The sequence below is a fragment of the Miscanthus floridulus genome, chromosome 1, assembly GCF_019320115.1.
Source record: "Miscanthus floridulus cultivar M001 chromosome 1, ASM1932011v1, whole genome shotgun sequence".
Classification (NCBI taxonomy): Eukaryota; Viridiplantae; Streptophyta; class Magnoliopsida; order Poales; family Poaceae; genus Miscanthus; species Miscanthus floridulus.
This window is the reverse complement of record NC_089580.1, coordinates 39,782,781-39,925,323: the sequence shown is the minus strand read 5'-3', so window position 1 is coordinate 39,925,323 and position 142,543 is coordinate 39,782,781. Positions and strand designations below refer to the sequence as shown.

Here is a 142,543-nt window from a genome sequence, read left to right as displayed (position 1 = left end):
AAGCGGTCATACCTCCAGATGCCACTACTAATCCAAGGGGCAAGACAACCTGGGAATGACATCGATGTGTTTCTGAAACCAGTGATCGATTAACTAGTGGAGATGTTTGAAAAGGTTATGGAGGATGTTTGGGACGAGTACAAAAAGGAACATGTCACGATCAAGGTAGTACTTATCGCTATAATCACCGACCTGCCAGGTCGAGGTTGCTTGTTCGAAGAGAAGACAAAGGGCTATACTTGATGTGTCGAGTGCTTGGACGACACCAATACGGTACATCTACCAAAGAACTCAAAAATAGTTTATATAGGATACCGTAGGTTCCTACTTAAAGATCACCCTTACCATAGGAACAGAAATAATTTTGATGGGACTATTGAGAAACGCTTACCTCCAAAATATCGAGACAGGTCTGCGATACTTCGAGAAGTCAATAAATTGGAGGTTGTTCTTGGGAAGGGGGACAATGAAATAGCAGCGCCTGATGGGAGCATCTGGAATAAAAAATTGTCTTTTTGAAAACTACCTTACTGGCTAGTGCTGAGTGTACGCCACTGTCTTGATCCCATACACATTACTAAAAATGTGTGCGGTAACACGCTTAACACTTTGATGGTCACCGGAGGGGACATCGAAGGATTCACTAGCCACACGCCTAGACATGCAACACTTGGGAATCAGAAAGGAGCTGCATCCTATGGTGCTAGGCCAGTTTAAACTTCTGGTTGCGTCGTGGACCTTGAAGAAGAAAGAAAAGTGTACGCTTATTTCTTTCTTTAATGAACTCAAAGTCCCGACAGGCTACTGTGCGAACCCGAAGAGGCTAGTGAAGATGTGAGAACTCAAGTTCAACTATGGCTATATGAAGGCCCATGACTGTCATGTCATTATGACTCAGCTGCTCCCTATTGCCCTACGTGGTATCCTCCCCTCAAAGGTCGGTGCCCCAATCATAAAGCTGTGTTCGTTCTTCAACGCAATCTTAAAAAGGTCATTGATGTGTCCACACTAGACCAGTTGCAGCGGGACATAGCCGAAACTCTCGTTAGGCTTGAGATGCATTTCCCTTTGATTTACTTTGATACCTCAGTGCATCTGCTTGTTCATCTTGTTGACCAAATTAGGGCCCTTGGCCCAATGCACCTGCATCAGATGTTTCCTTTCGAAAGGTTGATGAAAGTTTTCAGGAGGTATGTTAGAAACAAATTCAGGCCAGAAGGGGGCATAGTTGAAGAATGGTCAATGGAGGAGGCCATTGTGTTCTACACTTATTATCTGGACATCAATAGGGTTGGAGTTCTAGAATCTCATCATGAGGGAAGACTAAGTGGCAAATGAATGATCGGGAAGAAATCTATCACAGTAGATGGCCCCGTTTCTTTCATATAGGCATAATTCGCTGTTCTCTAGCAAGCTAAGAATGTGATGCCATACATTGATGAGCATAGGCAATCGCTGCAAATTTTTATATCCGAGCAGGTCATAGGCTTGGCTTGATAAAAAACATAAGGAGGAATTTGTCAGCTGGTTGCGATGTCGCTTGATTGGAACAATGTTGGGTAATCAGCTAGATATCTTAGCCAAGGGGCCTTCGAGGACATTGCTTAATGTGGGGGGTACGACCCTGGATACCCATGGTAGACCACATGGGTTGCGCCCCTAGGGGTGGCCCAACCCACAAGAAGAAGCCTTGCGAGGCACGACTCTGCTCGGCGCCTTCCACAAGACATCAGAAAGATATCCTGAAGATACTACGAGATCTGTTATGATATGTATGATCCCAAGACTCCTGTAATCAGTTATTACTTTCCGGTTATCTCTCAGATCTAACCGACTTGTAACCCTACCTCCTGGACTATATAAGGCGGGCAGGGACCCCCTCTAAAATCACGGCATATCATACGATAGCTAATACAAACCAACAGACCATAGGAGTAGGGTATTACATCATACTGACGGCCTAAACCTGTTTAACTCGTGTGTCTCTGTTGCTTTCTTGTTCTTGATCTCGCGCTCCTCTACCGATCAATCTACCTTCGTGGGATACCCCTCGGAGGACTGCCGACGATATTCTGTCGATAGTTGGCGCGCCAGGTATGGGCTAGCGTGTTGTTTCCTCGTCGAACAAGATGGCTTTTTCCGTAGGCTCTTCGTCCCTCCCACAGCCCAGCCAAATCTTCATGGTCGGATCCATCTCGTGGGTCATCAACGCCGATGGAGTCGGAGAGCTCCTCGAGCTGGTGCAGATTCGCTCTGTGCCGACCACCTTCGCACCTACAACTGCAGATCCGATCTTAGATCCACTTCTAAGGTCGCCTTCATCAACGACTCGCTGTTTGCTTCCTCGTTACCAAAGGAGGTACATCAACAATGATGATCTGATCGAATCCATCGATCGGGTCAGCCTAAAGCTCACCGATTGCCTCTCCATCACCAAATCAGCTCTGGACACTTTTGTTTGGCGCCGACCACTCTCCGATCCGAATCTATCAGAAGCTGCTCGGCAAACTCTGGGGGTTCCGGCCCTACCCTTCGGGCTTGCCAACACCGCCGCCACGTACCAAGACGCCCTGAGGGCCAAATTCGCTGACTTGGTGGGGGATATCCATCCTCTCGCCGACCAGATTACTGACCAGCTCGCCCGACGGTCAACATGCTGCATGCCAACCGATGCCCCGGAGCATCCCTCCAAACCATCTTGGAGGAAAGTCCGGACTCCGAATCTCAGGGCTCCACGGAGACCCTCGCCGAAACCTTCACCGAGCAACCTTCGCTCCCCCCTTTTCGGGGTGGTGCCATCTTCAACGTCAGTATCGACAGCCCCCCTTAGAACGGTGAAACCGATGAGGAACGCGCCACTTGTGAAAACAAGAACGTCAACCGCGCGTAGCACCGCGAAAATGAGTGCGCCCTCACGATGGCTGAGGCCGCTCGTGACAACCAATTCGACTCGCAAGGGAGGCCGCTTCATCGCAACCTTGACAAAGATTTTCTCCGTGTTGACGGTCACGATGTCTACAAAACTCCAAGCGCTAACCTGGCCGTAGCTACCAATGAGCTTGCCCGGCTCCCGCAAACTCCCGAGGTCACCAAGGTCGCTGCCATGCTAAAAGCCACACACTGTCAGGTCAACAATATCCGCCAGGACCAAAGACCTTCGTGCTCGACAAGCATGATTCATCGATCAGCTGCGCCAAGATCCAATCGCCACCCTAGCCAAAGCCATTTCGCCGACCAGTCACTGCCCCTCCATGGTGGAGTTGGGGGCCACCGCGTCGAGCACCATCGCCAGCACAACCAGGAGGTTGAACAGGATGCTTGAGTGCACCTCAGCAATCTCTGGGATGCACGATGGCGTATCGAGCAACGTCGCTTTGGTCGCCATGAAGATGAAGTACGCCGCCGCTAGGAGTACAAGCGAGAGTACGGTAACCCAGACTCAGCTCTAGAGCCGATCGCCACCGTCAACGTCGCAGATGATGGAGCCGGCAATCCCGAAGGATCTCCGGCATTCACCAGGGCACTCCGAACACTCTAGTGGCCACATGGTTTTAAAATCACTAGGGTCGAGCCCTATGAAGGAAGGATGAACCCAACCCAATGGCTGCAGGCTTATGCCATGGCCGTTCGCGCCACTGGAGGCGACACCAACGTCATGGTGAATTACCTCCTTGTCATGCTCACGCCACCCGCCATGAGTTGGTTCACAAGCCTTGCCCCGGACTCCATCGCATCTTGGGAAGAGCTAAAGAAAGTTTTCACCGACAACTACATGGCTACATGTACGTGTCCGGGAACCAAGCATGATCTCAACCGCATCACCCAAAAGCCATCCGAGCTCCTTCACAGCTATATCAGATGCTTCTCCGAGATGAGGAATTCTATTCCCAACATTACGGAAGCTGAGGTCATCACTGCCTTTGTCCGAGGACTTCACCACCACGAGCTTCGGTCCAAGTTCAACCGTAAGCCACCTATAGGCATCGGTGAGATGATCACAACCGCCAACCAGTACGCCGACACCGAGGAAGCAGAGGTGCATTTCAACGAAGATATGGTCGCAAATCGCCTGCCTCACCGCTACGATGACCGCCCTGATAACCGATGCCACAACGACCGCCGCTACGATGACCGTGGTTTCAACCAGGATAGCGGCCGTGATCGGCCAGAAGGGTTCAAGCCCGGTCAAAATCGTCGTCGCCGGTCAGACCACTTCGTTGGTACTGTCAATGAGCCTCGTGCCAAGTGGAACTACGACGAGCAATATAAGAAGATCCTTGATGGTCCTTGCCCTCTTCATAAGAACACAAAACATAAGATGAAAGACTGCCTTGGCTTGGCCAAGGAGTTCCAGGACAAGAAGCTGGATGACGACGCCAACGAGAACAGAGGCCGTCGACCACCTAGGGGCAATAACAATGCCTTCTAGGATCATGACAAGGTGGTCGCCACCATCTTCGGAGGCTTTGCCTCCAATGAGAGCAGAAGAGAATGGAAGCTCACCGCCCGACGAGTGCTCGCCGTTGCTTTAGAGGAAACCACGGACAACCCCAGCTACCGCCCATGGTCCGAGGTCCCCATCACCTTCAGTAGGGCCGACCAGTGGGCGGACATACCCTACATAGGGCATTTTCTCCTCGTCCTCGACGCGACTGTCCAGAAGGTACTCTTCAGAAAAGTCCTCGTCGACGGTGGGAGCGCTTTGAACCTACTCTTCGCCAGGGCCCTAAGAGAGTTGGGTCTCAAGACAACAGATCTCACGCCCTCAGATTCCTCCTTCTAGGACGTGGTACCTGGTAGGGCATCCAGACCACTTGGAGAGATTACCCTACTAGTATAGTTCGGCACGGCAAGCAACTACCGCATCGAGCATATCAACTTCTATGTCATCGACTTCGACACCGCCTACCATGCCATACTTGGTCGGCCGGCTCTGGCCAAGTTCATGGCCATACCGCACTATGTGTATCTGGTGTTAAAGATGCCTTTGCCTATAGGAGTCCTATCTCTGCGTGCCAACCTCTCCGTCGCCTACGCTTGCGAGATAGAGAGTCTCGTCCTCGCCAAAGCCACCGACCTCTCCATCCAAATGGCTAGCATAGTCGCCGAAGCCAAGATGGCGCCCGCCGATGACATGGAGATCCCAAAGCTGGAGCTTCCTTGCGCTTCTGCCAAGTCCAAGGAAGTCAAGGAGGTCGGCCTCAGCCTCGATGACCCCTCCAAGACTGTGAAGATCGGGGCTCACCTTGACCCCAAATAGGAAAGCGCGCTCGTCTCCTTCCTAGGTGCCAACGCCGACGTGTTTGCTTGGAAACCTACAGACATTCCGGGGGTACCAAGGGAGAAGATCGAGCACTCCTTGAATGTCTCACCGACCGCCAAACCGATCAAGTAGAAACACCGCCGATTCGCGCCAGACAAGGAGGCTATTAGGGTAGAAATAAAATGGCTCTTAGCTGCCGGATTTATAAAAGAAGTGTATCATCTAGATTGGTTAGCTAATCCTGTTCTTGTTCAAAAAAAGAACAAAGAATGGAGAATGTGTGTTGATTATACTGATCTTAACAAACACTGTCCTAAAGACCCCTTCGGCTAGCCTCGGATAGACGAGGTTGTAGACTCCACCGCCGGCTGTGAACTGCTCGCCTTTCTTGATTGTTACTCCGTCTATCATCAGATCTCCCTCAAGGAAGAAGACCAGGTCAAGACATCATTCATCACACCTTTCGGTCCATACTGCTACACCACTATGTCCTTCGGACTCAAAAACGCTGGGGTGACCTATCAAAGGGCTATCCAGATGTGCCTCGACCAACAGATCGGCCACAATGTCGAAGCCTACATTGATGATGTGGTCGTCAAGACCAAAACCACCGACAATCTTATCACCGACCTTGAAGAAACTTTCTCCAACTTGAACAAATACTGATGGAAGCTGAACCCTTCAAAGTGTATCTTTGGAGTTCCATTCGGTATACTGCTAGGCTACATCATTAGTGCTCAAGGCATCGAACCAAACCCTAACAAGGTCTCTGCCATCACCAACATGAAGCGACCGACATGCGTCAAGGATATATAGAAGCTTACAGGTTGCATGGCCGCGTTAAGTCACTTCATCTCGTGTCTCGACGAAAAAGGGCTACCTTTCTTCAAGCTCCTTAAAGCCTCTGAGTGTTTTTCCTGGTCAGAGGAGGCAGACACAGCTTTCAAGCAGCTCAAGTTGTTCTTAACAAAACCTTCGATCATGACAGCGCCACGGCCAGATGAAACTCTGTTGATCTACATCGCCGCCACTTCTCATGTCGTCAGCATGGCTATTGTCGTCGAACGCGAAGAGTTCGAGCATGCCTACAAGGTGCAACGTCCGGTATACTTCATCAGCGAGGTGCTTAATGAGCCCAAAACTCGTTATCCTCAGGTACAAAAGCTGTTATACGTAATTCTGATTACATCACAAAAGCTCCGACACTACTTCGAGTATTACAAGATCGCCGTGGTTACTGAGTTCCCTCTGGGGGACATTCTCCACAATAAAGAGGCCAATGGCCACATCATTAAGTGGGCTGTTGAGCTCGGCACTTACTCCATTGAATTCAGAAGCAGACCTACCATTAAGTCACATGCGCTTGCTGATTTCGTCGCTGAGTGGACCGAGATCCAAGAACCCATTGCCGCCATTTGCCTCAAGCACTGGGTGATGTATTTTGATGGCACCCTTAACATCAGCGGTGCTGGCATGGGCATTCTGTTCATTATGCCAACCAAAGATAAGCTCCGCTATGTCCTCCAGATACACTTTCCAGCCTCCAACAACGCCGCAGAATACGAAGCATGCCTCCATGGTCTACAAATAGCTGTCGAGCTCGACGTCAAATGACTTATGGTGTACGGGGACTCCGTGCTGGTTATCAACCAACAAAGACTGGTCCTATTCTAGTGAGAAGATAGACGCATACTGCGTCGAAATGTAGAAGCTTGAAGGGAAGTTCTACGGTATCGAGTACCACCACGTGGTACAAGATCAAAATCAACCGACCGACCAGCTCTCAAAAATAGGTTTGTCTCGCGCCGTGGTTCCACCAAGGGTCTTTGTGCAAGATCTCCTGGTGCCATTCATTAAAGAAGAAAAGGAAGTTGAGGAGGTTCCCCCTACCGAGCAGTTGGTACTTGCGGTGACTTCGCTGGTCACCGATTGGAGGGAGCAGTTCATCAAGTACCTCACCAACTCTGAAGTACCCACCGACAAGACCGACACCGAATGCCTAATCCACCGAAGTAAGCACTATGTGTTGGTAGACGGTAACTTGATGAGGAAGAGTGCCAAGGAAGGGGTATTGCAGAAGTGTGTCCCTTAAGACGAAGGAGTGAAGCTGCTTCACGAAATTCATTCTAGTTCCTGTGGCAATCACGCGGCCTCGAGAAACCTGGTTGGCAAAGCTTTCTGAGCTGGCTTCTACTGGCCCACGGCCATCTTCGACATAGAAGACCTTGTCTGGCGCTGTGAAGGATGTCAGTTCTTCGCCAAGCAAATACACGTACCGGCACAGGAACTGCAGACCATCCCAGCTTCTTGGCCTTTCGCATGCTGTTGACTGGACATGATTGGGCCTTTCAAGCCAGTGCTAGGAGGTTTTTGGTATGTATACATCGCCATTGATAAGTTCTCCAAGTGGATCGAGTACAAACCACTCGTTTCAGCTACTGCAAAGAAAGCAGTCGACCTCTTTGAAGATATCATACACATGTTCGGTCTCTCGAATAGCATTATCACCGACCTCGGAACCATGTTTACCGGCCATCATTTTTAGGACTTTTGTGAAGACCGGTGCATCTCTGTTAAATATGTTTCCGTTGCTCGTCCTAGATCAATGGATTTACATTTTACACAAAAAATCAAGATGGAAAGAGCACATACCAAAATAGTGGTGTTCGTTTCGATGCTCACAATGAAAACAGCAATGAGCAGGCAATGTACTATGATTTCATAGAGAAGATATGGGAGCTAGACTACGGTCGGTTGAAGGTAGCTCTTTTTCGCTGCCAGTGGGTCCGACTTGAGGAAATCACCATCGACAGAGAAGGGTTCACTACCGTTGATCTCACCAAGACCGTATACAGAGGTGACCCCTTCATCCTTGCAAAAGATGTTATGCAAATCTTCTATGCAGGAGACAACAAGACAAAGGAAAGCTAAAAGTAGCCCTGGAAGGAAAAAGAAAGATTATTGGTGTCGATAGAGTGACGGACGAAGAAGACTACAGGGGCTATTAGAAAATGCCTGTATTCGGGGCGAACATACCCCTACCTATCCTTGAAGAAGGTGATGAACCTGCTTACATCCGGCGTGATCACGTTGATGCCCTCATTGTTGGACCCGATGAAGATAGCTAGATTATTATTAACTATGTAATTATTATTCAGGCATTGTATTAGTAATTCGCACTGAATATCTAATTTATATTTTGCGCGCATCTCTATAATTAAATTATTGACTATGTAATCAAATATTGAGATGATGTTCACAAATACTATTATTTGATAATTATAAACCATTAATTAATTATCATAGAATTAAATAATCAAGACACAAATTTTTGTCTAATTTTAGGATATAAACTAATTGTATTATTTCTATTAACAAATAAAAAAAGAAAAGCAAACTAACCGAACTCCCTATCCTAGCTCAGCGGTTAAGGCCACACACTCTGTACTCCAAGACCCGTGCTCGAATCATAGGCGGGCCAAACTTTTTTATTTTTCATTTATTATTTAGTAGTGCGTTATGACAGGATAAAAGGAAAAATAAAACCAATCTAACCAAACTCTCTATCCTAGCTCAGTGGTTAAGGACACGCACTCTCGACCCCGTGACTCATGCTTGAATCCCAGACTAGGCCAAACTTTTTTGATTTTTCATTTATTATGTAGTAGTAGTGCTTTACTACAAGATAAAAGAAAACATACAACTAATTCTAACGTAATCCCTATTCTAGCATAGTGGTTAAGGCTCCAAACTAATAACCCTGAGACCTAGGTTCGAATCCTAGGCGTGGATTTTTTTATATTTTTTATAAAAAGGCTACGATGGCAGGTACCTCAGCTGCTGGGTGTCGACATGGCAGGGCCTATCACTGTCGGTTCCTAGAACCAGCACAGAAGGCCACCTTCACTGTCGATTTTTAAACCAAAACCGACAGTGATGTCTAGATGGTCCTCATTGGCCAACAGTGCTCCTGCTGACCACCACAGTAGGAGCACTACTTCCACCTACCCCGACAGCTTTAATTCAAAAAAACGTACCATGACTGCTAGCCCCTATAAAATGGCCCTTGTCCGGGAGCCTCTCAACAACCAAGTCTTGCCACCCTCTTGCTACTTATTTCTCACTTCGTTCTCTTTAGCTAGTATACACATATATGGCCTCTCTATGGGAGAAAGTCCTCCACATACAAATTTCAATAAGCGTGGTCATCCATAAGGATGGTGCACACAAAAAATACTAGAAGAAGGTTTCTAAAGATAGAGCAACGCCGAAGCTTGGGGACATCATGAGATTGATAGAGTCATCCTATGCGGTGTGCTCTGGACTGTCTGACCAGAGCAGCATGGATTCATCAGTGCTCGGCAACTGTCCGATGTGCTCTAGATTATATGTCTGGAGAGGCATTTAACAGTGCCCGGCAACCTCTCCGTTCGTCTCCCGAAGACGTAGCTCATTAGCCATCTCTGGCATTCTCTGGTGGCTATTCGACCCTATTTGGGTGCTAGAAGAATGTTTATAAGATGGTTATCTTATAATATGTTTGTACACTTCGATTGTAACATTAACCTAGATAGAAATATGTTTTTGTTATCATATATTTAATTTTAGTGTCATGTTTTTGTTATCGTATATGTAATTTTATTTCAAGGTTTCTGTTATTTTATGTTGTATTTTTGTAACCGATATATATATATATATCAATGTTTGTCTCGCAATGCATGTATGGATATTTTACATATATATGGTGCCTTAATAATTAATTATCAAGTGTTTTTTGGGTGGACAACGGTGTTTTTGTACCCATATATGAAATTATGCAAATGATATGAATTTTTTGGACATTATTTGAGCATTAAATAAACATCACTGGATTACTATTTTTGTAAGTAATGACCTTTATTGCAGCATGCATGCATGGAAGTACATGCTGTCAGCCACATCAGTGTCGGTTTTCATACAAAACCGGCAGTGATAGGGTTACATCACTGTCGATTTCATCATAAAACTAGCAGTGATGGACACCATCAGTGTCAGTTTTGTTTTAAAACCGACAGTGATATATCTGTCCTCCTATAAAAAGGAACTAGGAACATACCCACACACGCACCCTCACTTTACTCTCATTTCTTAGTTTTACGTACTCTCACTTCTCACTCTTTTCACTCTACGTGATTTGGTCATGGCCCTTGGATATTTCATTGCAGGTATATATACGTTCTTCTCTCACACATTGTAGCTATATATATGTGCGTCATCGATCTATATTTATTTAGTTTACGACATTTTACTTGGCATATTTTATATAATGCAATATATATTTCTATTCATATTTCTTGAATTTTATTAGGTACAATACAATATATATTCTCCTCTTCCATATTCTAGCTATCTATATATATGCATCGATCTATATTTATTTAGTTTGCTACATTTTACTTGGCATATTTTATATAATGAAATATATATTTGTAGTCGTATTTCTTGAATTTTATTAGGTGGGATGAACGAACCTCCCCCACCACAAGAATCAGATTTCTACCCTGGCGATGATCCATTCAATCCTGATGTGGCCATTCCAAACCACCCTATTCCAGCTATCGTATAAAATATTTTCCAACATCTTATTTTTGGATGCTAATTATTTAATAATTGTAGTTTAAATTCTATAATAAGTGTTGTTTCATAATATGTATGGACTCATTCAAATAATATCATTATTGCATATGTCGTAGATGATAGCCCCGATAGAGTGGCTACAAGCAGCACTTAGCTTGCTCATGGTGTCGGACATCGTTGAGAACACTGCATCTGCTAATGATGGTTAAACTTAGATGTGTGAACTAAGCTTCTACATCCCTTTGAGGCTACCATTAGGGCATCAAGAATTTATTCGGTGGACGGGATCATGGATGCCTAGCATGAGAAGTGCCCAGTTCTCTACCGTGCGCAACTGTTTGGTGGCACTTCAGCACATTTGCTATCTGATGCCTAATTTCTGCACTTCAAGATAGAAGTTTTGCGTGCTGGTGATGTCCGTGTTCTGCAAGTAAGCGAATATTGGGTAAGCTACAACTAAATGGATGTGGTAAAGTCGACGTCACTGATACCTGAGTCATGGTTATTTATTGTATTGTTATTGCAATAACGATCTCTCATTTTTTGTTTTGCCCGCTTGCAAGTGGTGGTCCATGACAGTACCTATGCTGCATTAGGCTTGTCGACCATTATAGACCAAGCTACGGAGAGACTCGGGTATGACTAGGAGTACTGTATGAGGAACCTTGACCAACACATTACTATAGGATGCTAGTTCTGTATATGATTTACTAACTGGGCCAATGGTCGTTCAGTAGATTACATCTATGAACGACCATGTCACCGGCCTTTCGAGACATGAGAGAGTGCAATCATACGGGCATTGGCCTTTATCGGTAGTTGTGGTTATAGAATCCATGACATCAATTACGATGCTTGGATGCAAATGTATGGTGCTGCGCATCCACCCCGTTATTAGTGCTTGTTTAGGTTTAATTTGCAAGGTTTAAGTTTAATTTGGCTTGTGTTTGTCATGTAATTCATGTGCTGTGGAACAAGAACTCTAAATTCTGATGCCGTATTGGTCTCAAACTTTTTCTTAGGCTTGCACATGCCACGAGTGAATGAAACACCAAGTTTGGGATTTTTCTAAGATCGTTTGGTACTTTCTTTGATTTGATTGAATTTCCATGTGACGTCACCGATTAATTAGAGATTGAACTGAGCGTACCCCTGAAACGATCGGTAATGGTGCCAAACTTTTCCATGGGGTCTTATGTGCCCTAGAGACCAATTTTTGGTTGAGGTGGATGCAAAATTCTAGTGTACGCAACATGTAATTGGGCCTGTTTTATCCCTTTTAGCACTAAGAAAAATATAATAATAAAGAAAATGATTAGAAAAACCTAATATCTTGTGTGGGGCCATAATTTGGGTGTCCATGATTACAAAAAAATTGGAAAGATTTGGACATAGATGGTCATACCTGCTTCATAAACCTATAGAAGCCGTCTCATGTTATAATGACTAAAAACACCTAGGTTCCCAAGGTTTCTTTGGTTCATATGCATTCCGATGCTGTATTGGTCTTAAACTTTTCTTAGGCTTCCACGTGCTGCGGGTGAAGAAACCACCAAGTTTGGGATTTTTCTGAGATGGTTTGGTATTTTCTGCTGTTTAATTGAATTTGCGCACTACGTCACCGATTAATTAGAGGTTGAACTGAGCCTACCCCCGAAATGATCTGTAATGGTGCCAAACTTTTCCACGGGGTCTTATGTGCCCTAGGGACTAATTTTTGGTCAAGGTGGATGCAAAATTCTAGTATGCCCAACATGTAATTGGGCCTCTTTTTATCCCTTTTAGCACAAAGAAAAATATAATAATAAAGAAAATAATCAGAAAAACCTAAGATCTTGTGTGGGGCCATAATTTGGGTGTACATGTTTGGAAAAAAAATTTGAAGTCATTTGGACATAGGCAGTACATACCTGCTTCACAAAACCTATAGAAGCCATCTCATGTTACAATGACTAAACACCTAGGTTCCCAAGGTTTCTGTGGTTCATATGCATTCTGGTATCGTATTGGTCTTAAACTTTTTCTTAGGCTTGCACATGCCATGGGTGAAGGAACCTCCAAGTTTGGGATTTTTCTGAGATGGTTTGGTACTTTCTATTGTTTAATTGAATTTTCGCACGACGCCACCGATTAATTAGAGGTTGAACGGAGCCTACCCCCGAAATGATCCGGAATGGTGCCAAACTTTTCCACAGGGTATCATGTGCCTCAGGGACCAATTTTTGGTCGAGGTGGATGCAAAATTCTAGTTTGTCCAACATGTAATTGGACCTCTTTTGTCTCGTTTAGCAGAAAGAAAAATATAATAATAAAGAGATTAATAAAAAATCCTAAGATCTTATGTAGGGTCATAATTTGGATATACATGCTTACAAAAAAATTCAAGCAATTTGGACATAGGTGCAATAGGAATATAAATGCATGAATTTATTCAGTTTTAAAAAGGAAAAAGATTATATATAATCATCACTATCGGTTTCACAAAACCGACAGTGATGGGCCCAAAATCGATAGTGATGACAAGTATCACTGTCGGTTCCTTGTTAAAAGCTGACAGTGATATCTATATTTTTAAAATCAAAATCAAAAAAATTGTGCCCAGCCTCGGGTTCGAGCGCATGTCTCGGGGTCCAGAGTGCGCTGCATTAACCGTTGTGGTAGTCTAGGGAGGTCGTTAGGTTTTGTATTTTTTTCTTTTCTTATCCTATTATAACGCACTATTTAAATTAGAAAATAAAAAAACAAAAAAGTTTGGCACGCCTAGACATTGAACGCGGGTCTCGAGGTTGATAGTGTGTGGCCTTAAACGCTGCGGTAGTGTACGAAGTTTGTTAGGTTTAGTTTTTTTGTTTATCCTGTTCTAACACACTATTAAATAATAAAATAAAAAACAAAAAAAGTTTGGGCCACCTAGCATTCAAATGCGGGTCTCGGGGTTGAGAGTGTGCGGCCTTAACCGCTATGGTAGTGTAGGGAGTTCGTTAGGTTTAGGTTCTTTTTGTTTTTTATCCTATTCTAACACACTATTAAATTATAAAATAAAATACAAAAAGGTTTGGCCCGCTTGGGATTTGAACGTGGGTCGTGGGGTCAAGAGTGCGTGACCTTAACCTCTGTGTTAGGATAGGGAGTTCGTTAGTATATGTTCTCTTTTTATTTTTAACCTTTTAAACAAACCGATAGTGGAGTTGCACATCGCTGTCGGTTTGCCTTTGCCACCGGCAGTGATGCTACATCATCACTTTTGGTTTGCCATTGGCACCGGCAGTGATGTGCCATGAGTATATAGCCTGATGGCACAGGATGAAATTTTTCTAAGTCATTTGAACCCCGCGCCATCCTGAAAGTGCATCTAGCCCTTTAGTGGATTTTGGATGATTGAATGACAACGCGATTAAAGATCTAACCCGTTTGCCAAGTGTGGACAGGTAATAGGTTATCTCATAGGTACTTAATGAAAGCCAAAATGACGTGTTGTTGTATAAATAATCTAGTTCAAGCACAAGACAACAATGTAAATGAAATTCATGCAAAGGCTTATTTATTGTGGGATTTCCATGTACTATGTGAAAGCAAGCTCGATAAGAATTAATTAATGAGACATGAGGGATTGCATATGGAATGGTCTCATATTTGAAGCTTGCTAAATTGAAATGAAAAAGATAACAATACAAATGAATGGATGATTCAACATAAGATGTGACTTGATGGCTTGAGATGGTGAAGATAGCAAGGAAAGGCTTCGAGGTACTAAGCAAGGGTGAAGGGCGAGTGATGGCTTGGTGCCCGAGGAACCTAGCTAGGATGAAGAAGGAAGTACTTGCATTTAATTGATGTACTAATCAAGCTATGATGGCCATGTTGATGTGGAGGATCAAACCACTATTGGAGTGTTTGATGAAAGATACATTTGAGATTATTCATATTTGATGAATGGAATCAAGTCACATGCTCAAGATGGCTTGCTTAAATGAGAAGATCAATATCAACATATTGGCACCCTTACTTGATGAAGATTGAAAGAGACGGCATCAATTCAAAAGAGATCAACTCAAGCGGTATAAATTCATTTTTCCTTTGATCTTGAGTTTAATAGGTATGTTGTACTATTAAGAGGGATGCATCATGTTGATAGATAACCATTCATAAGTGCTCATGTCAACCCATATGAGTTTTGAGTGATTGAGAGACAATAGAGCTAACTTGTTTGTCGCCGGTCTAGCAACACCGGACATGTCCGATAATCTCCCTGCCATGGTAAAATTCTTGGTGTTCTCAGGTTGGTTCATCAGGAGTTTTGACGTCTCGCGCTTAACTGACTTAGAGAAGTTCACTGTCCTGGTCATACTAGACGGCCAGAGCCCAACAACTAATTTTCAAATAAGCCAAGGGTCAAAAAATACAACACAGAAGCTGAAACTTTGAGGGCCTACTATGGTCCAATGAGTGCAAACCATGGTGAAAGCTCTAGTTTGGTTTTGGTTAATTGATGAAATCCTAAGTGCTAACCTAGTTTATCAAGATGATTATGAGATAGGTAGCACTACTCCAAGTGATGAAGTAATGGCGAAGATCATGACAATGGTGATGGCATGGTGATGGTCAAATGCTTAAACTTGGAAAAGAAGAAGAGAAAAACAAAAGGCTCAAGGCAAAGGTATAAAATATAGGAGCCATTTTATTTTGGTGATCAAGACACTTAGTGAGTGTGATCACATTTAGGATTGATAGCCGTTCTATTAAGAGGGGTGAAACTCGTATCGGAATGCGGTTATCAAAGTGCCACTAGATGCTCTAACTCATTGCATATGCATTTAGGATCTAGTGGAGTGCTAACACCCTAGAAAATGTTTGTGAAAATACGTTAACACGTGTGCACAAGGTGATACACTTGGTGGTTGGCATATTTGATCAAGGGTGGTGAAGTTTAGGTGCAAGGGCAAGAAACTCCACCGGCGGAGTGTCCGCCCGTAGAGTGTGGACAGTCTGACGGTGCCACCAGCACCCTAGACAGAAAAATTGGAGGTCACTATGAGTGACCGGACGCTGATCTTGGGTGGACCGGCGCGTCCGGTCAGGTGTGGTAGAGAGGTCGCCAGTTTCGGTGTTGCACCGGACGCTGAACCTAAGATGCACCGGACGCTGGTTTCTGCATCCGGTCAAACTGACATGGCGACACAGTGACTAGGGTTTAGCACCAGACACCGGTCTGTGTCCAGTCAAGATGGACCGGACGTGTCCGATCGAAGAAAACCAGATTTGGATCCTTACTGTAAATGACCGGACGCTGGTGGTTCAGCGTCCGGTCAGTTTTGCTGGAGCGTCCGGTCAGTTAATAGCCGTTGTGATTTGGTGGCTCAAGTTTAACTCAGAATGACACGTGGCTTACATCTGTGGACCGGACGCTGTGTCTAGGGTCCGGTCAGTATGACCGGAGCGTCCAATTAGAGCGTGTTTTATCCAGTGAAGGGGTACAACGGCTCTATTTCATGGGGGCTTCTATTTAAGCCCCATGGCTGGCTCAAGCTCACTCTCTTGCACATTTTCATTGACATAGCAACCTTGTGAGCTTAGCCAAAGTCCTCCCACTCATCTCCATCATTGATTCATCATCTTTGTGAGATTAGGAGAGAATCCAAGTGCATTTCTTGAGTGATTGCATCTAGAGGCACTTGGTATTCGTGTTGCGCTGCGGATTTCGCTTGTTACTCTTGGTGGTTGCCACAACCTAGATGGCTTGGTGCAGCGGTGGAGGATCAGCACGAGTTGGTGATTGCTCATGGCTGTCTCCAGTGATTGTGAGGGGAGTTGTACCTTCCCCGGTGGAGTGCCGAAAGGTAACTCTAGTAAATTGCTCGTGTCATTGAGTTACCTCACTTGTGGGTAGGTTCTTGCAGTGTCTAATCATGTGGACGAGGTTTGTGAAACACCTCTTAGTCGCCGAACCACCAAGTGTTAGTCAACACAACGGGGACTAGCGTGTTGGCAAGCATGTGAACCTCGGAAGAAAAATCGGTTGTCTCTTGTCATTTGCATTCTCCCGGTGATTGGCTTAATCTTCATCTTGTGATTGGTTCATCCCCTATACGATGATATAATCACCCTACTCACTTATTTACATTCTTGCAAACTAGTTGATACAAGCTCTTTAGTGTAATTAGAATTAAGAGCTTACTTTATTATTTATGTTCATCTAGTTGAGCTCTTTAGAGTAGCAAGTTTGAGAGCTCTTAGTGAGTAGTTACTTAGCAAGTTTGGGTGCCTAAGTAATCATTGCAATTAGAATTGTTGGATAGGTGGCTTGCAACCCTTGTAGAGCTAGAGCAAGTTTGCATTACGCTATTTGTCATACTAATCAAATTGCTCTAGTTGATTTGTAGATTTTTAAATAGGCTATTCACCCCCCCCCTCTAGCCATATTAGGACCTTTCAAGTGGTATCAGAGTCGTGTTCACCATTTGATTGAAGGCTTAACAACCTCGATGTCAAATTATGGCTCAAGTTGTGTTCAACCATGTGGGGGGCAAACCACCGTTCTTTGATGGCACATGCTATGATTATTGGAAGAGAAAGATGAGGATGTATCTTAGTTCAATCAATGATCAAGTATGGGAAGTGACCAAAAATGATTATGCTATCATTGATCCCGACAATCCCACCAACCAAGATAAGACCAACAAGCAATGCAACATAATAGCCCTCAACACCATATACAATGCCATTGATTCCAAAGTGTTTGAGCAAATCAAGGATTATGAAAGAGCAAATGAGGTGTGGACAAGATTGGAGGAAACATATGAGGGCACACCGGTGGTGAAGAGTGCTAAGTTGTATATCCTCAAAGACAAATTGACAAGCTTCAAGATGAAGGAAGATGAGAGCATTCCAGAGATATTCCATCGATTGCAAGTAATTGTCAATGACTTGAAGGCTTTGGGAGAGAAGATCAAGGATGATGACGTCTCTCATCGGTTCTTGATGTGCCTACCTCCAAGATTTGAGATGTTAAGATTGCTAATCATAAGAGGAGGATTAAAGGATATTACCCCCAACCAAGTACTAGGTGATGTCATGACACAAGAGACATACCATGTGGAAAGGGAGGGGGATGACAAGGATGACAAGAAGGAAGAAGAAGACAAGAAGAAGAAAAGCATGGCATTCAAGGCTAGCTCATCATCATCAAAGAACAAGGGCAAGTCCAAGAAAGAATCAAGTGATGATGATCTTAGTGATATTGATGATGAAGCTTTGGCTCTCTTTGTGTGCAAGATGGGCAAGTTCATGAAGAAGAAGGGCTATGGTGCAAGAAAGAGAAGAGATCACACCAAGAAGAAAGAGTATGTGAGAAGATACTACAATTGCAAAAGCCCCGATCATGTAGTAGCAAATTGTCCATACAATAGTGACAATGATGAGGATGAGAAGAAGAAGCACAAGGAGAATAAGAAAGAAAAGAAGGAGAAGGAGAAGAGAATGACCTTCCAAAAGAAGAAGAAGGGTGGAGGCTATGTGGTCACATGGGATAGTGATGGCTCTTTGGATAGTGATATCTCTAGTGATGATGACAAGAAATCTATCAAGAGAGCACTAGTAAGCATCGCCATCAACAACAAGCCCTCCATCTTTGACACTCCATTGACGTGCCTCATGGCAAAACCGACCAAAGTAAAATATGATGTGAGTGATGATGATGAATGTGAAAGTGATGCTTGTAGGAGTGATGATGATGATGAGGAATACTCCAAGGAGGAGCTCATGGACATGTGTGAGCAAGTGCATACTTGCTTTGAGATGAAGAGAAAGGAGTGCAAGGAATTGAACAAGAAAGTCAAATTTCTTGAGCAATCCCTTGATGAGCTCAATGCAACTTATGAGAGGCTAATGGAAGCCCATGAGAAGCTTGGTAAAGCTCACTCTAAGCTTGAAAAGGCTCACTCCTCTCTTATTGAGTAAGTCAAAGTGGAGGAAGCCAAGAAGGAGCAAGTGATCATAACATGTGATGTGGGACTAACATGTGATCTTATTGATGAATCTTTTCATGAACCCATTATTGTTGCTCCTACTAACATTTCTTATAGCACAATCATTACTACTCCACCTATGAATGATACATCACTAATGGTGGAAAATGAGAACCTCAAGAAGGAGGTGAATGAGCTCACTCGTGCCTTAGGCAATGCCTATGGTGGAGAAGCCCACTTGCTAAAATGCTTGGGTAGCCAAAGATTTTCTCTCAACAAAGAGGGATTAGGCTATACCCCCAAGAAAGGCAAGGCAGCCTTTGTCACTCCCAAAGCTAGCTTTGTGAAGGGTAATGGTCAGTTTTGCAATAGATGCAAGCAAGTTGGGCATATAGAGCAAAATTGCAAGACTAACAAGAACAAGCTACCTATTGTATCCTCAATCAAGTTTGATTCTTGTTACATGTTTTATAAGGGTGCCAATGGTGTGAAGGCTAAGTTCATTGGTACACCAATTATGGGCCCAAAGAAGAAGACCATTTGGGTACCAAAGACCTTAGTGACTAACCTACAAGGACCCAAGCAAGTTTGGGTACCTAAAAAGAATTGATCTTCTTTTGTAGGTAAATTATAAAGTCGGAGGAAGGCATTGGGTGCTTGATAGTAGGTGCACACAACACATGACCGGTGATCTAAGAATGTTCAATTCAATCAATGAAAATAAGAGAAATGGGATTGATAGTATCACATTTGGTGATAATGACAAAGGCAAGGTCAAAGGGCTTGGTAAGATTACAATATCCAATGACTTGAGCATTTCCAATGTGCAACTAGTAGAGAGCTTGAACTTTAACCTATTGTCGGTAGCTCAATTGTGTGATCTTGGTTTCAAGTGCATATTTGGTGTGGATGATGTAGAGATCATAAGTGTAGATGGCTCTAACTTGATATTCAAAGGATTTAGATATTAGAATCTATACTTAGTTGATTTCAATGCTAGAGAAGCTCAATTGTCAACATATTTGATCACTAAGTCTAGCATGGGTTGGTTATGGTATAGAAGGCTTGGTCATGTTGGAATGAAACAATTAAATAAGTTGATTAAGCATGACTTAGTTAGAGGCTTGAAAGATGTCACTTTTGAGAAAGATAAGCTATGTAGTGCATGTCAAGCCGGAAAACAAGTTGGTAATACACATCCTAAGAAAAGCATGATGAGTACATCCAAGGCATTTGAGTTGATGCACATGGACTTGTTTGGACCAACCACATACACTAGCATTGGTGGAAACAAATATGGATTTGTGATTGTGGATGATTTCACTAGATACACATGGGTATTCTTTCTTGGTGACAAGAGTGATATGTTTGCAATATTCAAATCTTTTGTCAAGGGCATTCACAATGAGTTTGAAACAACCATCAAGAAAGTTAGAAGTGACAATGGTAGTGAATTCAAGAACACTAGAATTGATGAATTGTGTGATGAATTTGGAATTAGACATCAATTCTCAGCCAAGTACACTCCTCAATCAAATGGCTTAGTTGAAAGGAAGAATAGAACTTTGATTGACATGGCAAGATCAATGTTGAGTGAGTACAATGTGAGTCATTCATTTTGGGCCGAAGCAATCAACACGGCTTGCTACTATAGCAACCGACTCTATTGTCACCCCATGATGGAGAAGACACCCTATGAGCTTTTGAATGGAAGAAAGCCTAATATAGCATACTTTCGGGTTTTTTGTTGTAAATGCTATATATTGAAGAAAGGCACTAGATTGAGCAAGTTTGAAAAGAAATGTGATGAAGGTTTCTTGCTTAGTTACTCCACTACTAGCAAAGCTTATAGAGTTTGGAATTTGGCTAGTGGTACTCTTGAGAAGGTTCATGATGTGGAATTTGATGAAACAAATAGTTCTCAAGAGGAAGATGAGAATCTAGATGATGTAAGAGGCACTCAATTGGTCAATGCAATGAAGAACATGGACATTGGTGAGTTAAGGCCTAGAGAGGTGATTGATGTTGAAAATGACAAGAACCAAGTGCTCTCTAACTCAAATGTACAAGCTAGTGGTTCTCATGATCAAATCCAAGCAAGCACTAGTAATGGCAATGTGCAAGATCAACAAATGGCTAGTTCATCATCTCAACTAAGTGATCAATCTAATGCAAGCAATCAAGTGCAAGTGCTTCAACCAACCAATGTTGCAAGAGATCATCCATTGGACACTATCATTGGTGATATTTCAAGAGGTGTGCAAACAAGATCAAGATTGGCTTCATTTTGTGAGCATTTCTCATTTGTGTCATCCATTGAACCTAAGAAGATAGATGAAGCTTTGAGGGATGTTGATTGGATCAATGCTATGCATGAAGAGCTAAACAACTTCACAAGAAACCAAGTATGGGATTTAGTTGAGAGGCCTAAGGATCATAATGTGATTGGAACCAAGTGGGTCTTTCAGAACAAGCAAGATCAAGATGGGACAGTGATAAGGAACAAAGCAAGATTAGTGGCTCAAGGTTACACTCAAGTTAAAGGTCTTGACTTTGGAGAAACATATGCCCCGGTTATAAGATTAGAAGCAATTAGGATCTTGCTAGCTTATGCTTGTGCCCACAACATCAAGTTGTATCAAATGGATGTGAAGAGTACATTTCTCAATGGATACATCAATAAGTTTGTGTATGTTGAGCAACCTCCCGGTTTTGAAGATGAAAAGAAACCCAACCATATTTACAAGTTGAGAAAGGCTTTGTATGGATTGAAACAAGCACCAAGAGCATGGTATGAGAGATTGAGGGATTTCCTACTCTCTAAGGGATTCAAGATGGGAAAGGTTGACACCACTCTCTTCACCAAGAAGCTTGGAAATGACTTGTTTGTAATGCAAATCTATGTTGATGATATCATCTTTGAATCAACAAATCAAGAATTTTGTGAGAAGTTTGGCAAGATGATGGCAAGTGAGTTTGAGATGTCTATGATTGGATAGCTTAGTTACTTCCTTGGTCTTCAAATCAAGCAAATGAAGAATGGCACATTTATGAGTTAAGGCAAGTATATTAAGGACATGCTTAAGAAGTTTGAAATGGATGAGAGTAAAGCTATTAGTACACCAATGGGGACAAATAGAAGCTTGGATAGTGATGCTAGTGGCAACATGGTGGATCAAAAGATGTATCGGTCTATGATTGGAAGTCTACTCTATGTGACTACATCAAGACCGGATATGATGTTTAGTGTATGTATGTGTGCTAGATTTCAAGCCTCACCAAGAGAAAGTTATTTGAAGGCAACTAAGAGAATATTGAGGTACTTGAAGCATACACAACATGTTGGATTATGGTATCCCAAAGGAGCAAGATTTGAGTTGATTGGATATTCGGACTCTGATTATGCGGGATGCAAAGTTGAGAGAAAGAGCACATCGGGCATATGTCAACTATTGGGAAGATCACTTGTGTCTTGGTCATTAAAGAAGCAAAATAGTGTAGCACTTTCAACCGCCGAAGCAGAGTACATTTCGGCCGATAGTTGTTGTGCTCAATTACTTTGGATGAAGGCTACTTTGAGTGACTTTGGAATCAAGTTCAAGCAAGTGCCATTGTTATGTGACAATGAAAGTGCCGTAAAGCTCACCAACAACCCGGTTCAACACTCAAGAATAAAGCATATAGATGTCCGTCATCACTTCATAAGAGATCACCAACAAAAAGGGGACATTTGCATAGAGAGTGTGGGCACCGAAGATCAACTTGCCGACATATTCACCAAGCCACTTGATGAGAAGAGGTTTTATAAGCTAAAGAATGAATTGAACATACTTGACTTCTCCAATATGTGTTGATGCACCCCCATTATATGACATGCCTCTCCTTCGAGCAATCCAAGGTAAAAGTTGATTGGCATGGCATACATCCTTGCTAAGGATATAATTAGTGCATCTAGACATATTTCACATTTGAATAGGCTCATTCATGAAAATCAAATGAATTTGATGCTTGTATGTTTGAAATGACCTAGTGGTAGCATATGACATGTTTGTGGGCTTGTAAACCTAGTGTTTGATCTAGAAAATGAGCTATAAGTGTTTAACTCAACATGGTACAAGATAACTCTTATTTGGAGGTGTGAAGAAGCTTGTCCTTGGATCAAACCGAGTTAAATATCTTTTGTAAGTAATTTAGATTGAACCAAATTGGGAAAATGATCCTCATTTCACATGGTTTCACCCCAACATATCTATAATTTGAGGCCATCTTTTATGCAAATTGTTGACATTATTAATCCTACCCTATCTATACTTTAAGCCTTTGTGGTCATTGATGCCAAAGGGGGAGAGATAAATATATGACAAAAGAAGGGGATCAATTAAAATTTTGAACATATAAATAGGGGGAGCAAGCTCATAAACTTGTATGGTGCATCTGAATGAGCATTACATATGTTTGCTTGCATGGCATAAGTTTTAATTTCAAATATCCATGCTTGTGTGGTATATGCTAGTTGTAGGTTTGAATGTTGAAATGAAAAACTAGCATGCATAGGATAAGTAACTAGACTTATGTTTACTCTATGGAAACTAGACCCTTGCATGTAATGTTGATCTCATGGGGTATTCTAGTTCTTGTATATGTCTAGTTACTAATGGTGCTAAGGATGGTATATTGGTGCACTCCGATTGGTATCACGCTTCAAAGATCCATCTCTTACACCTTAGCATCATTTGGTAGAAATTGTCTCCTATATTTCCTATCTAAGCATATGTGCAAGCTTTAATCCAAACTCTTAGCACATATGTCGGGAGAGCAATTGCTATCATATGGAGTTCATGAAACTTGCCCATATCCTTTACACATGGTAAATATGCTTGGGCAAGCAACATGGATTCAAATGAACTTTAATTCATATCTTTGTATAAGGATTGTCATCAATTACCAAAAAGGGAGAGATTGAAAGCTCTAGTTTGGTTTTGGTTAATTGATGAAACCCTAAGTGCTAACCTAGTGCAGACAGTCCGGCGGTGCCACCGGCACCCTAGACAGAAAAATTGGAGGTCACTATGAGTGATCGGACGCTGATCTTGGGTGGACCGGCGCATCCGGTCAGGTGTGGTAGAGAGGTCGCTAGTTTCGGTGTTGCACCGGACGCTAAACCTGAGATGCACCGGACGCTGGTTTCTGCATCCGGTCAAGCTGACATGGCGACACAATGACTAGGGTTTAGCACTGGACGATGGTCTGTGTCCGGTCAAGATGGACCGAACGCGTCTGATCAAAGAAAACCGGATTTGGACCCTTACTATAAATGACCGGACACTGGTGGTTCAGCGTCCGGTCAGTTTTGCTGGAGCGTCCGGTCAGTTAATAGCCGTTGTGATCTGGCGGCTCAAGTTTAACTCAGAATGACACGTGGCTTACATCTGTGGACCGGACGCTGTGTCCAGGGTCTGGTCAGAGCGCGTTTTACCCAGTGAAGGGGTACAATGGCTCTATTTCATGGAGGCTTCTATTTAAGCCCCATGGCCGGCTCAAGCTCACTCTCTTGCACAATTTTATTGACATAGCAACCTTGTGAGCTTAGCCAAAGTCCTCCCACTCATCTCCATCATTGAATCATCATCTTTGTGAGATTGAGAGAGAATCCAAGTGCATTTCTTGAGTGATTGCATCTAGAGGCACTTGGTATTCATGTTGCGCTATGGATTTCACTTGTTACTCTTGGTGGTTGCCACCACCTAGATGGCTCGGTGCAGCGGTGGAGGATCGGCATGAGTTGGTGATTGCTCATGGCCGTCTCCGGTGATTGTGAGGGGAGTTGTACCTTCCCCGGTGGAGTGCCGAAAGGTAACTCTAGTAAATTGCTCATGTCATTGAGTTACCTCACTTGTGGGTAGGTTCTTGCGGTGTCCAATCATGTGGATGAGGTTTGTGAAACACCTCTTAGCCGCCGAACCACCAAGTGTTGGTCGACACAACGGGGACTAGCGTGTTGGCAAGCACGTGAACCTCAGGAGAAAAATCAGTTGTCTCTTGTCATTTGCATTCTCCCGGTGATTGGCTTAATCTTCATCTTGTGATTGGTTCATCCCCTATACGACGGTATAATCACCCTACTCACTTATTTATATTCTTACAAACTAGTTGATATAAGCTCTTTAGTGTAATTAGAATTGAGAGCTTGCTTTATTATTTACGTTCATCTAGTTGAGCTCTTTAGAGTAGCAAGTTTGAGAGCTCTTAGTGAGTAGTTACTTAGCAAGTTTGGGTGCCTAAGTAATCATTACAATTAGAATTGTTGGATAGGTGGTTTGCAACCCTTATAGAGATAGAGCAAGTTTGCATTACGCTATTTGTCATACTAATCAAATTGCTCTAGTTGATTTGTAGATTTTTAAATAGGCTATTCACCCCCCCTCTAGCCATATTAGGACCTTTCACATGGTCATCTGTTGGCACTAGAGATTGAAGACGAGCCACCCGTCGGAGATATAAAGACTAGGAGAATTGCTCCTTGGTCTTGGAAAGATGCCATGCCTTTATTTATGGCTATGGTCATTAATTTTCTTATTTGGAAGTTGATGTAGGCTTTGTTTCATAGAACAGTAGGTGGACTTTTTTGTATGAAGCCAATCAAACAATGCATTTGTTGTATGTGAACTGTATGTGGACTTATTATTAGACTTTGCATTAAATCTCTATTAGTTGAGTAATATATATATGCACAAATGCTACTAGTAGTTGTACACAGCCAAAACTAACCACGATCATGTCATAGCCATGACTCTTGGTCACCCATTAACCCATCGCCCAAGAACTGATAGGAAACAAGAAGCGGCTGATATCGGTGGGACGGGAGAGCTGCATGATCCAACAACGGTGGCTGTAACAATCAGGATAGAGAGAATGAGGTACCATGGACCCCTACCATTCTTCTCAAGCTGGATCAAGATGACCAGGTAACTTAGGTATCATGTGACTAGGTAGCCACACACGCTAATTAATTGAGAGTCTATTAGCTTACTTGGTGTCTCCAGCAGGAGGTTCAGCTGACCGAGCAGCCAGATGGTTCAGGTAGCAACAAGGCCAGAACCAAGCGAGACATGTCGAAGCTTCCTATTGGTAGGAATGCACACTGGCACATCATTGAGTTTGACCAAGTCAGGGAGCCGCTCACACCTAAAAAAGCTGTGACCAAATACAAGGCTGTCATCGGGGCACTTGTAAGGGACTACATCCCGATTAAGTATAGGAAGTGGATTGGGAAAGATGATGACCCATGGAGGGTTTTTGAAAGTGAGAAGGATGACATATGGGAGAAATGGATCCCACAGTATTTCACTTTCCCACAGGACTATGATAAGGAACAAGTCAAGAAAAAAAGCAAAAGAAATCATGGGGACATGCTTCAAGACTTTCAAGGGGATATTGACAAGAAATTTATCCTCGAGGATAAAGAGGTAAATTGGGATGGTGGATAGTACGCCAAGCAAAAGGACTTCTAGCAAGAATTCAAGCAATACAGGCAATCCGAGGAGTACTTGAAACTAAGCAGGAAGAATAAGGAGAACTCGCTTAAAGCGATGAATCCTCATAAACTTGGCTCTCGTGGCTACGCCAGTAAGATGGATGCATTTGAAAGGGAACTTGAGGAGTGGAACACCTTGGCGTTGAGCCTGAGACTACCAATTGGGAGCCTAGATCGATATATTTCTGTATGACGAGGGGGGTACACCATGGCCCGGATGGGAGCTTTAGCTCCACAAATCTAGCCATGAGCAGCCTTGTCCAGAGGATCTCTGAGGTAAATGATGAGTTGAGGAAAGGGACCCATAGTACTAATAGGGAGAATGACGTGCTCTCCTAAGCACTCGAAAACAAGGAGCACCCTTGTCGCACTAGAGGAGCTGATCTTGTTCCTTAGAAAATAGCATTCGAGGAAGAATCTTCCACTTATTGGAGCCGCTCGAGGGGTAGAGCGGCACAATAGGCAGAGTATATGAGGGTTCTAAAAGAGATGGAAGACAAATTCAAAAAAATGGATTGACGAGAGGGTTCAAGAAAAAGTTAATGTACTTATGGCGTCCATGGGATCAGTAGTAGTACCATAAGAACCTGTTCTGACTAGCTTTAGTCCATAGTTCAAGGGTCACAACAGCTGCATATAGACCCCGCTCGATGATGAAGAGGCGAATGCACCTCATCTGGTGGACAGCATCACCGAACCCGTCAATGTTAGGCAATATATCCGTCAGTAATTGACAACTAATAAGGTGGCGGTCGGCATGCGGGAGACGAGACCATTAATGGCTACCCAATTCCAATGGGGTATGCCCACATCAGTATTGATACTATACTTGATAAGAAGTATAACAAGATGCACATTGATTACCTCACATAGGAAGACATGCAATGCCTTGTTCAGAACAAGGGCACTTATGTGGCCTGACGCAAGTGCTTCATTAAGCTTGATCACCAGTTGTCTTCAAATGATAATGAGGACGACGATGAATATTTGCTGCCCAGAGATGTCACTCACCATCTCCCAATAGATAAGATCATACTACCTTTCCTGGTTCCTTGCCATCACCCCTAAGAAGATAGAAGTCTCCTTCTCTTCCTTCTCGTCCTCCATCTTCATCAGCCCAACAAAAGAAAAGACTCCTCCTCCTCCTCCCTCTTCATCACCCCTGAGAAAACATAATTCTTGTCCTCCTCCTCCACAATAGCCCAAAACAAGATCTAAGGCATCCTCGTAGTCACAGAAAAGGTCCTCAGGTTCGGTCGCTAATGCTCCCAAAGTGGACCAACAAAAAAGGCTAGAAGTAGCCTCCAAGGAAGACAAAGTTGGATTCTAGAATCTATTTGCCTCACTGCCTAAGTGGAGGGTGCATTCCAAATTTGATAGGCAAACAGAGAGTAAACACAATCAATTAAGAGTCAAAGAAATACACCATAAAGATCAAAGGAAGTTAAACAAGATTGTCAAAGATAACCTTAGATTAACTAGGGATGATGCCACGAACATCTATTATGATTCACTATATGAGACGGGAAGACCGACAATGGAGTTTCAAAGAGGCAATTTTATGGTGGACGAGGAGTGTAAAAATTTGACAACATATATGCGTGACTTGCATGATTATTACATGGCCTAAGCACTTGAGACGGGGCAGGCAGGTTTTGAATATATTATCCGCCCGCCGCATGTTTTCCATTATCCTAATGAAGAGAAGCACTTTGTCGGTTGGGATCACTTGTTTCAGCTATTTTAGAGACGCGATCTCGATACATAAATGTTGACGCTGTGGACTATGTAAGTACCCTAATCGCACGATATTACAATTAACTACTCTCTCGATACACAAACAATTAACGACTACACATTCCCCATGAATTATGCAGGTGTGTAGCAAAACATTGCTTCAAAACAAAGTACGCTCATATGTCTTTTCTAGACCCCGAGCTAGTCAACGAGAGAACATGCAGAGGCATGCATGGAAATAAAGTGGAAGACCTAACGGAGACACTGACTGCCATTTTCAAAAATTTCAAGATGAGTAATAAAACTGAAATACTTCTAGCCTACAACTGCGAGTATGTGTTCTCTGCTCTTATTTTTATGCTTATTTTTTGTAGTTACGATTATTCGTTAATTAGGGTTTTGTGATTGCAGCAACCAACCATTTCGTCTTCATTGTTGTTGATATTAAAAGAAATCATATCAAGGTGTAGGACTCAAAAAAAGCCACTTTGCTCGATCCCATAGTCGAAGTGCTTAATGCGTAAGCGAACCTAATAACATATTATTTTGTAATCGCACATAGCATATTCTAATGTTGCCCCTTTTCACACTTTATAATGTGGCATAGTGTCCAGACAAGAATGGTCGGTGGGACAAAGGTCCCATTCCAGGTTGCACCAATGCAATTGGAGACCCTAGACCAACCGGCGAGAAATAATGAATGCGGGTTCTACGTAATATGGGCAATGCTTCGCTACCTCAGCGTAAAATAAGAGGCAGTAGATGCTTTGGTGTGTATAATTCCCATTTCATTTATATTTGTTAATTCAATAAAATGATCTACTTATTTCTCTAACATTTCTTTCTTTCGAAACCAATTTTTTTGAATGACAGCGCAAGAAATTTAAACACAATAAGCTCTTAGAAATGGAGGTCATAGCACTGTCATCGGAGCTAGCAGCTTTCATCGTATCGGAGTGCTTGGAAAAAAGGAACATTCTCAATTGCACAATCTGTGAAGTACAAGGCGCAGTACGGGCCAGAGCGGCTCGCTAGACTATTGTAATTGTTTTTATTTGAAGGGATCGAGAGCTTCATAAGGACATTTGAACTGTAAATGTAATATTTGTAATGTTTAATGTTGAAGGACCTGTCGCCTACGTAGCGAATATAAAGCAAAACCTAATTCCACCAATAAAATAAAATAAAATAAAATAAATTATAAAATAGTAAAATACAAAAAGGAGATCACTGTCGGTTAGCACAAAACCGACAGTGATGGTAAAGAGGGCACTGTCGATTCATGGCACGAGCCGACAGTGTTGGTTGAGCCATCACTGTCGGCTTGAAATCCAAACCGACAGTGTTGCTGAAGACAACATGGTCGGTTTGAGCTACTAGCCGGAAGTGATGGCTCGACCAACACAGCCGGCTTGAGCCATGAACCGACAATGATGGCTTGCTCAACACTGACGGCTTGAGACACAAGCCAATAGTGTAGGCTTGCTCAACATTGCTGGCTTGAACCAAGAACCGACACTCTTGAAGCAAATATCACTGTCGGTTGGGTCTACAAACCAATAGTGTTGTTCAACTAGACACTGCTGGGTGGAGCCAGGAAGCGACACTGTTGCCTGTAGATCAGTGTCGGTTTTTAGGAACCAACAGTGATGTCAACCCCCATCACTGTCGGTATGCCACTGTCGGATCAAAATCCGGCAGTGAAGGGTTTTTTTTAACCGACAGTGATGTCAAGATTTGGGGTATTGCATCCGTTTCCACTCCATGTTGTATACATATTTTCATACATTTTTTACATAAGCAAAAACCGGTGCCGACACATAGCTGCATTGAGTAGGTTACAATCGGGAGTATCCTGGGCAAATTCCTTCTCTAGGGGGTGTGCTCCGACTGCACAAACTAGAGTCGACCAGCTGTTGAGCTTCTTTGAATAGGGAAGAGGTCCGATGTAGAGCTACGAGGAGAGTGGAGAGAGAGAGAAAATGAGTGCCATGTATGGTGAGATAGAATAAATGATGAGAGAGAAGGGGAAAGTGGGATGTTGTGGCTGATGATAGGAAGGGAGAGGTGATGCTAGGATTTTGACTATACTTAGGCTAATCATATTTTTTATGGTTAAAAGGGTTAAAGACATCCGTCTTTAAAACTGGTCTATTCATAGATGTCTCTTATTGTTATGTGTCTAGAAATATATTTATAGGAATTGGTGTTACTTGTGAGGTCTTGGCAAACTTAGATATGGATATGGTAGTTTTGTAAGAGCCGCCTCTCTAATAAAAATAAGTTGTCTAAAACCTTTTTTTAACAGTGACGTTTCTTATAATCACTTCAAATTAATATTCTAATGATTTAACAATGTTATGTTTTCTGTGGTAGGTGACGTTTTCACCGATAGCGACATGTCTATCACAAACTTCGAGTTATTCATAGGTGTATGGTTTGCGCGTGTACGTTCATAGCGGTGATTGTACATGTGTTGTGAGCGTTTGCTGTGTAATCTAAAAAATATATTAGGTAATATCCGTAGAATTAAAATAAAACGATTTTCTTTACCTGGCTCGTGGTCGTCAAGTGGCTGCATGTAAAATACGGTCAACGAAGTCCACTGGCTCAAAGCAAAACCCGTTCAAACTCGCGGCGCGCGAATAGCTGCAAAGTCAGCATCCATAGCCGACCTGCTCATTAGCCAATAGCCCAATACCCCACTTAGGCCTTATTTAGATCACCTTCAAATTCTAAGTTTTTTCACTCTCTCTCTATCACATCAATTTTTAGACGTATACATAGAGCATTAAATATAGGTAAAAAACATAACTAATTGCACAGTTTGGTTGTAAATCACGAGACGAATCTTTTGAGCCTAGTTAGTTCATGATCGGACAAAGATTGTCAAATACAAACGAAACATGCTACAGTGTCCTGATTGCAAAAATTTGCAAAGGGGCCTTATTGCGTAAGCACACTGTCTTCGTCTAGCCATCAATCAATCAAGTAATAAGATATATAATGACATGTCATGATCGCGCTCCACCTGCATGATTTCGAATTCCAAATTTCAAAATCCGATGACGTGCGCTACCTATCCGCGCGCGCGGGTCGCAAACAATTCAGTCTCGTACGTTCATACGTACTGTCAAATAAAATTCGAAAATGCATTTAAAGTTTTCTAAAAAGTACTACAGTGGTCATTATATCAAATCTTGCGATATGTGCATAGAGTATTAAATTTAGACGAAAAAAATTAATTACACAGTTTGATTAAAAATTACGAGATCAACATTTTGAGTCTAATTAGTCTATAATTGAACACTAATTATCAAATAAAAATAAAAATGCAACAATAGTCAAATTTCCAAAATTCCGGAACTAAACCCGCGCTAGGCTGCGAAGGTGTTGTGATGATAGATGATTTCGTTCGCCATAATTGCACGGGGCATGCATGGCCCCATGAAACGAGGAAGCTAATTAAGTCCAGTCGTGTCACTGGGTACAGCAGTATAGCACCCCAACTATTATTCCAACAACCAAATCGAAGCGAAGCTTATCAGTCGATTTATCGGCTAAATTTATAGTATCTTCGGTCGATTTTGATACCAGCCGAACAACCCCATCTCAACTGAAGCCGAAGCTGACTGGCCTGTTCGCTTGAACGATCGTGCGAGCTTCATGATTTGTTTATACATCGACGGGAGTCGTTCATCTCGTGTGGCTGATCCACGAGGAAGTAGTTCGTTGCGTAAGACTGTTTTCAATAAAGAGATCTAAATCTAAAATAGATAGCAAGAGATCTAAAATTAATCTCTAACATAGTATCTATATGAGAGACTTATTTTGAGTTGTCTGAGAGGCACGACCCAAATATGAATATCCTCTTTTCTGGAAACTCATTTACAGAAAGAATTCTCTTTTGGATTTTATTGTTGAAGAAGATTTGAATCTGTTACTTGTAACGTTACCCAAAAGACGAATAGATCCTATATTTTATGTGTGGTTGGCTTTCCCATTCCCTGCCCAGCAACAGCCGGCGCCCGCCTTGCCGGCCAGCGGAACGGGACCTGTCCACTGTCGAGTCGACCCGGCCAACTAATCATTCTCTCGCCATCACCCACAAAATCCGTCGGCCGTAACAGTCGCCCCCTGCTGCGAGATCATGGCGCGGGATGGCGGGAGGGAAAAAGATCGAGCGGGCTGGCCGGCTCTCTATCATTTCGCGCGGGAATATCACGGCGTTTCACGGGAGAGCCGGAGATCGAGCAGCGTGAGAGTGAGACTGAGGCCCCGTTTAGATCCGAAATTTTTTGAATTTTGGCTACTATAGCACTTTCGGTTGTATTTGGTAATTAGTATCTAATTATAGACTAATTAGGTTTAAAAGTTTTGTCTCGCGATTTCTCACCCAACTGTATAATTAGTTTTTTTTTATCTACATTTAGTACTCTATGTATTTATCGTAAGATTCAATGTAATGGATACTGTGTAAAATTTTTTTTAATCTAAACAGGCCCTGCCTTCTTCCGCAACGACCCGGTACAATTTTCTGGCTCCTCCGATGCTACGCCAAGGCCCACATGGGGACGGGCCGGTCGCTTTCAAGCTTCCCGCATCGATCCAACATTTGGTTTGATTTGATTACTCCTAACCCCTCTCCACGTTTGCAAATCGCCCGCTCTCTCTAAACCGTGTACGACATCACACAAGGATCGGATTAACGTTTAACAAAACTACGTAGCTTAACACTAACCACAGGCCCACACCAGTTAGCTAGCCACCTAACCACGGATCACCACAATAAGCACCGCCGCGTCGGCTACTTTGGCCAGTCAAACCAACCACGGAACACCGTCTGTTCGTTTGGTCGTAAACGATCGTAAATTTTTAACCAGAGCAATATTTTTCTCTCACATCAAACTAATCAACAATAATAATCCACGATCGTACCATTGCGAGGTCTCCGGTTACGAGGGTCTCCGGTTCCATCCGGCTCTGCGTATGTTTTTTATATTAAAATAATAATATTTTTCTTTCGTAATAAATAAGTACCGTACTTTTTCAACGTGGCTTATCGGCCATACCAACAAAAAGTTCGTACGGCCACCAACAAGCGCAAGTCCGCAGTGCGTGCGGTTACACGGGGGCACGGGGGCTAGTCCACTGTGGCAGGGGGCCACGCCACGGGGCTGAAAAGGCGGGTGCGGGGCGCCACCTAACCGCTGCCGCGGGAGCGCCGCCACCGAACGCGCCCCGCCGGCCTCCCTTCCTCCCTCGCTGCCCGCCCCGTCCGCCTCGCCCTGCCCCAGGCGTCGCGACGCTCCCCCGAGAATCCAGCCCTTCCTATCTCCGCGCGGCGCTCACTCCTCAAATAGGCCGCGCGGGATCACGATCCGCGCGAGCGGAGCCCGTGCAGCGGCGTCGAGGGAGGCTTGTCGGGTTGACTTGGGGCGCGGATGGGCGGGACCAGCGCGAGCGGCCGGCGGAGGTGGGCGCGGCGGTCCTGCCGGACGCCGGGAGGAGGAGGAGCCGGTGGGGTTGTCAGGCGGACGGTCACGGCGCCGGCGACCACGGCTCCGCGGGTAACCGAAGGTAACGGCCTGCTCCTCCCCGAAATGAATCTCTGCGGCTTTTTTCTGCCTGTGTCTGTGATTCGTTTCAAACGGCTGAGGAATCCCGCGCGATTGTTTCCGGTTTGATTTCGCTTGCTGGGCATGCTTCCTTGCTTCGCCTCCCTCTCCTCGCAGCAGTGGTGGCGTGTCCTATGTGCGGAAGCGAGGAGGTTGCCTAATTTGCTTGCATCGTTGGGTTACTTGTTTGTTTGTCTGTTGCCTCGAGAAAACGTTAATTAGGGAACATCATGCTAGAGTTAGTGCGACGAAGCTTCTTGCCATTTATTTTCCACACACATGTTTTAATGTCTATATCCGAGAAATACTAACAGAGCAAAACATCCCGGGAGAAAAAATAAAATCGGATAACACAGTTTGACTGAATAATTGGTCGTACTATGTGATTCATGAATTAATCTATTTCCTTTAGGGACAAGAACTGCAACGGTGTATTTTCGTGTCTGCTTTTAATTATTATGGCGGCAAGTGCATCATGTCTGAATGGTAGTCGTGCAATTTTTAAGGTAGAAGTCTTGATGGTTTGTAGTTGACCCGTTTTTGCTCTACTTCTGACTTGTGCTCAGGGTTTGCTCATGTGGACAAGCAACGGCGTGTTCATGGAGTATTATCAGATTTCAGATGCAACAGTGGATCAACAGATCATGTAAGCTGTTCATATCCTCACTATTGATGTATCTATATTTCTATTAGTCCTTGAGTTTGTAATTGTTTTCCTGCTAATTCTTCTACAACTCAAATCTTTATTCTGCTAAAATGTATTTTTTTTTAAATTTCACCGTTCTTACAAAAAAAAATGATACAGCTTTCTTTGAATATTGGGGAATTCAAGCATAAGATCTCCCACAGAACATCTACATGCGCTCCTAGCATGCAGAGACTTGGAACAGAAATCAAACATGATGCTGCAAGGGGAGTTCAAGTAGATAAGACCTCCAATGATAAAGGATTGTGTCATGCTAGCAACACTGTTTCAGGAATGCCCATTCAACCTAAATATTATCTCAGCAATCCCAACAGCAATTTGAAGAATCCTCTGACTGTAAAGAGTTGTAGTGAGATCAGCGATTTCAGTTATCAACTGGTCAGAAGTGCTAAAAGATCAGCTTCTCAAAAGACGGGTTTAACCAGCACAAACTGTTCCCTTTTTGAGAAAATGTCTTTGCTACGTCAACCACGGCATGGTGATAATCGTCAGAACCAAAACCGTATCAGTGCTTTGAATCGAAGACACAAAATCGTGAATCCTATAGGTACAACTGACCTGCTAAATAAAGATAAGGTTCATGAACACCTTAATTCCTCATTGGAAAGATATTCACAGGCTTTGTTAAATAATGCATTGATTCGAGAAAAGCAACTGTGCTGTTCAGATATACTCAATCAAAAAGGACCTGAACAGACATGGAGCTCCACTTACAGTGAATCTGAGAAGATATTATGCTTTTCCTCCAGTGACAGCATTGATGATCTGCAAGTATCGTCTTCAAGTGACAATAGTGATAGCTACAACTTATCTCTGGGTGTAATAGCTAGTGATGAATGGAATACGACCTTCAAGAAGGTATGTACTAGAATCTATGATTACTAATTTACTTGATATTGCAATTTGAAGATGCTTGTATGGTTTCTTGATTTTGTAGAATCAGAAAGATTGTTTAGATCTTTATCAGCATGGTATCTAGCCTTTTCTTCTTTCAAACTTAACCAAACGTAATTTAATTATTGCTGTAGTACAACAGATGGACATGTTTATTTAGTTTGCTTTCCTTCGACTTGCATGGTAGGAAGGTTGAGCTCATGCTATCTTTGACAGGGATACTACCCTCATGCTGCATGCCTAGACTCTACATCTGCCATCTACGCTAGGGAGATAGGTCAGGCTAGCCCAATATCTGTTCTTCAACCTCTATCTGAAGATTGCTCTGATTCTGAAAACATCAGGCGAGAGCCTGCAGATCCATATGGTTAGTAATTATGCCTTGGTACATTTCTCTATGGTATTCCGGCCTTCTTATAGTTTCTATTTTATGTTTTAATTCTATGGTCTTCTTCGTTTAGATCTCCAACTGAGACTTGAGCTTGGCACATTTGCACCAACAGAGACTGCTGCGGAGGCAAGTAGCATTGTCAGAACTAGTGACTGTTTATCCTCTGAAGTGGAGCTGAGTGACGAGAAACCCATACAGCTGGTTGAAGATATTCTTGAAGGATTTGAAGATGATGAGGAAAGGGACTTCTCTTACTTGCTGGATATACTGATCGCTTCTGGAATTCATGGAACTGCCGAGGATCAAATGTACAGGGTGTGTCAGTCTCTCGACTACCCTGCTGGTGATGATGTATTTGAGAAGCTGGAAAAGAAGTACATCAAAGTTGTTCAGTGGTCAAGATCAGACAGGAAGCTTTTATTCGATATGGTGAACACAATACTATCACAAATCCTTGCCCCATGCTTGAACATGCAACCTTGGGTCAATACTACTATGAACTTGGCTCCACTTTGGGGCTCAGAGGGTCTCTTGGAGAAAGTCTTGCAGGTGCTAGTTCAGAGACGGGAACAACTTGCACCCAGTGAGACTAAGCCAGAGAAGAAAGGATTTGACACGAAGTGGCCAGATTTAGCAGACTGCATCGACAGGGCAGGAAGGGACATAGAGAGAATGATAAAGGATGATCTGTTGGAAGAGCTGGTCCTGGAGCTTCTGTCCAGTTAGGTTTCCACGGCCGTAGTAGGTTTTATTATAGCAGTACAGATACCTTGTTTTTTTTTATTTAGTTTTTTTAGTCAGTTGTAATTGTTCCTTTGGTCCCTATCCCTACGATTAGTGTTCTTTTTTCCATTCGTTATTAAAGCAGTGGTTGACAGTTTTTTTTTTGGTCTAGTCGCCGTGCTTCCGGTGGTAGTAGAGACGTGAGTTCTATTGGATTAGGGGATCTCTGTAGGGAAATTCTTTTCTACCTCGAAAAAAAAGTACTTTTCAAGTGAGGTTTGTAAGAATAGAAGTCTTTTCTGTCGAGTTTTGTCGGCTGTGAGAGTTTCAAGTCTGTAAATGAGGGCAAATTGTAGTCCCCAGACATTTGTATTTGTATTGTTCTTGAAAGGAAGAATAAGCGGCATGTCCTTTTGGTCTGTTTCTGAGTCGTTGTTCTCAGAATTTTGATATAGTATATAGTAGCTTACAAACATTGTAACCTCCGTTGCCAACAGCGAGATCACAACAGGAGGCGTGAGAAATCACAGCAGGAACAAGAGAATTAATCTCGATAACAGGGGAGGGGTATTTTGCTTTCCCTCGTTTTTTTTGAATTGTCATAAAAGCAATGGAATAGTTCACCACGTCACAGGTCTAGGCATGTATGCCGTGTACTCACTCACTGAACACCACACACTACCAACTGGTCCCTCCCGTCTTAATTTAGAAAATTGAGGGAGTAGTTCACATTCAGTCACCATTGAAGGATAACTGAATTTGGATGTAAGCTACTTTAAAACGAAAAGTCAGATGATACACTACTCTAGAGAAGTTGTATCAAACAAGATACATGGCATCCAATTAGTTGAGACAGGGTCCACCTCCCGACGTAAGAGCATCTCCGAGAGTTCCAAAAAAGCTCTCAATCCTGAGTTTTTGGAAAGATTGAAAAAAAAATCTGTAACAGCTCCTAATCTCAGCCCCTGATCTTTTGGCATTTGAAAAAAAATCCCGATCGCGCGGATAAATGCGCGCAGACTCACGACTTAGAAAACACTGGCGCCGGTTTTTCTGCGGCATGTTTCCCCCTCGCGCCGAATAGAATGAGCCGCCGCCGCCACCTCCTCCAGGTTCAGCAGCCGCCGCATGCCGGCGCGCGAGATGATCAGCATCCGGGGCCGCAGGCCGAGAACGCGGCAGCGCCAGCGCGCCATGCAAGAACAGCCCGAAGTCCACCATCGTCAGGTTGCGCGGGTTGTGGGTCGGGTGCGGCGACAGGATCAGGCAGGTGCCTCTCACGCGACCGGATCACCGGACGTCCGGACGGCCCTGAGGTGCCAGTGCCCACAGCGTCCGCAAGCAACAGCAAGGCGATGGTGCGGGCGTGCGCCGCCGCCGGGAAGCAGTGCACGTCCTCGGCGTCATCAGCGTCGAAGTTGATCACGTCGTCGTCGTGGCGGGACAGCTTCCGCAGCAGCGCCGTGTACTTCTGCACCCACCACGGCTTTGTAGTTGGTGTCCAGCAGCTGCACCTTGACCTCGCCCTCCAGGTGCATGCGCCGTGGTCAGGAACAGCGGAATCAGCGCGTCGTGGAAGAAGTTGTCCATAACCGGCATTAGAGAACACCACCGCTGGCACGGCGTGATGCTTCGTGCACTTGGGCGACACCGCCGCGGAAGGGACCGACTTCACCGTAACCTCCGTCACGTCAGCGCGTCCGTCATGTCGTGGAAGAAGTTGTCCTTGCGGGCGTTCGGCCGTCGCCGCTCTCGTCGAACCAGCCGGCGACCAGGATGGCAGGGGCAGGCGCGAGGAAAGCTTCCCGTGGTCTAACCTTTTTTTATATATATTTTAGGAGTTAATTTTTTGGAAACTTTTTTTTATATAATTTAGGAGTTAATTTTTTGGAAGCTTCTTCGGTTCGGTGGAGTTCATGTCCCGTTCCCTGAACAGTGAATGGTAGCTTCACCTACCCGCAGGACTTGATACCGATTCCCCACGTCATGGCATCCCGCCAACTACCACTGCTTATGCCCTCGGAAGCACAAGCATATTACAAAGTTACCACGATGACATCACCCGAGAGGTATGCAACCTACCTATGTACGGCTATGACAGCAGCCTTTAGGTCAAGCCACCGTGCTCTATTCGTTTCTCTTATAATTCATCTTTTCAGTTTATTATTTTAGCTAAAACAATATTTTTCTCTCACAACAAATCAGTCGAAACAGTGTCTTAGCTTGTTTTTTCAGCGAAGCAAACAGGGCCCATCTCATTGTTCAGAAGTCGGATGATCCTCTTGTAGGGATGAGAGTGGCCGGGTCGGTCCATTGGGCAACTTGAGTAAAGCTATAATGGAAAAGTTAATGAATCACACGATTAGCGTCAAATTATAAATTAGGTTGATAAAACCGGTCAATAAGTAGAGTGAATTCATTCGATCATCACATAACAATTTTATTTATTTTTTGGCCTTCTTCATTCGGTTGGTCATATATAATTTGTAATATGTACTATGCTTGAAAGTAAATCGGTGAAATATGATGTTTCGATAGTAAATAAAGATAATTTTAAGTTTAAACCATGGTTTACTTGTAAGCTTATCGAATTTAATATAATCATATAACCTTAATATATTTTAAGGTTACCTTTTAACCTTAAATCTTGTTTTCCTTTTCTAGAAATGCATACTGGTACACGGTGGCATGCCTGCAAATTTTAGCCAGAACTTGTGGCACCCTGGATTTCTTTATTTATGACGACTGTTGAGGTGTCGCTAGCTCTCGCCGTCCCCTCCATATTTATCGCAACAACCCCGCCCTGCCCCATACACAAAGCCACTATAGCCAGCTTCGTTCGTCTGTTACGTTGCGTCCGGTTCCCTCGCGCCGTGCGAAAATGGCCGTGCCGGAGGTTGTGGTCGAAGGCGTCGTCTTCCCGCCGGTGACCCGCCCGCCGGGCTCCGCCGGCTCGCACTTCCTCGGCGGCGCAGGTACGTTGCGTTGCGTTGAGGTTCCTTCCCATTTCCGTGCCGGTTTGTCTCTGGTTGGTGGTGGGGAGTATGGCATGGCAGCTTCCGGTTGACCCTTCTTGGCTTGTCGCGCGCGCGTGCAGGCGTGCGAGGCCTCGAGATCGGAGGCAACTTCATCAAGTTCACGGCCATCGGCGTGTACCTGGAGGACGCGGCCGTGTCCGCGCTGGCGAAGAAGTGGGCCGGTAAGACGGCCGACGAGCTCGCGTCCGACGCCGCCTTCTTCCGCGACGTCGTCAAGGGTGAGTGGGTACTAAGAGTGAAAAAGGTGCCTTGTTCTTTTTTTTTTTTGATGAAAAGGGTGCCTTGTTCTTGCGTGAGTGATGGTCAACACTGCCGCAGCGTGCCGCTCGTGCGCCGGCGCCGGCGCACGCGACCGACGGATGTGATTGATGGTACGTCTTGCCGCTTTCTGGTGTGTGTTTGTCTCAGGCGACTTCGAGAAGTTCACAAGGGTGACCATGATCCTTCCGCTCACGGGCGAGCAGTACGCGGAGAAAGTGACGGAGAACTGCGTGGCGTTCTGGAAGGCCGTCGGCCTGTACACGGACGCCGAGGGCGTCGCCGTGGAGAAGTTCAAGGAGGTGTTCAAGCCCGAGACGTTCCCGCCGGGCGCCTCCATCCTCTTCACGCACTCGCCCGCCGGAGTCCTCACCGTGAGTACCCTATACCCACCCGTATCAATCTGCTGTTCTCTTCTTTCTTTCATTTCCGTGCGAAATGGGATGGTGACACGTAGCAGCGCTGATGTTATCCCCCGATCCGTTCCGTTCCAGGTCGCCTTCTCCAAGGACTCGTCGGTGCCGGCGGACGGCGGCGTGGCGATCGAGAACAAGCCTCTGTGCGAGGCCGTGCTGGAGTCCATCATCGGGGAGCACGGCGTCTCGCCGGCCGCGAAGCTGAGCCTCGCGGCGAGGGTGTCGGAGCTCCTCACCAAGGGTACCGCCGCGGCCGCCGACGCGCCGCAGGCGGAGCCCGTCTCGATCACCGCCTGAGCGAGCGGTCTAGCGGAGCCGCGAGGAGAAAGAGAACCAATCAAGCAATCAGATCGTTGGGCGGCATGGCATCTCGCATCTGCTGCCGTCCTCGCGTGCCTCCGAAGAGATGCCGCGCTGGTGCATGCGCATCTGTCGCGTCGCGGCTTGTCTGTCCGTGCTGTGGCGTCGTTTTTCTACCTTTCTGGTCGCATGTAGTATGCCGTTCGCTGTTGCTCGTCTGGGTAACACTTGAATAAAAAACGCGGATATGTTGCACCCCCTAATTCCCAGCTTGTGTGGATCAATTGACTCAAATCACTCAACCAGAGACTTTAGTTTTTTTTGCATAAAAAACAGAGATTTTACAGACTGCTTAGTACTATGACGGCAAAAAGTGACTTTAGAGATTGCTTTGTCCGAAATGATTCTCGGTGAAGTTCGGTGTATACAAATAAAATAAACGATTCTAGCCGAAAAGGTTCCCGGACGTGAATCCTCGGGAACCAAACGGGCCCTTAGTGAGACTAGTCACGGTTCCTGCTCTCACTAGTCACTAGGAATGAGACATCCTGGATTCCTGCGTTTTTCCCTTATAATGCTAGGGATAATCTTCTCTGCTTACCTCTTGACGGCGACGGAGAACGAGAAAATAAAACTGTCCTCCGCTAAAGTCTAATCCTCAGCAACATTGCCCCTGTTTGCTAAGCCGTACTTTTTTAATCAACGAACGGTATTTTTCTCTCACAGCAAATCAGCCAACAGTACTTTCAGGCATGGCTAACCGGGCAACATGTTCCAACAAGGGAATGAAAACATGAACTTAGAGTGTTATTTTATAACGTGAGAACATAAATTTTCCGAATCGGAATCGTGAACGTTCCCAGAACACGAGACGTGGTCGTGTTTCAGTGTGTTCGTGCTGTATGTATGCCGTTCGATGTGGGTCGTTTTGGTGACATTTGAATAAAAAACGCAGATATGTTGCACCCCTAATTCCCCAGCATGCGTGGATTAATTGACTCAACCAGAGACTTTAGAGATTGCTTACTATGACGGCGAGACTAGTCACGGTTCCTGATCTCACTAGAGGAGTGAGACATCCTGGATTCCTGCGTTTTTCTCTTATATAGTACTAGTATATGATGCTAGGGACAATCTTCTCTGCTTACCTCTCTGACGGCGACGAGAACGAGAAAAACTGCCCTCCTCTAAAGTCTAACCCTTCGATGGAGTGAACTCCCCTGCCGTTTCCCTTCCGGCTCCGTTGTTGCCACGGTCCCGATCTTCCCCCAGCCGGGCCCTCCTTTTCCTCCGTCGTCGGGCTCTCCGGCTCTGGCTAGGAGCAGATTCTCTTCCTAACTCGAAACCTCTACATGCAACTAGAATAGTTTTTTTATATCCTTCTTTATTAATAGAAATATATTTTTTATCTTTTACATCTTTTTTATTGATAGAAATAGAGTTTTTGGTAAAAGATCCATGTAACATCTTCTTTAATTAGATCTCTAAATATTGTCCTCCTCTATTTTAGATTTTTGTCTAGCTAAAGATAAAGAGCAAGATTAGCTCTTTAGATTATGCTTGAGATATAAAGAAACTGTTGGAGGGTAGAAAGAAATAGAGAACATTTTTTATTCAAATGACTTTTTAAGTGATAATTTAGAGTGAGTAAAAAAAGGGAACTATTGGAGGTGCTCTAATCCTTACCTTAATTGGAGTATTGGTCATCGTAGAAGCACTATTCATGGATCTGGATGTTCTATTTGTTTCAATCTCCATTGCAGTTCTTAACATCCTTTTATCACATTCTTAACATTGCAATTCTTAGGGGTGGATCTATGTAAAGTCTAGAAAGTGCGAACACCTATGTATTGACACGAATTTCAGTTACACACTAATAAAAACGAAACTTCCTGAACCGTACACCGCATATACACGCAGCGAAGGATGATCCAAACAGCGGGACCAACGCTTTTTCGCCCGATAAACCCTTAAACATCTTCCAGGAAGATTCATCGAAAAGACACACGTCGAGGGTGTCCTAGTGTCGATAAGGCCACCAAGGAAGTCTGAGATCCCGTAGAGAGGTGTACAAAATAGCAAAGAGGTTGGAATTTGGAAGAGCTTGAGGTTGAAGAAGGTAATAGTCTGTGTGTTGTTGGATACCTCAATCGGTCGTGATCCCCTTATATTTAATAAGTAGTGGTCTTATCATGTGAGAGGTCGAGATCCCTTGCAAAATACACTAAAATACAATTCAATCTTCGATTGCTAGGTAAAAACTTAGCGTAATTTCATCGTCCGGACTCAAAATTGAACACTCTATATATGTTTTCAATCGTCTCGATAATAGGAATGCAATGGTGACGCTCATTCTTAAATTTGGAGAAGTTTAAAAATTGCTTAGCCAGTTTAGGAAACCGTCTAAGCTGGTTTCTGCTAGATGATTTTTCCGAAGTTGTCTTTTTCTTCATCTGAACTCCAAATCTTCTTTTTCAATCGTCTCAACTAGAAGAATGCTACGGTGGAATCCATTATGCATTTTGACAAAGTACCAAAACCAACTTATCTGGTACCCATTTTATGCTAGAAATTTTTGGATCAACTCCTTTTGTCCAAATTTAGCTATCAACACCATGCCAAAACACACAAAAATATTATGTTCGTTGCCATATATGTACCTCTATGGTATACACTATACATTCACGAGGCAAGTATACCTCATTCAATTCCGCGATATCCTCTCTTTTTCTTCGTTCCCGTTTCAGTAAATGTTGTTTCCAACACGTATGTTTTTCATAGCCAAATGTAAATGGAGAGGACTCTCGATGTAGCTTTTATCTTTTTCCTTAGTTGCAGTGGCGGAACCAGAACTTTTGATTAAAAAGGGCCAGGCAAACATGATGACACCTCTAAGTGCGATAAATATATAAATAGGTGTACTCCCTCCATACTGATAATTCAAGTTGTTTTGAACAAGCCTTGGGTCAAACATTGGGAATATAGATCAACCATATGAATTGATTTGTCTTGAAAAGTACTTTCATATATATATATATATATATATATATATATATATATATATATATATATATATCACTTTCCAATAAATTTTTTTAATCAGAAGTCAAAGTTATGCTTTGTATACCATCTCACTGTCCAAAACGACTTGAATTACCAATATGGAGGGAGTATGTCTTAACAACTTTTTAAAATGTTTTTATATACTCCATCCGTCCCTGAAAGAATCAATTTCTAGCCCAAAAATTTATCTCCAAAAGAATCGATTTCTGGAGATGAACGGTCCACATATCCACATTAATCTCTATCATAATCTGGGTCGCATTTAACACAACCTCTCTCTCCTAGACTGCTATTGGATACTCCAAACCACACTACTTAATTAGGCTTCTCGGTAACTAGAGAGATATTAAGGTTCATCAATTAATAAGGGGCAGCATGGTCTTTTATCTTCGTTGCTAATTTGTCCTAAAGTTGCTAGGAATTTATTCTTTCAGGGACAGAGGGAGTATGTAGTTAGTATTCGTAAAGAAAAATCACAATATTATGATAAAAAATAGCAATATTATGATAAAAATTTTCTCGATGTGTGTGTGTGGGTGGGTGGGGGGGGGGGGGGGCATTGGCCCCTGCTAGCCCCCCTGGTTCTGCCACTAGTTGTGCCTGTGAGCTAGAACTAGTTTGTGTAGAAACATAAAACTTTATGATTCTGAATTCCAAATGCAGTGAAAATGGTTGTGCATGGAAATTGGAATTCTTAGGAATGCTTGCTGCGAATACAAATGTCGTCTTAGGTCAACATATATGTCTTAGAGAAACTCCAAGAGTCTCTCTATATCTTTCATAAATGCTAGGAATAAAGATTTTGGTGAAAAACTATCCTCCAACGGTTTCTCTAAATGGTTATCCAAATATAGTCATTTTCTATTTCGGATATTTTGCTAACCAAAAATAGAATACGAGCATGGCTCTCTAGAGTTCACACGAGATATAGAAAAACTGCTAGAGTGAAAAGATACGAAAAGCGATCTTTATGCGAATAACTCTCCAAATGATGATTTAGAGAGTGAGATTTAGGAAGTCCATTGGAGATGCTCTTAGGTCAACATTTTTCTTCGACATTTATATTAAAAATGTTACAATATTGTCTACAAGATTGTAGAGCCACACTTTTTTAAAATGCTGAAGTAGTCTTTGTAAAAACTCGAGCTAGGCTTTTTTTTTAAATGCTTAATGCATACTCCCTCCGTCCTGAAATATAGTGCATTTTGTCCGTTCTCTGACAAAATAACAAAGAGTGCAATAGACGCATGTATCCCTCACTTAACTTCTTAATATATTAAAATATGATTCTATTCCACATTTTCATATGATTAAAGGGTGAACTCTCAGTCTCCTTATACAAAATATGGCAAGTACATGAATTATTTTCCTTGTACAAAATAATCACGTATTTTTATTTAAGTAAACATTATCTTTTTATTTTCCAAATGCACTATATTTAAGGGTAAATTTCAAATGCTAGAATACATTATATTTCATGATGGAGGGAGTACAGTACAAGAAAAGACATAATTGAAACAATGGATAGGAGCTGAAGGTAAAATATTATTAGGGCAAAAAAACAAGAACCTTACCATGTGCCTGCGGGCTTTAGGCCCTGTAAGGCTGGCTGAATCGGACCGTTGAATATTGGGCCTATCCGATTGAGCTGGCTTAAACTCTGCCACAAGTTGAACAAACATGGGCCTGGGCTTTATATTTCCCGTTCTCGTAGTTTTTCAAAAAATTGTTGGCCTGAACATTTTTTTTTTTGCAGAAATACACTCTGTTAAAGTTCTTGTTAGCAGGAGGAGTATATTTTTGCTAGTCTTTTTATTCGTGCAATTATTTATGCAAAAAAGAAACAAATCATGAAAGATTACTCCGCTTGTTACCACACGCTCGTCCGAACGGCGTGCATAAAATTCAGCACTTTGTGCAGGGCGCGTCCCGACTCCCAAGCCTGTACATAGGCGGTAGCTATTGCATTTGCATGTCTCAAAATCTTCTGGACTAGGCGCCTGAATTTTCATATATATATCTAACAGTTTTAGATAATCGACTAGTACAATTAAAAAATAATTTATAATAGATAGTTTATAATTTTCCTATAATCAGATACTGACAAAATTACATATTAGCTGAATAACAACAAAGAAATTAAGCATCTGAAATATAGAAGAAGTGCAATTCTTTTGGGGCCTTAAATTTCACTTAGAGAGCCTCTTGGGAGGCTCGATGGTAGTAACCACTAACCAGCAGCAGTCAGATGTAAACGCATACATGCACTGTTTGGTGGCTGGACGACAAACTACGTGCTGGAGCTCAGCAACAGAACGGAGGACCTCCACACACATATCTGTCTCTGTCTACCTGTAACGCCCGACGAACTCACGAGCAACAGAACGGATTCGATCGGTCGGTCCAGATCACAGATCGCTTCTACTCGTACGTGAGTAACGTGTAGCTTCGCCTGGCCTGGTCTGCACAGTCATTTCTTGGCAGGCCGCCGTTGGGACCTGGGACCTCCAGGAGCCGAGCCCACAAGAAACGTCCGTTGGCGCAGCGTGTTCGACGATCTCAAGTTCTGAACGAACCAGCGGCCGAAACCAGGCACAGTATGCAGCAGAGTGAGCACCAACCAGTGCCGGCCCGCATGCCGCATGGCCCTGGCCCCGTTTGGGAGCTTGCCAAACAGGCTGTCAGACCGGGTCCCCCTGCATCACACAAGACGACGACGCTCGTCACGTGCACGCCGCTCGCGCATCCCTGGCATTGCAACTTGCCCACCGGCCACCGAGGCCGCTGCTGCACGCTGACACACGCAACGGCACCTTGCCATATGCGTCTGCAGCTGCAGGGGACCGGTGACTAGCCCGTTGCCCCGTGCGGCCGCGCGGATTTGCTCGGAATTCGCCTCGCCCCGGCGGCAACGGTCGGGCGGTCCAGGCGGCCTGGCCCGCGGCGGCGGCCATCCAAAACCAACCGCACCCGTGCCGGTGCCGCTTATTGCCCGCATGGACCGCGTGAGATTACGTGCTTTTGGATCGGAACAACACGATCATGGCAGCTGAAAGAAGCTGGATACAGCGATCCTGATCCGTTCCCGGCGGCCGGCGCCCGCCTGGGCCTGGGCCTGGCTCGCCGCGGAGTCCGCGACGACGACTCGCCAACTGTTTTTGCATGGGTGGATCGAAAGGAGGAGGAGAAGCCGGTGGATGCGTGGATTGCAACTTCGCAACGTACGTGACGACGCCAGGGGAAAACAAAACCTGATGTTTTCCCGCCGGGCGGGCTGCGGTCTCCGGCGCGCGTCTTGGCGTCGTTGCTACTCCACGCGTGCATGGAACTGAAGAACGGACCGTCTCTTTTGCCCTGAATCGTGCATGACGACTGCGTGCAGGTTTGGTCATTGGTGGGGATCGGTCGCTCGGCCTCGGCACGTCACGTCACGTCACGGAGGTATGCGTGTCCATTCGCTCCAACGGTCTGGAAACAGCACCGGAAAGAAAGAGCTCGAACGCTGCAATCCCAGCTCTTGCATTTGTATCAGTAAAACCTCTGGAAAAGTGGCGGCTGTGGACTTTTCAGTCTTCGCCACGAGAACGAAATGGACATGGATAGAGATAGGAAATGGTGGGCCTACGTTCTTCCGCCGATCAGGACGCTGGGGTTCTTTTCTTGCTGTCCGTCTCGCATGGAGGTATCCTGAAACGTGAATGTTATCTGAACCATCCCTATTCGTTTTTGAAGATTCCCTGGATTATTCGGGACATTATTTATGATATTGCGTTCGCAGGTTGCTCTCTTTATTTTCCCTACGAAGAAGAGAAGGAATAGTTTCTTACTTTCACGTACTGTTCCTCCTGAAAGAGCTAAGAAGATCAATGAATTTAGTGCTCGATGAAAACAGTTAATCATAGCCGTGCTGGCAGTTCAGTACTCAAACCCGACGGGAATTACTCAGTCTGATGGCACAAATTCTTTTACGCCTACCATCGTATCAGCAATTCAGTACTGCATGTTACATCAACGTTAACTACAATATTAATTTCCTGAAAGGCCTTTCTGTGGTGCTGAACCATACAGCAACGTGGGCGGAAAATCTGAAACACGTCAGGACTTTCACGGTGGCCTGGCACTGGCAGCAATGATACGGTTAAAAAATCGTGTCGTTTCCTCCAAGCTAACTTAATCGTGACAGCTCTACTTCCTGGTGAAAAGATATTGGAGATCTCCTGCTATTGTGCCTAACTCTGCCTTTCCTGTGCACAAAAGAACAAAAGAAACATGTAGTTTTGCCCAAAAACTATCAGTTTGTTACAGACCATCCCTGAACTATTTTGTTTGATGCTACAATGACATCTGTGAATTTCTTCAGGGAGAAAAACACCAGCAGCACTTTTGAGAAGAGTTTTTTTCACCATCACTTTTTTTGGATGGATTTGAGAAGAGTTTACTCTTTACTGACATGTAAAGCAAAGTGGTGCTCTCTTATATATATAAGATATATTTCCTAGCTCCCCGTAGTCCATTCCATTCCACCATTTCAGCAACACAGCCAAAGCAGGCAAGCAGCAGCTCAGCTTGTTTCCAGCGCTCACTAGCTAGTCGGCTGCCATGGCTCCTCTGCTGTTCAGGGACATGAAGGGGCTCTCGTGCTCGTCTCCGGCGTCCACGGCGATATGCCCGAGCCTGGAGCGGCAGCCGATGGTCCGGTCACACAAGGCCATTGCTAGTCCCAGTCCCAGTCCCAGTCCCCTGGCTCACATTCCTTCCGAGCCCAGGACACACCGGCACGACGGCAAGAAAGGGCAGCAGCAGCAGCAGCAGCAGCAGCACAAGGCTGTCGTCGTCCCGAACAACATCGGTGGCCTCGTCAGCCCGGCCGGCTCGTCCAGGTACTTGCTGAGTAGCGGCCGCTTCGCCGCCACCGTCACCGAGGAGATCCAGGAGGTGGTGGAGCCTGCCCCGGCCCCGGCCGTCGATGCCAAGCGGGAGGAGGCAAGTGAAGCTGCTGATGCGAAAAGCGGCGCGCAGGCGCAGGAGCAGGTGAGGAATCCTCCACTTACCTGTGGTCTTGTGGATCATTATTGAACACTGACTATGACTAGCATGCAGTACTTGTGTGATTTCTTTTTTTACTTTAACATTTGGCCCTACTCTTCTTGATTAGAAAATGATAGAAAATCATAAGTGATCAGTAGCACAATCATATCAGTGTGGGGGCTTTGAGGGTTATACAATGTTTTCTCATTTGATATCTGGAACGTCCAGGCGAAGTTATCCAAATACCATGATTACAGGCAGATAGTTTTTTTGTGAAAAGTTGGTTAAAGATTCTGAATTGCAAAGAGATATGCATATAAAATTGTGGAATGGCTGCAGCTTTGTGGCCTACTGGATTAGTATGAGAACTTCAGAGTCTCATATCATGGCACCTCTATTTTTTTTATCATTATAAGCAAAGGCATCTCTTAGGTTTCAAGCTTGCGCATTTGTCTCGTTTAGTTCAAAATCCGCGAAGCCAACATATGTTCCTTGCTAGATTCGCTTAAGGAAACATGTGTTTCTATGAACTGAGCTCCAGCATTGGCATCTTATCAGGTGGTTGTGCTCAAGGTATCCCTGCACTGCAAGGCATGCGCCGGGAAAGTGAAGAAGCACCTCTCCAAGATGGAAGGTGAGCCTGACAGCTACTGTATTTCTTCAGGATCTGAAACTTTTGTTCAGAGTTAAAAGACAACAAGATCACACAACTAACCCTTTTCTGGTTCTGGTGATAATAACCAATCCAAACGGGGCACTCCTGTGAATGCAAACAGGCGTGACGTCGTTCAACATCGACTTCGCGGCGAAGAAGGTGACGGTGGTCGGCGACGTGACGCCGCTGGGCGTGCTCAACAGCGTGTCCAAGGTGAAGAACGCCCAGCTCTGGGCGGCGCCGCCGGCGATAGCCGCCTGAAGGGAAGACGAGAGAAGGAAAGGAGGCCCGAAAACCAAAGCTTCTTCGCGCCTAGGATCCGTTCCGGTTGGCCGTGGCTGGTAGGGAGTGCTCAACTGGAGAGGTGCACGTACGCACCACGGCACCCGTGCCAGAGCACGCTGGGCCAGCGCGAGACTGAGCCTGCGCTGGTGTGTCTCCTAGACCAGCATGCGTCCATCGTGTGTCCGTGTCCTGGCACTTGAATGCGGCTTTGGTTTTTTCCTGTGGTCGGCTTGTGACCCTCTCCTCTCCTTGTTTGCTGTGGCCTGTGGGTGGCGCCATGCGAGGTGAATGCGATCTTGCTTGGTGCTTGAGTGCTTCCGTCTGTTTCTGTTATGAATGGGTGACTCTGCTTTTTTCCTCCGTGCTGTATGCCTGTAATTAATATAAGAATGGCACTGCAATGCTGTCTGGAAGAGTGAGTGGCGTGTATTTGGTGTCTGGAAACTAATTTGATGAGTGGCATTCAAGCAAGACATCCAGAAATTTTAACTCACACATCATGTAGGGCGAGTGTGAAACGGATAATCTCTTGCCACCGCCGATCTCTCGATTGGGAGCGCCGCGAGCCCTTCCCCCTCTTCGGTTGGCACTGCTACGGCACACCGCACCCACCGCACTGCATTTTGGCTCTAATCGCGAGGAGGCCAACAGCGTATACATGGTCGAGGGTGAACTGAATTGAAAAGAATGGAAGCGCAAATATGAGTGAGAAAATTAGAATTCCGCCATCGTGGGAGGTGGGCTTCGCTGGTTTGCCATTCTGCAACAGGATTTCACTCGTTTGCCATTATGAAACATGTGCAGCCCGCTAGAATGCCATCTCTGTGAGTTTAGAGCACAGAAAAAATGAAAAACGAAATTCTCTTCCAACACATGTGAGGGTAAACTTGAACAAATAAAAAAGAAATAGAGCTGCGGAAAATAGAACTATCTGTCCCGTTCGCTTCGCTGAAAAAACAAGCTGAAACACTGTTCCGGCTGATTTGTTGCGAGAGAAAAACACTGTTCCGGCTGAAAAGACAAGCCAAAAAGTAGGATTATAAGTCAGGCGAACAGGGCCAGATCTGTGCTCTATCAAAGCAAACAGCCAGCAGAAATTTCTTTTTTCAGCTCATACTGGGTAAAAATCCAGAATAATTTAAAAAAAAAACTTGAATACTAGCTGAAAGTGTTTCCAAAACATTAGCAGTGAAATGATTAAAATATCAGCACAGCAAGAACCAGGATCAGTGTAAATGAATTTGTAAAGCAAGAGAGAACTTTAACAGCTAACAGATCCTGAGGAAGATAACTGTAACAGATATTAACTCGGAATGCAAGGGGGCATTATAAAGCTGCACAAGGATACATAAAAGGATACGGCTGAAGGCTAATACCACAGAGCCATGTAGTATTTTGCTACTGCAAGGTCATATCAAATAGTAGGGTAAAAACAATTGCTAAAAACTTAGAAAACCCAACATAATTTAACAAGCCTGACTGGCATATAAAGCAAAAAATAATCTGTATTACCCGTCAGTGATTGTGATCACACTTCCTATCATAATGTCCATGACGATGTACTTCATCATGGTATATCTCATGCTTTCCTTTAGTAGCATCACCAAGCATGGTTGTCGAATGATCTCAAGCAGAATCTGCACTTTGGGGATCATATCTATATCACTGAATTAGTCTTGAGTTACAGATAATGATTTATGTCGCTTCTGACTAGCTCTACTTCTATCACTGAACCCTTCTCCTGGCAAGTGAGAATATTCTGTCACAGGTGATTTTGTGACTGTATTGGCCATGATGTACAATCATTTGATTCATGACGGTGGTTTGAGACATCCTTCTTAAACTTATAGCCAGAATTCCTATTGTCATTGGAGTGTCTATGGTTTTCTCTTGCTGGTAAGGATAAATTTGATATATTTCACTTTCTGATCCTATATTCCACCCATTTCCTTCTCAGATATATAGTGGTAACAGTTTCCATGAGTTTGACACCTTGAGTTATTGTATGAATCTCGTGTCACTGCTCCTCGATGAAAATCTTCCCAAAGAATCAGCACGATGTGGGTTGTCACAGCTAGATGACCGAGAAGCCAAAGCTTCCTCATCATGAGAGTAGCTGCTTGCAAGATCATAACTTCCATGATATGCACCGCTGTGAGAGTTGCTCTTAAACACATTCCAAGCAATATCAGCAGGAGCTTCCACAACATAACCAATACCTCCTGCCTGTTTGATTTCATCCATATGCTCATCAATTATGTCTCTTAGTATCTTCATAGAGAAAGGAAGACATCAGATTCATATCTTGATCAAGGCAAGTAACTTCCAAAACCAAAAGAACAAGAGGCAGTACAATGTACAGAAGCTTTTTACTTGTTCCATCGGCAGTAAAAATGATATCAGAATGAACAGTATAGGAAATTTAGTGAAACAACTTTAAACTGGATAATTAATTACAATATAGAAATGAGATCAGATACTGATAAGAAATTACTCTAGCCTCCTGACATGACTTGAAAGGTTGTCCTATTTCCAATGTTAGATCTAATATCAAACAAGAAGCTAAAACTAGGCAAAAAAATCCAAAATAGTAATTGTTTGAAATGTGTACAATAATCATAACAGCTGAAATTATCTAGAACTTTGACATGCACCTCTGTAGGGTTTCGATTCACTTTCTTGCCACGGTAAGATGTTCTTCTTCGTTTATAATCTCGTTCTTCAGCTAAAAGCTCCTCCCTTGTCTTGGCTCTAGCAGATTCCTTTTTCAAAAGAAAGAAAAAAAATATGCACCATATATTAAAAATGAATAGCATATTGTATGGGGATCAGTAAATTATGTGGTAGCAAAAACATATGAAAATCAAGTCTTATTTTATTTGCAAATATATCTCCACTGAGCAAGTGTATACATTTTGGCAGTCAACTTTGAGACAATCTATTATATTTTATGTGTATGAGAAAGTGCTTCTCTATTAATTAAACAGTAAAAGCAAAGAGAATTGGTATGTCAAATAAAAATAATGGCTGCAGAACAATTAAGATTCACAGAAACTACAGTTCCACTGCTCCATGAAGCATCTCCTTTTGCAAATGAACTGTCATTACTCAAACAGAATTTACAATAAGTACTATCCTTAATACTACTACCCACACCCAAACATATATATGTACGTACGTATGTGTGTGTGTCCTGCACAAATACCTAAGAAGCACAACATTCTTGCTTTTGTTAGCTAGATAGACTAGATATGCTACTAATGACAGACCTTTCTCATATGTGCAAATTTTATACAATTCACATATTATATTATGGACCCTAATTATGCAGGTTAGATGCATATTTTGAACAAAGGGAGTAATAGTATCCATAATAGGCTAAATGTAGAGACATCTGTGCAGTATCTAGATTCGGACAGCTCTTTTCAAAAGATTGGTTGCATGTCCATACCTTGTTCGAAACTTGCCGTGACAGAACCCCATCATACTCCAGAACAGCCCTGTAGTTTGGTCTGTTTGATCGCTCCAAAATCCCTCGTTCCAGTGCTTGTGAATACCCAAATAATCTATAAGAGAATTACATGCATTTACCAAGGCAAGAGTTTTACCAAACAAAGAAAAATTAACCACAACTTGAACAGAAAATAAAACATCCACGAATTGTTATCATCAACAGAGATTAAGCTTTATTTGCATATGAAATGGTGTGCAACATGCTGCTTATACATGATCAACAATCTGATATCCTTAGGGCATGTACAATACAAAAAGTGCTTGTAGAGATGCTTAAAGAAAGAGAGAAACTGCTACATCACCAATCTATACAAGAATCCCAGTCTACAATGGGAACATTTTGATAAATCTAGGAGATTGATTAGGCACTCATCCATCCAATACCTGCACAGCATACTCTAGCTATATTTTACTTGCCTACTACAAGCACCTATTTACTTGCCTACTACAAGCACCTAACTCCACAATTCACATGAGACATTCGATCAAAGCTTTGGACGCCAGGTCCAGTGCCGATTCAGCTTGCAGGCATCCATGCTCCTTCCACCATGGCAAGGGGATCCATTAACTGCAGCTTAGAGACTTCTACAAAGAAGCTGCATAGTATCTGGCCATTTGGTAAGCATGTATATCAAGGTTTTTTAAGCATCACTTGCTGACTATGATACTACGTTTTATGTGAATGTGAATACGCAGTTATGCACAACACTGAAATGTAGTGCATTCCCTTCTTCCATGGAGAAGAATAAGATACTAACATTGTGCTATGGATACAGCATATGAAGTGTAGTTATAAAGTGTGAATTGTATGTATATGTTTTCTTTTTTTGCATTGTATTTATATATGTATCTACTCAAATTGAAGCAACAAAATATATCAGTGCAGAACACAGGAAACTAAATATATATGTCCTCTATTATGGACTGCTTGCCATCACTACACAATAAGATGGTGGTAGTTTTATGTCCTCTACATGGACTGCTTTGCATCATTACACAGTAAGATATTATATATCTCAACTGTGTAGGCCACACATATTGAATAAAACATCGGTCAACTACAGGAGGGTATGCAAATACAAGCAGAACTAGTGATATTGCATCTCGGCTCCAAAAATTGCTTCGGTGTCGAAGTTGACGTTTAATGATAGCTCCCTCCTTTCGTAAACAAATTCCTCTCTCAACGTTAGGAACTACGTATGCTCTGTCAACCTTTCTTGTATAATTATTAGCATAAGAAATTACGATGATAATATGCAATGCAGAAATAAGTACATCATAAAATTTTAACAAAGCATACAGCTGATATTTTGACAAGCGTTGAGCTTGCAGCGCCTTGGTCTTCTCCAAGTAGAACCTCTCATACAATGCCACAATGGAAGCAGCAACCTGGGAAAGAAAAACAGGGGCTGCCACGACATCTCCAGCATCACTTCCTTTCTCACCAGCTCCAACCTTGTCCTCTCCTACACATGCAGCACCATCTCCTACACAAACAGCCAAGCAATACGCCATCTGTAGCACTGCCTCCTTCACAGATACAAGAGCAAATATGCTTTCTCCATACAGAACCCCAAGCTGTGCGCCTAACCATGAGAGGCCCTCGACCAGCCTCGGGCACTCAAACCTCATGGCCCTGGGATCAAAGCCTAGCCCCTCGTTATCGCCATTCTGCATCCCCTCCAGCAAGTACATGGCCTCCACTGCCATCGCCTTCAGCAAGAGCCACAGTAGCACCAAGATATGGTCCACATCCGTGACGTTGACCTTGACCCCGTACCTCGGTGAGCTCTCAAGCACCCACTGCCGCAGCTTGGCCTCCCACCGTGGCGTCACACCCAAGCAGAACGTGGCCACTACCCGGGTTACAGCATAGGAGTATGATCCCGGGACGTGGTGGCCCCCCGCAACCCAGGAGTCCAACTCCCGGTGCAGGAGGCTGAGCTCCGACGGCAGGATGCGGGGCGGATGGGAGGGGCTCCGGCCGGTAGTGGAAGAGGAGAAATCTGCGCACACGCCAGCGAGGAAGGCGGGAAGGGAGGTGGCCGCGGCGGTTGGGACGGGGCTCATACGGACGACGGCGGGGCAATCGGAGTAGGGAGCTGGGGCGGCCGGGAGAGGGAGGTTGATAGCGGTGACCGGCGGCGGGAGTGTAGGTTTTGTGGTGGTAGACTGAGGTGAGGGGATACTGGCGATGGGGGTGGTTGGGTGAGGTTGGAGAGGGGAGGGTACAACGGCGAGGGCAGAGGATGCGGCGGAGAGGACGGAGCGTAGGTGGGCGAGGGCGGACGTGAGAGCAGGAGGTGGCGGTGGAGGATGAGGGATAGGCGGCGGCTCCATTTGAGCGGAGCGGATCCGGTCGTCGGAGGGTTTCGAAGGGGCAAGGCGGCCGCAGCCCGTGCGAAGCTTACCGATGAAGGCGGCGGGAGGTCTGGGATCGGAGGGCAGGTCCAGGACCCATGCGTCGACGTGGACCTGCTGGATACAACAGTGCCTCTAATGTAGATCAAGGAGTAGGCTTTTCTCTTAGGTGTAAAAATTATTGGTCTAGGTCATCATTCGGTCCATGACGCCACAGCGGCTTGGACGACGGTGACACGGCAACTCGGTGCAGTAGTTCCAGCGTAGTGGAGTCGGTGGGGCTTCCCGTCGTTGGCAGCACTTACTGTAGATCGGATTAGGTTTTCTCTTGGTGGTAACAGCGGCTTCGGTCAACCTCGTAGTTATAGTCGTGATCCACACATCTCTTTTATATGTGTTGTGCGATAGGGGCCCACCAACTATATTGGGGTTGGGCGCCCCCGATCAGAGCGCAGAGACAAGGGCCCAATAGACCGTTGGGCCTATTAGTGGAGATCAACTAACATTCTCCCCTTGATCTCACTACCATCTTTTAATTTCATATCATTTACTTTTGTTCATTTCATTACAGATTAGCACATAGAGCATGTTTCATCGTCACGGTCAATTACCGATAGATTTAACAGCTACAATACACCACTCTGTTCTGAAATAGATACTTAACTTTGGGCCTTCTTTTGTCCAAAAATTTTAGGGTTTCCCTTAAACCCATGCTAGCTACATGTTCTCTGAACACGTTGGGTGGTAAGCCTTTTGTAAGTGTATTCGCGAGCATCTTTTCAGTACTTATATGCTCAAGACTTATAATATGATCCCAGACTTTATCTTTCACAACATAATACTTTATGTTAATGTGTTTGGCAGCACCACTTGCTTATTGTTGTGAACATACTATACTGTCGGATTATGATCGCAGTATAACTTAAGTGGTCTATAGATGTCGTCAACCACCTTCAAATCGGGTATGAACTTCTTTAGCCAGTTCACCTGCCCCGTTGCCTCATAACACGCTACAAACCGGCATACATTATGAACGATGTAGTGACAGTTTGCTTTGAGCTTTTCCATGAAATAGCCCCCCCTGCGAGAGTGAATACATATCCAGACGTGGATTTTCTATCATCTCCCGCGTAATCAGAATCTGAATATCCTACTATATGGAGTAAATCAGATCTTCTATACGTCATCATGAGGCCTTTCATTCCTTACAAATAACGCAAGACTTTCTTTACCAATTTCCAGTGTTCTGTTCCAGGGTTGCTCTGGAATCTGCCAAATAACCCGATAACAAATGCCAAGTCAGGGCGCGTGCATACTTGAGCATATTGCAAGCTTTCGACAACTAAAGCATATTGAACCACTTTCATTTTATCGATCTCATATTGGTTCCTGTGGCACTGAAAATCTCTATATCTGTCGCCCTTGACTATAGGAGCAGGTGAGGGACTATATTTGTGCATACTAAATTTCTTCAAGATCTTTTCTATGTATGTCTTTTGTGATAGTCCTAATACCCCTTTTACTTCTGTCTCGGTGAATCTCGATCCTTAGAACGAACGAAGCTTCACCAAGATCTTTCATATCAAATTTTGAGGACAAAAACTTCTTTGTCTCCAGTAGTAGACTGACATCACTACTAGCAAGTAAGATATCATCCACATACAGGACAAGGAAGATAAACTTCCTATTCTTAAACTTTGTATAGACACAATTATCCTCTACATTCTCTTTAAATCCAAAATTCCTTATCGTCTGATCAAACTTCAAGTACCACTGTCTTAAAGTTTGTTTTAATCTATAAATGGATTTCTTTAAGCGGCATCCCATTTGTTCTTTTCCTTCCATGATAAAACCTTTTGGTTGTGCCATGTAAACATTTTTCTCCAAGTCCCCGTTGAGAAATGCCGTCTTTACATCCATCTGATGTAATTCTAAATTGTAATGTGTCACTAATACCATTATGATTATGAAGGAATCGTTACATGAGACTGAAGAAAATATCTCATTGTAATCAATCCATTCTCTTTGCGTAAAGCCTTTTGCCATAAGTCGTGTTTTATATCTCTCTATATTTCCTTGAGAGTCAAGTTTATTTTGTAGACCCATTTACAGCCTACTGTTTGACTCCTTTAGGGATTATTTTCAAGTCCCAAATCTTATTGGCATTCATTGATTTTATTTCATTTTCCATGGTCTCAAGTCACTTTGATGAATGATCACTTCTCATGGCTTCTTCAAATGAGGTGGGATCATTCTCTATTTGAAATTCCTCAGTGTTGTACACTTCATAGCCAATAGGAATAGCTAATTTTCTAACTCTTTGGGACCTTCTAAGGGCCTTCATATTTGGCACATCTTCTGTTTGAGGTTGTTTTTGCTCCCCTCGTGTGTGACAATAGGTTCTACAGGATCCTGAAGAACAGGTCCTTATGGTCATTCATTGTTGCCACAGGCGGAATAACAACAGGCGCTGACACCACAATATTTTACACTGTCGGTGCAGCGACAGCAGGTAGTCAGAAATTTGGCCCATGAATCATTGGAGTGGGTGCATACACCCGCTTTTCTTTAAGGTTAATTTCTCGAGCTACCATGCTCCCCCTCATTAGTTCATCTTTTAGGAAGATAGCGTGTCTCGTTTATATAAACTTTGTATGTCTCTCTGGACAGTAGAAACAAAAACTTTTTGACTTTTCTAGGTAGCCAATGAAATGACAACTTACTATTTTGGGATCTAGCTTCTCAATATTTGGGTTATCTTCTTTAGCCTCAGCAGGGCTCCCCCACATACGTAAGTGTTTAGTGAGGGTACTTTTCCTGTCCACAACTCATACGGAGTTTTGGGCACTGACTTATTTGGTACTCTATTGAGAATATGAATGGCGGTTTTTAACGCCTCCATCCACAGGCTCATCTGTAAGGTGGAGTAACTTATCATACTGCGCATCATATCTATCAGGGTACGATTGCGTCTTTCATCTACTCCATTATGTTGAGATTCGCCCGGTGTAGAATACTAGGCTACTATACCATTCTTCTAGGGTATGCCGATCGTAGTACTCCCCTATGGTCAGATCTGACTATCTTAATCTTTAATATCTTAAATTTATACAATGCTTCTGTTCTTTCTTTGATTGGATAAATGTAGTTATAATGGGAATAATCATCTATGAATGTTATGAACGAATCATAACCATCCACACTCTTTACAGGAGACTGACCACATATGTCTGTGTAAATAAACTGTAAAATACCCGTGTTTCGTTTGGCATTTTTATTAATTTTCTTTACATACTGTTCTTTTAATGCATTATCTGCATTATTCTAAATCTGAGAGCTCTAATAGAGGAAGAATATATTATTCTTAACTAGTCTTTCTATTCTCCCCTTCAAAATATGGTCTAAACGACAGTGCCATAATTTTGACGACATATCGTGAGCTCTCTTATGTCATCATTTCCAGAGTAACTCTCTGTCACCAGCTGCTTTATCAGCTAGGTAGCATATGTCTTTGAAGAGCCAGTGAACTAACTCTTTATTCTATCGAAGTACTCGGTGACCGTGTCACACTCTGGGATTGAGCCCACAATTATATGCTCAATCATGTTCTTTATCACAATCAAATATTTCTTGTTGGCAGTGACCCACTTCCTATGCACAAGGGCATAGGACATCTTTTAGGATTTAAAATCTCTCTCTTCAGTTGCCTAAACGGTATCAGCCCTGTTTGTCTCCCTCACCAGTGCCACAGGATCAGTGGGACACGGTGAGGTGACTATCCAGTCCATCTTAGCCAAGATGAAAACTAGGTTAAACATTTTCTTAACATAAAAATAACACCATTTACATGCCTTGATTCCAACGTTGGTCAAAAACAAAATATACAACTGTTCTTATACATTAATTCTACATCACCATTGGGCAGAAATAGAATTAATGCATAAAATCATTAAAATTTCTAACTGTTCTTATACACTAATTCTATATCACCGTTGAGCAGAAATAGAATTAATGCATAAAATCATTAAAATTACGATATTGTTATTAACAACGTTGGTCAGAAAATAACAACATCAAAATCATGTCAAAATCTCTTTTTCTCCAATTAAATATCACATTGGTTCAAAATAACTGGAGAATCAATAATTTCTTTAGCAGCGGAAAAATAAAAAATTCATTATGTGTGTTTCAGAAGCATTAAACTTTTTTCTCAAATATTCTCTGAAAAATTATCCCGTTGGTTCAAATTTAAACAGAGATATTAAAGTAGACAAAATTCTATCAAAATTTGCTTCTAAAAAAGAATAAAATAAAACTCTATTTACTATTCATTCAGCCTGGCAACAGAAAAATTCCTCGTGGCCCAGCGGCAACAGCAGCGTCCGCGCGCCTGCGCAGCCCAGGCCCAGCTCGCGCGCGTGCTCGCTCGCGGCGCCTCCCCCGCGTCCAGGCCGCAACCTAGGCCTAGGCCAGGAAAGTGGCCCGCCGCGCTCGCCCGCCTGGGCCAAAAGTCGGTCCAATCGATCTGCGTCGTCCGTTCTAATCCGACGGCTGAGCGTGCTTCTCGCGGCAACAAAACCGCCGCGCGGCTGCCTCCCCGAAAACCTAGCATCATTTTCTCCTTTGCTCTCTCTCTTTGCTGCTCTGGTTTCTCTCCTCAGCGCAGCGCAGCCGCATCCGAGTGAAACGAGCAGGTGAAACGGTGGAGCTATGGCGCCGTCGCCGGCCCCCTCGGTAGCGTGCGTGCTCCCCAGCGGGTGAGCGCGCCGCCGTCGAGCGGCCTGGCCGCGGCGCCCCCTTGGCTGAGCCCGACGAGCAGCTCCCCGACTCGTCCCTTTCTTCTCCTCGAGCGCCGACGATGCAGTAGCACTGCGCAACGGCGAGGTAAGCCCAAACTGCTCTTCCTCTTTTCCCTTTCCCCTTCTTTCTTCTGGGATTAACCCGATTTGGGGATCTAGGGTTAGGGTTTCTTTTCCCCGATTCGTTTCATTCGATTTGGTTCTCTTTCATTTGATTTCTTTTGTTTTCTATTTGTACCGAATCGTTCTCTTCCCCTTCCTCGTCGTGAGTTAGGGTTAGGGTTCGGTTGAACCCGATTCAGTTTTGATTTGAGATCTGCGAGATAAGCCCTTTCTCCTCTTTCCCTTCTACTCTTTTGGATCTTCTTTCTTTTCCTTTTGGAGTAGAACCGATTCGGGGTTGGGGTTAGGGTTAGGGTTAGGGTTTGACTCACTGGAGTCACTATTCTTCTTCCTCAGTGAGTGCTTTGTAGGGTTAGGGTTCGGCTTTGATTCTCTTCTAGGCCGAATCCCTCTTCTTTGTTCTTTTCTTCATCCAGTTAGGGTTAGGGTTAGTGAAAGGTCCTAATATGGCTAGAGGGGGGTGAATAGCCTATTTAAAAATCTACAAATCAACTAGAGCAATTTGATTAGTATGATAAATAACGTAATGCAAACTTACTTTAGCTCTACAAGGGTTGCAAGCCACCTATCCAACAATTCTAGTTGCAATGATTACTTAGGCACACAAACTTGCTATATAATTACTCACTAAGAGCTCTCAACCTTGCTACTCTAAAGAGCTCAACTAGATGAATGTAAATAATAAAGCAAGCTCTCAATTCTAATTACACTAAAGAGCTTGTATCAACTAGTTTGCAAGAATATAAATAAGTGAGTAGGGTGATTATACCGACGTGTAGGGGATGAACCAATCACAAGATGAATATATAGCCAATCACCGGGAGAATGCCAAAGATAAGAGACAATCGATTTTCTCTCGAGGTTAACGCGTTTGCCAACACGCTACGTCCCCGTTGTGTCGACCAACACTTGGTGGTTCGGCGGCTAAGAGGTGTTTCACAAACCTCGTCCACACGATAGGACACCGCAAGAACTGACCCACAAGTGAGGTAACTTAATGACACGGGCAATTTACTAGAGTTACCTTTCGGCGCTCCGCCGAGGAAGGTACAACTCCCCTCACAATCACCGGAGATGGCCACGAACAATCACCAACTCGTGCCGATCCTCCACCGCTGCACCGAGCCGTCTAGGTGGTGACAACCACCAAGAGTAACAAGCGAAATCCGCAGCGCAACATGAATACCAAGTGCCTCTAGATGAAATCACTCAAGTAATGCAATTGGATTCTCTCCTAATCTCACAAAGATGATGAATCAATGATAGAGATGAGTGGGATGACTTTTGCTAAGCTCACAAGGTTGCTATGTCAATGAAAATGTGCAAGAGAGTGAGGTTGAACCGGCCATGGGGCTTAAATAGAAGCCCCCACAAAATAGAGCCGTTGTACCCCTTCATTGGGCAAAACACGCTCTGACCGGACGCTCCGGTCATACTGACCGGACCCTGGACATAGCGTCCGGTCCACAGATGTAAGCCACGTGTCATTCTGAGTTAAACTTAAGTCGCCAGATTACAACGGCTATTAACTGACCGGACGCTCTCGCAAAACTGACCGGACGCTGAACCACCAGCGTCCGGTCGTTTACAGTAAGGGTCCAAATCCGGTTTTCTTCGATCGGACACGTCCGGTCCACCTTGACCGGACACAGACCAGCGTCCGGTACTAAACCCTAGTCACTGTGTCGCCATGCCAGTTTGACCGGACGCAGAAACCAGCGTCCGGTGCATCTCAGGTCCAGCGTCCGGTGCAACACCAAAACTGGCGACCTCTCTGCTACGCCTGACTGGACGCACCGGTCCACCCAAGATCAGCGTCCAGTCACTCACAGTGACCTCCAATTTTTCTATCTAGGGTGCCGGTGGAGTTTCTTACCCTTGCACCCAAACTTCACCACCCTTGATCAAATGTGCCAACCACCAAGTGTATCACCTTGTGCACATGTGTTAGCATATTTTCACAAACATTTTCAAGGGTGTTAGCATTCCACTAGATCCTAAATGCATATGCAAATGAGTTAGAGCATCTAGTGGCACTTTGATAACCGCATTCCGATGCGAGTTTCACCCCTCTTAATAGTACGGCTATCGATCCTAAATGTGATCACACTCACTAAGTGTCTTGATAAAAAAACAAAATGGCTCCTATCATTTGTACCTTTGCCTTGAGCCTTTTGTTTTTCTCTTTCTTCTTTTCCAAGTTTAAGCATTTGATCATCACCATGCCATCACCATCGTCATGATCTTTGCCATTGCTTCATCACCTGGAGTAGTGCTACCTATCTCATAATCACTTGATAAACTAGGTTAGCACTTAGGATTTCATCAATTAACCAAAACCAAACTAGAGCTTTTAGTTAGGGAACCCCTTCTGTCTGCTTAGATCCGAAAAGAGGTCTATTCTTTTCTTGCCGTGCGCCGGCGAAGACGGCGGTGCGGCATCTTTCCCCGCGCGGTGGTAGTGGTGATCGGGAGTTCAGTGACGTCCGCCACCCCCCGATCTCTTTTTTCTTTTCTTTTACCCGGTTAGGGTTAGAGTTTCAATCTGAAACGGATCGAACCCTTGTTCTTCGATTTCTTTTCTATTCACTAGCAACAAGGCTCCGATACCATTGTTGGATACAATAGTGCCTCTGTAATGTAGATCAAGGGGTGGGTTTTTCTCTTAGATATGAAAACTGTTGATGTACCTTGGTCTAGGTCACCATTTGGTCCATGGCGCCACAGCGACTTGGACGACGGTGACACGGCAGCTCGGTGCAGTGGTTCCAGCGTAGTGGAGTCGAGGTCCAGTGGCGACGGTAGAGTCGGTGGGGCTTTCCGTTGCTGGCAGCACTTACTGTAGACCGGATTAGGTTTTCTGTTGATGGTAACGGCGGCTCCGGTCAACCTCGTAGTTAGAGCCGTGATCCCCACGTCTCTTTTATATGTGCTGTGCGACAGGGGCCCACCAACCATATTAGGGTTGGGCGTCCCCGATCAGGGCGCAGAGACAAGGGCCCAATAGGGCGTTGGACCTATTGGTGGAGATCAACTAACAGGACCCTCTGGCTGCACTCAAAATACAGCAGCTTTCATAGATCGAAAATTGAAGTCGAATAAACTACTAAGGAAGAAGGGCTGAGGCAGATGGCAAATAAACTCACCTATCAGCAGTCCCCTGTCCACTCGCCGTCGCCGCCTCGTTGGATACCAGAGGTCGCCGGATCCACACGCTGTCCCGTCGGTGGAGAAGGAAGAAGAACTCGCCGCCTCGACGGTAGGGCCGCTGGCTTCCGCGGAGGCTCATCGCCGGCGGCCGCGGAGCGACGGCGCTGCTCCTCTCGGCGCTGGGCGGCGGCGGCGCCTTGCCTGCACGAGCCACGAGTGCGTGCGGGAGGCGGCGCGGGTGAGGAATAGGATGGGGCTCGGACTGGGCGGGCCACGGGCCGCGACTGCTTTTTTTTCCCTTTCTTTTTGAGTGGAACGGGCGGCGACTGCTAGTGCTAGGGATAGGGATGGAGGCACACACTGCAGGCCGGCCCATTCGGCCATTCTCCGGTTCATGTTCGGCCACGAATCCGAATAATCCCCCATCTCGAAAAGAAAATAAGGAAAAAGAAAAAAAAAAAGAAAGTCGAAGTGCTCGAGGTTCTTGGTTCTTGCTCCGCTCTCACACTTTCTTTCTGCCTGCTCATCCCAATCCGCCCACCGAAACTCCCGAATCCGCGGCCGCCCCCTCCACGATCCCGACCTCCGCCGCTTGCCCAACTCTACGCTCTCTTCTCCTGAACGGCTGCCGACCCCCGGGGGCGCGGCCACCGGGGCCCCTTATCTACTGCTGCTGGGCTGATGGGGTGGAGTGGAATGGAGGTCCGGCCGGAGTGGGATGTAAACAAGATAAGGGAGCTGAGCTTCGTTGTATTGGTTCTGGTAGTATCCTTGCCGTGCTTCTCTGCATCCGATCGCCAAGGTACTACCGCACTGCCTATCGTTCCTGCAAGGTGACGCTCTCACAGCCGTTGCGCCTCCATGCGTCCGCATGAGTGTGTTTTGGGTACCTGTTAGCTGAACAAATGGGAATTTAGTTGTATTGTTAAACTCTTGCTGTGTTATAATCAGTGTTTTAGAAAGCGGTAGGTACTATAGTTGGGCGCTGAGCACCTAGGTAGCAGTTGGGCAGGCAATGCAGCTGCTAGGCGGGCAATTTGGCGCTTGTGCTTCGTAGGAGATTGTCGCCTAGCGCAATGCAGCTGTCTGATTATCAAAACGGCGGTTGAAATATTTATGTATTGACACTGCTAGTGGTATCTGGGAAACATGGATTAGCTTAAACTTAGATACTTGATAATAATGATACCACATGTTTCTGCAACTGCAATTAGCTCATCATAACATTTAATATGGATGTACAATGATTTCATAAAAAGCACAACAGCATGATCATTAATGTTACCTGAGAAAACATGCCAACTAAGTCATATAACTGTGGTGGTCTATATATATGGCAGTGTTCACATTAAAACACTAGTGTATGGACTTGTATCTGGGAGAAACCTTGAGGATGGGTATAACTGTCGACATGACTCTCTTGGTACACCAAACTACCAATGCCATCTTCTTTTTCTGTCTGTGTGTCTGTATCCCTCAATGTTTAAGGTTTGGTTGACATGAAGAAACAAAGTTAGTTTAGATTCTTCAGGGATAATGTAGGCATTTAAAGAAAAGAGGAAAATGTAATCCTCAATGGCCGATTGGATCTCTTGTTTACAAAACTCAAGTACCTTATCAATACTGAATGACTGACTCTGTTTTGCAGGAGATGCTTTATATGATATGAAACAAAAACTGAACGTTACTGGCGGTCGGCTTTCAGATTGGAACCAAAATCAAGTTAACCCTTGCACATGGAATTCTGTTATTTGTGACAATAGCAACAATGTTATTCAAGTGTAAGTGGGAGCCCATGTACCTTCTTTCTTTGTTTGCTTTCATTATATTCTGATGTTGTTGGAGTGCTTATGTTCCCCTCTATTCTGATCTTGTGTGTTTTTTGACTAATCGTTATGCTCTCTTGTAGAACTTTGGCTGCACGAGGATTCACTGGCGTTTTGTCACCAAGAATTGGAGAACTCCAATATTTGAGTGTCCTGTGAGTATGATGTATTATTTTGTAGATTATATATACCTTTGACATAATCACTTTTATAAACATCAAAAGGAATGGTGTACATTTATTACACTATAGCAATAGTTAATTCATTTTTTCGGAGAATTACATCATGTTATTCAAAGTAAGAAATTTATAGAATGAGTACATGCAATAAAATTATAATGAATCCAGTCCAGACACCTTGGCATGTCTGAGAAATTAGGAATCAGTTTCTCTATTGAATCTTACTGTTCTATGACTCTGTTGCTTCTGTGGATAGACATGTCTGCTTCTCTTCATGTTTTGGGGCAAACTGATATGTTACTGAAACAAGATCATAGTGCGCTAGCTATCTGTGCAAGTAAACTAGGATGATATGGATTGTACCAGTGTCACATATCCTAACATATTCTATTCCAGAGAAATTGGTACTAGTTCTGGTTATTACCGTTAGATATGTGTCATACATGAACTACTGTTCAATCTTGGTGCAATTTAATTTCCTGATACTACTCGGACTACTATGAAACTGTATAGCATATGATTTTGCAGGTCATTGGCTGGTAACAGGATTACCAGTACCATACCAGAGGAGTTTGGTAATCTATCTAGCTTGACAAGCTTAGATTTAGAGGACAATCTTTTAGTTGGAGAAGTACCAGCTTCTCTTGGCAACCTTTCTAAGCTACAGCTGTTGTAAGTATTTTAAAATCAGAGTTCCCTTCTTATAAATAGAGTTATATGTCCTACGTATTCGAGAAAAGAAATAGAGTTTTATGTGACCTTTTCATGTAATCTTCCTTTCTCTCATAACCAGAATACTGAGTCAAAATAATTTCAATGGGTCAATTCCTGGTAGCATAGCGAACATTTCAAGCTTGACAGACATGTAAGACGGAGTATGATACCCTTTTCAGTTTCTTATAACTCAAGTTCATTTAAATGTTCTTGTCGTGCTGTGTTGACAAAAAAACATTTTCAACTCCAGGAGCTGGTTTTCAGGTTGATGCCTTCTGGAGCTTAATGCTTGGAGAAGTTTGGTCGTCCTTTTTTCCTTTTTGTGTGGCGAGTCTGTAACCTAGTTCTGGGGAGTGGGGTGTGTGTGTTGGGTCACTTGGACCTTTGTATTTTTTTCTCTACCTTAATGAAATGACGCGCAGTTCTCTTGCGCTGTTCGAGAAAAAAAAAATTACAGCCGCCTGGCATATAATAATTTGTCCGGTCAGATACCTGGTTCACTGTTTCAAGTAGCACGTTACCGGTGTATGAAGCTTGCTCTTAATTTTTTTCTTTCATTCTATGATTTTTTCCTAATCCTGAGTGAATGTAAAATTCTCTTTTTCCATGACCAGCTTTTCTGGTAATCACTTAAACTGTGGACCCAACTTCCAGCATTCTTGTGCATCCAGCATGTCCTATCAGAGTAAGTTGCATTCTGACTACTGTATTTATTATTTTACCAATGCATAGTAGTTTTGTAGTATAGATAGTTTCCTTGTATTTTATGAGATTGCTAATTCCATAATTATCATCTTACAGGTGGATCCCATAGCTCAAAAATTGGCTTAATACTTGGAACAGTTGGTGGAATTTTAGGGCTTCTTATCGTGGGAGCTCTGTTTCTAATCTGTAATGCAAGGAGGAAAAGCCACCTGCAGGAAGTTTTTGTGGATGTAGCAGGTTCCATGCCCTTGTAGTTGATGCCTTGCTTAGTCTTTCACAGTAGTGAAGTAATAGTCTTAATAATGGATTAGCAAAATTGTTATCTCTTTAAAAACTTCATAAACTTTAGAGCTCCCAAAGACCAAGACAGTAAGCACATTGATACTTGATTATTAATATACAGCAGGCTCGTGTTTCAGTCATTGAAAATGATAATTTCCTAATCAGAATACATGACCCTACACCTTCATTAATCAGGCACTGTGTTAATCACAAGAGTTTCAGGTTTGCATAGTTTATGCAATGACCTAAGCGATATACCAATTTATGTTCTGCAGGTGAGGATGAGCGACGAATTGCGTTTGGCCAGCTCAAAAGATTTGCATGGCGAGAACTGCAGATTGCGACTGATAATTTCAATGAAAGAAATGTTCTCGGACAGGGAGGTTTTGGTAAAGTGTACAAGGGAGTTCTTCCAGATGCCACTAAGATTGCTGTAAAACGACTGACTGACTATGAGAGTCCTGGTGGAGAGGCTGCTTTCTTGCGCGAGGTTGAGCTTATTAGTGTTGCAGTTCACCGCAATCTCTTAAGATTAATTGGCTTCTGCACGACACAAACAGAGCGCTTGCTGGTCTATCCATTTATGCAGAATTTGAGTGTTGCCTACCGCTTAAGAGGTATCATTTTTTGAATTTGTCCATGCACCCCTCTAGGTACAGGATTGTGGTTATTTGTAATCTTTGTCGCAGGCGCGCATACTTACTAAAGAATTAAGTGTGTGTGAGTGCGTATCCAGGGTTGTACCCTTTCTTCTTTAATATAAGGAATATAATGATAGACAGCTCTCCTGTGTGTTCGAGAGAGAGAAAAAATGCACCCCTCAATGTATTTTGCTAAGATGTTCCACTATTACTACCTACAAAGGGATTTTCTCTATTATTTCCCTTCCTTTTATGTACAGACAGAACTTTACCCTTGCTAATTTGTATATGGTAGACCTTGGACCTCCCACATAACATTTTCTCAACCTTTTGTTAACAGGCTTGATTTGTTGGCTTGTTGCATCTATATACAACAAGCTTTCCCACTGGCCAAAAAAAATATTAACTTATTTAGCGTCTTTCTTTTCTCGTAATTGATGCTGGTCTCATATCATGTGTCCTGTGTTCTAAATGCTATCCAGATTTTAAGCCTGGAGAACCTATCCTAGACTGGCCTTCAAGGAGACGGGTGGCTATAGGTACAGCTCGTGGACTGGAGTATTTGCATGAACACTGCAACCCCAAGATCATACACCGTGATGTTAAAGCTGCAAATGTATTGCTTGACGAGGATTTCGAGCCTGTTGTTGGTGATTTTGGCCTAGCAAAGCTCATAGATGTTCAGAAGACATCTGTGACAACACAAGTCCGTGGAACCATGGGTCACATAGCACCTGAGTACCTGTCCACAGGGAAGTCGTCCTAGAGGACTGATGTTTTTGGCTATGGGATCATGCTTCTTGAACTTGTGACCGGTCAGCGGGCTATTGACTTCTCACGGCTGGAAGAGGAAGATGATGTGCTATTGCTTGATCATGTAAGTCTTTTTTTCACTTCCAAATATTGGATAGCTTTGCTCTTTGCCTCTTCGGTTACGGGATTTTTTAAACTGGCTCCATTCTTAATGCAACCTGATTCCTGTGTATGTTACGATGTACCTCTAACTAAATACAGGTAAAGAAGCTACAGAGAGAAGGGGAGCTAGACTCCATTGTGGACAACAACCTTAATCAGAATTATGACAACGAGGATCTTGAGATGATAATACAGATAGCACTGCTCTGCACGCAGGCATCACCTGAGGACCGGCCATCAATGTCTGAAGTGGTTAGGATGCTGGAAGGTGAGGGTTTGGCGGAGCGGTGGGAGGAGTGGCAGCATGTGGAGGTGACAAGGAGGCAGGAGTATGAGCGGATGCAGCAGAGGTTTGACTGGGAAGAGGATTCCGTCTACAATCAGGAAGCGATAGAGTTGTCTGCAGGTAGATGACAATCAGTGGAACGGATGGGTGTAAATGCAATGATGCAGTGCCTGCTGTGCTGTATGTAACTGTTATTTGTAGAGTAGTTATTAGATAAATATGTTCATAAGATTATTCAGACAGACTTGTTGAGCAATGCATGAATGTGGATGGAATTAGATGGATAAAGGGCAGTACATAGATTGAGGTAACTGTACTTAATTTGATGGACATATAGCAGCGGTTAGGTTGTTTCTGCGCCATAAACATGCATGGACATTCATCTCTAGTTGTCAACTGTTAATAAGTGAGCATATAAATGTATCCATATTATTAGTTTCTGCCTTTTGGATTTGTGTACTTCTTTATAAATGTATCCATATTATTAGTGCGCTTTAACTGTTTTTATTGTGCCTACCGATTTACAATGCACAAAGGTGGGCTAATAAACCAATGTATTTTTAGTTACCTTAGCACCGAAGATAATCTGTCTTGACACGGTCACCTTTGCCATGGTCAGAGAGAATGTTTTAGAAAAATAATGTAGATAAAACTGTTATAAAGCAAAGTTTAATACTCCATTCGTTTCAAATTATAAGTCGCTTTGGCTTTTTTTTATTTATCTATTTTATCATGTATCTAAACATATTATTATATCTAAATACATAGCAAAATGGATGTACCAAAAAAGTTCAAATAACTTATAATTTGGAATGGAGGGAGTAAGTTTTTTCGATGAACACAAATGATGATTCTCTGAAAGGAACACCAAACAAAATGAATGGAACAGAATGCAACAACAGAAGTGATGTTGTCACTTGTGAGATGATAGATAAACACAAAGATAGTGCGGTTTCTCCTTTTAGTGAATAAATAAATTATCCGACATGGCTCGTAACATCATAGTGGCGGTACATTATAAACTTTGCTCGATATTATCCATTTTGTCATGGCCTGACGCGAGGAGATAAAGGAACAAACCAATCAATGTTGTAGGTGTTTTACATAGACTAATGCGGTAATGCCTGATGAGAAAATCATACGCTCTTTGACTCAAATATACTACTATGTGTGCCGGAACACATTTCAACTCTAGGTAGATGCCGCAAGCAATTTACATAGGATGATAGGAACATACCTTAATCTCCAGATCACTTGATATTTGAAGTAGTATTTCACGAGTCTTGACGGCAACTTTCGCTTGTCGGTCTCTTTTGCAAATATGAAAGAAAGAGATACCACAAAATCATAAAAAGTCAAATCAACCTCGACACTGCGAGGCAGCAAGCGACCGTAAGGAGATGGGACACAGAAGTGCATGCGCATAGAGGCAAATAGATGGACTCTCAAATGTTTCCTATAAATTGACTAGCAATGAATAGATGAGGCTTAGTGGAAACTATTTCAGGATAGAGATAAACACATATGATTTTTTTATCAGTAATGCTGGGTCAGGGAATCCCTCAGACGCCGCCGTTGGTAGGCCGTGATTCGGGCCGAACGGCCAACAGACTCAAATCGTGTTGCTAAAAAAATATAGAATACTCTGCTCTTACTTTATTTTTCCTCACGCTTTCCCGCAGCGTCCGCACCAATTCAGCAGCACTCCCCGTATCACAACAGCACCGTCATGGCGTGCTGCATCGCGGGCGTGCCCGCACTGCCACGGCGTGCTCCACCACGGCTCTCTCCACGGTGCCCCACCGGCCGCCATCCTTCCTCTCCACCGCGCCCGAGTGCGGCCGCCCGCCTTCGTCGCTCTCCACTACGCCTCCGCCCCGCCGTGGCCTTCTATAGCGCGCCCACCTCTGCTGCTGGTGGTGGTGCTGCTGCCGTCGCGCACGCCTAGCTTGCGCCGCTCGCTCCTTTCTCCTACAAGTTGCAAGTGTTTCAAAGGCATGAAGCATTTGTTCGAAATATTTTATTTGTTTCAGATGTATTTTTCAAGCTTTTCGATTTGCATATGTGAAACATATATACATCGTAAGAGTATGCTCGAAATGTTTCAGCCATTTTAATCTTATGTTGCAATAAGTGTTTTTATGTTGTAAGTTGCAAGCGTTTTATTTAGATGTTGCATATGTTTTCACATATATGTTTCAAGTATACGTTCCAAATATTTTATCTGTTTTAGACATATGTTGCATCCAAGTGTTTCATATTTCAGAGGTAGAGAGTCATGGGGCACTGCCCGGGCCTCGGGGGATGGGGTGCGGCGAGCTGGGGCCGGCGGTCTAGGTGCGCGAGGCACTTGGGGTAGTGCGTCGTCCTCATCTCGGCTCGTGGGTCCTGCCCGTGCGGAGAGAGGAGGGGGTTCAAGGAGAAGGAGAGCGCGGGGGTGGCGTCGGGCGTGGGGAGGAGGCGCGGCGTTCGAACTCGTGGAGAGAGAGGAGGGGGTAAGAAGAAAGGAGCGACGGCACGCGACGTTTCCCAGACATTACGTGACGGAAGAGACGCAAGTGTGCGGACGCTAGTATATCCCTTTGGTGCGGTTATGGGTTTACGGGGGCGTCAGGATGAAGTGGCTCACAAACCAGAAAAATCTTGTAGATATAAAAAAAAGTTGTACTAGCAACAGATTTCCGGTGTTATGTGTTGAGCGGTTGAGCCAAAGTACACGTTGACAGCTAGCACGTACTGGGAGACAATGCAACACCGTGACAGCATCATCATCATTATATATATCCATCCTGCAAACTTCGAGCAAACTTCCTTTCGTTTGTAACCCCACAGCAAACTTGGAGCACGTTGTCTGAACCAGTATAAACCCTGTGTTATTGAGTGCTAGTCCACATCCGATCACAACGTACGGCAAAACGATAAATATTTACTAGTTGGTCGCTTTTCGCACCGACAGTTGACGTCGTCCGTGGGGAGGACGTCGTACATTCACGCTTTTGGTCATCGAATGACCCACATTTCCACCGTCTTCGGCATGGCAGGCTCAAGCAATACATCTCGCTTTGGCTCGCTGGAGTTTCCCGCACTCCCACCTATTGGGGTGTGGGTTCCTCCCATCTTCGAGCCATCCCAGACCTTCCTCTTCAAAAGCCTAGACTTCGTCGTTGACCGGCTCGGCGTGCTTCATCTCCGCGAGGAGGCACTTGTCCCGACGCCCGTCGGAGGAGGAGGGCCCTACGTTGGCTCCGGGACACCCGGCGACTTCAACGACGAGGCGTCTACATCTGCGCTTCGCTCCAAGCCTACGCTAGGCTCAAACCCTGCTGTGAGTAACGTACATATTGTTCTTTACTCGCTATTACATATATTCCGCTGACTCTCCGGAGGGACCCCGTTGTCCTCGCCGCAACCTTCATGTAACCGGTTCCCCTATGGCCTCGCGTCCCCCGCGAACGTGTACGCACGGGGGCTCCAAAAGATACTGGCGCCACCGCCTCTCACATCCGAATTCGTGGGGATGGGCAGGCTATGCTCCCGCCTCTTTCCACGACCTCATGGATGATGATGTTGAGAGCGACGGCTCTAGCATCGGCGACATCGTGGCACCCATCCACCCTCTGTCCTGGGAGTGTGCTATGGCGGACGCCTCGGGACAGCCACCGGTGGTAGCGGAGTCTCTACAGACCCAAATCCCCACCAGACCCTTGCGCGGAGGCCCTTGTGTGTACATAGGAGTACGACGAGGAGCTACGACAAAGGCGGTAGAACCAGCCGCCACCTACGCCGGCGCGCTCGGCACACCATGTTGCGCCCTGCGCGCGTAACCTGGCAAGCGGCGCCCGGGGTTGCGCCTGCCAAGTTCAGCGCAACATCATTGACGGGGGGAACGATCCCCCACATTTCGCTCGGGCTAGCTAGAACTTCACCACGGCGGCGATGCTTTTGCGCGGCCTTCCCGAGCCTGTCGACCCACAGGAGCAGGTGGTCCACCGAAACCTCCGAGCGCTAGTGGAGACCGTCGCCGTTCAACAGGCGAAAAGCTCCGCATCGTGCCACCAACTCATGGCCTCTTTCCCTAGAGGGGGAATGGGGGCACGCCAGTCCAACCGCTCCATCCGCTCACCACTACGGCCGTCGGGCATGGAACAGAAGGGCACAACTACGCCATGGTCTGACCCGACGCCCGCTCCACACCGACCACCTATGCGCAAACGCGTTGGGCTAAACCGAGACGCTCGTAGTGTCATCAGCAACCGACGTTAGGCCCAGTATGATGATGATGTCCATCGGGCGGTGGTAAGAGCAGGTGGCATTAATCCCGGCCAGACCATCAAGGGGAGCGGTGAAACACACCCTAGGCATGGTCGCTGACCTAACGACCAGAGTTGCAGCCCGGATGGCCTAGGACCACGGGCCTTTGGCCAACGCATCTAGAGAGCACCGTTCCCACTATGCTTTCGATCGCCTACCAACGTCGCCAAATATACCGGGGAGACGAATCCCGATATATGGCTCGAAGACTTTTGGCACGCCTGCCGAGCCGGAGGAGTGGATGATGACCACTTCATCATTCAGTACCTCCCCATCTGCATGGGGGAGCATGTTCAAGCATGGCTCGAATTCTTCTCGCCTGACAGCATCTGCAACTGGGCGAACCTCAAGAGGGTCTTCGTCGGAAACTTCTAGGGGACATATGTTCACCTTGGGAATTCCTAAGACCTCAAGAGCTATAAATAGGAGCCCAAGGAGTCCCTACGGGATTACATTTGTAGGTTCTTGAAATGATGCAACTCCCTTCCTGATGTTGTCGACGCGGACGTCATTAGCGCATTCCTCTCTGGGACAACCTGCGAGTCCCTGATCCACAAGCTTGGTTGCCTGAAGCCTCGTACCACCCGTGACCTGCTCGACGTTGCCATGAACCATGCCTCTGGCAAGGAGGCGGTCGGAGTAGTCTTCAATGGAGGTCGGGACAAGGGCAAGGCCAAGCGTGAGGACCAAGACGAGGGCCCCTCCATGGAGAGGGGCAAAAAGAATAAGAAGGATCAGCGCCGACCAGCTAACTCTGCGTTTGTCGCCATAGCTGATCACGCAGGCAAGAAGCCCCAGTAGGGCCTGCCTAACCACTTTGACAAGCTCATGGAGAGCTCATGCACCAACCATGCCTACCCCGTTAAGCACCTCTACAAGGACTGTGAACTCCTCAAGCGCTTCCTACGATAGTCCGGTGGGCCGAAAGAAGGAAAGGGCAAGGAGGCAGCAGCGGAGAAAGGAGGCGCGGCGGGCAAGGATGGGGACGGCTTTCCCGACCCTGAGGAATGCATCATGATCTTCGAGGGATCCGATGCCATCTACTCCAAACGCCAGCACAAATTACGCTACAGAAAGGCATGTGTCACCGAGATGGCCGTCCCCTCCTTCCTTAGCTAGTCAGAATCTCTAATCACTTTTGATCAGAGAAACCATCCTTCCCATGTCGCTAGACTGGGTCGCTACCCGCTCGTTGTCGACCCCATCATCCGTAAGTGCCTCACCAAGGTGCTGATGGACGGAGGCAGCGGCCTCAATATCCTCTATGTCGACACCCTCAACACCTTGTGCATCCCCCAGACAGAGCTCCGCCCAGTGAGCTCTCCCTTCCACAGCGTGATCTCGGGGACACAGGCATACTCGCTCGGGTAGATCGACCTACCTGTCATGTTTGGCGACTGAGCCAACTTCCGCTCGGAGGTCCTTACCTTTAAGGTGGTGGACTTCCCAAGGTCTTACCACGATATCTTGGGGCGGCCATGCTACGCCAAGTTCATGGTGATCCACAACTACACCTACCTAAAGTTGAAGATGCCAGGACCAAACAGTGTCATCACTGTGGGTAGCACCTTTTTGCACGCCTACACATGCGACCGCGAGAATTACGAGCTTGCCACTCCCATCATCAACTCGTTTGAGCTCCCACGGCTCAAGGAATTATCGACCCCAACAGTCCCAGACTACAACAAGCCAACCTCCTCGACTACCTTCCGCCCACTCGAGGAAACTAAGGTGGTGGGGATCGACCCCACTAACCCTACCAAGATGGTGTGGACCAGGACCCAGCTCCCAGCCAAATAGGAATGCAAACTCATTGACTTTCTATGCGTCAATCATGATGTCTTCACATGGAAACCTTTTGACATGCTGAGCATATCGTGGGAGGTCACCGAGCCTGCATTATGCCTCATCCCGGGCTCGAAGCCCGCCAAGCAACGCCTGCATCACTTTGATGACGAGAGGCACAGGGCCATAGGCAAGGCAGTCACCAAACTCCTGGCAGCCGGATTCATCAAGGAGGTATACCACTCCGATTGGCTTGCCAATCCTATTCTTGTCAAATAGAAGACCGTGAAATAGAGAATGTGCATTGATTATACCGGCCTCAACAAGGCGTGTCCAAAGGACCATTTTCCTTTGCCACGCATAGACCAGATAGTCGACTCCACCTCGGGATGCGAGATCCTCTCATTTTTGGATGCCCACTCAGGCTATCACCAGATTGCGATGAAAGAGTCTGACTAGCTCGCAACCTCGTTCATCACCCCATATGGTTCATACTGTTATGTAACCGTGCCTTTCGGTCTGAAGAACGCTGGCGCCACCTATCAACGGTGCATGCAGCAATGCATCGCTGATCAAATCGACCCGCTCGATCAGCCTGACCAAGACGAGCGGCCAAAACCAACAATCGCCGTCTATGTTGATGACATAGTGGTCAAAACGGCTCAAGCTTGCGATCTGATCGCAAACTTGGCTGCGACGTTCATGAACCTCCGAAGGTTCAACATCAAATTAATCCCAAAAAGCGTGTTTTTGGGGTTCCGAAGAGGAAGCTACTTGGATATATTGTGTCCAAATGCGGTATCAAGGCCTAAAAGCATCTAGGCCCCTAGTTGGGTTTTGGTGATTAATGTCAATATAAGATTACTATGACTAACGTGTGTTTTGCAGAGGCAATTAAGTTAGGTCATGGTAATAGAGATCGATTGGGCAATCGAGGTGGTCATGCCCCTACAATGGAAATTGTTTCGGTTTTCAAAGGATGGACGACAAGGTTAAGGATGACTAGTTCTAAGTATCGATTGGAGTTGGAGTGACACTTAGAGTAGTTTAGGACTTTATTTTTCCTTTGGCCGTACTATTAAGAGGGGTATGGATGGGTAGCTTGACCTAGATGAGTCTAGTGAGTTAGGTGTGGTGCACACTTGTTAAAACTAGCACTAGGTAGCTCCACAACAGCCCTATGATCCTATGGAGCAAACTTCATTCACATATGTTCGAGAGTTGGAAGTGAATGGAGGGTCAAATGCTGACCGGACGCTGGCCGCAGGGTCTGATCAGTTCATTTGATCAAGAGATTGCGTTTGGTGCGACCGGACGCTAGAGTGATCAAGTGACCGGACGCTGAGAGGCAGTGTCCGGTTGACTTCAGTAAGGTTCTAGAGAAGGGAATCTGTGACTGGACGCGTCTGGTCAGTACTGACTGAACCCTGAGGATCCAGCGTTCGGTTGAGTACAGTAAGCATCCAGTGAGAGTTTAATGCGACCGGACGTGTCCGGTCAGTGGTGATCGGACCCTACCAGTGTCCGGTCAACACATTATCACTGGTTTGTTGGTTGAACTGACCGGAGCGTCCGGTCAAAATGACCGGAGCGTCCGGTCACCCCGCAGAAGCTCATAACGGTTCGTTTTTCAGACTGCCTTATAAATAGAAGCTCCACTCGTGTGTGGAGTTACTTTTGCTCATTCTAACAGCTGAGAAACATATTTGTGAGTGCCAAGAAGAGCAAGGTCCTAGTGAGGTGATTGAGATTTGAGCAAGGTCCTAGTGGGGTGATTAAGATTTGAGAATCCAAGAGAGTAGCCTCATTAGTGAATCAAGAGTAGCCAAGTGTGCATCCATCTTCTCATTAGGCTTCGCGTGGTTAGGTGAGAGTTCGTGCTTGTTACTCTTGGTGATCGCCATCACCTAGATGGCTTGGTGGTGATTGAGAGCTTGGTGATCACCCGGCGGAGCTTATGGGTGACCCAACTCAAGTTGTGAGCGGCTTTGGGTGATTCGCCATGATGGAGTGTCGAAGAATCAACCCATAGAGAGCACTTGATCCTTGCGCGGATCAAGGGGGAGCTACATCCTTGCGCGGGTGCTCCAACAAGGACTAGTGGGGAGTGGCGACTCTTCGATAGCTCAGCAAAACATCGCCGCGTTCCTCTCTCTCTATTTACTTTGAGCATTTACTTTGATCAATTCAATACTTGTCTTTACATTCATAGAATTGCTATGCTAGAGTAAGTTTGGAACATAGGTTGCAAGTCCATTGTGCGTTAGTTTAATAGAAACACTTTTCTAGGCACAAGGGGTTAATTGGGCTAATCGTATGATTTGATTATTGCAAGAAAATTTAGAATTAGCCCAATTCACCCCCTCCTCTTGGGCATCTTGATCCTTTCAATTGGTATCGGAGCCTCGTGCTCACGTTTTTAAGCTTAACCGCTTAGAGCAAGATGTCTCACGGGGATGGACCTCATCCTATCTTTGAGGGAGATGACTTTCCATATTGGAAAATCCGCATGGAGGTGTACTTAGAAGCTTTAGACGTTGGTATTCTTAGAGCCGCCTCACAAGACTTCCCAAAACCTCGGGATGCTACTAACCTACAAGGCGATGAGGTTAATTATGATAAATGGAATACAAAGGCTCGCAACACCATCTTTAGAGGCATTTGCAAAGATGTGTTCAACCACATAAGGAACCACAAAGACGTCCATGCATTATGGTCGGATGTTTGTGCGCTCCATGAGAGAACCAAGAGTGAGCATGAGGAACGCTATCATCTTGTGATTAAAAAGCTAAATTCATTTGAGATACTTCCCAAAGAATGTGCTAATGAGATGTATTCATGTTTGAATGTTCTTGTAGAGGAAGTCAATAGGCCTGGACTTACTCAAATGTCACCATCCGACGTTGTGAGAAAGATCTTGAGTGTCCTCCCCATTGACAAATATGGGCATATTGTGATAGTGCTACACCAAGGTGATCTTTCCACCGCTACACCGACACAAATCTTGGGAAAGATCAACGCTCATGAGATGTACATGCACATCACATCACAAGATGGCTCATCCTCTACCAAGAAGAAAGAGAAGGATTTAGCATTCAAAGCTAGCCAAGACAAGGGCAAAGCAAGACTTGAGTATGAGAGCTCAAGTGATGAAGAAGATGAAGATGAAAACCTTGCTCTCATGGTAAAAAAAGCCACCAAGATGCTAAAAAAGCTATACAAGAGTGGCATCAAGTTCGACGGCAAGAAGAAGAAGTTCTTCATAAGCTCTAAAAGAAAGCCAATCTCCGAAATGGATTGCTTCAATTGTGGTGAACTTGGTCATCTAGCACATCAATGCCCCAAGCCCAAAAAAGACAAGTTCAAGAACAAGAGCAAAGGCAAGAAAGATGACTCAAGTAATGAAGATGAAGATGAGAAGAAGAAGAACAAGCCATACAAGAAGAGAGATGGCAAAAAGAGGGACTTCCACAAGAAGAAGAAGAGTGGAAAGGCCTATATCATCGATGATTGGCTCACGGACATTGATTCATCTAGTGGATAATCCGATGATGATAGTGACAATGAGAAGGTGGCCGCCATTGCTATTGATCTTCCATCTTCACCGCCACCATCGCCATCATCCTCTACACACCTATGCCTTATGGCCAAGGGTGAATGCAAGGTAACTAAGAATGATGATAGTAGTGATGATGAGCAAGCTAGTGATGATGATAGCGATAGCGATGATGATGATTCACCTTCATATGATGATTTTGTCAAAATACTAAGAAAATACACTAAGATCATTAGAAAGAGTAGAGCTACAAATGAAAAGCTTGATGCTAAAAATGATTCACTCTTAGCAAAGGGTGACACATTAGAAAAGGCTAATGATGAGCTTAGAGAAACTAATGATGCTATATCATCCAAACTCAAGGAGCTCAAATCTTCTAAGAAAGAGCTTAAAGATAAACATGATAAACTTGAGTGGGTGCACAATGAGCTCATCACTAGCCACAACAAGCTAAAAGATGAATATACAACTCTTAAGATCAATCATGATACTCTTGTTATTGCTCAAGAATTTTTACCAAATGAGCCACATGATGCTACTAACCATGTTGTTAAGATTGATATAGCTACATCATGTGATGATTTGATTGATGAGAGCATTGAGCAAGGATCGAGTGGCAAAGGCAAGCAAGTGGTTGAGTGCAATGACTATGATGAATATGTTAAGCTTAAGAACACAAATGAAAAGCTCATTAAAGATCTTGAAGAGATCAAAAGCCACAACACCATTGTGCTAGAAACTCTTGATCATGACAAAGAGTTGATCCTTGAGAATGAGAAGCTCAAACAAGAAAACAAGAAGCTCATGGAAGAGAAGAAAGATGATGCTCTAAAGGAAGAAAATAAGAAGCTCAAGTTGGAGAAAGAGCATCTCAAGATTGGGTTGAGCAAGTTTGCTAGAGGCAAACACCTCCAAAGTGAGCTACTCATGAACACCATCATAAAGATGGATAGAAGTGGCATTGGATATGTGGCAAGTGTAGAGAAGAAGAAGGCTCAAGTTCAACAACAACAATCAAAGCCAAAGCCAAAGCCAAAGAGATATTTTGAGTGTGGACAAGAAGGCCACTTTGCTTATGAGTGCCAAACTCCACCGCCACAACCCTTGCCCAAGCATGCTAGACCCTTTGCCTTCAATGCTCACTATATGCTTAGAAAGGACTCTAGTGGGAAGATGAAAGTCATGTTCTTAGGACCCCCTAACAAGAATAGGCCTAAGAAGATTTGGGTGGCTAAGTCACTTGTTGAGAAGGTGAAGGGCCCTCAACAAGTTTGGATTCCTAAAGCTTGAATCTCTTGTGTGTAGGTGAACTACAAGACCGGTGGAAGTCATTGGGTTATTGATAGTGGTTGCACTCAACATATGACCGGTGATCCTCGTATGTTTACCTCACTAGATGAAGAAGTAGATGGACAAGAGAAAATAATATTTGGAGATAACTCAAAGGGCAAGGTTAAAGGATTGGGCAAAGTGGCAATATCAAATGATCATTCCATCTCCAATGTGCTCTATGTTGCTTCATTGAGCTTCAACTTGCTATCCGTTGGACAATTGTGTGATCTTGGCTTCTAATGCTTGTTCACCGAGAAGGAGGTTGTTGTATCTAAGGTAGATGATAATCAAGTGATATTTAATGGATTTAGATACAACAACTTATATCTAGTGGACTTCACCTCCGAAGATGTAAATTTGAAGACTTGCCTATTCACCAAAACAACACTTGGGTGGCTATGGCATAGAAGACTTGCTCATATTGGTATGAGTTCACTCAAGAAGCTTATGAAGAATGATTTGGTGAGAGGATTGAAGAATGTGAAGTTTGAAAAGGACAAGCTTTGTAGTGAATGTCAAGCCGGCAAGCAAGTTGCAAATACTCATCCAACCAAAGCTTTCATGTCAACCACAAGAATGCTAGAACTCCTACACATAGATTTATTTGGACCAACAACATACAAGAGTTTGGAAGGGAATCTCTATTGTCTTGTGATTGTTGATTACTATTCAAGGTACATATGGGTATTCTTTCTTCATGACAAATCCGAAGTTACATCTTGCTTCAAGAAATTTGCCAAGAGAGCTCAAAATGAATTTGAAGTAAAGCTCAAGAAGATAAGAAGTGACAATGTAAAGGAATTTGACAACACAAACATTGAAGCTTATTGTGATGAAGTTGGGATCAAGCATGAAGTCTCTGCAACTTATACTCCTCAACAAAATGGTGTAGTTGAGAGGAAGAACCGGACTTTGATAACTCTTGTAAGGACAATGCTAGATGAGTACAACACCCCCGAAGCTCTATGGGTGGAAGCAATCAACACCGCATGCTATATATCGAACCGCCTATTCCTTTAAAAGTTTCTTGGCAAGACACCTTATGAGTTGTTCAATGGAAAGAAGCCGGACGTCTCCTTCTTTAGGGTGTTTGGTTGCAAATGCTACAACTACAAGAAGCGGCAACACCTAGGGAAGTTTCAAAGACGTTGTGATATTGGTTTTCTTGTTGATTACTCATCAAAGTCCAAAGCAAATAGAGTATTTAATCATGCCACCGGCTTGGTTGAAGAAACATATGATGTGGAATTTGATGAATCTAATGGCTCCCAAGGAGCACATGAGAATCTTGATGATGTAGGTGATGAACCATTGAGAGAGGCTATGAAGAACATTCCGGTTGGAGACATCAAGCCAAAAGATGATGAAGATGATGTACAAGTTATTGATCAACCTTCTTCATCAAGTGTGCCACAAGATGGCGAAAAAGATGGGAGAGTAGAAAATGAAGATACTCATATCTCCCATGAGCAAATGGCGGTACAAGCACAAGATGTTGATGCTCCACAACCTCCTCCTCAAGTGGTCAATAGAAGAAATACACCTCTCCTACAAGATCATCCACAAGATCTCATCATAGGGAGTCCATCAAAGGGTGTAATGACTCGATCTCAAAAACTTATTTCATTTATTGCTCGTCACTCTTTTGTCTCTTGCTATGAGCCTACCAAGGTAGAAGAAGCTCTTAAAGATCCGGATTGGATCAATGCCATGCATGAAGAGTTGAATAACTTTACTCACAATGAAATTTGTACTCTTGAAGAGCGATCAAAAGGTGCAAGAGTCATTGGAACAAAGTGGGTGTTCCACAACAAGCAAGATGATCAAGGTGTTGTTGTGAGGAATAAGGCAAGACTAGTTTCAAAGGGGTTCTCCCAAGTTGAAGATTTGGATTTTGGAGAGACCTTTGCACCGGTTGCAAGATTAGAAGCCATCCGTATCCTACTTGCATATGCATCACATCATGAAATGAAACTATATCAAATGGATGTGAAAAGTGCATTTTTAAATGGCTTTATTAATGAACTAGTCTATGTTGATCAACCTCCCGGGTTTGAAGACCCTAGATATCATAATCATGTTTATAGGTTGTCCAAGGCACTATATGGGCTTAAGCAAGCCCCAAGAGCTTGGTATGAGCGCCTTCGGGACTTCCTCATTGAGAAGGTCTTCACCATTGGGAAGGTCGACACCACACTATTCACCAAGAAGCTTGATGGGCATATCTTCATTTGTCAAGTATATGTTGATGATATCATCTTTGGATCATCAAATGAAGACTCATGCAAAGAATTTGGTGAATTGATGTCGAAAGAGTTCGAGATGTCCATGATTGGTGAGTTTACATTCTTTCTTGGTTTTCAAGTCAAGCAAATGAAAGAAGGCATCTTCATCTCTCAAGAGAAATACACAAAAGATCTTCTTAAGAGATTCAAGATGGATGTATGTAAGCCAATCAAGACACCAATGCCTACCAATGGACATCTCGACCTAGATGAGGGAGGTAACTCGGTTGATCAAACTCTCTACCGTTCTATGATTGGTAGCTTATTATATTTAACCGCATATAGGCCCGACATCATGTTTAGTGTGTGTATGTGTGCTAGATTTCAAGCTAATCCTAAGGAAACACATTTAATTGCCGTAAAAAGAATCCTTAGGTATCTTAAGCACACACCAAGCATTGGCCTTTGGTATCTCAAAGGAGCTATATTTGAATTAATTGGCTATTCCGATTCGGCTTACGCCGGATGCAAAGTTGATAGAAAGAGCACATCTGGAGGGTGCCATTTGCTTGGTAGATCACTTGTGTCTTGGTCTTCCAAGAAACAAAATAGTGTGGCTTTATCCACCGCCGAAGCGGAATATATTGCCGCGGGTGTTTGTTGTGCACAAATTTTATACATGAAACAAACTTTTGCTAGACTATGGTGTAGTTCTAGAAAAAGTACCTCTTTTGTGCGACAATGAAAGTGCGGTAAAACTTGCAAATAATCCGGTTCAACACTCTCGCACCAAGCACATAGATATCCGCCATCACTAAGGGATCATGTTGCTAAAAATGATATATCACTAGAAGGTGTAAGAGCCGAAGATCAATTAGCGGATATCTTCACTAAACCGCTAGATGAGGCTACATTTTGTAGATTGCGAAATGAGCTCAATGTGCTTGACTTTAGCAACTTCACTAAAAATTAAGCTTGTGTTGTCCCTTGCATTCATTGTAATATACAACATGTTTAATTTTTGGCAATGCATATAGGGCTTGTCTAATATGGTTAAGATAACCGCCGAAAAGCGTGTGAAGAAGCTTAACCTTGGATCAAACTTGACAAGCAACTAGATTTACTTACAAAGTATTGCATATGCGTGGATGCTGTTTTGTCGTTTTGTTCCATTTGCCCTCTTATTGCCTATTTTCTTAAAAAGAGTTATAGCCTAAGGCAAAATATTTTGAAAAATATGAGGGTTTGAGAGAGGTCACTCATATCAGTCCCAATTAGTGTTTATTTGGATCTTATTCATATTGGGACTTGATTGGGAACAAGCAGCGCGAAGGAACATTGAAGATTTGCTGGAAAAGAGTGACCGGACGCTACACCGGACTCTGCTGTCCAGCGTCCGGTCAGTTCACAGGAGGTGAACAGAAGCTGAAGGAGTGATCGGACGCTGCGTTTGTGCGTCCGGTCAGGAAGGGATCCAGCGTCTGGTCGATCTACATGGAGTTCAAGGCAACTGACCGGACTCTGCCTGCGGCCGGTCATGGACCACCGGACGCACTCGGTCATGATTCTAGAGGATTTGGACCTCTCTGGAATCGACCGGACGCTGGGTGGTAGCGTCCGGTTGCTACCACCGGAGCGTCCGGTCAGTAGAGAACGTGCGGAATCAGATCTCTTTCCCTGTTTCCCTCTTTGTTATGCGTGGGGTCCTCATTTAACCATAGTCGTCGCGAGCGTTCTTGACCTAACCCTGTACGCCGCCTTCACCGAGCCTCCCGTACGCCGTGCCCTAGCTGCCGCAGCTCTCTCATGCCTGAGCACCGCACCGCCGTAGCCGTCGTCTTCACGCCGCCGCTGTCCCACACTGAACCGCTACCGCCACCTGTGCCCTTGTTCCCGCGCGCCACCGCAGAGAGCCCGTGTGCCTACTTGCGCTGACCACGCCACACCACTACCCCAGTACCCTACCTCCACGCCAGCACAGCTTGTGTTGTCTCCACCGCTTTGGTAAGGCCCTGACCTAACGCCATCATACCCTAATCCCGCACTGCTATCAAGCATTGATTTCAAATTGCATCTAGGGCCATTGATTCATCGCGAACCCTAACCCTAGCCGGTTCCAAGGTTCCCCGCGTGACGTCTCTTCTTTTCTCGGATCACCGGTTCGTCAGGTAGAAAGCCTGTCGCCTCAATTTCATACCTACATTGCTTGCTTCCTAGGGTTTTCGCATCTATTAGATATATTGTATTTATTTGTATATCCATCTATTCCATCGTGCAGCGAGTCGGTGCTGTTGAGGTTCTTGTGGGAGTTGTCAGTTAACTCGGAACCAAGCTCGCGAGTACGGATCGAGGCCAAGCCTCAGGAGTGTCAGTTTGACAGTTGGTCTTGTCAGCGGTAGTTTCTCTCTTGTCAGATCAGATGGCTCGCACCAAGAATGTTGGTGGTGGTCCAAGAGATGATGATCGGAGGCCCCCGCCTCGCTTGCCTGCAGGAACCAAAGGCAAGGCGATGAAGCAGGTTACATCTAAGAAGCGCAAGTACCCCGACACAGAGATAGCGAGAGCAGCAGCAGTCACTGAGGCCACAGAGCGTGCTGAGAGAGGTGGTGTGTGCAGTGGTGTTGTCATTGTAGATCCGCAGCTCACCCCAGCACAGAGGGCAGCAGTTGAGGAGGCTGAGCATCGTCATGGTGGTCCACCTAAGACTGTCATGATGGCAGGACGTCGACTGGCTATTGAGGAGCCTCGACTTCAGGGGGAGTCCCAGCAGGAGCCACAGCAGCAGCCCCCACCAATAGAGCCTCAGCTAGCTCAGGAGACTCAGGAGGGCCAACAGGCCAAGGAGACCGAGCAGGCACCCCAGCTACGCCGCTCTAGTCGTACCAGTGCTACAGCTCCACCGAGGCTAGTTACATAGCGTAGGGGTTCACGCCCACCACCTAGACCATAGGGTCTGCCTCTAGTGGTACATCTTGACTTGAGGGCCGCCACGGCCAGGCAGGTTCGATAGCTGAGGTTTGTTGAGTTTGAGGTGTGGTTCCCTCTGAGGAGGGATGAGAGAGCAGCTGAGGGTTTCTACATGCCACTACAGGAGGATTTCTACAATGCTTATCTCAACAGTGGGGTAGTGTTCAGATCTCAGCGGGTATGCAGTATAGAGTCTATTGTGGCAGCAGCCAGAGAGCATATCCGCCCCTACTTGTTATATTTGCCGGGGCTGACAGATCTAATTGGCCGGACTAGACTATATGTACCATCTTGGGTTTGGCAGTTTTATGCTTCACTCTACGTTGACCCATAGCATAACTTCATACACTTTGCATTCAATGGCAGAGACTACAGGGTGATGAGTTTTAGGGCCATGGAGATACTAAGGCTACAGGAGTAGCCTGTCAGGTTACATGAGGTATGTTATGGATAGTAGGAGCCTCCCAGGCGTCCTCATGGAGGGATGGTGCCCCCTACAGATCTTGTGCGCCATTGCTTCAAGGAGCCCTTTGGTGAGGGGTCGAGGAGGAACCCCAGTGACCTTACTCCTATAGCTCGAGTGCTAGAGGCTATCATCAGGAGGACACTACTTCCTAGGTTGAGATACAGAGAGGGTCTGACTCGCCTACAGCTTTGGCTCCTCAACGCCCTGATGCAATAGACCGTGTTCGACATTTGGGACCTCCTTCTATCAGAGATGGAGGATACTATAGCTGAGGGCTTCAAGGGTCATAGGCAGCTTCCATATGCACATTGGATCATATTTCTGATGCTTAAGGCTGTGCAGGTTAGGACCCCTGAGATGGTTGTAGAGTACAAAGGTGCCACCACTGAGTTTCTAGCTTACAACATGGCATAGAGGATCAGGCATAGCACACCACAGGCACCCACTCAGCCTCGTCGTTGTCCAGATATACCAGAGTCAGCAGCTCAGCAAGACGAGATTATCAGAGGCATAGCCGCTACTGAGGAGGAGCAGCTTGAGGCTCAGCAGGAGGTGATCGAGTTGAGTGATAGTTCAGACGACGACTATTGGCATATCCCTCAGATGCCTCCACGTAGACACAATGCAGAGGCCAGCAGCTCCAGCTCAGCTCCACCTGCACCGCAAACGGACCCCGCTTTGATTGCTATTCTTGAGCGGATGCAGTAGGATCAGGCACAACAGGCTCAGGAGACAGCTGCCAACTTTGCACAATTTCAGGCTCGTCAGGACGAGTTCTAGCGGCAGCAGTAGCTCCTTCAGTAGCAGTAGCAGTAGATGCATCAGCAGCAGTTACTCATGCAGTAGCAACTTATGGGATTTATGCAGCATGTAGTAACAGCACTTGGGGCTCCACTGCCATAGCCTTCACCCCAGCTTGCTCAGCCTGCTACCACTTCGACGACTCCAGCAGTATAGCCTAGTGGGCTTTAGAGTCAGAGACAGCCTCTAGCTCCGTTTGCCTCCCCCACAGTGCAGGTGTCCCAGTGGTTATCCTCGCCTGTGGTAGCCCTGCAGTTCACACCATATCAGACAGGCTTCACACCGGATCAGTCATCCTCGCTATTTGTGCCTAACATGTCAGTCTCCAGGAGTCTTGGAGCATCCTTCAGCGGTTGACTGGCATGCCTACACCTCCACATATGCATACCGCCGGTCCTTCTACAACAGCTCCTGTCGTCGTGACTACTCAGAGGCTCCCTTCGTCTGTCGCATCTTTAGATCCTACGACAGATATTCTAGCAGCATCACAGGTAGCGCCTGCCCTAGCTTAGACCCAGACCGCTTCAGCGATGCTTCCTGCCACAGAGGGTCAGTCAGTACAGAGCTCAGGATCAGATGATGATGGGGCCCAGTTCTGGCTTGCCCCTCGTACCTCAGCGCCCGGCTCGTTCGCTGTAGCCCCGCCGACCGACCCTTAGGTTTTGGTGTTTGACGCCAAAGGGGGAGAGGGTTTGAGTATGTAGACTCAGGGGGAGCGTCTTTTAGGGGGAGCTAGTTATCTATTATTAGTCTATTATATACATTTGGAGTCTTATTTGTGTGATACACTATTACGTTTACGTTTATGCATTCATGTGTTTACCTTCATGCATACTATTATAACTATGTGATAGTGATATCTACGTGATTGTGATATATGACATGTGTGCTCTCTACTTTACTTTATTTATATGTCATATCACTTGTGTTATGCTCATTTGCCTTTGCTTCCGCATTTATACTCCGATGCAAATGAGCTTTGTTACTTGTACTCATGCTTAATTCATATCCTTTGAGTACATTGTGTTGGCTTGGGTCATATAAGCTTGCCTAACTCTTTTGTTCTTATTGATAAAAGCTTATATGAACCAAGCCCGTAAAAAACCCCACTCTTTCACATACTCGAGGTGGTATTGTCATCAATCACCAAAAAGGGGGAGACTGAAAGCATCTAGGCCCCTAGTTGGGTTTCGGTGATTAATGACAATACAAGATTACTATGACTAACGTGTGTTTTGTAGAGGCAATTAAGTTAGGTCATGGTAATGGAGATCGATTGGGCAATCGAGGTGGTCATGCCCCTACGATGGAAATCGTTTCGGTTTTCAAAGGATGGATGACAAGGTTAAGGATGACTAGTTCTAAGTGTCGATTGGAGTTGGAGTGACACTTAGAGTAGTTTAGGACTTTGTTTTTCCTTTGGCCGTACTATTAAGGGGGATATGGATGGGTAGCTTGACCTAGATGAGTCTAGTGAGTTAGGTGTGGTGCACACTTGTTAAAACTAGCACTAGGTAGCTCCACAACAGCCCTATGATCCTATGGAGCAAACTTCATTCACATATGTTCAAGAGTTGGAAGTGAATGGAGGGTCAAATGCTGACCGGACGCTGGCTCCGGTGTGACCGGACACTGGCCGCAGGGTCCGGTCAGTTCATTTGATCAAGAGATTGCGTTCGGTGCGACCGGACGCTGGAGTGATCAAGTGACCGGACGCTGAGAGGCAGCGTCCGGTCGACTCCAGTAAGGTTCTAGAGAAGGGAATCTGCGACCGGACGTGTCCGGTCAGTACTGACCGGACCCTGAGGATCCAGCGTCCGGTCGAGTACAGTAAGCATCCAGTGAGGGTTTAATGCGACCAGACGCGTCCGGTCAGTGGTGATCGGACCCTGCCAGCGTCCGGTCAACACATTATCACTGGTTTGCGGGTTGAACTGACCGGAGCGTCCGGTCAAAATGACCTGAGCGTTCGGTCACCCCGCAGAGGCTCATAACGGTTCGTTTTTCAGGCTGTCTTATAAATAGAAGCTCCACTCATGTGTGGAGTTACTTTTGCTCATTCCAACAGCTGAGAAACACGTTTGTGAGTGCCAAGAAAAGCAAGGTCCTAGTGAGGCGATTGAGATTTGAGCAAGGTTCTAGTGAGGTGATTGAGATTTGAGAATCCAAGAGAGTAGCCTCATTAGTGAATCAAGAGTAGCTAAGTGTGCATCCATCTTCTCATTAGGCTTCATATGGTTAAGTGAGAGTTCGTGCTTGTTACTCTTGGTGATCGCCATCACCTAGACGGCTTGGTGGTGATTGGGAGCTTGGTGATCACCCGGTGGAGCTTGTGGGTCACCCAACTCAAGTTGTGAGCGGCTTTGGGTGATTCGCCGCGATAGAGTGTCGAAGAATCAACCCGTAGAGAGCACTTGATCCTTGCGCGGATCAAGGGGGAGCTACACCCTTGCGCGGGTGCTCCAACGAGGACTAGTGGGGAGTGGCGACTCTCCGATACCTCGGCAAAACATCATCGCGTTCCTCTCTCTCTATTTACTTTGAGCATTTACTTTGAGCAATTCAATACTTGTCTTTATATTCATAGAATTGCCATGCTAGAGTAAGTTTGGAATATAGGTTGCAAGTCCGTTATGCGTTAGTTTAATAGAAACACTTTTCTAGGCACAAGGGGTTAATTGGGCTACCGTGTGATTTGATTATTGCAAGAAAATTTAGAATTAGCCCAATTCACCCCCCTGTTGGGCATCTTGATCCTTTCAAGGCCAACCCCAAAAAAATCACGGCCATCTTCAACATGGGCCCTATACGCAACATCAAGGGCGTACAGAGGCTCACCGACTGTTTGGCCGCCCTGAGCCGATTCATCTCTCGGCTAGGCAAGCGGGGGATGCCTCTCTATAAGCTTTTCAAAAAGACAGACACATTTGTCTAGACTGAGGAGGCATAGTAAGCTCTAGAAGGACTTAAAGCGTCACTGACGTCAACCCCAATCCTCGTCGCTCCCGAACAGGGAGAACTCCTCCTCCTCTACCTCGCGGCAAGCAACCACGTGGTGAGAGCAAATTATTATAGAGCAAATGCAAGATGTTTCGGAAATCCTGCATATCAAGGAGTTAATTGCCGAAGGGCGTGGTCCACATTTTAGTATTGATGATCAAGATGTAGTGAGGTTCAAGAACAGATTGGTTGTTCCATCAAGAGAAGAGCTTAGAAGAAAGATTTTGGATGAAGCTCATAATTCTAAGTTGTCCATCCATCCAGGAAGTAACAAGATGTACCATGATTTGCGCCACTTATATTGGTGGTCAAGTATGAAGCAGGATATCACCAAGTACGTCGCGGAATGCGACAATTGTGGAAGGGTTAAGGCGGACCATATACGTACGCCTGGATTTTTACAACCCTTGCCTATCCCTGTTTGGAAATGGGAGGAGATTTTCATGGATTTCATTGTGGATTTACTCCGCACATCCAAGGGCTATAACTCTATTTGGGTCATTGTGGATCGTCTTACCAAGTCCATTTATTTTCTTCCGGTGGATATAAGGTATTCAGCCAAGAAGTATTTCAAGTTGTATTTTGACCGGATTGTGACCCTACATGGAGTTTCTCTTACTATCGTCTCTGATAGAGGGCCGGTCTTTATCTCTCGTTTCTAGGAGCAACTTCAAAAATGTCTTGGTACTAGTCTCCTTAGAAGTTCAGCTTATCATCCGCAAACTGACGATCAGATAGAAAGAGTCAATCAGGTACTTGAGGATATATTGAGGGCTTGTGTCATCTCTTTTCCTAAAAAGTGGGACAAATGCTTGACTCTAGCTGAGTTTTTATCTAACAATAGTTATCAAGAAAGTATTCTAATGGCACCTTTTGAGACCCTGTATGGCAAGAAATATAGAACACCTCTTAACTGGGTTGAGGTGGGTGATCGTGGATATTTTGAGCTTGATTTTATCAAAGAAGCTTAAGAGCAAGTTAGTATTATTCAGAGCCATTTGAAGGTAGCTCAAAGTCATCAGAAAACTTATGCGGATAAGAGAAGAAGGCCCTTGCAATTTGAAGTTGGTGATCATGTTTATCTCAAAGTGTCGCCCGTGAGGGGGTGCATCGCTTTGGTGTCCGGGGAAAGCTAGCCCCTCGCTATGTTGGACCTTACAAGATTTTGGCCCGGTGTGGTTCTGCTCCTACCTTATCTAGCTCCCGAATATTTTGTTAGAGCACACTATCTGAGCCAAACGCGCAATATTAGAAATTACTCGTCGGTGGTAACTCGAAACACCGACAGTGTGGCGCTTAAAGATTTACTTGATCACCCATAAGGGGGAGGACGACAATGACGATGACGGTGAAAATAGTTGTAATATCTGCCTCTGAAGCGTTGTAGCTCATCATTGAGATGCCTGCTCGTGCATCTCTACGTTCCATGGGTAAGTATATGTCTTGTGAGACTGCGGCACTATATTCTTTTTGTTTCACACTCTTTCTTTTTGTTGGCTTTGCATCTGTTTTTTTCCTGATCCTTGATTTGATCGTTAGGTTGAAGAACGTCGACGTCACATTGACTTGATCAAAAATAACATACCACAGCTTCCTAACATCACATCTTTGTTGGTTAGCATTGATGTGGAATGTCAGCGCCATTCCTTTGGAGATGGCGTCGCAAGTCTCCTCACAAGATTCAAGAATCTCGAATATCTCAGTCTAAAGCTAGAATATTCACCATATATGGGCTCCAAGACTGTGAGCAGCACACTATCCTAACGCCAAATTAAGAAAGCCTGCAGCTTTTTATATATTATTAGTTTTTATCCAGTGTTTTCATCTCACTAAATCATATCGATCTCCATGCTGCAACAGGATGAATATGACTCAGAAGATGATGAAGCTTTCAATTTCACCTGCAATCATTCAGACAACTGGGAATCAAGCAATATCTCTTTAGCTGACCTCCGCGAAGCAGATTTTAGGGGAATGACAGGAACTGGCTGCGAACTCCGCTTCTTGCAGTTCGTGCTCGCAAGCGCCACAGATCTTCAAAGTGTGACCGTGAGCTTCAACTTGTACTTCATTGAAGAAGAAGAAGAAGAAGTACAAGACAGCAGGATGCATTATTTTGTGCATACGCTGCTCGGATATGGAACGTGGACTGCCCGCGAGAATGAGGATCAGGATTTTGATAAGCTGTATAAGTGTAGTAAGTTTAGTAAATTGTATAAGTGGACACCTTCTCCATGAACTGAGAGATGGATGTGTAATTGCAGAGAGCGCATGCGTCTCTTGCTAAACATTATATTTGTCAATTAATATCTAGTACTATGTCTGTTTTCTTGGTTGGTTTCTTTAATTTCCTTGTTGTTGGAATTGTATATAAACTGTTTTCTGCTTTCCTACACTATAATGAAAGTGCCACAGCTGCTCAAAAAAATTAGTACTATGTCATTCTTTTTCCGAATGCTTGCCACACAAAGTAGTTCCACCAACATGGCAAAATATGCCCCTGAACAGTCTTTCTAGGTAATCAAGAGCACCTCTCACAATATACACTCTAGGATATTGATAATTATTGGCTGAAGGCCGAGGCTAAACACCCCACAGTATTCACTCCAAGAAATTGAAAAATGTACCAATACCAATGCAGTGATCTACACTATCTGCATTGACCAATGCAGTGATCAACCATGAGCTCAATGCAGGACCGAAGCCAGGCTTTATCATGAGTTCATGACAGTGTACAGCCGTGGTAAGCAATTATCAATGCTGAGTACTAAAACCTTTCTATTCTACTCCTATATATCTACTAACATGTGTTGAAGCACGAGGCGCAGCGCTGGGCCGTTTGCTAGCAGCTAGCTTTAGTAGTCTGCTACCGCTAGTAATACTACATTTTCGGCCACCGAAGCTGCTGCTCGATAGACCTGCTAGTCTGCTGCCGGGGCGAAGGAAGACGCCAACCAGCTCTGCTTTGCGCCAAACACGCATTCGATGCTTAAATTCAAACTGCCAACATCCGTACAAAGATTAGGGAATCACTTCCCGTATTCATATCAAATTAGCATAACCGGCCGGGATTCAATATATGTTTGCTGATCAAGAATCTAATTAAGCCGTCAATTGCGGTAGCTGTGGTTTGTATATATATACTACTAGTTTCATCTATCCCGGCCCGTTCATTCATCACTTCCACTTGCGGCCGAACATCTTCTTGTTCTTGTGCTTGCCAAACTTGCCGTGCTTGAACTTGCCATGCTCGAACTTGCCGTGGCCGTGGCCGTGGCCATACATCCCGTGGCCGCCTCCGTGGGACACCTTGTGAGCTCCATACGCCGCCGCTGCGGCGGCGGCGCCTCCGGCCAACATCGCCCCGAAGCCTCCAGAACCCCCTGCACCGTGGCCTCCTCCATATATAGCACCATGACCTGCCAAATTTATTTATTGTAATGGTTTGAACCATATCACTCCAGTAGATAAGATAACCCTATGAGTATCATACAAAATGTGAACTATATAAACGTAGTTTAATTTTGTTGTCATGATAATGATGTCATTATTACCATAAGGAGTATCATTACACAATGTATATATGTTCTGTAGCCTTTGTTGGTGGGGATCTAGCTAGATACTCCCTTGAATTTGTTCAATAGAAAATGTATTGCTATATACTCTCTCCGTACTAAATTATAGGTCATTATAACTTTCTCAGAGAACTAAAACAATTCAAGTTTGGAGTGGAGGGGGCATGAAACAACTTGTACTAATTATTAAACTAATGAATGTTATTGCTATCCAACGTCTCTTATATATACTAACAACAACAATGCCAAAGCCTAAACAACCAAGTTAATTAATTACTAATAAAGAGATGATTTAATGGACATTACCAGCCATCGGTGGACCGTGACCAGGATAACCAGCCTGTGGGTAGACCGGCTGATGGGGGTATCCGCTGGGAGGATACGCACCTGCACCAGGAGGGTACGCGCCGTGCGACGGCGGATACCCGCCAGGCTGAGGGTAGCCACCCGGAGGTGGGTACCCACCAGGTGACACCGGATACCCTTGTCCGGGGCCGGGAGGGTATGCGCCGCCCGGTGGCGGAGCAGGGTAGCCGGCGGGGTACTGGCCGTATCCACCCGGGTACCCTCCGTGGAATCCCTTGTCCGCGTTAGAGGGATCGTGGCTGTCCTTCCCGCCCCCCATGCCGCCTAGCTCCTCTCAAGCCTCAACAACCACAAGATAGGTTACCTGCTGGAGCTTGGTGACCAGGGAGAGCTTCCGGGGACGAAACGGCGTCGGGCAATGGCGAACAACGGTCTGATTGGAAAGAGATATATGTGCAGGAAGCATGCTTCTCGGCGAAATCTGCTATTTTTAGAATTTCGTGATGTGGCTGTACGTGAAGTTAGGGGGACGCGCGCCCTCCCTTCTCGCCACATTTTCTCTGCCGAAGCTAGCAGATGTCACCCGGCCGACGAGTCGGCAGAAACAGTGGGATCGGTCTCGGTCTGCACTCTGCACACATCACCTAAGTCAGAATTCCGTCTGACCTGAGGCGACAACGTTTGAACGGACACCCGGATAGATACTTCCCAGCTCTGACCATGACCTGCCGTTATTTATTTTAAGAATATATAACTTTACATGGAAGCATGTATCAGCATCCGTTGTAGTCTAGCTGGTTAGGATACTCGGCTCTCACCCGAGAGACCCGGGTTCGAGTCCCGGCAACGGAATCTTTTTGTATTTTTTAGCTTCCTTTGTTTTAGCCTGAAGACATCTTTTTGTATTTTTAGCTTCCCTTGTTTTAGCCTGAAGACAACTTTTTGTATTTTTTAGCTTCCCTTGTTTTAGCCTGAAGACAACACGCCGCTTTTACAGATTCATTCACAAGATACATACTGTTTCTGGCCTAAAAAGGTACAGCATTGCAGGGTGAAGCACAGTACACAATGATCACTTCGTCAATAGCCCATTTCACATCATTCCCAAGCTGCATGGAAGGAGTAGCCTTGCAATCCCAGAACATTTAAGCATAAGCAAAATCCCAGAACATACATTACTCAGGTACTACGGTTCTGAGTCTCCACATATTATAATATTATCAAGATGCAATACAAGTCTCAAGTTTTTCCTAAGTTAGTTCCAGGGCAGACGATAATTTTATGCGAAAGAAGCAACTGAGCAATCACCAGATCTCAGTTGCTCCCAACCGTGAAACGGGTGAGGCCGTGGACGATGGATTTGCTAAACAAGACTCTTGGCCTGCTTAGCTATGCTTTGACAAAATGGCCTCCGCGACACTGCGAGCTATTGGGTGGTAGAACTCTTGAGCCTCCGAGAAGATCCTCTGGGCCAGCATCTTCTCCTCGCTGGAGCACTTGGCCAGTGAGCTGTAGAGTGGGCGGAGGTACTTCATCCTTCCCACCTGTTTCAAGCATTTCTCAACCTCGTTGAAGTAGCATTTGCACCCGGTGGGGATCGCCAGCTGGAGGAATGCGACTTTGACCTCATAGTCACGGCTTTCAGATAGCTTGTACCGCTCATCAAGAGCAGTGACCTGCATGCAGACAAGATATAGATGTGGTCAGTCGATCTTTAAATTACTCATTGAATTATATGATGTATTGGTTGTGTTAGAAAGAGAAGATCTGGTACACAACAATAACATGCTATGTAACAACTAACAACACGCCAAAGCCTTTCATATAAAGTGATGGACATTGGACAGCCCCACTTTACTTTGTACTACGTCATTATAGTGAAGAACAAGCTAACTTTAAACTTTCTTCAATCAGCTATATGTTACGGGATGCTCAGGTACGAAGAGCCAGCTATGAGTCGGTATTTGCCAGTGAGAAATGAACAAAAATACGGTTTATATAGATATGACCATGTTTAGTTTGCTAAAGAAAGAAACAAATGATTTAGTTACAGAAGTCTCTTCATGACTAAATGGTATTCTGCCATAAAATCTCCAAACAATTTTTTTAACACACTAACCCACCATCCAAAAAGTGGGGAAACTGGGGAGGACAATGTTATTTTCAGTGTTGATCTACATAGATTCTACAAAAGATGAACAGAAAACCAGAGCTCATAATATTCAAGTTAAGATCGTAAACAGAAGAAAGACGGAAGTATAATCTCCTCCGCATAACTGATATTTGATCTTTCAGCTACCTAAGGCCAGCCCTAACGCTCCACGCTAACTGGGAGTTTCAAGCTCCACGTCTGCATTGAATGTCCAGATCGACTTGAACAGTAACACTGCCAAGCGTCAGAGTGACTTGCAGGGGCACCTAGTGCTTGTTATGACAGATAGCAGAAGCTACTGCACAAGCGTGCGATGGAGAACCTGGGAGTCTAGGACCATGCAAATCTCAGGTGGAGAGAGAGAACACGTGCAGAAAAAGGTCAGGGAGGTGCACTGCAAAGCAAAAGTAACTTTTTTGGACAAGCCAGAACTTAGCGTTGGCTTGTGATGGAAGGATAGTAGTTTCAGAACTCCATCTAGGTGTGCTGTCACTTATTTCTGAAGCCAACATCCATATTAGCCTGCGCTGGGCTTGCTCTAACTGACAAAGCCAAAATAAATCAACAACATCTAACAAGCACAATGCATTTATAGACTCATTCAAGGCTATATGCTTCTACCACCACAACAACGCCTCTAAGTCCCAAGCAAGTTGTGTTACATGCTTTTGCCACTCGTTCATGTATAATCCAGTTCAGTATAATTTCCACTTAAATAGTGATTTATCAATAAAACATGGATGCTGTCTTGCAAAGTAAATTAAGCAACTCAATTGGAATAGATAGAACACAGATGCTATGAATGGAGGGATTCTGATTGACTGGAACAGGCAATGCAACATTCTGCAGTGCTCAACAGCCGATGATAGACCTGAAACACACATGCCAAAGCCTAACAGTTTGTACTATGGCAGTCATCATATTCTGAATAGAATCATCACAAGCACCAGGGTAACTTTCAGACGTACCAATAAATGAGAGATAACATTGGTATTTGATAAGAATTCATACCTGTGAGGCTTCAACATCTGTTGGTAGATTTTCTAAGTAAAGTTCCCATTCTTGCCCACTCCAGTTTGCCACCTCATCTTCACTTGGAAGTTTTCCAGATTTGAATTCTGCAGCTAAGGAGCAGATCTTTTTGTAAGTAGCTGAATCTGGTTCCATGGCATCAGGAGGGATACCAGTCCCCTCAACCCACAGGTTAAGGTCAATTTGGTTTTCTATCCCAGGTACATTGGTTTTGAGGAATTCAAGAAATGTCTCTGTATCTATTGATTGGAACTTGAAGGTTGCAATGTACTTCTTTAAGAACTCGTCAAAAGCAGGCCTGCCAATCTGATACAAGCAACACGCATAAGACATCAAACATTAGAAATTAGTCCAATATTGCAGTAATTTTACCGAAAGAATGTTGCAAGTATTAGAGTTGCAATGTTCCATACTCCCACCCACCTCACGCTCGATTCTCCAAAGAAACTGGAAACCTTTCTCATAGGGCACTTCAGAGTACACATCATCAGGGTCAATCCCTGCCATCTTCGGCTTCAACTTGGTGAACTCCATGTTATCCTTAAACCTCTCCATCATCCTGTTCAACCCCCTCCATCCAATCCCCATGTTTAAGGCTGCCCGCTCCTCCCCTTGCACAACCTCAACAATCCTCCTCTCAGCATATGTTGTGAATCCCTGTATCAAGTGACATCAATACGAGACTGAAATGTCAATATACAAGTATACAATATATATATTAAGTTGTTAGGCACTTAGGCATGATAACCAGTATCATCATATAGCAAAGGAAAGCTGCATATGTACCTCTGTTTCCACACACCCCAACTGCAAACTTGCCCTTAAAAAAGGTCCAAGTTCAAATTTGCCACTGAACCATCAAAATTCTGATTTGACACCGCTTTAACTCGGTCGTTACTCCCTATTTTGTATCTTTGCAAAAAATAAAACAAAATGGCAAAGGAAAACACTACATGAGCGTTAAAGACAAAACTGCCCCTTCTCTTATTTCTCCATCTTCACCTGCCTGCCTACCAGCTCTCCCATCACTGGCCCATGCTCGCTCAAATCCAACTCTTTGCCAGCCCTCCTGCTACTTCCCATGGTGTACCTCCACCTACCCATCTGACACCCTTTTACTCCTGTTGCTGGCTCCCTGCTACCCACGGAAGCCAGTGACTGCAGTGGATGGTGACGTGCACGGGAAAGGCAGAGGAGAATGGCATCGCCCTCAGAGATGATCTCTGTGCAACCTACTGTTAGATTCTTCAAGCAAATGACTATCGGAGTGGAGGATGAGCAATACGGCGGCGGCATTGGTGACACCACCACCGTTCATCTCAGAGCAACACACTGCCCATGCTGCATGGTTCACACGAGGGCAGAGAGTGAGGAAGAGGACATTGTCGTCAAGGTGGTGGCCACAAGGGCCAGGATGTGGAGGCGGAGAGCCAGATGGCGATGGACCTCGGTTTGTCGGTAGAGGCAATGGTGGTTCAGTCCAGGAGTAGCAACAACCATCTTGTGTGGAAATGTGAAAGTCACCATCCCAGGTCAATGGGGCCAAGGAATGGGGTCAAGGAACATGGTACACTACTTGCAAGAGGTTTTTACAAGGTAGAGCCGAAAAGGGCCCCACATACCCAGGGAGGGGATGATGTTCCCGAGTCAAGGAACACCGCCTTCGACCCTGTTTTCTGTGAATGTGACTATGGAAATCTAGGGGCATTTGTGCAAAAAAAAAAAAAAACATTAGTCAAACCCATCAGTCCAGTGGCAAGAATGGTAGGGTTCAGTCCATTCCATTCTGATGGCAAGTTTGCAGCTCCACATTTTTAATGGCAAATGTGCAATATTATTCTAAGTAGCGGCAAAAATGCAACTGTATTAGAAGAGGGGAAATCATAAGATTTCACACAAAGGGCAGACCCAGTGCCGGAGTCTCCCACATGAGTGGGGTCTGGGGAAGGGAAAAACCGAGGCAAGCCTTCCCCCCGCAAAATCTGCGGAGAGGCTGCTTCGAACCCGCGACCTGGTGACTCGGTGAGACAGCTCTCACCACTGCACCAGGCCTGCCCTTCATAAGATTTCACACAGTTTCAGAAAAATATGCTCTCTAGCATCCCCCACCTAACATTTCACACACTGGTCAGAGAAACGGTAAAAGCATTAGAAGATCTTTCTCGGAGTCATGGACTCATGGTGACGCGGTACCCAGTGTATAACCAGACCCGGTTACTGGAGTGCAACCAATCTAGCAGAAAATGTATACTGATATAAAGAAGCATATATTCTCTGTCTATATTGGTAGACAAAGTTCTTGTAGAGTATAATTCTCCTAATCTAAACTAGGGTTCTTACACTTCAGATCCATAATCGAAATCATACATAAGCTACTGGCTAAACTTGACTCACACAAATATTCAATGCCATGGGAGACTAAGCTAGTAGAAAGGTCTATATATTGGTAAAGAGACAAAGTTCTTGTAGAGTAAAATTCTCCTAATCTAAACTAGGGTTCTTACACTTCAAATCCATAATCAAAATCATACAGAAGCTACTGGCTAAACTTGACTCACACAAATATTCAATGCCATGGGAGACTAAGCTAGTAGAAAGGTCTATATATTGGTAAAGAGACAAAGTTCTTGTAGAGTAAAATTCTCCTAATCTAAACTAGGGTTCTTACACTTCAAATCCATAATCAAAATCATACAGAAGCTACTGGCTAAACTTGACTCACACAAATATTCAATGCCATGGGAGACTAAGCTAGTAGAAAGGCCTATATATTGGTAAAGAGACAAAGTTCTTGTAGAGTAAAATTCTCCTAATCTAAACTAGGGTTCTTATACTTCAGATCCATAATCAAAATCATACAGAAGCTACTGCGCTTTTCAGCAGCTGCAAGGCTTGCTACTGTTTTATTTTCTATTACAAGCTACAGGAAACACAAGCAGGCTTGCTGCTGCAGCAAGCAGTTCCGATCGGTTGGTAAGCTAGTAGCAAGGTCAGATATTCCACATAATATGGAATATAGGAGACCGTGTGGAACATACCATATAGACTACCACATTGAATTTTGAGGAAAACTACTGATTGCAAAGTAAAGGCTGATAGTGACCACACCAACAACAACGTGAGTCCACTCACCTCATTTAGCCAGAAATCTTCATTGGTCTTGTTAGTAATCAGATTGCCAGTCCAGCTATGTGCGAGCTCATGCGCCACAACCTGAGCCCCTGCAGCATCCCCTTTGATGACCGTGGGAGTGAGGAACACCATCCTGGGGTTCTCCATGCCTCCATAGGGGAAGCTCGGTGGCAACACGAGCAGATCGAACCTCTCCCATTCATACGGCCCAAAGAGTCCCTCTCCAACCTTGACCATCTCCTCCACCCCCGCGAACTCCCTGGCCGCCTCGTCCAGCACCTTGTCCCCTCCCTCCGCGTACACCCGCGTCCTCGGGCCGAGGTCCCTGGACCCGATCCCGCCGGCGGCGAACGCGAAGAGGTAGGGCGGCACGGACTGCTCCATCTGGAACTCCTCGACGATGCGGCCGGGGGCGCACCACTGCTCGTCGTCGCACGCCCCGCGGTGGTCGGATGGCAGCGGGTCCCGGCGCGCTACGTGGCGCGCGGAGGCGACGGCGGAGAGCTGCTCGGGCACGTTGAGGAGGAGCGAGAAGGTGATGCGCGCGGCGGGGGTGTCGTGGCAGGGGAAGATGGAGCGGGCATGGATGGACTGGCACTGCGAGAAGACGAAGGGCTGGGCAGAGGCGGTCTGCGGCGGGGCCAGCCACTGCAGTGCGGAGGCGGCGGGGGAGGTGGAGAAGGTGAGCCGGAAGGAGACGGTGTCGGGGGGCAGGGTGAGGGTGAGCGCCGTGCCGAGGACCGGGTCGGGCGCCGCGGCAAGGGAGAAGGGGATGGGCTCCGGCGTGTCGGCGTCGGTGGAGGCGGAGTGGACGGTGAGGGCGCGGGTGTCGAGGAGGAGGTCCCCGGAGTGCGGCGCGGAGAGGGTGAGCAGCGCGGAGGCGTGTATGGTGGAGGCGGCGAAGTCGAGGTAGAAGGCGAGCGCGGCGCGCGAGACCACCGGGTGCGCGCCGTCGGTGTAGGAGTGGGGATCGACCGGCGCCATGGCTGCTCGCTCCGGCTGCGGCGAACGAGACGGGACTGGACACTGGAGGGTTTGGTTCGAGCTAGTCGATGGGACTGGAGGGTTTGGTTGGTCGGGTCGAGGCGTCGAGCAGACAAAACCCTTTTTGAGCTCTCCTTGGCTTTGTAGCCTGTAGGGCCATGATCGGTAGCAAAAGGAATTGATTCCTCCGAAGAGATGAACACCTAAAAAATCTCTCAAAAAGGAGAAAAACGTATAATAACGCCAGGAGTACCAACCAAATTGCTGGAAAAAAAAATCATATAATATCAATCATACTACAGATGCCTCACTTTACAAATATAGGGGGGCAACGTAAAGTTAAGTGAGCAAGCTTACAAATATTTTATCTCCTTTGCCACCTCCGTGTCGGTTTGCGTGCAACGTAAAGTTAAGTGAACAAGCTTAAAAATATGCATCAAGAAATTGAATGAATTCATGCCTGATTTAGAGTACACAGGCATCACTTGCACCAATCCCATGAAAATGTAGAAACAGCCCAGAAAATCAGAAGCACGGAGATTGTATGGATTAAGCGCAACACAGACATCAGCATCAGGATTTAACACGATACCAGTATACCACAAGGGGAAAAAAACTCAGAAGGTTCCAAAGTGAATGTTATTACGATATGGTACCAACTTTTAAAAAAACAAATTGCACTCATAAGCGTGCGCTCGATAGGGTATACTGTAAACTTCATGGTTTCCCCGTCGCCAACAGACCAAGCAGAAGCCATGACATCAAGATGTTATTTATTCTATTTCATATGTTTTGCCACTATTTTCCTCCATCTGTGTTGCATCGTTTTCCTTCCAGTATCAAGGAGCAAGGAGCCATCGACGACAAGGTTCATGATTGAGAGGCAGGATAGCCAATCGATCTCATATGGGCAGAAGTTATACTTCTTTGTAGCACGCTCATTACCAATCTTCCTCATTGACCCATCGCCCAGGCTGAAAGAAAGAGGCCTTCACCATCAACCCAAAGTACTACCGTGCCGCTCTTCCCTTGGAACAGCTCCAACTTGATCTTTGCTCTGGCCTGCATCCGGACCACCCTCAGCGGCAAGGAACTTGCCAAATTGATTGTTTCAGAGAGGACCCAGCTGCTGGCGTCACTGCCATGCTTCCATAGTGACATCTCCAGGCCATTCAATAAGAGTAACAGAAGCCCCCCATCTGCAGAACTTGCTAGCAATGGCGCCTTGCTGCGTTTAGCATGAAGAGGGAGCTCTAGGTATGAAAACGTTGGATGTGTGGCGATATGCAGCGTGGCAATGTGAGTGAGGGTCCAGTTAGTCGAGCTGCCGCAGAGAAAGTGGATGGTGCCATGAGAAGTGGCCGCAGGTGACTGCACCACATAGAGGCCAGGCATTAGCTCAGGAGTTTCTGAAGACCACATCCAATGTTTGACCTTTGAACAGTAGGATCCAATTAAAAACCTCCTTTGTCTGATGATCCAAATGGCTACCAGCTGGAAGGACTGAGATACGCACTTGCCATGGTCGACATCCTCGGTGACAAGGTATACATGTCAGGTGATGTAATTTGAATCGAAGGTATGTGGAAGATTTCACCAGTGAGAGGATTGCAGACACATAATTTGTCCGACTGGGCTTGGTCACTGGTGCCTTGGCGGCAGAGGGCCAAGAGGCTGTCTTGCGATGCAATGGGCTCATATAAGTTGAGATCGCAACCGAGACCCCGAATGAAGGTACAAAGCTTAGCTGGTGTGAGTGCATTGCAACTGACTTTGCTGCCGATGGATTTTGACAATTCAGACATGGGCATGAAGCTCGGTGCCAAACTACGCCACTTGCCCTTATTATGCTGCAATAACTGTTGAGGAGGCTCAGTGCTGTCCTGGTAGAAGAAGCCAAGAAGCAGGGACGGAGTAAAACCATGGTCATGGCGACGCCTCATTAGGCGATCAAGGAAGGTTCTATCCTTTATGATATTACGCCAAAACTTGCATGTTGAAGCAAGGCGGGCTAGGGAGGCAGGATCACTGATATGAGACAGGATCTTGTCGGTCATTTCTGCCAGAAGCTGCAGCATAGTGCCATTCTCCATGATTGTTTCCTGCAAAGAAAAGATGGGAGCCAATTTTGTTTAGAACACCACCAAAAGAAGACTGTCTGCATACAAGCTTATCTTGGGCTCACTTTAGGCCTGCACAGTTTTGCTGCTGCCGGACTTGTGCCCACATGCGCACAGTAGGTTTGATCGTTGATCTATGTTCAGCAATGATCCTAGCATTCGTTCTGATTCCATAAGCCTAATCTTAGCGATCGTTGCCTATAAATATACTTGTACTCGCTACTATGATTAATCAATCTACTAATTCCATGAGCCAATCTCGGTTACAGAAACCTGCTCCAGATAAATTCAGAGTTCAGACAGCTGATTTCCTTAATTTCCCTCAAAGGCAATTTATTTTCTTAGATCTAAGCAATAGAAAACGTCAGCATAAACTTTACCAGCACAGTGAAACAACGAATCTGGATTCACATAAATATACTGCAACATTACAGACATGCTCTTTATATTAATCTGCACTTCAACTAACAAAGAAGCCACACTCGAACTTGGATAAATAACAGCGTTTTTGTTAGAACTATAACAACGAACGGTCATGTTAACCCAAAAACACAAGGCGCAAAATACCTAAACTAATCCAGCATCAATGCTAGGGCTAATTTCGAGCAGAATTCAATCCTCAACCAGTGTCTACGAATCCAGAGGTTAGAAAACCAAAGCAGTCAATGTCACTCCTAATCGACGAAAATTCTATAACGAAGAAACATCAACCTAACTAGTAAGATGGGTGCGCACTACACTTTGGTGGGAGGACCACCAGAGAAAAGAGATACCTGGGCGGAGAAGTAGTAGAGGACGGAGGTGATCTCGGGCGTCCGCACGTGGAAGGAAATCGCCGCGCCGGTGAGAGGCGGAAGAGAAGACGGCGGTTAGTAACACGTGGTTCTTGAATCTTGCCCAAAAACAATTTGCCTTATCTTTTGTTCTCCTTTTTCCCCTCGAACAAACACTTCATCCGTGGGCCCATCCTTCGGAAGCTCGAGCCCAGCACTTTTCGCTTAGCTGGGTTGGGCCTCAGTTTATAGCGAAGTTACTGAGAAGGTCTGCCCAATAGTCTCACCGCAACATTTTTTTTTTATGGAATCACTCATCTCAACATATTGCTCAGGCACACATTATAGGGGTTTCAGTTTCGCCCCTTTGAAAGGCAAGAACTTTCCATGTTCTAAGTCGATCGAACAGTTTTATTTGAATGTTCTACGTTACAAAAAATAATTTATAGCCAAACTAAAATAGTATAAGGTATCAAAACTTGTTGTTTTTGTCACAAAGAGGAGTAAGACTGGTGGCTTCAGGCTTATGTATTTGTCGTAGCGTGTCACATCTATTTAGCACTTGGTTAAGAGGTTAGCATAGTGCTGAAGTCTATTGTCTTGTTAGGAACGGTCACAAGTTGTTGGTCTATTTAGTTATACAACAATAATTTAGTTTTTGAAAAGATATTTGCCCTGTTTACTTGGCTGATAAGCCATGGTTGAAAGTGCTGTTGGCTGATTTGTTGTACGAGAAAATTACTGTTCGTTGACTGAAAAAATACGGCTTATAAGCCGAGCGAACAGGACGATTACTCTCCTTTGCAGTTTAAGGTTACGTACTCATTTATCAACTGACTACATAGACTATTCTTCAGAAGCAGAGATTCATTGGATTTGGTTGTGGAGACTTCGCAACACTCGGAGCAGTGGCCAAAAGTATATTCTCGGATTTGGTTGTGGAGACTTCGCAACACTTGACACGAATGACCAAAGGCATATTCTTCCAAAAACATCACCGACATTCTAGTATTTGGAGTGAGTATCACTAGACTGTGTTATGTATGTCTTTTTTTTAAACGGTAATGCTTGAGTTATCGTCCATCAGCTCGGACGCTGGCCTCCTGGGCTGCGGACTAGCCCGGCCTGCTTCCCCTAATGGTCCATCTAAAAGTAACAAATGTAGTTTTCTTGCTCACCGCCAAGTCATTCACTGCGCCGCGATGCCCGCACCGTCCATCGAGCCCCGCTTCTCTCCACGCCGCTCCCCGGCACCGCACTCTCTGCCTCCCCCGTGCCCTCCTCCATCCTCTATCTCCACCGTATCCGAGCGCCGGCAGCCGCCTTCCTCCCTCTCCACCACGCTCATCGAGCGCTGCGCAGGCGCTGGCCGCTGGCCGCCACATGTGGCTAGGCGCCCAAGAGAGTGGCCATCGCTGGTTGGGCCCAGGCCAGGCACAGGCGTAGCTGGCCGCTGCTAGGTCACGCCACTATCCTCGGCTGCTGGCTGGCCGAACTTTGCGTCGTCCGGAAGAAGGGCGAACAACGTATGTTTCAAGAGTATGTTTTAAGTGTTTCACATGTTTCATAGGTACGTTGCAAGTGTTTCATATGGATGTTGCAAAAGTAGATGGGGATGTTGCAATGCTTGTACACGTATGTTCCAAGCTTTTGTTTCTAATGTTTCATCTGTTTTTCAGACGCATGTTGCAAGTGTGTTTTTCTAGATGTTACATATGTTTTACACATATATTGTAAGTGGTTTATCTGGATGTTGTGTACGTTTTGCAATGGATTTCAAGTGTTTTCATTTGTTTACAAGTGTCTCAAGGCTTCAGACGTATGTTTCAAATGCCCTAAATGTTTCAAAAGTAGATCGGATGATACATATGTTGCAATAGGACCCACATGCCGCAGACACCTACGCCGCCGAGTGAGCGCAGACGGCGGAGGGGCCGAGTGGTCCCCGCGCGCGGTCTAGCGGTGCGGGCAACGTCCGGGGCAGCGCGGGCCCTGCGTGGGCGCGCAAAACGCCGGTGCCGCAGGGCCGTGGAGGCATGCAGGCGGAGTGCAAGCGGCGCGTGTGGGAAACGAAGCGCGGACGGGAGGCGTGCTAGCACGAAGGGGGCGGAGAGCAAGCACGCGGGAAACGAAGTTCAGGCTCGGACGTCCGACGCTAGGGCTTCCGTTTTTTTTTAAAAAAGTGTGTATTCTTTCTTATCAAGCAGATGCCGTAAGAACTTTTTCAAGACTCAGAGGCATGCTAACCATGATGTATTATTACACTTGAAAATTAATAAAATCTTTCTTTTTACAAAAAGTAAAAAGAAGTGCTAGAGCCCAGAGGCACCACGGACGGCGGCAGCATCTGAGCAACTAGATTAGGGACAAGAATCATGACCGGCTGCATATATAACACGAAGCAAACCAAGCTGGAATATTGTATGAATCACTGTATGTAACACTTACAATTAAAGTATAACACGACTACACAGGAGAGTGCTTCTTATCAAATACTCTGGACTATTTTTACTACCACACATGTTCTAGAACTTGATGAAAGAGAAGGGCAGCAATTTGGCGTCAATCTCATCGACCACCACGAAGGCGTAGTAGTAGATGCAGCGTGGAATATCTCGAGATGTTGTAGTCCGCAAGGGTGTGATCGTCCTGTAGCTGCCTCCCTGCATAGATGAGACGCTGCTCTCTAGGGGGAATGTGCTGCATATAATGAATCCTCTCCTTGATATCAGCAATGGTATCTGAGCTCTCGAACTCAAAAGTGATGGTGTTGCCCCTCAGATCCTTGACGAACACTTGCATGCTACTCCATGACCGTAGTTTGAGTTGGATAGTGCTTCCAGCCATGTTATAATCGGACAAAGTACGGTTGTCCTCCAGCCGTTTGTGGGAAATCATGAGACGCTGCTTATCTTGAATCTTTGCCTTGATCACGCTGATTGTGTCAAATGCGTCCACATTGAGAGGGATCGAGATCTCGCCGGCAAGAGCTTTCACAAAAATATGCATCCCTGTGCCCAAGTGATCTTCAAGTTTGATTTCCGATTCGTTCATAACGTGGTAATCAGCCAACGTAAATGCGTCATTCAGCTGCTTCCCATGATAGGTGAGGAGCTGACTGTTACAGGGAATGCCGATTCTATCTTGAATCTTTGCCTTGATGTCCTTAATGCTATCTGAGCTCGCGACCACAAGGCTGATTCTCTCCTTGCCGTGCCTCTGGATGAAGATCGGCATCGGCGTGCCGCTCTGGAAGTGGAGATCAAGGTGCAGAGTTGATTGGTTCTCAGTGTTGTAATCGGCTAAACTACGAGAGTCCTCCATGAGCTGGTCATCAAGGATGAGTTGGAACTGCTGCTTAATTTTTGCGTTGACATTGCGAACGGTTTCTGATGGGGCGACCTCGAGGGTCAGTGGCTTGCCACAGCTGGGGTTCTTCACGATAAGTTGCACCTGCATCCGTGCCAGACAGATGGTTGATTCCCTGCCAATGTTGTAATAAGCCAAAGAGCATCCGTCAATCAGCTGCTTGCCATCAAACGTGAGGCGTTGCTGGTCCAATGGAATGTCATCCATATAATAGATCATAGCCTTGACAGTGCTGATGGTATCTGTATTCTGGACATCAAGGGTGATGGTTCTGCTTCTGCCTGTCATCATCTTGATGAAGATTGGCATTCGCATCCCTCCGCTGTTGAGATCTAGGATGAGGCTGCATCCACTGTGGTTTTCGTAATGGTCCAAAGTATGCCTGTCGTCCAGCCACTTCCCATCATAAATGGGGCGGTGCCGATCCTGAATCTTTGCTTTCACCACGTTGATGGTGTCTGAACCCAGAACCTCGAGACGGATGGTCTCCCCGATGAGGGTGCTGACGAAGATCCACATCTGTTGAGGGGCCTGCATCCAGTGAACAAGTGCATGAATTTCAATTCAAAGGGTAACTACTTCACTAGCAAAGTTGCAAGCAGATATAGTGATCAACACGTCAGCAAAACTCCATGGTAGGATCACAAAATAAATTAGCAATATAGCGTATCATGAACACTGCTAGATATACCTCGAAGGCGTATCTAGAATTTTAGCTTAGGGTGTGCCGACCCAAGATTCTAAATTTGGTGTGTATTCATTCAACAAACAAAAGACCAAAAGCGCAAGGCATCAACAATGCATCCAAGTCCAAAGAGGAGGCACAGTACATCAATTAGCAACTTGTTTCAAGGCTGTGCTGCTATACACCAGTTTTACTGCTGTGGATCACAATTTTCAACAATTATTAAGTCTGTAATTACTTTTTTAGAGAAAATAGTCTGTAACTATTACCAAAGAGGAGAGGCAGTACATCTCCTTTAACATTGCATATCCTTTCTACTCTATATATAGTCTGTGCTATTGTACATCAATTAGCAACTAGCAAGTGCTTTACATAATAAGTATATAGAATCGCTCATCGCATATCCCACATTTTCATCCACATCCAAAGACCAAAGCGGAGAGGCAGCTAGAGTGCCAGATAGAAACAGGAGATTAGGAGAGGCTCACGGAGTTACGGCTCACCCCGGGTCCTCAGCGGCTCAGCGGGCGGCGGATGCGGACGGAGGAGACAGGCAGAGGCGGAGCGGAGGTGCGGCCGTGCCTGTGTGGGCGTCGCCGTCCCGCGGTGGCGGCGTCGCCTTCGCGTGCAAGTCGGGGACCGGATAATAATGGGATACATATGGAACTGTTTTTATCTTTTTATATTAACGGGAGTAGATTTGATTAGGCTTCAGATTGACCCAATATTATTTCAACTAAATTAAGTAATTTTAAAGGTCTATATTAAATGCTAGAGATATAATAATCTTATATGAAAAATTGATTGGAAATTCACTAACTTAAATAGATGGGTATTATTTGTATTTTTTATAAGGTTAAAAAGGTGGAAGGCGAACCACACGCCCTTAGCATGGGAGTACAGAATTAGCCACCCATGAAAACATAACCCGTTGATCAGAGATATCTGCTTAGGTGGCTAGGGCACCATATGAATGATATATGGCACCAACGAACATTTTGTAGCTCTAAGGCCTCAGACTGTGTTGTGGGTTGATGTTTGCCACCCATGAAAACGATAAGAGTGGGAGTGAGAGAGAAAAAGTATGGGTGTAAGAAAATTACCATCCATATTAAAACGGTTAACATAAAGTATAAAGTTTTAGAATTCCTCATGTCCATGACAAAATTATAGCAACCTAGCTACAAAAGGAAGACAAATTTATAACAGCCTAGCTACAAAAGAAGAGTTAACAATATGATTCTGACTGAGGTACTCAATTGCACAGGTACGTAATAACCGATCTAAAAATCAGAAATCTACCCTTGTATTGGAGCAAACATTCTCTAATCAGTGGACTCTTACCTGGAACTGGGAACGTAATTCAGAAGCCACCATTGACATGCCACTGATAACAGGCCATATGTAACCAAGGCTTGACATCATAAACCAGGATGCAGAGTCAAGAGTTAACCAAGCACAACGACGATGCAGCACAGAACTTACCTCGGTACATGCAATCAGCCAATCACAGTCGCAGTGCTGTGAAAGAATCTAATGATACCGCGAGTACCACAAGATTTAAGTTTCAAACAGTTGGTGCTAACAACTGCAAACGTAATTCCCTGGACAGGTAAAACGGATTTCATCATTACTTAATTGCAACAAAATTACAGAAGTCACCACCTGTTTTAAACTTTTAATTCAGTTCCAAACTGATTTTCACAAAGCACTAGGCCTTAGCGCACGAGCAGAACCAACCAACCTAACCACCAGCTATCAACTTTAACCGCCTTTTATTTTACAAAGCTTCGAGCTGACATATAGGTATAAAACTAAAAGGAATAGCGCAAAACTAAGCCCACTACTAGAACAAAGTGACCACACCCGCCAATACCCGCAAAAGGCGCAAATACATCAACCGTTGCAGCGGTCTCTTTTTCACACATCATATGGTAACCCCATCTTGTCCTCCAATCAGTAGACTCTTGTCATTGGAACTAGAAATGTAATGCAGAAGCCATCATTGACATGCCACTGACAGACCATATGTAACTCATACCTTGACATTATATGGTCATCTGCTTTTCGGAATATTGTTTGCCAACAAAGACCTCCATCTGCATTGAGCTTTTTCCCTTTCTGTGTCAAGCGACAGTGAGCCATCGCTGATGAGGTTTGTGACTGCAAGACAGGATAGCCAATCAATCTCATATGGGCAGAACCGGTACTTCTTTGTGACATGCTCGTTGTCGATCTTCCTCATTGACCGATCGCCAAGGCTGAACGTGAAGAGACCTTCCCCCTCGATCCATAGCACCACCACACCACTCTTCCCTCGGAAAATCTCTAATCTGATCTTTGCGCTGGCATGCATCTTACGCACCCGCATCGGCAAGGAACTTGTCATATTGACCGTCTCAGAACGAACCCAATTGCCAGTACCAGTACCTTTATGCTTCCACACCGACATGTGAAGACCTTCATGAGCAGCAACAGAAGCCCCCCATCCACAGAATTTGCCAGCAACGGTGTCTTGTTGCGCCTTGCTTCAGATGGGAGCTCCAGGTATAACAGCTCTTCCCCGTCGACATGTAGCGTCACAACATGACTGGGCGCCAAGCTTTTCCAGCACCCGCAGATCCAATGGATGGCACCATGGGAAGCAGCAGCTGGGGATGATGACACTAGGAACAGGCCAGCCATTAGATCAGGGAAGCCTGCAGGCCTCCACCATGCTCTACTCTTTGAACAGTAGTACACATAGATAAACTTCTTTCCTATGTTCCAAATGGCGACCAGTCGGAAGGATTGGGTCATCCGCCCATCGAGGTTGATATCATCAGTGACAAGCAAAGCATAGTGGTGTGGTGGCTTGTATGGAAGGCCAGGAAGGATGAAACACTTTACCGGTGAGAGGATTACATACGCATACCACATCTGGCTTGGGATCACCTTCGGCGTCTTTCGAGTGATGGCAGAGGACCAGGAAGCTGTCTTGGGATGCAACAGGCTCATAAAAATTGAGGCTTGAATTAATACCCTGAATGAAGTTGCCAAGGGACAGTGGACTGGTTGGATTGTAACCCTCTTTGCAGCCAGCAAATGGTAACAATTCAGATGTGGGCATGAAGCTCGGTGCCAAACAGCGATTTTTGTCCCTGTGATGCTGCCACAAGTGGTCGGGAGCCTCAGCGCTGTCCTGGTAGAAGAAGCCAAGGAGGAGGGACGAGGTGAAACCATGGTCGAGGTGCCGTGTCATGAGGCCATCAAGAAAGGCAGTCTCTTTTATGATTGAGCGCCATAACTTGGAGGATGAAGCAACACGCGCTAGTGAGACTGGATCGGATATGTATTCTGGGATCTTGTAGATGATGTCTAGTGGAAGATGTCGTTCCTCTTCTTCCTCCATTACCGCTTCCTGCAAATAAAAAAAAATGCAGTACTATGTCAAGTCCCAAAAAAAAAAATGGTTCCACCAATGCAATCTAATGCTAGGTCCCAAATCCCAATAGAGACACACTGCAATGAAACTGTACATCTGTATGCAACCCGAATAAGAAGATAAATCCCAATAGAGACACACTGTAATGAAACTGTACATATGTATGCACCCCGAATAATCCTATACAACAATTCAACTATAACCTAAACAATCCTATACAATCTTACAGCATCTGTAGGAGCCAGGAATTCACGGTAATGTTGTACCTGCAAACATTGTCATGGCTGCTCAACCATGTTCCCCATGATTCGAGAAATTTAGCAATAAATAACACTACCCCACACTGTTCTGCCAGGGTTTAGAGCTAATTTCTCCTGCACAATCCTTCACTGATCTGTCCTAGATCAAAACACCAGAAAACGACAGATTCCTTAACAGGCCCTCAACCCCAAGCGCCAAACCAATCAAGGTAACCAAAATCATCTAGCGCACCAGGCAGCACACCACCTAATCCGGCGAACCAACCGGTCTCTGGAACTAGGTCTGGGACAGGAACCAGAGTGGCCTAATCTACAAGGCCGAACCCATCGATACTAAGATAACTAGGTATAAGTAGAGCGTGCAAATTGAGGGGGCGGAAAGACAGACCTTAGAAGAGCGAGTCCTCGCCACAGCACGGAGGGCGTGGGCTCGTGGCCGTCGCCCGTCGGCGCTCCACCGGCCGCGCGAGGGGAGGAAAGGTGTGCGAAGTGGGGAGAGTGGAGTCTGAAGAAAGTCGATGCAGGACAGGTGTCGGATGGCCGCCCGTAGGCAAAGCAGACCCCCTCGGGCCTCGGGCCCTCTAACGCCGCTCTCTCTTCGTGGGCCACATGCCCGATCAAAAAATTTTGAGTCTTGTTATTAAAAAAAAAGTTTTTGAGTCTCTCATACTTGCTACGAGGATTCGGCCCAGGTACACCTCGCCTCGGTGGGTGACGTGCTATGGGTCTCGTGCATTTCCTCCCTTTCCTTCATATAATAATAATAATATATTCCTTTTCTTTTGAACTTAAACAGGCTCTCACGGCCTTATATTTAAATACGAATGCTCAGCCAAATCGCGAGCAACAATAACTTTGCTTCAAATGATAATACCCTTCTGGTGGATCATTTAAAAAAAAAACTAATTAATTTATCCGGAAACCCTGCAGCATGCTATTCAATTAGCTTTGTTTCTTCGAGAGTGATCCGTTCTAAACTATGATTCACTTTGATTTATCTTAAGTCAAACTTCTCTAAGTTTAACTAAGATTTTAGAAGAAATATATTCACATGTACAAGTTCAAATAAATACATCATCAAGACATGTTTTTTTTAGAATTCAAGGGAGCTAATTTTGCTGTAATAGATGCTAACGCATTTTCTACAAATTTAGTCAATTTTGATGAGTTTGACTTAGAATGAATGGAATTAAAATGGACTATGACTTGAGAAGGAGAGCAGCACGTGTCGGAAGCTTTTTTTTTTTTTTGCTTTGCTTTGCTTATGATTTGGAGCCAAGCGTTTCCCTTTTTTCCTTCTGAGAACTTGGTAGTGTGACCTGGAAACTGAAAAGAATGGTCACATGCAACTTGACCGCCGCCTGTCCAGAAAGCTGAGAGAAGTGAAGTGAGAACTCAGCCGTGCGGTGTCACCGATCCGTCATAGGCCCACGTAGGCACGAGCCGAATTAGAGTAGCAGCGTGCTTGCAGGTTGCACCGAGGACGGCCTGGCCCATGAATAGTCACCATCTCTCCCTACTAGCTACTAGTACTCTGCCTGCGAGTCTACACCTCTATTCCTACCTTTCCCAAACACACACTGCACCAAGCCCAAACCAAAGCCAAAATGCTCCGCGCCATCGGATCGGCTGCGTCTCACGTGCAAAGTGAAACCCAAAATATCCTCCGCGGCTCGTAAACGATCGTAAATTTCCCAAACACACACTGAGACAGCCTGTTCGCTTGCTCGTAAACGATCGTAAATTTTCAGCCGGGAACAGTGTTTTTCTCCCACACTAAACCAGTCAGCAGTAAATAATCCACGATCGTTTACGGCCTCCCGAACAGGCTCGGAGAGGAGAGAGAGAGATGCTAGAGAGAACGCCAACTACCCATGTCAAATCTTTGCAAATACTCCATCCATAATAAAATGAATGATCTTAGAGGTTTATTAGTCAAAGTCAAACGGTTGTAATTTTGACCAAATTTACAAAAAGATATGATATTCATGTTACCAAATATATTTAGTTGGTGTCATAAATATTAATAGTTTGCTCTATAAACTCTTATGATAATTTAACTTAGAAGACTAAACCTATAAGGTTTTTTTTGGACAGAGAGAGTGGCCAAATATTGTAGTGGATAGGCCAAATTAACTAGGACTTTGTTTGGTTCCCAGGAAATAAGAGGATTTGGAAAGTAGTCTGATAATAAACTACAAGGATATCTCGTGCGTTGCTGCGAAACTTTCTTAGAAATAAAAAATTCTTGCATGTATAAATTAAACCTATATATTTTTACATCCATTCTTACCCGAATTAGAGAAGGCAAGGCGAATGAATAGCAAAACAAATAGCAATATATGAATGCCTCTATATTTCCAATATGTTGAAATTAAATTGTGCTTAGTGGAGATGGTGTGAACTACATGCATTAAGAGATTGAGAATTAGTGGGATGAAATGGCTATTAGTGAGAGGTGATGTGGATAGGTGGTGGAAATGACGTGGATGTCTTGCATACTGAGATAAAACTTGTAGTGGGGTTTAGCGTTATAAGAGATATAGATGAGAAGCATTTTATAGATCTTGATTTCAATTCATAGGATCCAAACTGCCTCGAGAAAATTTGACTCGTCAGTAGTGGCGGACCCAGGATTTTAGAGTAGGGTATGCCCATGGCAAGAAAATATTTAGATGAACAACATAAAAAGTTCACAAGAGCCAAGACATTTGAATTTTGATTACCTCTGAACATAGCAAAGGCCAAAGGGATTTGAATTTTGATTACCTCTGAACGAAAAAATCAAATCGAGGTACTGGAGCAGTCGGGCTCGCCGGCTCCTACGGCTCGGGTCGTGCCGAGCGAGCAGCTCTGGCTCCGCAGCTGCCGGGGGAGCGGGGCGGCAGGGGGGGACGGGGGGCGCCGGTGCCGCGAGCGGCCGCGCAGGCGGGCAGCCTAGCGGCAGCGCAACGCGATTCCGCGTCCGTCGAACTCGAACGTTCCAAGCTGCTGGCTGCCCTACCCCTACGGCAGCCTCCTGGTGGGTTTGGGGATTGGGGAATTGGAGATTTAGGAGTGGGAAGGCTAGATGGGCCATTGGGCCGTCCGGTTAGGTGTGGCCTGTGGGCTGCTTTTCAGTTAGATGCGAATTACAGACAGAAAATAGTGAAGAGTCGTAATTTTAAGACCTTAACTATATTATATATGTATATACTTCTAAGAACTACTAAAATTTTTCCCAAAAATATTTGGTATGGCAGGGAATATCCGGGCAAGGTCCGCCCATGATCGTCAGCCAAATGGAGAATGAAACTGAGGCAAACACAACAACCAGTACAACTGTACGAGAAGCGTCACCACATACTGCATCTGTCCTAAAAAAGAGAGCAACTATAGTTATCCCATCCGTCGGACTATCTAAAGTTTGAAAAAAGTCTTGAAAAAATTATCAATAATTATAATCCAAAAATAGGTATACTACCAAAATATATTTAATGAAAAAATCTACTGATATAAATATTTATAATTTTCTTTATATGAAGTTAGTCGAGCTCAAGATGTTTTGACAGAGTACTATGCTAGACTGCATTCTTTCGAGGAATGATGAAGTAATTGACATTGTAAATGCAAAACAACTAATATAGTCCACATGAATAAAATCGAAACAAATTAGTTATATTTTAGCAGAAAGTATCCCAACAAATTAGTTACTCCCTCCGTCCACAAAAGAATGCAATTCTCTTTTTTCGAGAAGTCAAATAGTTTAAACTTTGACTAAATTTATATAAAAAAATGCAAACATTTATGATACAAAGCAAGTACCATTAGATTAGTTATAGAATATATTTTTATTATAAATTTATTTAGAGATATAAATGCTAATAATATTTGTTATAAACTTGATCAAACTTGAGCTTCTTCGATCGACACGCATTTCCTAATTGTATGATGTAGTATATTTTAGTACAAAAGTATAATTTGTGTACACGTACGAGACACAAAGAGTCTCCTACTTATAAGTGGGCACTGTTAAAAAAAATTGTCCACGGGACACTCATTTCCTACAGGCTACAGGCACAAGATAATAAGATAAGATAAAATACAAAAATATCAATTTCAAACAGACCGTACGAGTCCCCACTTCGACGCAGACACAGGGGCACAGGGCCACTAGTCCGCTACAGCATCAAGTATCCACTCTGTTTATGGCCCAGCGAGATTAAACATTAGAACCCTCAGACAAATCACGAGCAGGGCGCCCCACGCCGGGGGATCCAAACATAAGAGTACGACACAAGCACACGGTAAAACAGTCCATTTACTTCTTCTATTATAGATTTGGAATTCTCTCCCTCTCTCGTTTGTTTGTAACCCCTACTACAAATCAAGTACCGGTAACACGAGCAGCAACGAACAGGACGTAGGGACGTTCCGTCCGAACAGTATAAACTCTTGTGTCCTCACCATCCGAGCCAGACGAGGAAATACAAAATTACTCGTTGGTGGTCCGAAAACACCGACAGTTGGCGTGCTAGGTAGGGGCTTTTTGCGTGTCTCGACGTCCACATCAGGCATCGAATGGCTAGTCACGGCGTCAGCTGGGTCCCGGATGTGCACGTGCACTTCGTGAACCTGAACTTCATTGTTACGACAGATGGAGAGTTGGCGCAGGTCCCCGCCGCGGTCCAAAAATTATAATCCAAAAATAGGTATACTGCCAAAATATATTTGATGAAAAAATCTACTGATATAAATATTTATAATTTTTTATATGAAGTTAGTCGAACTCAAGATGTTTTGACAGAGTACTATGCTAGACTGCATTCTTTAGATGAATGATGAAGTAATGGACATTGTAAATGCAAAACAACTAATATAGTCCACGTGAATAAAATCGCAACAAATTAGTTATATTTTAGCAAAAAGCATCTCAAAAAATTAGTTACTCCCTCCATCCACAAAAGAATGCATTTTTTTTTCGAGAAGTCAAATAGTTTAAACTTTGACTAAATTTATATAAAAAAATGCAAACATTTATGATACAAAGTAAGTACCATTAGATTAGTTATAGAATACATTTTTATTATAAATTTATTTAGAGATATAAATGCTAATAATATTTACTATAAATTTGGTCAAACTTGAACTTCTTTGATCAACATGCATCTCATAATTGTATTCTTTTGCCGACGGATGTAGTATATTTTAGTAGAAAAGTATAATTTGTGTAGACGTACGAGACACAAAGAGTCTCCTACTTATAAGTGGGCACTGTTAAAGAAAATTGTCCACGGGAGACTCATTTCCTACAGGCTACAGGCACAAGATAATAAGATAAGATAAAATACAAAAATATCAATTTCCCACAGACCGTACGAGTCCCCACTTCGACGCAGACACAGGGGCACAGGGCCACTAGTCCGCTACAGCATCAAGTATCCACTATGTTTATGGCCCAGCAAGATTAAGGCCCTGATTAGATTCCAAAAATTTTTCCCAAGTGTCACATCGAATCTTGCGGTACATACATGAAGTACTAAATGTAGACGAAAAACAAAACTAATTGCACAGTTAGGTGAGAAATCGCGAGATGAAACTTTCGAACCTAATTAGTCCATAATTAGATACTAATTACCAAATACAAACGAAAATGCTACAGTAGCCAAACTCAAAAAAATTTGGAAACTAAACGCGCCCTAAACATTAGAACCCTCAGACAAATCACGAGCAGGAGCCCCACGCCGGGATCTCGCGAGAGTACCACACGAGCACATGATGGAGTGGTAAATGAACTCTCAGCACCTATTTATTTCTTCCATTTGAGACTTGGAATCCTCTTCCTCTCTTGTCTGTTTGTAACCTTTACTGCAAACAAAGTACTGGTAACATGAGCAACAACGAACTAGACGTAGGGACGTTCTGTCCGAAAAAGTTTAAACTCTTGTGTCCTCACCATTCGAGCCAGACGCGTAAATACAAAATTACTCGTCGGTGGTCCAAAAGCACCGACAGTTGGCGTGCTAGGTAGGGGCTTTTTGCGCGTCTCGACGTCCACATCAGGCATCGGATGGCTAGTCACGGCGTCAGCTGGGTCCCGGACGTGCACGTGCGTTTCGAGAACCTAGACTTCATTGTTACGACGGATGGAGAGTTGGCGCAGGTCCCCACCGCCGTCCAAAAATTATAATCCAAAAATAGGTATACTACCAAAATATATTTGATGAAAAAAATCTACTGATATAAATATTTATAATTTTTTTATATGAAGTTAGTCGAACTCAAAATGTTTTGACAGAGTACTATGCTAGACTGCATTCTTTCGATGAATGATGAAGTAATGGACATTGTAAATGCAAAACAACTAATATAGTCCACATGAATAAAATGGCAACAAATTAATTATATTTTAGCAGAAAGTATACCAACAAATTAGTTACTCCCTTCGTCCACAAAGAATGCAATTCTCTTTTTTTCAAGAAATCAAATAATTTAAACTTTGACTAAATTTATATAAAAAAGTGCAAACATTTATGATACAAAATAAGTACCATTAGATTAGTTATAGAATATATTTTTATTATAAATTTATTTAGAGATAAAAATGCTAATAATATTTGCTATAAACTTGGTTAAACTTAAACTTCTTTGATCGACACGTATCTCATAATTGTATTCTTTTGCTGATGAAGGTAGTATATTTTAGTAGAAAAGTATAATTTATGTAAAGGTACGAGACACAAAGAGTCTCCTACTTATAAGTGGGCACTGTTAAAAAATTGTCCACGGGAGACTCATTTCCTACAGGCTACAGGCACAAGATAATAAGATAAGATAAAATACAAAAATATCAATTTCCCACTCTAAAAGTTCCCACAGACCGTACGATTCCCCACCTCGACGCAGACACAGGGGCACAGGGCCACTAGTCCGCTACAGCACCAAGTATCCCTGGGAAGTAAACGGGCACCCCTCGTGCCCCAGAAACAGAAAAGATGAGCCATGTTCGCAGACGGAGCCGTCATGTTGATATCTATCTACACGATTAGCGGAACCCGTATAAAAAGAGAAGAAAGACTCGATTGTCCTAAAAAAATCTTCTTATCTCTAGTTCTTTTTATTTTTCTGTTATGTAACTCGCACTTCCCCTTCATTTATAAAAGATAAAGCAGGACGCCTCACGCTGAGGGATCGAAACACAAGAGCACGACACGAGCACACGGCTGAACGATAAGCGAGCTCTCAACACCCGTTCACTTCTTTCACCAGAGACTTGGGATCATCTCCCTCTCTCGTCTGTTTGTAACCCCTACTGCAAATCAAGTGCCGGTAACACGAGCAGCAGCGAACTGGACGCAGGGACGTTCCGCCTGAACCAGTATAAACCCTTGTGTCCTTCGAGCACACCATCCGGCCAGACGCGCAAATACAAATTTACTCGTCGGTGGTCCGAAAACACCGACGGTTGGCGAGCCAGGTAGGGGCTTTTTACGCATCTCAACGTCCACATCCGGCCACGGATGGCTAGTCACGGCGTCAGCTTCAGAAACCTGGACTTCATCGTTACGATAGAGGGAGAGTTGGCGCAGGTCCCCGCCGCCGTCTAGCCTCTCCACTCCGCCAACCTCGACGCGATCACCGAGGCGCTTGAGGAGCTACAGCTGCACGCACCGAAGACCCATGCCTTCGGGAGCGACCAACTCCTCGGCTTCGATTACGGGAGCGACCAGCTCGGCGCCTTCCTGGGACCCCGACCGTCCTGGGAGGACCTGCGCCGCCTCACCTTCTCGTTCACCAACGTCATGACATAGCTTGCCGGATGAGAGCCGCTCTCCCTAGAATACCTTATCCGAAGCACCCCGACAGCGCTCCCGTTCGGTCTGCACCACGCCGCAGAGACCGTCGGCCACCTTGTGGCGCAGCGCACGCCCCCATCCCCTACGAACGACGAGTTCGTGGGGATGACCGAATACGTCGTGGAATCTTTCCATGACTTTCTCGCAGAAGAATCAGAGTTACCCTCTGTCAGTGCAGAAAGTGGCCAACTAGTGAATATTTATAGTTTTGTCGTACGTTATGATCGGAGGTGGCCTAGCACTCAATGACACATGGTTTATACTGGTTCTGGCAACGTGCCCTACGTCCAGTTTGAGCCGATTGGTGACTTTATTCCTGAGCCTAGGTGCTCGAAGTTTGCAGTGGGGTTACAAAGAAGAAGAAGAAAGATGGGGTGTACAAAAGGTCCGGTCAGAAGGGCCGAGAGCAACAGGAGCTTCGTTATGAGCTAAGTGTTCAAGCATGTGCTTGAGGTCCGAACCTGGCGGTTCTATGGTTGTGAGCTAGTGAACTTGATCGATCTAATGAATCTGGAAGCACTTGAATCCACCTGGATTAACTGAGTCTCTTGGGAGAGAACGCATCCTCTTTTATAGATGAATGGGATGGCCTTACAAGTGAGAGAGAGAGTGCGTATGCTTCTAAACCTTATTGCCCACGCCGGTAGGTACATGATGATGGTAGGCGCCCACAACACTGTTGGATGTCGAATGCACGTGAGAGGCCGCGTCGTTTTGTTCGGGTATGGCAGATGTCGGTACCTGCCATACTGTTGATGCCCAGAGGCAAGTGAGGAGTTTCACCAAGTTTACTTGGTATGGTAAATGCTGGCGCCCATAATACTATAGAGGAAAATGTCGGCGCCTACAACATTGTTTGTGTCAGGGAGGTTACAGAATACTATTTCTACAGGTGTACAGGGTATAGTCCCCGGTATTGTGGTTTGACTTGTGCACCTTGCCTTGCTTTATCTGTTCGTTCCCTGGTCCCTTCCAAGTGGGCGTCCCTGGTCGGTTGGTCCTAGTCGGCTCTGGTTGCTCCAGTCGGAGAAGAACAGTGAGCAGGGTCTTTGCATCCCCCGGTTGGAGATGTGGGGTTGGAGTCAGAGGTAGTGCTTTGCCAGGCCTTTCGGTCAGAGAGACCGTCCGGAAGCGGGCTGGAGACCGAAGCGAGAGCTCCGGTCGGAGAGCTGGGTCAGAGTCGGAAGGCAGGTGCCGTTCGTCCTCAGCCAGGCCTTCCGGTCGGTGATTGGATCGCCCTCCTGGCCTATCATTCTGATACTTGGGTCAGCCCATGAGTTGCGTGTTTGTCTACTTGGGCCGAGCCTTTGTTGGAAAGCCGGACCGCGAGGGACCCCGGGTTTATGAACCCGACAGGAGCCCCCAAGCCCCCCGGCGATTCGGGTAGAATCGTTTGGGGGATTTTTGTCTTGACGGCGGGTGCGCGCGAGCGCACCACGGGTGTAGCCACTCGGTGGTTCAGGCAGAACCGTCTGGGAGATTTTCCGTGTTGCCAGCGGGGCGGGGGAGGTTTTCATTTCATCGGTAGGTGCGCGCGAGCGCACCTGCGGGTGTAGCCCCCGAGCCCGCGGGCTGTTCGGGCAGAACCGTCTAGGGGGTGTTTTGTTAGCGGGCGTGTGTGCGTGTTTTTCAATCGAGACGGAGTTGTTTAACCAAGGCGTCGTTGTGCAGCCGAGGTCGGTTAGTTGTTTTTAGGGATCTGGTGAGACAGAGCTCGTGGATCCTAGCGTCGATGCGCGCCGTGGGATCGGGCGAGGTAGTTAGTCTTTTAGGGATCGGACGAGACAGTGCTCGCGGATCCTGGCATTAGTGCGTGCCGTGGGATCGGGCGAGTCAGAGTCATGGATCCTGGCCTCGGTGCGTCCCGCATAACTGAGGCAGTTAGTTTAGTTAGTTTGGGATCGGACGAGCCAAAGCTCGTAGATCCTGATGGGGCGAGTTTGGGGTCGCAGACCCAGGTAGTTTTGGAGCGCAGTAGAAGCATAGCCGGATGAGGCGAGTTTGGGGTCACGGACCCAGGCGTTATGTGTCTTGAGCCCCCGAGCCCCATTGGGCTTTAGTAGGGGTCGACGTGAGTTGTGTGCGTTACCCCGTCCTTGGTTCCTCACAACCGAAGGGGCTGAGTTTTGTCGCTTGTCCCGATCACTCAGGCTCGAGTGATGCGCTATGTGAGTTTGCTAACGGGTATGATCGAGTGGAATCTAGGTCCGTCATTCGTGACGGGGTCAGCATAACCCTCTTGTGACATTCTACTACTCCTTTACCTACAACCCAGCAGATGCCTGGGTCGTTTCGGAGACCGACCCATGTGGCCTAATGGTCTCCCCTCGATGGAGATTCTGTGGGCTTGGCAGAGGCTTAGGATCGAACGAGAAGGTTGAGATGACCCTATCTGCCAGACTAGGCGAGGGCCACATAGGGCTCATCTACATTTTTCTCCCCTGGCTCTGTCGTTGCTCATGTTGAATCAGGCAACTGCCGCTTCGTGACGCAACATGGAGCGTTGTGATGCATTTCGCTGCACGTACGATGCTTAGTTTCTGAGCCCCCGGGCGGTTCAGGGCCCAAATCGTCCGAGGGGCATGGGTGTATGGAATGAATGCGCGTATGGATGTATGAAATGATTTATAAAGAAATAGCGGGGGTTGGTAGCGTTACCTTAATGACTCGAGTGACGGAGTTTGGAGAGCTTCAGTCGGAAATGTTTGATCAGGACCCATGCTCGTCGTTCGTGACGGAGTCGGCGTGGCCTACATGGAGCGTCCCTTTGCTCCCTACCTGTCTCTCGGTGTGTTTTTCTGAGTCATTCGATCGACTTAAGAAGCCCAACGGTCTCTCCTGGCGGAGATCTCATTTTGGGGTTTTTTCCAAGTCCTGCCTAGGGATGTAGAGAGCTGCCTGTGTGTGGTGATGCTTCGGTTTTAGCGCCCGGTCATGCGATAGTGGTGGGCCATACCTAGGCCACGTCTCGTCTCACCAGGCGGCGTTTAGCCTGACCAGGCGTTGTTTCATCGGTCAGCGTGCGTTCCGTCGGTCAGGGTGTGTCTCATCGTTTTCCATCCATATTGAATGGGGGAAGGGAGAGAGTTTTCCGCTCTAATCTTTTGCTCCTCTTCGGCTGTCGCGTTTCTTCCTTAAATAGGGGGAGGGAGAGGGCTCTCCGTCGCAGTCCTTTGCCTATTCTGCAATTATTCTCTCTCCTCCTCCTTTCTCTTTACCGAGAGTGCCTGTATGCCGCGGCGGTTCCTAAGTGAGAGAGGGGATGAGCGAGGGGGAGGTCTTACAGATCCTTTCGTGAATTCGGAGCGTGATGTCGAGCTGGAGGTTGCCCAGGGCGGTGCTGGATTTATCTGCGAGGCCTTCTTTGGGATGGAGCCATGTGTGGACTTTCTTCGGTGGATCTTCATCGGGCGAGCCTGGTCGAAGGGGAAGTCGCTCAGGATCGTGCCGGTGGAGGGTTCCACGCCTGCAACTGCTTGGGTTCGCTAGTTAATAAAGTTTGATGAGATCTCCTCCAGCCATGGTGGCCGTACCCCGGTGGCCGCGTCCCTGCCCAGGAGCTGCCTCGACTACATAAGAAGGTCAGGAGCTCCATGCTCTTCTGCTAAGCATCTATGGGTGTGACACCCTTGAGGTACCCATTGCACTCACCGAAGTCAAGGGAGTGGAACTGGCCAGGTCCCTTGAGGTACTCAGTGCGCTTGCCGAAGTCGAGGGAGCGGAACCGAGCGTGTCCCAACGGTGGTGGTTATGTTCGACGGCGTGTGCCGTGGTTTCTCCTTTGGCGTTCAGGCGATGTCATCGAGCGACCACAGTAGTATTTGGAGTAGTAGTAGAAAATGTAGTAGTTGTGTTCGTGGGTGAGTCCCCGTGTGAACAGTTTTTTGTATTGATGAATACATCAGTACTGCTCTTGTGATAGAATTGCTATTCGTTCCTTGTTTTTATCCGAGCATAGCTATTGTTTTTGTCCTTTGTTTTTCACACCTGCCCGTTAGTTCCGTAGGCAGCACCTTTTTTAAGTGCCTAGGTATGGCTCGCAGGGCTCGGCTGCTCGTAACCGTAGGTCGGGGTGGGGTGCGTTCGGTTAGGAGTAAGAATAAAGTTACGTAGGACAATCAAAGGAGAAGGAATGCGCTTCCGTTCAAGGACGAAGTTGTTTACCATGTGATAGTAAAAAAGAGGTAGTATTCAGTATTGTACCCTCATGGAGCTCCTGAGCGACCCGGGTTGAAAGTGTTTGGGTTGGGGTGCTTTACAGGCTCAAGTGTTGACTGAAAAAACGGTAAGAGCAAATTTAGGGGGGGAAACGACGTAGCTGTTCAATGTTCCAAGTGTTGGTGAGAACGTTGCCGTTGTTGTCCTCCAGTCGGTAGGTTCTCGATCAGATTACTTTGGCCACCTTGTAGGGCCCTACCTATGGTGTAGAGAGTTTGTGTTTTTCCTTCGTTGATTGGGTCCTCCGGAGTACAAGATCACCGACTTCAAGTATCCTTCCCCCGATCTTCCTTTCGTGGTACCTACACAGGGTTTGTTGGTAGCGGGCGGAACAGATGACGATCGTCTTGTGGGCCTCTTCGAGCAGGTCGACCGTGTCTTGCTGAGCCTCCATGGCTCGGTCATGGTCGAAAGCCTTCACTCTTGGGGCGCTGTGGTCCAGGTCAGAGGGCAGCACTGCCTCAGCTCGGTAGGCCAGAAAGAAGGGTGTGAACCCTATGGATCGGTTTGGGGTCGTTCTCAGGCTCTAGAGGATCACTGGGACCTCTACAACCCATTGCCCAGCGTATTTGTTGAGTCTATCGAAGATGCGTGACTTAAGTCCTTGGAGGACCATGCGATTGGCACGCTCGACCTGACCGTTAGTTCATGGATGTCCGACCGAGGCTCAGTCGATCCTGATGTCGTACCCATCACTAAAGTCTAGGAACTTCTTTTCGGTGAAGTTAGTCCCGTGGTCAGTGATGATATAGTTTGGAACACCGAACTAGTAGATGATGTCGAGGAAGAATTTGACTGCCTCTTCCGAACGGATGTTGGTGATGGGCTTGACTCTATCCACTTGTTGAACTTGTCGACTGCTATGAGCAGGTGAGTGAAGCCGCTTGGGCCCTTTTTGAGGGGTCCCACCATGTCAAGGCCCTAGACCGTGAATGGCCAGGTGATGGGGATGGTTCGGAGCTCCTGTGCTGGCAAATGGGTTTGCCGAGCGTAGAACTGGCATCCTTCACACCTACAGACGACCTCCTCATCATCTCGTTGCGTGGTGGGCCTGTAAAAACCTTAGCGAAAGGCTTTTCTGACCAGCAACCTTAGGGCCACGTGATGTACGCAAATCCCGACATGGACCTCGAGGAGGAGTTGTTTCCCCTGGTTGGCGGGGATACACTTCATGAGTACCCCTAATGGACTCCGTTTGTAGAGCTCATCACCAAGCGGACGAAGGTCTTGGCGCGTCGAGCGATCCATCGGGCTTCAGTCCTTTTGGGCGGGAGAACCTCCTCGAGGAGGTAGGCAAGTAGCGGCGCTCGCTAGTTGATTTGATCGAGTGCCAATATGACAACGTTTATGGGTGACGTCATCATGGAGGTACTGGGATTGGAGCCCCCGAGCGCTGGCTTGGTGTTGGGGTCGGAGCCCCCAGGCGCTGGCTTGGCGTCGGGGTGTGTCTGGATTGAACCTTCCAGGATACGGGCGGACGACTCGGGGATGTCATTGATGAAGACCCCGCTTGGGGATGGATCCCACCTAGCGGCCAATTTTGCAAGAAAATCGGCGGCATCGTTGTTCCTTCGAGGGACGTGATGTAGCTCGATCCCCTAGAATTTGTCCTCGAGCTTGTGCACCACTTGGTAGTATGCTACCTTGAGGGGGCTTTTACAAGAGGACTCTTTCATGACCTGATCAATGACTAGCTCTAAGTTGCCGGGAACGTAGAGTCACATAGCACCGGGCGCGATGGCGATGCGTAGTCTGTTGATGAGGGCCTCATACTCCGCGGCGTTGTTTGAGGCTAAAAAGTGGAGGCGGATGGCATAGCGGAGCCTACTCCCATCTAGGGAGATCAGAACCACTCTAGCCCTCGAGTCGGGTGCCATTATAGACCCATCGAAGTACATTGTCCAGTACTCATGGGTGATGTCTGGGGTCGGTAGCTGTACCTCTGTCTATTCGGTGACAAAATCCATGAGCGCCTAAGATTTAATGGCGGTACGGGGGGTGTACCTCATGTCGTGGCCCATGAGTTCGAGTGCCCACTTAGAGATCCATCCCACGGCGTCGCAGTTGCGGATGATGTCCCCGGGTGGGTATGAAGTGATGACCGTGACTTCGTGGTCGGTGAAGTAGTGCAGGAGCTTCTGGGTCACCATTAGCACGCTGTATAGGAGTTTCTACACCTAGGGGTACCAGACCTTGGGGTCAGAGAGTACTTCCCCGATGAAGTATACGGGCCACTGGACCTTGAGTTGGTGTCTCGGCTCCTCCCTTTTGACAACCAGTGCGGCGATTACCACATGGTTATTGGCCGCGATGTAGAGGAGAAGGGGTTCTCCCCGTTCGGGAGCGACGAGGATTGGGGCTGATGTCAGGGATGCTTTGAGGCTCTCCAGGGCCTACTGAGCTTCTTTGGTCCAGACAAAAGTGTCCATCTTTTTGAGGAGCTTGTAAAGTGGCATCCCCATTTGCCGAGCCAGGAGATGAATCGACTTAGAGCAGCCAGGCAGCCGGTGAGCCTTTGTACGCCCTTGACTTTGCGTATGGGACCCATGTTGGAGACGGCCATGATTTTTTTGGGGATGGCCTCGATGGCGCGCTCTAACACAATGTATCCTAGCAGCTTCCCCTTTGGAACCCTGAAAACATATTTTTTGGATTTAGCCTGATGTTGAACCTTCTGTGGTTCACGAACGTTGCGGCCAAGTTTGCGATCAGGTTGTAGGCTTGAGTTGTTTTGATCACTATGTCATCAACATATACGGCAATCGTTGGTCTTGGTCAGGTTGATCGAGTGGGTCGATTTGGTCGGTGAAGCATTGCTGCATGCTCCTTTGGTAGGTGGCGCCAGCGTTCTTCAAGCCGAATGGCATGGTTACGTAGCAGTACGAACCATACGGGGTGATAAACTAGGTTGCTAGCTGATCAGACTCTTTTATCGTGATCTGGTGATAGCCTGAGTAGGCATCCAGAAAGGAGAGGATCTCACAACCCGAGGTGGAGTCAACTATCTCATCTATGCGTGGCAAAGGAAAGTGATCCTTTGGACATGCTTTGTTGAGGCCAGTATAATCAACGCACATTCTCCACTTCTTGGACTTCTTTTTAACAAGAACGGGATTGGCAAGCCAGTCAGAGTGGAATACCTCTTTGATAAATCCGGCTACTAGGAGTTTGGCGATTTCTTTGCCTATGGCCCTGCGCCTCTCATCGTCGAAGCGACGCAGGCGTTGCTTGGTGGGTTTCGAGCCCGAGATGAGGCATAGTGCGTGCTCGGTGACCTCCCATGGTATGCCCGGCATGTCAGAAGGTTGCCATGTGAAGACATCGTGGTTGTCGCGTAGGAAGTCGACGAGCTCGCATTCCTATTTGGCCGGGAGCTAGGTCCTGATCCATACTGTCTTGGCCGGGTTGGTGGGGTCGACTCCCACCGCTTTGGTTTCCTCGAGCGGGTGGAAGGCCGTCAAAGAGGTTGGTTTGTTGTAGTCTGGGACTGCCAGGATTGACGTTTCCCTGAGCCACGGGAGCTCAGATGAGTAGACCCCCACAGTGGCGAGATCGTAGTGCTCGTGGTCGCACGCGAAGGCGTGCGAGATGGCGCTGCTCATGGTAATGACACCGTTCGGTCTTGGCATCTTCAGCTTGAGGTAGGTGTAGTTGGGGATTGCCATGAATTTTGCGTAGCATGGCCGCCCCAAAATGGCATGGTAGGACCCTAGAAAGTCCACAACTTTGAAGGTGAGGACCTCCGAGCGGAAGTTGGCTGGGCTGCTGAACGTGACGAGCAGACCGATCTGCCCGAGCGGGTATGCCTGCGCTCCTGGGATCACCCCGTGATAGGGAGAGCCCGCCAGGCGGAGCTCCGGTCGGGGGATGCGCATGGCATCGAGGGTGTCGACGTAGAGGATGTTGAGGCCGCTGCCTCTGTCCATCAGCACCTTGGTGAGGCAGAGATTTCGACGATGAGAGGGTAGCGTCCTGGTCTCACGACGTGGGAAGGATGGTCCCTCTAATCGAAGGTGATCGGAGATTTCGATCAGCTGAGGAAGAAGGCGACGGTCGTCTCGGTGGTGCATGCCTCCCTATAGCGTACCTTATGCTGGCATTTGGACTAGATCATGATGCATTCATCAGTGTTAGGGAAAATGACTCCATCCTTGCCCGTCGTGCCTCCTTTCTTGGCTACCGCCTAGACCACCGCCCTGTCGTAGGAAATGTTTGAGGAGCTCGCAGTCCTTGTAGAGGTGTTTAATGGGGTAGGTGTGGTTAGTGCATGGGCTATCCATGAGTTTGTTGAAGTGGTCAGGCAGGTCCTATTGGGGCTACTAGCCCGTGCGGTCAGTTGTGGTGACCAACGCGGTGTTGTCCGGTCGGCGTCGATCCTTTTTGTTCTTCTTGCCCCTCTGTGTGGAGGGGCCCTCGTCTTGGATCATGCGCTTGGCCTTGCCTTTGTCCTGGCCCCCATTGAAGACTGCTCCGACCGCTTCCTCGCCAGAGGCGTGGTTAATGGTGACGTCGAGCAGGTCACGGGTGGTACGGGGCTTTAGGCATCCAAGCTTGTGGATTAGGGACTTGTAGGTCATCCCGGAGAGGAATGCGCTGATGACATCTGTGTCGATGACATCAGCGAGGGAGTTGTATCATTGTGAGAACCTATGGATGTAGTCCCGCAGGGACTCACTAGGCTCCTGCTGGCAACTCTTGAGGCCCCAGGAGTTCCCAGGGCAGACATACGTCCCCTAGAAATTCTCGACGAAGACCCTCTTGAGGTCCGCCCAGTCACGAATGCTGTCATATGGGAGGAATTCGAGCCATGCTCGAACATGTTCCCCCACGCAGATGGGGAGATACTGAATGATGAAATAGTCATCATTCACCCCTCTGGCTCTACAGGTGAGCCGAAAATCTTCAAGCCAAATATCGGGGTTTGTCTCCCCAGTGTACTTGGTAATGTTGGTGGGTGGTCGGAAGCGCTGTGGGAACGACGCTCTCCGGATACGCCGGTCAAAGACCCATGGCCCCGGTGGCCGTGCCTAGGGCGCATTTCACCGCTCCCTCAATGGTTCGACCGAGATCTATATCGCCTACTCTCGCCGCCGCTCGGTGGACGTCATCATCGTGCCGGGCCCGATGCCAGTTGCTGATGACACTACGAGTGTCCTGGTGCGAACTAGGCTGCTCGTGTACCGACGGTCGATGTGGAGCAGGTGCCAGGTCGAACCAGGGCACGACTGCTGCCTCCCGAGCCGCACCCGGCGGCTGTAGCGGTGAGTAGATGAAGCAATCCGTCTGGCATGTCCTCGTTCCCCCGATGGGGAGAGAGAGCACATGTCGGAGTCACGATGCGGAGCTTTCCGCCTGTTGAACAGCGGCGACTTCTATTAGAACCCGAAGGTTCTGGTAGACTGCTCCTGGGGGTCGACGGGCTCGGGAACACCGCGTAGAAGCATTGCCGCAGCACCGCTGTTCTGGCCAGCCCGAGTGAACTGTGGGAGATCGTTCCCCTCGTTCATGATGTCGTGTTGGACCTAGCGGGCGCGACCTCAGGCGCCACCCGCTGGGCATGTGCATGGGGTCCAACGTGCTGTACCGAGCACGCCGGCGTAGGCGGTGGCTGGTTCTGCCGCCGTTGTCGTAATTCCTCGAAGTGCGCTTGCGCGGACGCGAGGGCCCCCACACGCGGGTCCAGAGGGGTGTGAGTCTGCATTGATTCCACAACCACCGGCGGCTGTCCCGGAGCGTCCGCCATAGCGCACTCCTAGGACAGACGGTGGCAAGGTGCCATGTCGCTGATGTTGGAGCCATCGCTCTCTCCCTTGTCATCCAGGAGTTCATGGAGAGTGGCAGGAGCGTAGCTCGCCATTCCCACGAATTCAAATGTGAGGGGATGGCGCCAGCATCCTTCGGAGCCCCCGAGCGTACGCATCCATGGGGGACGCGAGGCCGTAGGGGAACCGATCGTATGGTGTTTATGGGGTGGGCAATATGGTCCCTCTAGATGATCAGTGGGAGATAGTAAATGACAATATGCATATTACTTACAGCGGGGTTTGAGCAGAGAGTTTGCTCAGAATGAAGCACATATGCCACGTCGTTGAAGTCGTTGTGTGTCCCAGAGCCAATGGAGGACGCCCCTCCGATGGGCGCTAGAACAAGAGCCTCCTCGCGGAGGTGTAGTATGCCGAGCCAGTCGGCGATGAAGTCTAGGCTTCCAAAGAGGAAGGCCTGGGATGGCTCAAAGATAGGTGGATCCCACATCCCAATAGGTGAGAGTACGGGAAACTCTAGTGTGCCAAAGCGAATCGTATCGCCTGAGCCCGCCACGGCGAGGGTGGCGAAAAAGTGGGCCATCCGATGACCAAAAAGTGTTGAACGTATAATGTCTTCTCCACGGACGGCGCCAACAGTCGGTGCAGAAAGTGACCAACTAGTGAATATTTATAGTTTTGTCGTACGTTGTGATCGGAGGTGGCCTAGCACTCAATGATACAGGGTTTATACTAGTTCAGGCAACGTGCCCTATATTCAGTTGTAGTGGGGTTACAAATGAGAAGGAGAAAGATGGGATGTACAAGAGGTTCGGTCGGCTCCGGTCGGAAGGGCCAAAAGCGATAGGAGCCCCGCTATGAGCTAAGTGTTCAAGCGTGTGCTTGTGGTCCAAACCTGGCAGTTCTGTGGTTGCGAGCTAGTGAACTTGATCGATCTGGATTAACTAAGTCTCTTGGGAGAGAGCGCATCCCCTTTTATAGATGAAGGGGATGGCCTTACAAGTGAGAGGGAGAGAGTACGTATGCTTCTAAACCTTGTTGCCCACACCGGTAGGTACAGGATGATGGTAGGCACTCACAACACTGTTGGATGTCGGATGTAGGTGAGAGGCTGCGTTGTTTTGTTCAGGTATGGCAAATATCGGTACCTGCCATACTGTTGATGGCCAGAGACATGTGAGCAGTTTCACCATGTTCACTTGGTATGGTAAATGTCGGCGTCCATAACAATGTCCATGCCTAAAGGCATGTGGGGGGCCTTACCGTATGGGAGTTAATGGCGGCCATAATACTATAGAGGAAAATGTCAGCGCCTACAACACTGTTTATGTCAGGGAGGTTACAGAATACTATTTCTACAGGTGTACAAGGTAAAGTCCCTGGTAGTGTGGTTTGACTTATGCGCCTGGCCTTGCTTTCTTCGTTCGTTCCCTGGTCCCTTCTAAGCTAGTGTCCCCGGTCGGTTTGTCCCAGTCAGCTCTGATTGCGCCAGTCAGAGAAGAACAGTGAGCAGGGTCTTTGCATCCCCCGGTCGAAGACGTGGAGTCAGAGTCAGAGGTACTGCTTTGCCAGGCCTTCTAGTTGGAGAGACCATCCGGAGGTGGGCTAGAGACCGAAGTGGGCGCTCCGGTTGGAGAGGTGGGCCAGAGTAGGAAGGCGGGTGCCGTTCCTCCTCGGCCAGGCCTTCCAGTCGGTGATTGGATCACCTTCCTGTCCTATCGTTCTAATACTTGGGCCGGCCCATGAGTTGCGTGTTTGTCTGTTTGGGCTGAGCCTTTGTTGGGAAGCCAAATCACGAGGGACCCTGGGTTTATGAACCCGACACCCTCTGACTCTGACTCTAGTAGGGGGAGCCATCACCCCTCGCGAGATTGTTTCATGGCAGGTATCCCCGAGGTATACATCGAAAGCATCCATGAGGGAGGGGCTACACCAATAGACAACCTCGACAATGAGGTTGAGGGGGACGTAGGGGCCCCACCTCACCTACGGGTAGAGCAGCTGAGGGCGGCGGCACTAAGAGCTCAAAAAAGCATGACTCCAACTCGAGCAGGAACGCATGGAGCTCGAGCGAGAGATCGAGCGCCACGGAGATGGTGGGCGTGCTCGCACCGTGGCCCACGATGTGAACCGAAGGATCATCAAGGACAACGAAACCCTCCCACACTTCACCCGGGCAAGCCAGAACATCACTGCCACGACAGCCTTGCTCTAGGGGCTTCCAAGGCCCGCGATGCCCGAGGATCGTCAGGCCCATCGTGAGATTCACATGCTACTCGAGCGTGTGGTGGCACAGTAGGCTGAGAGCTCGTTGTCCCAATGACACGAGCTCGATGCCAGCCAGCGTGCGCCCTCAGAGCAACCCGACAGGGACATGTCAGTCCACCAGGCGTAGCAAGGTGGCTAGCTACACGCTGTGTCCTCGGTGCATGAGCGTCTCAGCCTCCACCGTGATGCGTGCGACACCCTAGATGCTTGCAGGGCATGCCCATGATAATGAGAGGGAGGACGCTAGCCACAGCTACCACCCTTGTTGTGGCGAACGCTCAGACAGCGGCGAGGACCGAAGCCTAAGCCCTGACTTGCTGGGACCTTAGGCCTTTGGCCGACACATCCTCAACGTCATCTTCCCACCATGGTACCGACTGCCGACAAACATCCCAAAATACTCTGGGAAAACAAACCCTGAACTATGGCTTAAGGATTATCGGCTTGCTTGCCAAGCCGGTGGAACAGATAGTGACAATTTTATTATCCGCAACCTTCTATTATTCCTAGCCGATTCGGCGCGAATGTGGTTGGAACACCTTCCGCCCAACCAAATCCAAAGTTGGGCGGACCTAAAAGAAATCTTTATGGGAAACTTCCAGGGCACATATGTGCATCCTGAGAACCCATGGGATCTCAAAAACTACAGATAGAAGTCTAGGGAAACTCTTCATGGGTACATCCGGTGCTTCTCCCGGTAGTGCAACGAGCTGCCCGACGTTGCCGACACCAACATCATAGGAGCTTTCCTATCCGGGACCACCTACTTGTCCCTAGTTCACAAGCTAGGACATAAGGGCCTATGAACCACCAAGGAGCTCCTCGACATCGCCACCAGTCATGCCTCGGGCGAGGAGGCGGCCGGGGTGATTTTCGACCGCCCCACGGGCAAGGCAAAGCAGGATGAGAACATTGGCGAAGGCACCTCCAACCACCCAAACAAGAAGAAGAACAAGTAGTGGCACGAGGGCTCGCTCTTGTCCACTATCGACCATAGGGGGGTCAGAAGCCTGCTGAGGGTACCCCGGACCACTTTGAGAAGCTGCTCGAAGGGCCATACCCAAACCATGCTTTCCCCATCGAGCACCTATAAAAGGATTGCGTCCTCATGAAGCGGTTCTTGTTCGGAGGCTCCAACAAGGGGGGGCATAGGAAGGAGCCTAAGTCAGCCATAGACGACGCCGAGGGGAAGGACGGCGGATTTCCGACGCTGGATGGCTGCCTCATGATCTTCGAAGGGTCGGTGTCCTACGACTCTGTCGACAAAATATGGTCAACAGTCTACCTAGGGGTATGCTCAAGGTAGTAGATTATCGGCAGATAGGTGCGCAAGCTACGAACGAGATGGTGACACAAGATAGACACGAGGTTTTATCCAGGTTCGGCCGCCGTGAAGGCGTAATACCTATGTCCTGCGTCTGATTGTATTGCTATGTGTAAATGAGATGATTTTTGAGAGGGGTCCCCTGCCCGCTTTATATAGTCTGGGGGGCAAGGTTACAGATCTGGAAACTAATCCCAACCAGTTACAATTGTCATAGGTAGCCGGATAAGGATTCCTATTCTAACCGACCATGATCTTGCTTGATCTCCAAGTCTGCCTTGATTCCTTGCATGGGACTCCGAGCAGATCGGATGGGCCGCGCATCGTCTTCTAGTGGGTCGGACCCCCTGGTCCGGGCTGGTCCAAACCTAGCCGTAAGGGTATAGGGGGTTAATACCCCCACAGCTAGTCCCCGAGCACCATGTATTATGTTGCGACACGCCGTTTAATCTACTTCGGCTAATGCGGTCTGTCTTCATGTCATCTCCAATTGGTTGAAACATTGACCAAGCAAATGTGCCAGTATTCTGGTCAGCACAGAGAGCAGTAGACCACGATTATAGCTAAAGATTCTGGTTGTCCGAATAATGCATGGTGCTCTAAAGAAAAAAAGATTTCTTTCCTGATCAAGTGTGCCCACTTGTATTTCTAAAAACAAATGTAAGTGGCCCTTGTATAGTAGTAGTTATGGCCAACAGTCAGAGCGTAGGGGTCAATAAAATAAGCACATTCACCGCAAGGTGAAGTGTGCCCACTTAGTCCCTGAGCCTAGTAGTAGGTGACGTAGACATGTGGTGCCAGGGTCTAAAAAGAATTCCTAGTTAAGTTGAGAATCCAATCGTCATACAAGCGATACGAGCTGCACCGGTAGGTGCATCATACCGATGTAGTCCCCGAGCTTGCTAGAAGGCGAGGTATCAGCCTTGTAGCAAGGTCTAAGTGAGAAAAAATAAATGCCTCTCAACTGTATGTGAGTACAAATCACATGTAGCCAAGGAGAGCGGTCCCCGAGCAATGGTCAAAGAGTGGTCGGGGTAGTCCCCGAGCGCAGCATGGGGAAAACGATGAATCCCTGAGAATAACCGTAGTCGAGACAGTCCCTGAGCACAAAGGTAGTCGGGACAGTCCCCGAGCACGAGGGCGGTCAAGACAGTCCCGAGCACGAGAGTGGTCAGAACAGTCCCCGAGCACAATGGTGGTTGGGACAGTCCCCGAGCACAAGGATAGTCGCGACAGTCCCTGAGCACGAGGGTGGTCGGGACAGTCCCCAAGCACAAAAAGTGTGGCAAAAAACCATATGCCACTTTTACTATTATTTTATGTATTTATTTATTTATTTGTTCTAACAAGTCCGGTCTGACACGTTTGGTCAAAAAAGTAGACGAGTATAGCACGTCATACTGCCTTTTTGTCTTGTTAAGCAAACAGTTGCGTGGCACCTGTCCGTAGGTGCGTCAGCGTGGGCCCTCCCACACTGGCAACGAAGAGGCGCATATATTGGCGTAGATCTCGAGGCTGAGTAATACTGCAAACATGAAACCAACCGTCTGCAGCGCGTGCGCACGTCCCCCAAGAATCTTGGGCAGATGTAAAGGCATAACTCTTGGGTTAAATACGGTATATGATAGGTCAGTTACTATTTACTGAACCCCATTGCCATTCGCAACTACAGCTTTTGTCTTCCTCTCACCAACCAACCCTAACACATCCGAAATCGCCACCAATCAATCCGCCGCCGCTTCGACTGCCACCTCTGCTAATCCCCCGCTGCTGTTGAAGATCAGAACACTCCCCGTTCACCAGCAAGGCCGGAGTCAGAGGCGGAAAATGAAAGGAAATGGCAAAAAGTGATGCACAGAAGAAAACAGGGGTCATGGCGAATGAATGGTGGAAGTCAAAAAGCAACGAGCAGACCATTGAAGACCTCGTCACCATGGGGGTACTCCACAACAAGGAGCTGGCAGGATGGCGTGCGCCGGAGGGCGAGAGGTACCCCGATCCACAACCAGGTGAGATCGTGGTGTTTGAGGATTTCTTTAAACGAGGATTTGGAGTTCTGATGCATCCGTTTCTTCAGGGGCTCTGTCTTTACTACGAGATTGGGATTTGCAATCTGCATCCCAACTCGATCCTCCTTGTTGCCACTTTTATTCATCTGTGCGAAGCGTATGGCGGCTTCCAGCCCCATTTCGATTTTTTCCGCCATCTTTTCTATCTATGGAAGAAAGGAAGCGGTGGTTCGAAGATAGCCGGGGGTGTATACCACAACCTCCATGATGGCATGAAAGCCCAGTACCTGCACTGCCCATGGAACACGTCGCTCGACGACTAGTACAAAAAATGGCTCTACATCCATGAAGAGCCGAACACGATCACGCTGTGCGACGCGGGCTACATTCCGGAGAAGAAGACGAGCTGGTCGGAGAAGCCCAAGCATCTGGGACAGATCCCAGAAATATTTGGAATGATCCCGTGGAAAAAACTGGATGGTCCGAGCGTAGTCGGGAGTTTCATCAGCCGACGGGTCCAGCCCTGCCAGAGGAGGGTACATCCTGGCTATGAGTATCAAGGGAGCGTAGACCCAACGAGGACGAGGCAGAGGGCGCTTGATAAAATTGAAGTCAAAGCTAGAATTGGCGAGCTATTTAACTTAGCCGATCTAAATTATGTCAGATTGAGCGACATCGAGCATGTTTTCAAGCTTGCTCGACCTTCCCCAAAGGTAACTCGTCTTGCCACGTACCCGTAGTCTTATATTGTGGTAGGGTAAGTGGAAACTTACTGTGTTCACTCCCTTTTGTTACCTAGGTTAATGGTCAGGATAGAGCGACAGTGTTTGTATCGCCACCCCTTGGAGTAGAGTGGCCACAAGGAGCTGATCCCACCACCCAGACCAGCGTAGAGATCGAGGACGAGGACGTCGACTGGGCGGAGCTCAGAGCTGGAGAGGAGGCAGCGGGCAAAGCTGCTGGTAAGCGGCCGGCTGCCCCCAAACAGTCGAAGAAGAGATCAGTAACCACCCTGCTCACCGGGGGAGTGCTAAATATCAATGAGCCCGAGGAGGACCCGGAGGAGAACTCGGCCAGCAAGCGTCGGCAGGCGATTTTTGTTTGGCCGAACGATGACGCAGAGGAGGGAGAAGATGCAGACACCTTTCAACTTGTCCCTCGAAAAAGGAGGAAGCAATTGGAGTCGATGGAGCAAGGTGGGTCCTCCATGCCTGTGGGACCCACATCACCGACGACAGTGAAGGATGCAGCCGGGTCAACCTCGGGAATACCTGGGCAAGGAACACGACCGGCGATGGGGGCGACAACTCAACCGAGCACGCCACCGACCACTGCAATGCGAAGGACAAGTGGCGAAGGGGTCGAGCACCAAGGCCCAGCGACAGTGCTGGATGTAGAGGGAGACCAGGAGTCATCCGCACAGCACGTTGAGCAAGTACGGCCGAAGAGACGTGCCTTCTCCACATCATTCCGTGCTTCCAACATGTAAGTATTTGTAACCTTCATATAAGTTAGCAATTTGCATTTAATATGATTGCTTTCTAAACTTATCTCGGATGTACTAGCTCAGCGTCCATAGAAAGTCCGGACCAGCTAGCCGAAAGTGGCGTGGCGCCGCCAATAAGTACAGAGCAGACTACCCAGTAGCCGACCACTGAGGAAGCCATAGTAGAAGATCCATCGGGGCCTCAGCAAGCGAGCAGTCAGACAACAGTCCCTGAGCAGGTGGTCGAGGGACCAGCCGAGCCAGGCATGAGTGCTCTGAGCGCTAAACTTGCTGAGGGCAACACCTTAGCGTCGAGGGTAACAGAGCAGACCGAGGAAGAGCGGCCGAAGGTGAGAGCACAGACCATATTTACCGACGCTGCAGCTCATGGGAAGGCTGTGGTGATCACAGATGCTACTGACACCGAGCCAGCACCAGGACCCGAAGAAGAGCCCAAAGAGGACGAGGTGGAGGAGGTCTTGGGTCATCCGCAAGACAAGCGACAACATGTTTATGTGTCGTGTTGGTGGAAAGACCAATTGGTTATCCACGAGGAAATCCCGAAGGTCGAAGAAACCAAGAAAGTTGAACGGTCGGCGAAGCGGCTTGTTACGGAAGTGTAGGTAAGCTTCGCTTCACCCTCTGGTTTGCGGTCTAGTCATAGTTGTCTTACTTAGCTATCTGCACACAGGACTTAATGAAGACCGCTAGGTACCACAAGAAATGCTTCGACCAGATCGAGGGGATCGTTGCAAACAACAAGGAGGTGACGATGGAAGTGGACCGCTTGTGCCAGTAACTTGAAGCCGAAGATCATGAAAAGACGGTGCAAGATTCCTAGAACCAGAACCTAGTCATCCAGCTCAGTATGAAAGAGCGGGAAAGAGCAAGTAAGTAGCCATTTTATCATACCGACTACTGACAAGTGCTATTGCGTTCTTGGTAGTAATAGCTGTAGTGCAGGCTTAGAAGCTGAAGTGATCCGTCTCCGAGAGGAGAACAGTCGTGTGGTCGGGGAGTGTGATTGCCTAAACGAGGACAACAGAAAACTGGCGCAAGACTAGTCGCAGCTCCGGGACCACACGACCAAGATGACAAAGGAGCTGAAAGGTAAGTTGTCCAACCACCTTTGCTCATTTTTGTTGCCTACCGTAGTTTGGCGTGGTCTAACATCTTAACAGCGTGTGCGGTTTGCAGTTATAAAAATCAATGCAAAGAGGCATCTGAAGGCCATGATGAAAGACCGAGACGGTTGGAAGGTGCAATGCCAAGAGATCACCAAGGACCGTGACACCTAGAAAAGCCGGTGCCAGGAGGTATCAAAGGGCATTTTGCCGGTCCTTAACCTCATCGACCCGGCGCTAGCAGAAGATGTGCCAAGGACGCCATAGCTGGGATTGATCGAGAGATGCCAAAGGGCATAGGGATGGTTCCAGGGGTTCGTGAAGGAGGTGGGAGAGTACGCAGGCGCACATGTGCTAAGGATGGTACGTGCTCACTACCCCCTGATCGATCTCAAGCGCCTGGAGGCTAGATACCCGAAGGAGGTAGATCCAAACAAGACCGAGGAGCCTTTTCTGAAGATGCCTTGACCAGGGGCATGTACTCTATCCACTTGGAGAATTTGTCGATCAGCACAAAGACACATGTAAATTTTCTAGGGGACGGTTTGAAAGGCCCGATCATATCCAGTCCCCAGCATGCGAAGGGCCAAGAGGCTGGTATAGTCTGAATCTTGTGTGCTGGTATGTGGATTCTCCTAGCAAAAAACTGACAACCTTCACAATGGCGGACTAGCTTCTCTGCATCGGCTACGGCTGACGGCCAATAGAACCCTGCTCGGAAAGCCTTGCCGACCAGCGTTCTCGAGGCCGCGTGGTTGCCGCAAGAGCCAGAGTGGATTTTGTCTAGGAGATGTTCACCATCCTCCTAGGTTATACACTTCATCAAGATTTCCTCCTTTGCGTTCTTGCGCCATAATTTGCCATCGACGAGCAGATACTGCTTACTGCGACGCATCAGGCGTTCGTTTTCTATTCGATCGGTGTAACCGCTACCATCTATCAGGTACTTGATGACAGGCACTCTCCAGTCGAGCTTCTTAGTGGTCGGAGGTGGTTTGGTGGTGTTTGAAGCCGGAACCGTAGCCACCAATGGCTGGTCTGGAGGCTTGTCGACCGCGGGATCTTCTTCTTTGATGGAGGGCGTGAGCAGGTCTTGAACAAATACACCATTTGAGACTTTGGCTCAGGATGATCCTAACTTTGACAGCGCATCTGCTGCTTGATTTTTATCTTGGACTACATGTGTGTACTCGATGCCATAGAACTTGCCTTCCAGCTTTCTGATCGCTTTGCAGTATGCGTCCATCTTTTCGCTAGTCGTATCCCAGTCCTTGTTGAGTTGGTTGATGACCAGAGCCAAGTCTCTGTAGACATAGAGACGCTTGACACCGAGCTCGACCACAATGCATAGACTGTGTAGCCATACTTCGTACTCGGTGGCGTTATTAGATACCAGGAAATAAATCCTAAGGACATATCGGAGCTGCTCCTTGGATGGTGATACGAAAAGGACTCCTGCTCCTATGCCATCGATGTTGAGAGAGCCATCAAAGTACATCTTCCAATACTTGGCGGGCCCCTGAGAGGTAGGTGTGCTTAAGTCTATCCACTCAACGATGAAATCGACAAGTGCCTGAGACTTGATTGTAGTACGGCTTGCAAATTCCAAGGAGAAAGGGCATAGCTCCATTGCCCATTTGACAATGCGCCCATTTGCATCCTTGTTGCGAATGATGTCTCCTAGAGGGTACTCGGTCATGACCACCACACGATATCCATTGAAGTAGTGTTTCAACTTTCGGGATGTAATTAGTATGGCATAGATCAATTTCTGAATCTGTGGGTACCTGGTCTTGGATTCACTAAGCACCTCACTGATGAAATAAATTGGCCGTTGTACCTTGTAGACGTGGTCGGGCTCGTCGCGCTCGACCACCATGGCAGTGGAGACCACTCGATTAGTTGCTGCAATGTAAAGCAGGAGGGTTTCGTCTTCTCTGGGAGCAGTGAGGACCGGAGGTGATGTAAGAATTTGTTTTAGCTGTGCAAAGGCAGCGTCTGCTTCCTCTGACCACTCAAACTTCTCAGATGCTTTGAGCAGCTAGAAAAACGGTAGTCCTTTTTTGCCTAATCTAGATATGAAATGACTGAGGGCAGCCATGCATCCAGTAAGCTTCTGAACATCCTTCACCTTTTTGGGCGGCTTCATGTCCAAGACAGCTTTTACTTTCTCTGGGTTAGGGCATATGCCGTCGTGACTGACGACATTGCCGAGCAGTATACCAGATGGAACACCAAAGATGCACTTCTTTGGGTTTAATTTCCATTGGAATGTGTTAAGGGCTGCAAAGGTACGTTCTAGGTCGTCGACAAGGGTGTATGCTTCCTTGGGTTTAACAACTACATCGTCAACATAAGCCTCGATGAGGTCGTCTTTTATCTCGTCTTTGAGGTAGGCCTGTATGGCGCATTGGTAGGTAGCCCTAGCGTTCTTGAGCCCGAAGGACATGGTCATGTAGCAGTAGGCGCCGAAGGGCGTGATGAAGGATGTCTTGATCTGGTCATCCTTTTTGAGAGCGATCTGGTGATAACAGAGTAGCAATCGAGAAAGGAAAGTGGCTCGCAACCGGTAGTTGAATCTACGACCTCGTCTATACGAGGTAAGCCGAAGGGGTCTTTAGGGCAGTGTTTGTTGAGATCAGTGTAATCAACGCACATTCTTCATTCCTTATTCTTTTTACGTACAAGAACCGGGTTGGCTAACCACTCCGGATGATACACTTCTTTGATAAATCCGGCTGCTAAAAGCCGTGTAACTTCTACCCTAATAGCCTCCTTTTTGTCGTGAGCGAACCGTCGTAGCTTCTGCTTAATGGGTTTGGCCTTGCCATCGACATTTAAGGAGTGCTCGATCAAGTTCCGAGGTACACCGGGCATGTCAGCGGGTTTCCATGCGAACACACTCATGTTGCTCCTCAAGAACCTGACGAGTGCGTCCTCCTATTTAGGATCCAGGTTGGCCCCGATAAGGGCCATTTTGCTGGGATCACCGTCGACCAGCTGGATCTCTTTGTGCTCTTTGGACTTGATGTTCTTGCGTGGGGCCTCGAGCTCTGGGATCTCTAGGTGGTTGGCTAGGGTCTGCTTAGCGTCGAGCGTGGTCTCGGCCATGTGAATAGAGAGGTCGTGAGCTTCTACTATTTTGAAGCTATCATCCTTGCAGCTGTAAGCTGCATATACGTTGCCCCTAAGAGTTAGAACCCCCTTCTCAGTAGGCATCTTGAGCACCAAATACCTGTAGTGAGGTATGGCCATGAACTTGGTGAGCGCTGGTCGACCAAGGATAGCATGATAGGTGCCTTCGAAGTCAGCGACAACGAAGTTGACGTAGTCGGTGCGGAAGTGGTCTGGGGTACCAAATTGCATAGGTAGCATGATTTGCCCGAGAGGTGTGGAGCTCTGTCCGGGGAGAACACCCCAAAACTATGCCTCATATGGCTTGAGACCGGCCTAGGTTATCTTCAGGGCTGGCAAACTGTTCTTAAACAGTATATCGATGGAACTGCCGCCGTCAATCAGCACTCTATCGAACGGAATCTTGTTGATACAAGGATCGAGAACCAGAGGAAAATGCCCTAGCTCAGGTATTGCAGCCCATTGGTCCTTTCTGCTGAAGGAGATCTCGCGGTGAGACCAAGGAGGGAGTCGCGGATCGACGATGAGGTTGTCGGCATTGGCCACGTTCAAGCAAGCGCGGGCGAGCAGCTTGCGCTCTTGTTTGGTCTCGATGGACACTTTGCCCCCAATGATGGTGTGGACATGGTCGGTTGGCTTGACATACTTGTGACAGGGATGTGCGTCTTCATCATCGTTGTCCTCGTTACGCTGCTCCCCTGCGTCGTTAGGCTTGTCGGATTTATCCGGAGCCTGTTGGCGCATGTAGATGGATTTGAGAACACGACAATTCTCCATGGTATGGTTTGACTTGGGATGGAGCTAGCAGGGTCCTTTCAATGCTTTGGCATAGTCTTCTTCGTAGTTGCGACGTCCGCCACCTTTTTTAACGATGTTGACTTCACCATCATCTTCCCGAGCACGCTTGCCCCTGTAATCGTCACGGCGATTACGCTGATCGTGGTGGTCGTGAAAATCGTTGCGCTGGTTGCGGCGATCAAAATTGTCATTCCGACCATGGTTGCCGCGGTAGTCATCGCGGTGTGGGGGGTGGTCGGAGCGTGGAACCCTTGCTGCTTCTTCGATGATTATCTTTTTAGCATCATCGGCGTCCGCATATTTTTTAGCAGTAGCTAGGAGCGCTGTGACCGATTCAGGTCTTTTGCGGAGGAGCTTGTCCCTTAGGGCATCGTGGAAGCGAAGACCAGTGATGAAAGCTTCGATTACCTCGTTGTCGAAGATTGATGGGACCTTGATGCGCATCTCCAAGAAGCATCGGACATACTCATGCAGTGGCTCATCTTTGCGATATCGAATCCGCTGCAGATCATATTTGTCGTCGGGTTGTTCGCAAGTAGCAATGAAGTTGTTGATGAATGCTTGCTTGAGCTCTTGCCAAGAATCAAAGTAGTTTGTCGACAAGCTGACTAGCCATTGGTGGCCTGCATGGCCGACGGTGACCGGGAAGTAATTAGACATGACGTGCTCGTCAGTCATGGCTGGTCTGCACGTGGTTTCGTAGAGCATGACCCATAACTCGGGGTTCTCCTTGCCGTCGTACTTCTAGAGTTTTTCGAGCTTGAAGTTTTTTGGCCACACGACTTGGCGAATGTGAGGAGCAAATTGCTTCAAATCCAGAGGGTCGTGGGTAGTATCATATTCCATACGTCGATAGCTTTCGTGGGATGCACGATCATTGGCTCTTTGGTTAATGCGATCGCGCAGATCGTGTTCTCCGAGGGAATGGTGGAGATCATTATTGCCATCACGGTGATCCCGATTGCCACCCTGGTTGACCCCGCGACTACGGTTATCACGGTGATTGTCGCGGTTGTCTCGTCGATTATCGTCCCGGTTGTTGCGGCGGTTGTCGTGCCGGTAGTCGCGGCGGTTGTCGTCCCGGTAGTCGTGGCAGTTGTCGTCCCAACCACCATCATGTGACCACCGTTTCCGCCTTGACGGTTGTCTGGTGGGTCATTGTTGTGCAAGCTACGTTGGTTGGGTGGCTGTGGGCGACTTGAGTACTAGCGACTGCGGCTTGATAAGACTGAGACGGACGGAGCCTAGGCTTGGTTTGCAATCTCTATGGTCTAGGCTATAGCAGCCGTCAAGTAGGCTTGTACATCCTCACGAATTACCTGGATTTCCGGGGTATTGGGTAGTCG

The 142,543-nt window shown here is 46.1% G+C and overlaps 8 protein-coding genes, 1 non-coding gene and 3 pseudogenes across 12 annotated transcripts; 5 read left to right on the top strand and 7 right to left on the bottom strand.

The window, feature by feature from the left end:
- The first annotated feature begins 33,249 nt into the window (after window positions 1-33,249).
- LOC136479994 (uncharacterized) lies at window positions 33,250-36,866 on the top strand. Its single transcript, XM_066477685.1, has 5 exons — window positions 33,250-33,694; window positions 34,299-34,378; window positions 34,538-35,296; window positions 35,549-35,699; window positions 35,794-36,866. The coding sequence occupies exons 1-5, from the start codon at window positions 33,559-33,561 to the stop codon at window positions 36,447-36,449; spliced, it is 1,782 nt and encodes a 593-aa protein (XP_066333782.1). The 5' UTR covers window positions 33,250-33,558; the 3' UTR covers window positions 36,450-36,866.
- A 2,387-nt stretch (window positions 36,867-39,253) lies between these two features.
- On the top strand, window positions 39,254-40,721 carry LOC136479985 (chalcone--flavanone isomerase). Its single transcript, XM_066477677.1, has 4 exons — window positions 39,254-39,421; window positions 39,544-39,702; window positions 39,893-40,116; window positions 40,237-40,721. The coding sequence occupies exons 1-4, from the start codon at window positions 39,328-39,330 to the stop codon at window positions 40,453-40,455; spliced, it is 696 nt and encodes a 231-aa protein (XP_066333774.1). The 5' UTR covers window positions 39,254-39,327; the 3' UTR covers window positions 40,456-40,721.
- A 7,276-nt stretch (window positions 40,722-47,997) lies between these two features.
- On the top strand, window positions 47,998-49,902 carry LOC136491840 (protein SODIUM POTASSIUM ROOT DEFECTIVE 2-like). The gene is made up of 3 exons (XM_066488082.1): window positions 47,998-48,552; window positions 49,108-49,183; window positions 49,326-49,902. The coding sequence occupies exons 1-3, from the start codon at window positions 48,121-48,123 to the stop codon at window positions 49,463-49,465; spliced, it is 648 nt and encodes a 215-aa protein (XP_066344179.1). The 5' UTR covers window positions 47,998-48,120; the 3' UTR covers window positions 49,466-49,902.
- LOC136491648 (U11/U12 small nuclear ribonucleoprotein 48 kDa protein-like) lies at window positions 49,737-55,463 on the bottom strand. Of its 3 annotated transcripts, none has more exons than XM_066488019.1 (5): window positions 54,303-55,463; window positions 52,941-53,055; window positions 52,144-52,251; window positions 49,984-51,760; window positions 49,737-49,861 (listed from the first exon to the last, which is right to left on the bottom strand). In XM_066488019.1, the coding sequence occupies exons 1-4, from the start codon at window positions 55,340-55,342 to the stop codon at window positions 51,488-51,490; spliced, it is 1,536 nt and encodes a 511-aa protein (XP_066344116.1). In that variant the 5' UTR covers window positions 55,343-55,463; the 3' UTR covers window positions 49,737-49,861; window positions 49,984-51,487. The 3 variants fall into 3 exon arrangements, with proteins under 3 accessions (XP_066344116.1, XP_066344079.1, XP_066344043.1); XM_066487982.1 differs by having other exon boundaries at window positions 49,769-49,892; XM_066487946.1 differs by lacking the exon at window positions 49,737-49,861 and having other exon boundaries at window positions 50,023-50,890; window positions 51,002-51,760.
- Window positions 55,464-63,876: 8,413 nt separating this feature from the next.
- Window positions 63,877-69,420, top strand: LOC136491554 (LRR receptor kinase SERK2-like; annotated as a pseudogene).
- A 22,697-nt stretch (window positions 69,421-92,117) lies between these two features.
- LOC136479973 (glycine-rich protein A3-like) lies at window positions 92,118-93,802 on the bottom strand. 2 transcript variants are annotated; one of them, XM_066477666.1, is made up of 2 exons: window positions 93,308-93,802; window positions 92,118-92,845 (listed from the first exon to the last, which is right to left on the bottom strand). In XM_066477666.1, the coding sequence occupies exons 1-2, from the start codon at window positions 93,624-93,626 to the stop codon at window positions 92,604-92,606; spliced, it is 561 nt and encodes a 186-aa protein (XP_066333763.1). In that variant the 5' UTR covers window positions 93,627-93,802; the 3' UTR covers window positions 92,118-92,603. The 2 variants fall into 2 exon arrangements, with proteins under 2 accessions (XP_066333763.1, XP_066333767.1); XM_066477670.1 differs by having other exon boundaries at window positions 93,389-93,802.
- Window positions 93,803-94,086: 284 nt separating this feature from the next.
- Window positions 94,087-94,159, top strand: TRNAE-CUC (transfer RNA glutamic acid (anticodon CUC)). The gene has a single exon. It is a non-coding gene; the product is annotated as a tRNA-Glu (tRNA).
- Window positions 94,160-94,459: 300 nt separating this feature from the next.
- LOC136491468 (leucine aminopeptidase) lies at window positions 94,460-100,715 on the bottom strand. The gene is made up of 4 exons (XM_066487812.1): window positions 99,624-100,715; window positions 96,915-97,148; window positions 96,471-96,797; window positions 94,460-94,983 (listed from the first exon to the last, which is right to left on the bottom strand). Exons 1-4 carry the CDS (start codon window positions 100,605-100,607, stop codon window positions 94,693-94,695), a joined length of 1,836 nt encoding a protein of 611 aa, XP_066343909.1. The 5' UTR covers window positions 100,608-100,715; the 3' UTR covers window positions 94,460-94,692.
- Window positions 100,716-101,841: 1,126 nt separating this feature from the next.
- Window positions 101,842-103,594, bottom strand: LOC136455129 (uncharacterized; annotated as a pseudogene).
- Window positions 103,595-105,991: 2,397 nt separating this feature from the next.
- On the bottom strand, window positions 105,992-109,051 carry LOC136479964 (polyubiquitin-like). The gene is made up of 3 exons (XM_066477658.1): window positions 109,040-109,051; window positions 108,899-108,941; window positions 105,992-107,400 (listed from the first exon to the last, which is right to left on the bottom strand). The coding sequence occupies exons 2-3, from the start codon at window positions 108,935-108,937 to the stop codon at window positions 106,069-106,071; spliced, it is 1,371 nt and encodes a 456-aa protein (XP_066333755.1). The 5' UTR covers window positions 108,938-108,941; window positions 109,040-109,051; the 3' UTR covers window positions 105,992-106,068.
- A 510-nt stretch (window positions 109,052-109,561) lies between these two features.
- On the bottom strand, window positions 109,562-111,742 carry LOC136479956 (uncharacterized; annotated as a pseudogene).
- A 14,923-nt stretch (window positions 111,743-126,665) lies between these two features.
- On the bottom strand, window positions 126,666-127,217 carry LOC136455121 (uncharacterized). Its single transcript, XM_066455273.1, has one exon. It carries the CDS (start codon window positions 127,215-127,217, stop codon window positions 126,666-126,668), a length of 552 nt encoding a protein of 183 aa, XP_066311370.1.
- Window positions 127,218-142,543: the final 15,326 nt, after the last annotated feature.

Coding starts and splice junctions, on each gene's coding strand:
- LOC136479994 (XM_066477685.1), top strand. CDS start 33,559: ATGGGCGGGACCAGCGCGAGCGGCCGGCGGAGGTGGGCGCGGCGGTCC. Junction 33,695..34,298: donor GGCTCCGCGGGTAACCGAAG/GTAACGGCCTGC, acceptor ACTTGTGCTCAG/GGTTTGCTCATGTGGACAAG. Junction 35,297..35,548: donor GGAATACGACCTTCAAGAAG/GTATGTACTAGA, acceptor TATCTTTGACAG/GGATACTACCCTCATGCTGC.
- LOC136479985 (XM_066477677.1), top strand. CDS start 39,328: ATGGCCGTGCCGGAGGTTGTGGTCGAAGGCGTCGTCTTCCCGCCGGTG. Junction 39,422..39,543: donor GCACTTCCTCGGCGGCGCAG/GTACGTTGCGTT, acceptor GCGCGCGTGCAG/GCGTGCGAGGCCTCGAGATC. Junction 40,117..40,236: donor CGCCCGCCGGAGTCCTCACC/GTGAGTACCCTA, acceptor GTTCCGTTCCAG/GTCGCCTTCTCCAAGGACTC.
- LOC136491840 (XM_066488082.1), top strand. CDS start 48,121: ATGGCTCCTCTGCTGTTCAGGGACATGAAGGGGCTCTCGTGCTCGTCT. Junction 48,553..49,107: donor GCGCGCAGGCGCAGGAGCAG/GTGAGGAATCCT, acceptor GCATCTTATCAG/GTGGTTGTGCTCAAGGTATC. Junction 49,184..49,325: donor GCACCTCTCCAAGATGGAAG/GTGAGCCTGACA, acceptor GAATGCAAACAG/GCGTGACGTCGTTCAACATC.
- LOC136491648 (XM_066488019.1), bottom strand. CDS start 55,342: ATGGAGCCGCCGCCTATCCCTCATCCTCCACCGCCACCTCCTGCTCTC. Junction 53,056..54,302: donor CGCTTGTCAAAATATCAGCT/GTATGCTTTGTT, acceptor ATTCTCTTATAG/ATTATTTGGGTATTCACAAG. Junction 51,761..52,143: donor TGAATCGAAACCCTACAGAG/GTGCATGTCAAA, acceptor TTCTCTATGAAG/ATACTAAGAGACATAATTGA.
- LOC136479973 (XM_066477666.1), bottom strand. CDS start 93,626: ATGGGGGGCGGGAAGGACAGCCACGATCCCTCTAACGCGGACAAGGGA. Junction 92,846..93,307: donor TCACGGTCCACCGATGGCTG/GTAATGTCCATT, acceptor TAAATTTGGCAG/GTCATGGTGCTATATATGGA.
- LOC136491468 (XM_066487812.1), bottom strand. CDS start 100,607: ATGGCGCCGGTCGATCCCCACTCCTACACCGACGGCGCGCACCCGGTG. Junction 96,798..96,914: donor TTTGGAGAATCGAGCGTGAG/GTGGGTGGGAGT, acceptor TGCTTGTATCAG/ATTGGCAGGCCTGCTTTTGA. Junction 94,984..96,470: donor CAGATGTTGAAGCCTCACAG/GTATGAATTCTT, acceptor GTCTGCATGCAG/GTCACTGCTCTTGATGAGCG.
- LOC136479964 (XM_066477658.1), bottom strand. CDS start 108,937: ATGTCAATGGTGGCTTCTGAATTACGTTCCCAGTTCCAG. Junction 107,401..108,898: donor AATTACGTTCCCAGTTCCAG/GTAAGAGTCCAC, acceptor CACTGGATGCAG/GCCCCTCAACAGATGTGGAT.
- LOC136455121 (XM_066455273.1), bottom strand. CDS start 127,217: ATGGACAGAGGCAGCGGCCTCAACATCCTCTACGTCGACACCCTCGAT.